We start from the raw sequence: 144,179 nt of genomic DNA on the forward strand, positions 1-144,179 counted from the left end.
AAGGATGCCAGCGTTATTTGATGGCATGGGCTTCTGCTGCAGTGAATGTCTCCTTTAGGACTTCTCCTTCTGGCCCCCTGGAGTGGGAAGGGAGCTGCTTTCTCTTCCTATAGTGCCTTCGCCACACCCACATCACTATTCAGCGAGGAGGAGACACTTCTAGTTTCATCTGTGCCATTAGCCCTTGTTTGTCCGGACGGACTAAACATTGAGGCTATGCCTGTAACAGAGGCAACGTTCCCGCCGTTGCCGCAACTCAGGGAAAATTTCAACTGCTTCATCACAGTGCAACCTTGGTAAAGGGGCAAGGGCTTTCTTTCTCCGATTCTTTTACTCAACACGTACTCACTGAAGTATTGAATGTCCCTACTATGTGCAAGACACTTTAAGCAATGTGGACGTTAACAAAAGCAGCTAAGTGCCTGCAGCCTTAGGGCTTGTATTCTAGGGGCAAAAACCAGATGACACGTGGGGCCAATCCTTGTCCCTCAAGGAGCCTACATTTTAGTGGAGAAGGGGGTGAGGATAGATGGAGAGAGGCATAAAAAAATAAAGAAGAGCAATGCCAGATAATAGTAAGTGCTGTGTAGAGGCGTCAAATGGGATGACGTGGTGGAGAGTGACTTGGTGGCCACGTTATGCTGGGCGGTCGGGGAAGGTCGCTCCCAAGAGGGGACACTGATGTTGCCACCTGAATCGTAGGTAGGAGCCAGCATGTGAGAATCTGCTTGCCACCGCTAAGTCCCTTCTATAGAGAACTTCTCCAGTGGCTAGTGTCTCTACTTCCTTCCCTCCTGTACAAGTTGCCCCAAACCCCACCCCCCTGCCACCTCTCCCTTCCTCAGCCAGAATTTTCTGTAGATTTTGGGGACAAGTGTGTATCTTTTCACATTTCCATCTAGCCCTTGGCATATTATCCACTTTCTCTGAGTCTTACAAGCTTTGCAGGTCACTGCTTCCTGAATGGATGTGTCATGCTTATTGGGATGGGTTAAGGAGAAGGAGCAAGAGAGAAAGAGGAAAAAAAAGCCCCTCAGATACCATTGAGAGGGAAGAAGGGGAGAGAAATACAAGGAAAGAAAGGAGCATTAATACTCAGTAAGGCTGAAGCAAAATGGAAAGTTGTAACTCTGGACAATACTAAATCTGATCGAGGGAGAGCCCATTTCCTCCTGTTCTAGAACCTTCCTTGTCCCACCTCCCTTTTCTTACATAGAAGCAACAGAGGGAGGCACAATTGAAGTACAGTTTTGGGGTGTTTTCTTGGTTTGTGTGGGTGTGCTTTATCCTGTCTTAAATTAAGAATTTGTTTCTACCAGAATTAGAAGTAATACTGATGATATAAGAAGGCCTATGTGTTTTTGCTGTTTGGCCCTCCCGGTTCAGAGGGTGTTCCCAGCGTCTTTTCTTTTCTTCTGTTTTCAGTCATCCTCCCTTTGACATAGAGGCGGCACATGACTTTGGCATAGGGCAGAGGTTTTCAAAAATAAATTTTAGAAACTGATCCCCTTTCTCCAAATGAAATCTGTTGCAGAAGCCCAGAATGTAAAATGGGTGAATGCAAATCTCCAGTTGAAACAGGGGTTGAAGGTCATGCCTGCCTCCCCCCCACCCCGCCGGAAGCTGCTGCCAGACCTGCAGGATAGAAATCCAAGACTGGGGCTCTCTCTGCCACACCTGGAGGAGCCTTAAGAAGCTGTACTTCAGATTGTACCAAACTCTCCATCTCAGCCACGAGGCTGCCAACTCAGGCGGAGGGGACCAGGACTCCCCCAAAACCTCCCTACACCCTGAATGACATTGTAAAAGGAGCTTTCTCTCAGAGACTGCTAATAGAGGCAGTACTATATGCAGCAATTAACTTGTTTCTTTCCAATTGCTTTATCATAAATGTCTGGGTTTTGTTCATTTATGTTCTTTTTGTGATCACTAAGAATAAAATATTGTGCTGTGAACATAACTAGATTTTATAAACCTAAAGACTGTCGAATTGTGCTGCAGCTTACCTTGTTATGAAGTAATCACACCAGTTATAGGAGGTGATGTTTTAATGGGAAATGTTACCCACTTGGCAGACACTATTGATTTAAAATAAAAGAAGTGATTAAAAACAATTTATGGAGCTCTCTTGGGTAAAAGCATGAAACCAATATAAAATCATTGGATTGTGATTCATGGAGTGGACGGTGTGGGACTTTCTTAGATGCGATAGTTCAGACAATATTACAAGGAGCCCTAACAAAGGTCTGATGCAATGTTATTATGTCGCTCTCCTACTGCTAAGATTACACCATTAAATCCCAATTAACATTTCATGTTAGGACTCTTAGCCATTTTGCTAATTTCACTTTTCAACTTAATTTAAGGTAAATACTCTGCATCTTTTATATCCAGAATTTCCATCAATTTTCTGAAGATACACTTCCTTTATGCTTATGTTCTGGAAAACAACTCATCATCTAATTCTCATAATTAGCATTTAGCAACAAATTAAGAACTTATTCTTAAATGGTCCGTTTTTGATAGGGGTAGTAAGAAGATTCTGGCCTCCTCACACACATGAGAAGAAAAAAAGAACTATACTAAGCAAGTGTTGCAGAAACAGTTCTTTCCTGAGATCTTTGGTTCAAAACTTCAAGCAAAACAAGGTGCTTTTCTGACCATAAAGGCGTACCTAAAATTAGTGCCTCTGTGGGAGACAGGAAGGAACTCGTAAATAGTCAAACACTGGAACCTCAGTGTAAGACACGGAAGTCAATAAACCGGTCTCTTGTCTTTCTGTTCAACTCCTGCCTGAGAATTTTATTAGGAGTGAGAGAGAAAGAATAGTAGAATATTTAAAAAAAAATTATTTTTAAGCTACACAGTAATTCATGAAAAAACACTTTAAAAAGTCTAAATGTAAATGTAATGTAAATGGAGTGAAAAGTGACAGTCCCTCCTCACACCCCTGCTTCCCACGCCCCACTCGCATCATCGGAAGTAGTGACTCTCAACAAGTTGGTGTTTTTCTTTCTAATTTTTTTTTCACCTAAATGGTTAACATATGGTATCGTTCTGTGACTTGCTATTTTCACCTATCAATATGTCTTGGAAATCTTCACATGTCATTATACATAGCTTTATCTCATTCTTTTAAACAGTTGCATAGTGTTCCATAGAATAAATGTGTTTTAATATATTTACCTGTTCTCCTGTTAATGGACACTTAGGTTGTTTCCAGTTGTTCACTATTACACTCATTCCTGTAATAAATTCTCTTATACACATCTTTATACACATATGAGAATTTGGGGGCAGGGTAGATGCCTAAATGGATGTAGCAAGACCGGGAATCTGAGGAACCTGAGCGGAGAGCGGGAAATGTCAGCAGACTGGTGGAGTGAGAGAAGGTGAGGGAAGTGGGAAGTGAGCAGGTGTGGGTATTGAAGGCCTGCTCCTGTCCCCCAGTGAACGGCACCAACCCCAAATCCCTATCCCACTCCTGCTGCTTTGCCTTACTGTTCAGGAGCTCATAGTAACCATGCAGAATGTGATGGTCACTGGATGCTGGCTGATGAGATACTCATTCTAAACCTCTTCTTATCTGGACTGAAACAAAGTTCAGCACTCGTTTTACTTCAGTATTCAATGTAGAAGATTTATCTTATCTTGCTGCTGAAATTGAAAATCACCTGTATTTCATTAAATGAGGAGATTAGGATTTTAAGAAGCTGCCAGCTGCCAAGTATTTGCAGGTTCATTTTTCGTTTTTTAGTATTCATTACAAATTTCCATTCAATGTGCTACTTTGGAGATTCCATTTGATTGAACAGAGGCAGCATCTGCAGAACCCTGTGAGGGATGGGATGGAGCTGGCTAAAGCCCAGAGTAATGCAGAAAAGCAATTCTAATGCAAAAACAAACACAAAAAACTGAAAAAACAACCCAGAGACACTTTGGAAACACAATAGATGATAGATTCATCCTATTCTCATCACTTTAACGCAATGATTTTTAAAAGCACTCTTTACAACTCTTTTTTTTTTTTTTTTTTGCTGAGGAAGATTAGCCCTGAGCTAACATCTGTGCCAATCTTCCTCCACCTTGCATATGGGACACAGCCACAACATGGCTGACAAGCGGTGTAGGTCCACACCCGGGATTTGAACCCGTGAACCTGGGCAACCAAAGCAAAGCTCACTGAACTTAACCACTATGCCACTGGGGCCAGCCCCTCTTCTGCTTTTTTTTCTGTTTTGTTTCTTTTGTTTTACTAAGCAATGGAAATCCTCATTTAGCAAAAAATTTGCAGGAAAGCATATAGAACTACAAGGATAACATGTTGCCAATAGGTGCGCTCAACTTTCTTCTTTCATTTTCCCTTTGAGAGCTTGGATTAAGGTCAAACAATCAGTTTTTGAATTTAGAATCTACCACACGCCAAGTACGTGACCTTGGACAGTCACCAGAGTTGCACATTCTCTGTCCTCGTCTTATTTCCTGGGACAGGGACACTGATCTTGGTGTATCTTGCTAAAGGAGATTTGACCAAGTTGGCCACTCTTTCCTTCCGGAAACACTCTTTTCACTCCACTCCAAGGATACCACAAGCCCTGACCCCTTTCTCTGACCCCGCATTCTCAGCCCCCTTTTCTGGTTTCTCCTAGCCTCTCTGTCACGTAAAGACTAGAGGCCCCACAGCTCAGGCCTTCGTTTCCCCTTTGGTGATTTCATCCATGCTTGTGGCTTTAAGCACTACTAACATGTCCTGAAAACAGATTAGCCCAACCTCTACCCTGAACTCCACACTCACACATCCACCTGTCTATCTGACGTATCCATTTGTGCATCCTCATGGCCTGTAAGACCAATCTGAGATGATCTCCCAAGCCTTCTCTTCTCGCAGACGTCCTGATCTCAGTAAACATTGTTGCCATTTTTCCAATTGCTCACAAGTCTAGGTGTCATCCTTGAAGTTTTTTTTTTGCTTTGTCTCCTCATGTCTACTCTGTCAGGAAATCCCGTCCACCCTACCTTCAAAATACATCCAGAAATTAAATCACTTCTGACCACCTCAACTCAGCCACTCTAGTTCAAACCACCATCATCCCTTGCCTGGGTTATTGCAAAAGTCTGCTAAGGTCCATATTCAATAGAGTAACTAGATCTAAGCAGATGATTCTGCTAAAACAACACTTGTCTGTTCAAAACCTGCCAATGGCTTCCCATCCCACAAGCAATAGTAGTCCAAGTCACTACAGCGACCTATGAGGCCCCACCTGGTTTACCTCTCTCTGCCCCACTGGCCACCTAGTAAGCACCTCAGGGCCTTTGCTCTTGCTGTTCCCTCTTCCTGGAATGCTCTTCCCCAAGACTGTTGTGTTGCTCACTAGCACACCACCTCAAGGCCTTCCCTGGTCACTCTATCTAAAGTTGCACCCCCATACTTCCTGCTCTCCTCTGCTTCTCCGTTCTTCATTGCACTCCCCGCTACCTGAAATCGAAAATACTGCACATTTCATACATTAATCTTGTTCATTGTCACCCGCTACAACGTAAGACCCAGGAGGGCAGGAATTTTGTCTGCTTGCTTCCCCATGAAGCTTTAATGCTTAGAACAGTGCTTGCACACAGGTGCTCAGTAAATATTTGTTAAAGGAATGAATGAATAACAGACAATGGCCCCATCTATTAATTCTATCTGCTTCCCATGAGAAGGAAAACAATATCGCAGGAAGCATCAAAGAACATTCAGACCTCAGTGTGCTTTCTGAGGCTCTTCCATAACACTCTATTATTTTATCATCATTGTTTCTCTCCAAACTGCCACTACGTGAAGAGAAAGAAATGATATAATGCAAAAATATGCAGTTTCCTTTTTTTTGTTTTGGTGAGGAGGATTGGCGTTGAGCTAACATCTGTTGCCAATCCTCCTCTTTTTGCTGAGGAAGATTGGCCCTGGGCTAACATCCGTGCCCATCTTCCTCTATTTTGTATATGGGACGCCACCACAGCACGGCTTGATGAGCAGTGTGCAGGTCTGCACCTGGGATCCAAACCTGCGAACCCCAGGCCACCAAAGCAGAGTGTGCGAACCTAACTACCACGCCACTGGGCCAGCCCTGCAGTTTTCTTTTTAACTGTACAGTTTTCTTTTATTTCTTTAGATCATTTCAACATGACAGTTATTTTCAACCACCTGTTTTACTTTTGACCAAAACCCTTACTTCAAATAGACTCATATGGCAGAGTTAACAACACTTCAGTGAGCAAACAATCTTTCATTTCTTTAGGAGGAGCTGTTTCTAGCCACCACACTCATTAGACAGCTCTCTGGCTGATAATCAGGGGTGGACAAATTTTGTGGTGTATTAAAGAAAATGAGCAAACAGGTGTACTCACCTTACAGAACATTAATTAAATAGCTTACTAATAAAAGACAACAGCTGAATTCTAAGACCAGGCATTCTTGCAGTTGATACAAACTTGGCTGTAAAGAAATATTGCTAAATTCTACCTAAAATAGTCAAGTAGAGACAACGCATAGAATGTACGAATGTATTTCTTCCTTCTTTCCTTCCTTCCTCCCTCCTTTCCTCCATTCCTTCCTTCTTCTCTGCCTCTCTCCGTCCTTTTCTTTCTCCCTCCCTTCCCCCCTTCTCTTTTTCTTTCTCCTTCTCTTCCTCCCTTCCTCTCTCCCTCTCTCTTTGTCTCTCTCTTTCCCTTCCTTCCTTCCTTCCTCCCCCTCCCTCCCTCCCTCCTCCCCTTCCTTCCTCCCTCCCTCCCTTCCTTCCTCTCCCTCCCTCCCTCCTCCCCTTCCTCCTTCCTTCCTTCCTCCCTCCCTCCTTCCCTCTCTCCCTTCCTTCCTCCCCCTCCCTCCCTTCCTTCCTCCCCCTCCCTCCCTTCCTTCCTTCCTTCGTTATTGTTTTAAATGCCATCTAATTTTGTTTCAGTCTAGCCTGTTAATCTTCTCAGTGAAGCTGGGTTGGCTAGGTGACTTGTACGCAGTGGCAGAGCTGGGGGCAGATCCCACTTTCCTGACTCCTGGCCCCGGGCTCTTTTATAACCTATGCCAGATTAGCTGTTTAGAAATGCACCAGTAGTTCTCACCTGCCTAAACATTAGAATCACCTGGGGAACTTAAAAAAAAAAAAGGAAAACCAAACTACTGAAGCCTGCCTGATCACCACCACCAGCCTCATCGACACTTTTTTAAAGGTTCATCAAGGGTATTTTGGGCACCGCCAAGGTTGAAAACCATCCACTTAGCTGTTCCTCCTTGTGAAAAGGAACTTTTTGCCTTTGTCCATTATTATTTAGCACCCTCAATTCTCCCACCACCTCCTCTTCTCAGGGACAACAGATGCCAATCAATGGGAGTCCCTTCACCTCACCACCACCCTGTCTACAAACTGCTTTCACCCACTCTCTCTCCTTACTTTCATAAAACAAAAGTGTCATGCTAACCTCTCCACCTGGCACTGGGCTCCCCTCTCATCTGGGCCTCCCTAGGGACTGGCTGCAGTTGTCTGTTATAAATCACACACACGTTGCTGCCATTTCCAGTGTCTGGCTCACAGAAATGTGATAGAGATTTCTAATCGTCTATTCAACACCCATTCCCACATTCTCTCTTACCAACAGAACTTCTGTCTTATTGAAGCAGCAATGTGCTCTGAGAGAAGACACATTTTCCAGCCTCCCCTGACACTAAGTGTGCGCATGTGGCTACGTTCTGTCTAATGACATATACATAGAAGCTGTTAGAGGGATTTCCAGGAAGTCTTTTTAAAAGGGGAGACAGGGCCGGCCCCGTGGCTTAGCGGTTGAGTGCGCGCGCTCCGCTGCTGGCGACCCAGGTTCGGATCCCGGGCGCACACCGACTCACCGCTTCTCTGGCCATGCTGAGGCCGCGTCCCACATACAGCAACTAGAAGGATGTACAGCTATGACATACAACTATCTACTGGGGCTTTGGGGGGAAAAAAATAAACAAAATCTTTAAAAGGGGAGACAGATGAATGGAGAAATCCTTTCTCCTCTTCCTCCCCCGTCCTCCTTCCTGATGACTGGAAAGTGGACATGATATCTGGAGCTCCAGCAGCCATGTGGGACCATAAGGTGACCTGGAGAATAGAAGCCATGCACCGAGGCTGGTGGAGCAGAAAGATGGAAGGAGCCCATGTCCCTGACGACTTTGAGGAGCTGTCCTGGAGCACCTGCCTCTACTTTTAGATGAGACTAATGTTTTTAAATCACCGTTATTGGTGGTCCTGCTATTTGTATCTGAATTAATCCTAATGGATGCAGTAGGTAATCAAAAGTTCTTTTTTCCAAGAATAGATGGAGTGCACACCTATGACGGTCATCTATTGTCTCCCCAATTCCGTGTTTCTGGGAACTGCCCCTTTCCTCCATCCACAAGTTCCTTCAGTGTCACCCTGGTCAGCTGGCTGCAGTGGACTGCTGTGATGTACCCTAATCCAAGCTGGGCCAATCAAAGGGTTTCCCCGGGAATCCTGAGGAAACAGAGTCTCTCTCCAGGCACAGAATTTTAGAAGCACACTTCAGAAGCTGTCGTCAGCCATGTTTTTCTCTGTGTGGTCTGCAGACAGAGGGCAAGAAGAATGAACAGGTGAACATAGAGGGGCAAAGAGGAGAGATGGAATGAGAACCCTAAATGCATCTGAACCCCTGGCGTTAATTGCTAATAAAGTTCAATTACATTCACGGCTTATGATAGATGAAAAACTTCTATCAACAGTCTTCTTTTTGCTTAAGCTTCTTAAAGTTGTATTTCTGTTATTTATAATTGAGAGTCCTAACTAATACAACCTCCTAGAATTAAAGAAAAAAGCTTTGTATTTTGCTCCCAGAGTCTATACGAATTTCTTTTAATAATGATTAGCAAGGATTGTGTGTGTTTGTTTTATCTTGTACACCAATTTACCTGAAATTGAACAGGGACAACTGGACAAAGATACAATGACATTGTTTTCAGTAAACTGTTCCTGGAGTTGAACCCTAAGCCATCCTGACAGCTTCTCCCAACATCGACCTCTTTGCAATTACAGAAGAAGAATTTGCAATAAATGCAATTCAGCTTGAAGAAAACGCGATAAATGTTAAAAGCTGTGAGGGACCACTGGATTGCATTATCAACTCATTGTGCATCCTATTTGGAAGACTAAAATAGAAATGAAGTTCTAATGTTTTTATTTTTATAAATGTTTATAATTGTCTTCTTTCCATCTCAGCAATTATGCCTGGATAAAGATAGTGCACATTATCTGAGAAGAGGAAAAGCCCTTTAAATTACATGACTGAGTTTCAGAATGTGAGTAGAGTATGGCTAACCAAAATGTTCAAGTGAAATGATGCACATTTCCTTTTCTATGACTACATAAACAAAAGTCTTTTGCACAATATCAAGTTTTACGTGGTATAAAATGTAAAAGAGGAAGCACCTTATCTGTGTTTGTGCAGAAGCCAGATAACTCTGCCATAACCTGGGGAAGAAATGACTTAAGTGTCACCTCCCACATCTTCTGCTGTGAACAGACTTAAGGGCTACTAGGTGTCATAATCATTAACACACAAACCTGACAGAAACTAAATCTCAGCGCACAAATTGAAAAAAAAACCCAGTATCTGCTATAAATGAGATCTACAAATTCACACTTGGCTCTTCCCATACGTTCTTTAGCTTCCCAACAGCTTGTGAGGTATTATCATCACACTTTACAGCTGAGGAAACTGAGTCAGAGAGATGCTGCATCTTGCCAGGGTCACTGAGCCAGTAAGCTTTTGAATGTAGTTCACCTCATTCCCATCATGTGCCTAATTCAGCCCTGTGCCCTACTGTGAACCCCTCAAGGTGTGGGAGCTGATGTTTAAATTGTTTCTTTAAATCAACATTTTCCATGCAAAACTGGAATCTTCTTGGTAGCAATAGTGTGTACAGCACCAATAATATAGCAGTTCCACCAAGAGTATATTAAAGTCAGCAGGTGTGTGTAATAGAGGAATTAGGAAAGGCTCGCCAGTGAAACATTTTCCGAGTCAGCAATAATGAATCATTTACAAACTAGGCTTGACCACCAAATGCTACACATGATCCTGGACTGAATGCTACGCCGAGGGCAAGTGTGACAGGAGATTTGTCATCAAGATTATTATTGGGACATTCAACAAAATTTTAATATGGGCTGTAGATTCTTTTTAAAATGCTCTATCAATGTCAAATTTCCTGCATTTGATACCTGTACCATGAATACTTAAAAATATGCCTTTATTTATATAAAGACACATTGGAGTATTATAGTGAAAGAGCCATAATATATGCAAGCAACCTCTCTCAGATAGGCTGGTAAACAAATTGTATCTCTAGAGAGAGAGAGAGAATAAGAGAGAGAAAAAAAGCAAAAGTGACAAAATGTTGTAAATAATCTGGTAAAAGATATATAGGAATTCTTTGTATGTATTGTTTTCATGATTTTTCTGTGTTTGAAATTATTTCAAAATATAAGGTTAATAAAAAAACTTAGGGGCTGGCCCAGTGGTGTAGTGGTTAAGTTCATGGGCTCCACTTTGGTGGCCCGGGGTTGGCAGGTTTGGATCCAACGTGAGGACCTATGCACCACTCATCAAGCCATGCTGTGGTGGCGTCTCACATACAAAATAGAGGAAGATGGGCACAGATGTTAGCTCAGAGCCAATCTTCCTCAACAAAAAGAGGAAGGTTGGCAACAGATGTTAGCTTAGGGACAATCTTCGTCGCCAAAAAGAAAAAGAGCTTAGACCCAGGAGCCTTGGATTCAGGTTCAGATTTCCCATTACTACCTGAGTGGCATTTGGCATTTCACATAACCTCTCTGGACCACATAAAATACAGAAGTTACTTTAACTGTGGATTGGCATTCCATTACTTGGAGAAACCTCAGCTCGTCGGTCCCCTACCCTGGGCAGTTTCCACTTTCTCACTATTCCAAACAGTGCTGCAGTGAGCAGCTGTACACGTGCTTCCTTGTGCTCAGCTTGTCCTAGAGCTGATCCGCTCCTATCAACAGGGATAAACTCAAGAATATAAGATTGAGTGAAAAAAAGCACACTGCAAAAGGATACGTTAACATGGTCCCATTTATGTAAATTTTCAGACACTAAAATACACCATGAAAGTATAAAAACCTACACTGGATTGATATACACCAGTTTCACCAGAGAGCTTACCTCTAGGGGAGAGGGCGAGGAAGGAAAGTGTAGGATGGGCTTTAGTTGTATCTAATGTTTTATTTCTCAGAGAGAGAGAGACAGACAAAGGAAGAGAGACAGACGGAGAGAGACAGAGAGAGTAACAAAAGGTTTCAGCTAAAGAATCTCTCAGTCTCTTCCAGCTCTAAGGGTCTACATTTGAATTAGATTTGTAACCTTAACAACCTTTACAACCTTTAGCCTGCTTATGAGTGTGTGTAGCTTAATTTAACAGAATTCAACAAGCACGTACGGAGAAAATACTTTATGCAGGGCATTGAGCTACCTGCCAGGTAGTCAGAGATAAATAAAACATGGTTTAGAATGCTTTCAAGGAAAAAAAGACTCTGACGTTGTCTTAAAGAAAAGGGTTGGTTAATCATTTCCTTGAGATAACGAACTTAGGCTACAATTAAAGGAGATAGTGAAGATGGGGGGAAGGGTGGGCTTCGGTTAGAGAAATGCTTGCAGCCATACATTCCTGATGTGAGGACAGGAGCCTTTCCTTCTCAGCATTGCTGGCTCAGCGAACCGCCTAAGGAAGCTACACGCCAGGAGGAAACATGTTATTACACATGGGAATCAAGTGGCCTTCCATTAATAGCTACAATTGAAACTGCGTGTTTTGAAACAGCAGAAAAACACAAGCAAAGAGAAAATATTTCTAATCTAGGACTGGTATCGTTTAAAGTAAAACAAAGTGGAAATTTGGTAATTATCCAGTGAATTTCTGCAACTTGATAACCAAACCGAATAATTCAAGCAAAAATTACATCTATTGGTGCATATACACGATTGCAGAAAACATCTATCTTTGAGGGTCACCTTACAGAAACATGAACAGAAGAGGGGTTTATCCCTCGGGTCTCTTTTGGTACCAAAGAGCAGAAAACCTAACTCAAATGAACTAATGAAAATAGGAATTTATTGGATCAAGTAACTAAAAAGTCCGAGGTAGATTCAACTTCAAGCACACCTTGACCCAGGAGCTCAGGCGATGGCATCAAGATTCCGTTTCTCCCCATCTCTCGCCTTGTCCTTCTGCAGTGTTGGCTTCATCTTCAGGCCTCATATAGTGGCCAGAACAACTCCAGACTCAGGTCACTCTCGCTGCTAGCAGTCCTGGGGAAAAAGAGGTGGTCTCAGCTGAGCAGTTCCCACACAAATTCCCATACTTAGGGTGCTTGGCATCACCTGTGTTCCATGCCTATCTCTAAACTAATTAATCACTGTTGCCAGGGAATGCAATGCTCTCGTTGGCCGGGCCAAGTCACATGCCCACCAGAGGAGTCAGGGGCGGGGTCAGCTCTACTCTCAGCACACATGGGGGATGACGTGTTCTCAGTTGACATTTCTCACACTTTAACGGGCATTAAATTGCCAGGGGACTTTTAAAATGCAGATTATGATTCAGTAAGTCTGGAGTAGGCCCAGAGAGTCTGCATTTACAACAATCCTGGCCATACGAAATTCCGAGGAGCATGCTAAACTGCTGTTTAAGGATTGCAAGTGTAGTAAGTTGCAGGCTAGACCAGCTACATAAACTAAGGGGCCCGGTGCAAACTGAAAATGTGGGGCTCCTTGTTCAAAAGTTATTAAGAATTTCCAGAAGGTGACAGCAGAGCATTAAATCAACCACAGGGCTCTTCTAAGCTTGGGGCCTGTGCCACTTCACAGGTCACACATCCATGAAGCCAGCCTTGATGGCAGGCTTCTGTTCTGGTGAGTTTGGGGCCAGAGCAGGATTGCTGTGAACGGTAGGAGAGAGACAGAGGCAGACCCTGTGGTCCTTCTCTGCTCTTCTCCCAAATAGATTCTGCCTCATCTTTGAACACATGTTGAACAGTTATTTGAATACCATCTCCTTGAAGGAGCACCAGTTATTAGCCTGCTTGTGGAGCCCCCATATCTCATTAGTAGAGCCCTGAAATGCTTACCCCTCTTAATTGCCACTGATTTTGCTCCCGTATTAGGCTAGATATTCTTGCTGTGTGTCCCCAAAGCACCTCACACTTTCACAGTCATAGCACTTAGCACATATTATTTCTGTTAACAAGTTCAGTTGTCTGTCTTCCTTCCTGGACCCTAAGTTCAGGAGGGTAGGGACAGTGGCTGTCTTGTTTATCTTGGTGGCCCCTTTCTCTAGTCTGGTGCCTGGAACAATGTTTTATAAATATCTATTAAAGGAGTCAGCAATTGTAGTAATAGTTAACACTTTTGGCATTGTCAGATGTTTAAATTTTAGCCATTCTGGAGCGGAGTGGTGGTATCCTATTATCGTTTTAATTTGCATTTCCCTGATGATAATGAGGTAGAACACCTTTTTATGTATTTACTGGCCTTATGAATACCTTCTATATCAGTTTGTTAGGGCTGCCATAACAAAGTACCACAAACTGGGTGGCTTAAACAGCAGAAACTTATTTTCTCACGATTTTGGAGGCTAGAAGTTTGAGACCAAGGTGTCAGCAGGGTTGGTTTCTTCTGGGGCCTCTCTCTTTGATGCATAGATGGCTGTGTTCTCTCTGTCTTTACATGATCTTCCCTCTATGTGTGCCTGCCTCCTAATCTGCTCTTCTTATAAGGACATCAGTCATATTGGATCTTAACGACCTGAGTTTAACTTAATACTTCTTTAAAGAGCCTATGTCCAAATACAGTCACATTCTGTGGTACTGGGGAGTCAACATACGAATTTGGGAGTTGGGGACAATTCACATAACACATATCCTATTTTGTAGAAATGTCTTTAAAATCTCTTGCCCATTTTTCTTTTGAGTTGTCTGCTGCTAGGAGCTCTTTATATATCCTGGATTCTGTTCTATTTGCTCTCTTCTCTTTCTCTCTCTTCTCTATATACCAGCTACAGGTATATTAGGCCTTTCTATTGTGTCCCTTATGTCTCTCACATCTTTGTCTCTCCCTGCTTCAGTCTGGATATTTTATTCTGACCTGTATTCCAATTTACTTATTTTCTCTTTAGCTGCATCTAATTTACTATTAAATCAATCCATTCAGTTCTTACTTGGTATTTTTCAGTTCTAGAACTTCCATTTGATTCATTTTTATAGTTTTCAGTTCTCTGACAAAATTCTTCATCTTTTAATTTAATTTCTTAAACATATTCTCATAGTTATTTTAAAATCATGTCTAAAAACTCTAATATTTGTATCTTCTGTGGCTCTGTTTCTATTTTCTTTCTGGTTTAGGTCAATTATTATTTTTGTAGGTTTGATTTTTTTTATTGAGTTCTAGACCTTGTACATGAAGAATTATAAAGGCAATTTGAGGCTCTGGGTTGACTTTTACTTCTGGCAGGAAGTTTGGCCAGAGGTGGATCATCTTAAAGCAACCTGAGACTAAAATAATGCAAAGTGAGGGTGCTGTTCTTGTGAACCTATTTCCCACTCACATTTACTCCTAGGTGAAGACCTTCAGGACCCAACTGAATGCCTGGAGTGTTCACAGGGAACCTTCTCTGAGCTCCATCTTTTTGTTCCTCCATTTTTTGTTGCTATAGCTCATGGGACTCCTCATGGAGTGTCTCAGTCACCATTTTTGTCAGGCATCTCTAAAAGGAAAGAGAGTCCAAATGCCAAGCTTACATGTCTAGACTTTCTTTTTCTTCCAGGTCTCGGCCCTGCAGATTCTCAGTGTCTTCCCTGGTCTCTTGCCAGCTAGGTTTGGATGAGTAAAGAAGTAACCAGAATCAGCTTTTCAGAATCTGACTTTTTCAGACTGCCAGGACACACTGGCTGTCTGCTGAGCTGTGCTCAGATGTCTTTTAGAACCAGTGCTACTGCCTCTTAAACAAGAAGCCCCATCACCAATCTCGGCTTTCTCCAACAGGCAGGGGGGACAAGTAAGCCTTAAAAATATGTTCCTAGAGAATCATTGCTTTAAAGACACTTATTTTCCACAACTCCTCAGCTGAATCTGTATATGTTTTAAATTAGATAATAAAATCCATCTTGAAGTTGGGTCATTGGATGTAAGCACAGCCAGCAGCATAAGCACTCTATGTGAGTAGCCTGATGTAAGAACTCTGCATCACAACAGTTTGGAGAGTGACTGTACTGGATTGAATAGTGTCCCCCCAAAATTTTTTTCCACCTGGAACCTCAGAATATGACATTGTTTGGGAAAAGGGTCTTTGCAGATGTAATTAGTTAAGACAAGGTCATACTGGATTAGAATGGGCGCTAAATCTAGTGACTGGTGTCCTCGTAAGGCCATGTGAAGACAGGCAGAGACTGGATGCTGCCACAGCCATGGAATGCCAATGACTGCCAGGAGCCCCCAGGAGCTGGGAAGAGGCAAAGAAGGATTCGTCCCTAGAGCCTTCAGAGGGAGCATGGCCCATCTTGATTTCAGACTTCTAGCCTCCAGAACTATGACAGAATAAATTTCTGTTAAGTCACTCAGCTTGTGATAATTTGTTACAGCAGCCCTAAGGAACTAATACAGTGACTAACAAATTTAATCATAACTTCTCTCATTAGTAGTATTAAATCTGAGACATTGTTTTGATTTTACTCCAGATTTAATTTATAGAGGTGACTGAGTCATGATATGCAGAGGTCAATGTCATTGAAAAAAGCTTTATTTCTCACAGTTCCCAAGAGAAAGGGGCATACTACGCCATGCAGGGCCACATAGGGAAGTTCCAGCATTGGTCAGGAGGCAGAACAAGTGAAGTGAAGCATGGCCTAGAGCCATTTTTGTGGTTTTCATGGGAAGGAATGGGCAAGGCAGGGTAGGCGTGTTTGAGCAAGTTTAGGATTGGATAGTGTGAATAATTTCAGTGGGCTTTGGGCTATAGGGGTAGTCTTTAGTTGTCTGGCACCTGGACGTGGGGTGGTTTAGGGCAGGGGAAGTATTGACTCGATGTGTGGGAATTAGGTAAAGGAGGTGTTTGGGGATATGGGTTTTGGCTTAGTTGGTGTTATGGACTGAATGTTTGTGTCTTCCCCAAAATCCACACATTAAAGCCCTAACCCCAGTGAGAAGGTATTTGGAGGTGGGGGCTTTGGGAAATAATTAGGTTTAGATTAAGTCATGAGGGTGGGACCCTCATGATGGGCTTAGTGCCCTTATAAGAAGAGGAAAAGAGAGAGCTTTCTCCATGAGCACACACTGAGGAAAGGCCATGTGAGCACACAGCCAGAAGGCAGCCAAGAAGAGAGCTCTCTCCAGGAACCGAATCTGCTGGCACCTTGATCTTGAACTTCCCAGCCTCCAGAACTCTGAGAATTAAATGTCTGTTGTTTAAGCCATCCAGTCTATGCTATTTTGTTATAGCAGCCTGAGCTAAGTTTGTATATGAAAGGAGCGTTTGTAGGGAAGTTGTTTACTATTTTAGGAATTAGCTGGCCCTGAGAGGGGCAGTCTCTCCCTTGGACTGCAAAGCCCCAAAATGTCAAACAATCATAAAATACAGAAAATAAAAAACATGGTTAAGGGGCTGGCCTGGTGGCAAAGTGGTTAAGTTTGCACATTCTGCTTCGGTGGCCTGGAGTTCGCAGGTTTGGATCCCGGGCACGGACCTACTCACCGCTCATCAAGCCATGTTTAAGGTGGCCTCCCACATGGAAGAACCAGAAGGAGCTACAACTAGGATGTACAACTATGTACTGGGGCTTTAGGGAGATAAAAGGAAAAAAAGAGGAAGATGGGCAACAGATGTTAGCTCAGGGCCAAACTTCCTCCAAAAAAAAAAAAAAAACGGTTAATACAGACAAACAGACAGAAGTCACCAGAAGCAGAAGCAGTAGAAAGAAGTTGAGAGAGAAGGAGACAGAATCTAAAATTACTTATTTCTTTGGAGACCCGAATTTCTTGAAAAAAGTAACTTATATTTCTTGTTTATGTATTTCTCATTTACTCCTCACCAACTACAATTTGACTTTTTCCCTTGCCTCTAAAAAAATTCCTTTTATGCAGATAAATGACTTCCTTGATGCCAAATCGGATTGATACTTTCATTTATGTCACCTTCTGTATGAATCCTTTCCTTTCCCCCTGCCCTCCATGGGTAGAATTGGTCTCTCTTGCACTGGTACTCTTTTTGTACCTTACGGAAATTTTGATTAAGCACCTTAACCAATATTTCATTGCACATATATAAAAGCACATACTCCCTCTACAGGAATGTAAGTACTCAAACTCTGAATTTCTATCTTTAGTGTTTAGAATTGCTTCTCTTCCTAATGTTTAGAACCTAACCCAGACTAGGTTCCCAATAAAACTTTTACAAATGAATTTAATGACTAAAGGTACTCTTCTGAAGCAGAACTTATCATTTTGGACTGTTCTTTGCCTTCTTAAGGTAGCTCCTCTCTCAGTTTCCATGGACTCTTTCTCTTCTTGATTTTTCCCTTACCTCTTACTATTCCTTATCTGTCTGATTTTTTTCCCCATCCTTTAAAGGTTGGTGTTTCTAAGGGTCCCAAGAACTTTATAAAATCTCCCTGGATGATCTCATATACTTGCATGTTTTCAATTACCAACTTCATGCTGATGACTGCAACATCTCTATGTCTCGGCTAGATTTCTCTTCAAAGTTCAAGGCTTCTATAGCCAGTTGCCTACTAGACATCCCCCATCACAGCCCCAAACTGCCTCAAACTCAGCATGTCCAAAGCTGAACTCATCATCTTCTTCCCCACACCTGATCCTCCTTCAGGTTTCGTAATCTCCCAAGTGATCCTAGACTCAGTCTTCTCTGTGACTCTCCACAATCTCCTGGTCAAGTGTTATTTTGGAGTGTGTTTCTAAATGTCTCTTAATTCCATACTCCCCTCTACATCTCTCTGCTTCGCTTGCAGAGTACCCATTCTCTCCTTCCTCCAAGTCATTCTCCTTTCTATTTCAACAATGGCTTAAAAAGAGAATTAGGTCAAGTCCTGGGAACTAGTTTTCAGTCCTTCAACAGCTCTCCATACACTTTAGGATAATTATTTTTCCTTAAACATAACATGCCTTTTCCTTTGTCCTCTGCCTGAAAGACCCTTTCTATCCTATCAGCCTGCCTGTAATCATTCAGTTAACTTTGATGTGCAACTTATATGTGCAAAACACTAGGCTCATGCATCCTCCATGTTCCTATTCATTCTTCCACACTCCCCTCGAGTGTCACATTCTGCGTGACTCTGTTTTTGATTCCCGCAGAATGTTAGATACTCTTCTGATTATTCCCAAAGCAATGTATACATTCTAAAACTTAATCTTGCACATATGCTGGTTTTTTTTTTAATCTTTGTATTTGTTTTCTTCATCAAAATGGGAAAAGATTGAGGACATGAAATGTCTACCCATGTTGGTAGTCTCAGCAATTGGCTCTGTAAACAAAATGAATGGTTGAATGGCTAAGCAAATGTTCAAATATGAGCTTTAGGAAGATTAAACTGGCAAAAGAATAATTAGGAGTATAATACAAAGGCAGTGAAGACTTGAACTAGGATGCTGGTAGTGATGATAGAAATACTAAAAATATCAAGGTGGCAAGGTTAAAAGGATTTGACATTCAAACAAAAGTTAAGAAGAAGAGAGAAAAAACAAAATTTAATCTAAGTCAATTTTATTCAGCTATGCACTCCTTTGAAAATCTAAAGAAAGCTAAGGACATTCATTCCTGAAAAAAATGCACATATGCTCATTCACAAAACCTTTTTGCACATTAAATCAGGAGACTTCTTTCTTAAACATTTCCACTCCAGTTCACACACCACTACTTTAAAGTTGTGAAATTGGATGGTTTGGAGGACACTGATAACATTAACCAACCCGTGAACAACTTGCAAACAGCTGTTAGAGGAGTGGAGGGGAGTCAGGTTTTGAGAATACAGAAGATCCTGTAGCGCGCATGGTTTTGACTGCTCTAGAGAAACCACTGAGGAGCACAACATGCGTAATTTCCAAGGATGCTGAAGCATATTTGAATCCTGAGGCACTGATATACAACAGCAAGTCACCTGGTAGTTAGCCCAGCTGAGTGCCTAGCAAATGAAACTCAACTTCTTTATACACTGGCCCTAACAAAGTGAAAAAGATCAGCTTGTGGAATGGGTATATGCAAAGGAAACTCATGACTTCAAAGACTGAATTTAAATTATCAACCCAAACAAGTATTTCCTTATGTGAGAAGTAGTAAATATATTCGCTTATCTTGAATATCAAGGTTTACTGTGTTGAATTTGAAATGCTAATGGGCCACAGAGGCAGAGATACCCATTAGATAGTTGAAATGCTTATTGGAAAAGAAACTGAAATTGAGATACAGATTTGAGAGTCATTCTTACTGAGGAGTGATTTTCATATATCCAAGTACGAGATTACCAAGTACGATAGGCTGAATTCTAAGAGGGCCCCAGGATTCCCGGCCCTTGTAGCCACGCTTTTGTGTGAGCCTCTCCCCTTGGGTGTGGGTGGAACCTGTGACCTGTCTCTAACCAACATAAATGGTAGAAGTGATGGGCTATCACTTCCGTAGTTACTTTATAAGGCAAGGATGAAAGGGTTCTGCAGATGTAACTAAGGTCCCAAATCAGTTCACTTGGAGTTAATCAAAAGGGAGATTATCTTGGGTGGACCTGATCTAATCAGATGAGCCCTTTCAATGAAGGACTGAGGCCCCCTCTGAGTTCAAAGAGATTCTCCTGCTGGCCTTGAAGAAGCAAGCCACCATGAGTTCTACAGCTGCATGGAAATGAATTCTGCCAACAACTCTGTGAGCTTGGAAGAGGATCCCAAGCTTCAGATGGTATCACAGCCCTGGTCTACACCTTGACTGCAGCCTTGTGAGACCCCGAGCAGAGAACCCAGCTGAGCTGTGCCCAGACTCCTGATCCACCCAAACTGTGAGATAATATAGTCACGCGCTGCATAACGACATTTAGGTGAACGATGGACTGCCTATACAACAGTGGTCCCATGAGATTAGCACCATAGCCTAGGTGTGTAATAGGCGATCCCACCCAGGCTTGTGTAAGTACAGGTCGTGATGTTTGCACAACGACAAAATCGCCTAACAAGGCATTTCTCAGAACGTATCTCCGTAGTTAGGTGACGCATGGCTGTCTGTTGCTTTAAACTGCTGCATATGCGGCAATTTGTGATGCGGCAGTAGAATACTAATACACCGAGGGCAAAAGAATATGGAGAGAACCAAAGAGGGTCAAAAAAATTCTGACAAATACACCTACATTTGAGTGACTGGGAAAAGAAACAGAGACAGTAATGGGTATTAAAGGGGGTGGTGGTGAGGTGGTGTCTTAGTTCAGGCTGCTGTAACAAGGTTATCAGAACCTGGGGGCTTACACAACAATATTTGTTTCTCACAGCTCTGGAGGCTGGAAGTTTGCAATCAGGGTGCCAGCACGGTCTGGTTCTGGTGAGAGCTCTCTTCCTGGTTTCCTCACAAGGAGAAGAGAGAGTTTGGATCTCTTCATCCCCTTCTTAGGGCACTAATCCCATCACGAGGGCTCCACCCCCATGACCTCACCCAAACCTGATTACTTCCCAAAGGCCATACCTCCAATGGGGTAGCCTACCCCACAGAGGGAGCCCTACCTCCCAGCCACCACATTGGAGATTAAGGCTTCAACATGTGAATTTTTGGTGCAGACACAAATATTTTGTCCATAGCAAGTGGAGACTTCCAGATAACAAGATAGTAGCTGATACAGGAAGCTGTCTCTAACTCCAAACACATAGAAATGCTGAATATTAAAAAAAATTGTTTACAATACATAGCCAAGCCAAAAGCAAGAAAGAATGACCCCATTTGCCAGAAATTAAGAGACGCTCAAAGTAAGAGCATCCAGGGCCAATCTTCCTCGCACACACACACACACACACACACACACACACACACAAAAAGACATGGGTTTAAAAAAAAACAACAACAAAGTAAGAGCATCAAGTAGGAGCTAAAACAGAACAGCTCACAGGGGTAAAGGAAATAATTATAGACTTTTAGTCTGTAATTACAGACTAAAATTTTACTACCTCTGAGGAGAACAAGCAAACAGCCTCAGACCTGTGCTTGGTGGAAAGCTTGAATAATCTGTGAACCACACAAGACTGTCATGTTAGTGAAAATGAGACAAGAAAAAATCCACCCAACCAACACAATAAGACAATACAAAGAAATAAGAAGGATAAGAACCAGAAGTGAAGAAACAAAAGGTTTCCTTATTTTTAGGTAATACAATCATTTACATGAAAAACAAGATAAACTATGATAACCAATAAGATAAACCATCATAAAAAGTTGCTATAATAATTTACCAGAACAAGATCGGTATATAAAAATCATTAGTGTCCCTTGGTTCCAGCAACATCCATTTAGAAAACATAATCAAAAGATTTCACTTATAAAGCAACACACAATAAAGTTGGAATTAACATAATAAGTCATGCCAGATCTTTATGTAGAAAATTTTAACTAAAAATTATTAATAAAGGGGGCTGGCCCAGTGGTGTAGTGGTTAAGTTCATGCACTCCGCCTCGGCGGCCTGGGGTTCGCAGGTTCGGATCCCAGGTGCGGACCTACATACTGCTCATCAAGCCATGCTGTGGCAGGCATCCCATATAAAGTAGAGGAAGATGGACACGGATGTCAGCCCAGGGCCAGTCTTTCTCAGCAAAAAAGAGGAGGATTGGCAACAGATGTTAGCTCAGGGCTAATCTTCCTCACCAAAAATAAATAAATAAATAAATATTAATAAAATAACTATATCATACATATCATTTGAAATTTTAAAATACAGATAGAAATATTATTTAAAAATTCCCTCTCATCCTTCCCCAGCCACTCAATTCCCTTCTTCAGGGGTAGCCACTCTTAGTTTCTTATGCATTATTTCAGAGATATCCTATGCATACTCAGGCAAATACATATTTTTCTTATTTTTTTACAAAATGACAGCATAGTAGAACATTGCTCAGCATCCCACTTTTCATCACATATCAATATATTTTGGGGATAATTTCATATCAGTGCAGATGCAGTTGCCTCATTCTTTTAAAGTGTAGCATTATATTCCATTTACACAACCAATCCCATATAAATGGAAATTGGTACAAACAATGCTATTGTGAAAATCCCTGTACCTAAATCATTTTCCACATTTCCATGTGCAAGAATTTCTCAAGTTCAAATTGCTAGAAGAGGAATTGTTAAGTCAAAGGGTATGCGCATTTAAAATTTTGATAGATAAGCCAAATAGGCCTCCATAGAGGTTGCACTAACTCACATTCCCACCAGCAATGTAAGTCAGTGCGTTTTCTCTCAATATACTCTCCATCTCAGCGTTTTTTCGAAATTTGATCCTTGCCATTAGGATAGGTAAAAAATGGTCTCATGCGGGGCCGGCCGCGGCACAAGCGGTTAAGTGTGCGCGCTCCGCTGCGCGGCCAGGGGTTCGGCGGATCAGAAGCGCACAGATGCACCGCTTGCCGAGCCATGCTGTGGCGGCGTCCCATATAAAGTAGAGGAAGATAGGCATGGGTGTTAGCTCAGGGCCAATCTTCCTCAGCAAAAAGAGGAGGATTGGCATCAGATGTTAGCTCAGGGCCGATCTTCCTCACACACACACACAAAAAATGGTCTCATGCAAATGAAAAGAGATACCACTTCACACATACAAGGATGGTTATTATCAAAAAGACTGGTAATAAGTTTTGGCGAGGAACCCTCATATACTGCTGATGGCAGAAATTTTAAATGATGCAGCCACCTTGGAAAACAGTTCAGCAGTTTCTCAGAAACTTAAACATAGAGTTACTACTTGATCTAGCAATTTGACTCCAAGGGATATATCGAGGAGAAATGAAAACATATGTCCACCCAGAAATTTGTACATGAATGCTCATAGCAGCATCATTCCACCAAAAGATAGAAACAACCAAATGTCCATCAGTTGATGAATGGATAAACAAAATGTAGGATATCAATACAGTGGAATATCATTCAACCATAGAAAGAAACCAAGTACTGATCCATGCTACAACACAGGTGAACCTTGAAAACATTATGCTATGTGAAAGAGGCCAGTCACAAAAGACCGCATATTATATGATTCCATTTATATGAAATGTCCAGAATAGGCAAATCTATAGATACAGAAAGTAGATCAGTGGTTGCCTAAGGTTGGGAGGGATGGAGAGTTTGAAGGTGATGGCCAAAGATTACAGTGCCTCTTTTCAGGGTGAGAAAAACAGTCTAAAATTGATGGTTCTGGTGATGGTTGCACCACTCTGTGAATATACTAAAACCATTGAATTATATTCTTTAAATCGGTAAATTGTATCATAAATGAACTATATCTCAAGCTGTTACAAAAAATGGCCTCAGTGTAGTTTTAATTTGCATTGCTATTATTAAGAGGGAAGTTGAGCATCTCTCTACATATTTATTAGCCCTTTCAGGTTTTTTTCTTCTGTGAATTGTCTATTTATATTCATTACTAATTTTCTATTCATTTTTTTCCCCTACCAATTTATAAGAGTTCTTCGTACATTTTAGCTACATTGAGATGCTTTACAGATTGGCAAAAATTAGAAAATTGGAGTGGTAGGCAGAAAAATGGCTCCCTAAAGGTATCTACATTCAAATCCCCAGAACCAAAATATGTTGTTAGGTGGCAAAAGAGAATTAAAGTTGCAGGTGGAATTACAGTTGTTAATCAGTTGACTTTGAGAGAAGGAGATTATCTGGGAGGGCCCAATGTAATCAGAAATGTCCCTAAATGTGAAAGAGGGAGGCAGAAGAGGGAGCGTCAGAGTGACATGATGTGAAAAACACTTGACTGGCCATTGTTATCTTTGAACATGAAAGGGAGCCATGAGCCAAGGAATGCAAGTAGATTCTAGAAGCTGGGAAAGGCGAGAAAATGGATTCTCCCCTAGAGTCTCCGGAAAAGAGTGTAGCCCTGACAACACATTGATTTTAGCTCAGTAAGACCCATTTCAGACTTCTGAGCTTCAGAATTGTAAAAATTTTTGTTGTTTTAAGCCACCAAGCTTGTAGTAATTTGTTGCAGAAGCAACAGAAAACTAATACAATTGAATAATACAAAATTCTGAAAAGGATGAGAAGAAACAGATATCCTCATGTGCCACTCATGTGAGTGCCAATTGGTACAGTGAATTTTAGAGAGCAATTTTCTAGTACTTAGTGCAATTGAATGTGTGCATCATTTATGATAGCTGGCCCTGGTGATCTAGTGGTGAAGATCTGGTGATCTCACTACCACAGCTGGAACCACATCAGCCATCTATTGGTTGTCATATCATGGTGGCTGCCTGTTGCTGAAAGCTATGCCACGGGGTATGTGCAATACCATCAGGGTCACCCACGGTGGACATGTTTCAGCAGAGCTTCCTGACTAAGACAGACTAGGAAGAAGGACCTGGCCATGCACTTCAGAAAAAAATGGTCATGGAAACTCTATGAACAGCAGCAGAGCATTGTCTGATAGAAGATGAGAGGATGGCACAAAAAGACTGCACAGGGTTCTGCTCTACTGTACACAGGGTCACTAGGAGTCAGAATCAACTTGATGGCACTAACAACAAATGATTTATGACCCAGCACTTCTATTTCTGGGTACACATCTCAGAGAAACATCCATGTACATGCACAGGAGGCATACATAAGGACGTTCATTCATCAAGGTATTATTTGTGGTAGCAAGGAGTTGGAGGCAACCTAGAAGCCCATCAATATGAGTATGGATGTGGAAATGCGAGTTAACTTTTGATGGGATGCTATGCAGCAGGCTGAAACAACGAACCAAAACTACTTGTAACAACATGAATTGATCATAAAAACATGATGTTGAGAAATAAAAGTAAAATCGGTATTAAATTCATCAAATATCATTCATTTAAAATTTTAAAACATAACAATGTTAGATATTTATCACAGATTCATATGTATGTAAATAAACATATGGAATGTGTATTAGAAAGACATATAAATGAGAGTGTCAATGTGGTGGGAAGGGGAAGACTGGAGGTGGAGGATAAATGAGGAAAAAAGAAAAGAAGACAAAACAAAAAGTTAAAAGGGGTGTGAATTAGACTCACCAAAAAAAGAGAGAGAGGACTCAAATAAATAAAATCAGAAACAAAAGAAGAGACATTACAACTGATACCACAGAAATACAAAGGATCATAAGAGACTGCTATGAACAATTATAGGCCCAAAAAATGGGCAACCTAGAAGAAATGGATAAATTCTTAGAAACATACAACCTGCCAACCTGAATCACAAAGAAATAGAAAATCTGAACAGACTGATTACTAGTAAGGAGATTGAAGCAGTAATCAAAAACCTCCCAACAAATACAAGTTCAGGACCAGATGGCTTCACTGGTGAATTCTAACAAACATTTAAAGAAGAACTAATGCCAATCCTTCTCAAACTCTCCTAAAAAATAAATAAAAGAGGAGGGAACACTTCCAAACTCATTTTATGAAGCCAGCATTATCCTGATACCAAAGCCAGACAAGGCCACTACAAGAAAAGAAAATTACAGGCCAATATCCTTGATGAACATTGATGTAAAAATCCTCAACAAAATATTAGCAAACAAAATTCAACAATACATTAAAAGGATCACTCATTATAATCAAGTGGGATTTATTCCAGGGATGCAAGGATGGTTCAACATCCACAAATCAGTCAATGTGATAGACCACATTAACAAAATGAAGGATAAAAATCATATGATCATCTAAATAGATGCAGAAAAAGTATGTGACAAAATTCAACATCCATTCATGATAAAAAGTCTCAATAGGGGCCGGCCCGGTGGCGCAAGTCGTTAAGTGCGTGCGCTCCGCTGCGGCGTCCCGGGGTTCGCTAGTTCGGATCCTGGGCGCACACTGATGCACCGCTTGTGAAGCCATGCTGTGGTGGCGTCCCATATAAAGTAGAGGAAGATGGGCATGGATGTTAGCCCAGGGCCAGTCTTCCTCAACAAAAAGAGGAGGATTGGCAGATGTTAGCTCAGGGCCGATCTTCCTCACAAAAAAAAAAAAACCTCTCAATTAAGTGCGTATAGAGGGTATAGAGGGAATGTTCCTCAACTTAATAAAGGCCATATATGACAAGCCCACAGCAAACATCATACTCGATGGTGAAAAGCTGAAAGCTTTTCCTCTAAGATCAGGAACAAGACAAAGGTGCTCACTCTCACCACTTTTATTCAACATAGTAATGGAAGACCTAGCCAGAGCAATTAAGCAAGGAAAAGAAAAGAAGGACATCCAAATTGGAAAGGAAGAAGTAAAACTGTCTCTACTTGCAAATGACATGATATCATATACAGAAAACCCTAAAGACATCACCAAAAAAAACTCTTAGAACTAAAAAGCAAATTCAGTAAAGTTGCAGGATACGAAATCAATATACAAAACCAGTTAGGTTTCCATATATTAATAATGAACTATCAAGAAGAGAAATTAAGAAAACAATCCCATTTACAATTGCATCAAAAAGAATAAGATACCTAGGAATAAATTTAACCAAGGAGGTGAAAGACCTGTACACTGAAAACTATAAAAAATTGATGGAAAAAACTGAAGGTGACACAAATAAATGGAAAAATATTCCATGCTTATGGATTGGAGTAATTAATGTTGTTAAAATGTCCATACTACCTGAATCAAACTACAGATTCAATGCAATCCCCACTAAAATTCCCATCACAGAAACCGAGCAAAAAATCCTAAAAATTTGTATGGAACCACAAAAGCCCTTGAGTAGCCAAAGCAATCTTGAGAAAAAAAGAATAAATTGGAGACATCATGCTTCCTGATTTCAAACTATTATAAAGCTATAGTAATCAAACAGTATGATATTGGCATAAAAACAGACACATAGATCAATGGAACAGAATAGAAAGCCCAGAAATAAACCCACGTATCTCTGGTCAGTTAATTTACAACAAAGGAGCCAAGAATATACAATGGGGAAAGAATAGTCTCTTCAATAAATGGTGTTGGGAAAACTGGACAGCCACATGCAAAAGAATGAATCTATCTTACATAATAAACTCAAAATGGATTAAAGACTTGAACATAAGACTTGAAACTATAAAACTGTTAGAAGAAAACACAGGTGGCCATTCCTTGACCTCGGTCTTAGCAATGATTTTTTTGGATTTGACACCAAAAGCAAAGGCAACAAAAGCAAAAATAAACAAGCGGAACTACATCAAACTAAAAAGCTTCTGCACAGCAAAGGAAACCATCAACAACATGAAAAGGCAACCTACTGAATGGGAGAAAATATTTGCAAGTCATATATCTGATAAGGGGTTAATATCTAAAATATAAAAACGACTCATACAACTCAATAGCAAGACAATCAGCAAACAATCTGATTAAAAAACAGGCAGAGGATCTGAATAAACATTTTTCAAAAAGCATCCAAATGGACAAGTGCATGAAAAGGTGCTCAACATCATGAATCATCAGGGAAATGCAAATCAAAACCACAATGAGATATCACTTAACACTTGTTAGAATGGCTAGTAACAAAAAGATAAGAAATAACAAGTGTTAGTGAGGACATGGAGAAAAGGGAACTTTTGTGCACTGTTGGTGGGACTGTAAATTGGTGCAGCCACTATGGGAAACAGTATGGAGGTTCCTCAAGAAATTAAAAATATAACTACCATATGATCCAGCAATTCTACTTCTGGGTATTTATCCAAAGGAAACAAAAACACCAACTTGAAAAGATATCTGTACCCCATGCTTATTGCAGCATTATTTACAATAGCCAAGATATGGAAACAACCTAAATGTCCATCGATGGATGAATGGATAAAGAAAATGTGTTATATATATATACAATGAAATATTATTCAGCCACAAAAAAGGAAATCCTGCCATTTGCAACAACAAGGTCTACCTCAAGATAGATCTTGAGAGCATTGTGCTAAGTTTAATGTCAGATAGAGAAAGACAAATACCATATGATCTCATTTATATGTGGAATCTAAAAAACAAACAAACACACACCAAACTCATAAATATAGAGAACAGATTGGTGGTTGACCAGAGGCAGAGGGTTGGGGGTGGCAAAACTGGTGACGGTGGTCAAAAGGTACAAAATTCCAGTTATAAAAAAGTCCTGGGGATGTAATGTACAGTCTGGTGACTATAGTTAATACTGTGTTGTAAATTTAAAAGTTGCTGAGATAGGAAATCGAAGAAGTTCTCATCACAAGAAAAAAGAATTTGTAACAATGTGGTGTGATGGATATTAACTAGACTTATTGTGGTGACCATTTTGCAATATATACATATATCAAATCATTATGTTGTACATCTGAAACTAATATAATGTTATATGGCAATTATATCTCAATAAAAAAAATTGTAACCATGCACTTTCCCTGATGCTGAAATTCTGCTTCCAAAAATTTATCCCATAAAATAGCCACACAAGTTCAGCAATAAGTATATAAACTATATAAAGGATATTTCTTGCCATATCATATATAATAATGGAAAATTACAAATAAAAATGTCCATTAAAGTCTAAATAGTTCATGAATTGTGGTCTGTTTATACTTTAGATGTGAGGAAGTTGTTTAAGAAAAGTATGAGGTAGACTTATACCCCTTGACATGGAAAGAACTCCGAGATGAATAATGCTAATAAAGAAACAATACATATACTGCAGTCCCAAATACACCACACAAATAAAGGTGTATGTTTGTGAATACAATTAATAGAAAGTGGATGTAGAGATTAGAAATTGTTAACAGTAGACCCAGCTTTTGAGTTGTGTTTGCTTGGAAAGTTTGCATAAATTGAAAAAATAGAAAGTGTCACTATCAAAGCATGCTGTGGAAGGACTGTTAGAGAATATGAGAGGACCAAAATCTCCCTACGCCAAAGATTGACAATTGTTGAGTTTGTGATTGGGGTGTGGAACAAAGGGGATTGTTCATATTTTTTTCTCCTCTCTTCTGTATTCTTGACTCTTGCCCAATAAAAAAAAAATGTACTGATGTATTAATCGTGAAAAAAAAAAGGCAGGGGTAGGACTTCAAAAAACTTGCATGCTCTGTACTCCATGTCCTGACAATTATACTCAACACAATTCTACACATTTAGGGCAAGGTCAGCAAACTTTTTCTGTAAAGGACCAAATAGCAAATACTTTAGCCTTTGTAGATCACATAACATTTACAATCTCTAGGATTCAGAAAAAAAATTACTAGATGGGCAAAGAAGCACAATTAATGTGACTCATGAGTAGGAGAAAAATCATGCAGTAAAAATAAACCTAGAAATAGCAGAGATGATAGAAATAGCAGGCAAGGACTTTACTGCAACTATGATATATTTACTCAAGGATTTAAAGGAAAAACTGATGATAAGAGGAACGGAAACTATAAAAAATAACCAAATGGAACTTCTAAAGCTGATAAATATTTTAACATATAAAACTAATTGGGTGCATTTAATAGATTTGATACTGCAGAAGAAAGAGCAATAGATTTGAAGACATAGCAATAGAAACTATCCAAACTGAAGCAAAGAGAGAAAAAAAAGCTGAAAAAAAAAAGAACAGTGCCTCAGCGACCTGTGGCACAACATAAAGCACTGTGTAACTGGAATCTAGAAGTGGGGGCAGAAGAAACATTTGAAGAAATAATGTCTGAAAAATTTTCCGAATTTGGCAAAAACTAAAAAACCACAGAGTTAACAAGCTCAACAAACACTAAGCAGAATAAATACCAGGGAAACCCCACCAAGGCACATCATAATACAGTACTGAAAATCCGTGCTGAGGAGAAGATCTTGAAGGCACTGAGAGAAAAGAAGACATAACACACAAGAGAACAAGTTAAGAGTCTCGCTGACTTCTCATCAGAATCAATGCAGAGCAGAAGACATGGAATAATGTCTTTAATGTGCCAGGGAGAAGAAAACCCATCATGTTATATACAATAAAAAAATTCTTCAAAAACGAAGGTGAAATAAGAGACATTTTTAGACAAACAAAAGCTGAGAAAATGTGTCGCTAGCACACCTGCTATAGTATAGTATAGGAAATGTTAAAGGAGTTTCTTTAGGTGGAAGTGAAATGATATCTGGGGGAAATGTTGATCGATACAAAGGAATGAGGGCGCTGGCAACTGTAAATATGTGGGAAGATATAGAAAATTTCTGTTTTCTATTTTTAAATTTCTTTAAAAGATAAACAGTTAAAAGTGGTAACAACATATTGTGGGGCTTACGATATATATGAAAGTAAAATGTACAACGGAATAGCGTAGAAGATATGAAGACAGAAGTACAGTGTTGTGAAGCTCCTGCATAATACACCATTTAAAAGTAGACTGGGATAAATTAATAACACATATTTGTAAAAACTATCAGACATGAAAAGATGTTCGTAGTCAAGGCTATGAAGTCTAAATCAATGAGATATCATATTTCACCTGTTAGATTGATAAAAATTACAGCAGATGGAGAGCATTCACTGTTGGTGATAATGTGGTATGCCGGTAGGAGCATGAATTACTAGTTTGGATAATAATCTGGCATAATCCATTAAAGTGAAAAAGCTCATACCCTTTGATTCAACAAGCCACATGGAAGATTTTACTACACACAAACAAAAGCATCATCTATTTGTACAATGTATATGGGTAAGAATATTTTTATTTTGGTTAGTATTTTGTACTTTGCACGAAAATTGGAAAAAACCTGAAGACCTGTAAATAAGACGATGATTGACTAAATCTTAGTACATACATAGGATGGAATACTTGTAGTTGTTTAGAGGATGAGTTAGATCCATTATGTATGTTATGGAATGAAGTTTATACCGTGTGGTAAAGAAACACGAAAGATAGATAGATGGATGCATAGACAGATGGCTCCATTTTTGTTTAAATGTAGAAAAAAAGCCTATCATGTTATTATATATCTATAAAGGCAAGAAGAAAAATGTGGAAAGATTCCCAAAAAATTATTACTTTCTGGGGAGAGATTGGAGAGGAGAAGACAAATTATTAAAATTTGATATTACTCTGTTGTGTTTGACTTGTAGAAAAGGATACTTAATTGAGATTCTTCCTGTCCCAGTTTTAGCAGAGGTCCTATAGGTCAAAATCAAAAGCTCTAAGACATCACCCAGCAGACAGCAGTGCTTCCGACCAGTGACTGCTGGTGCCTCACTTTCTTCTCCTTTCCAAAGGGGAGCATTCATTGTTCCCATTTCACCACTTTACATCGTGGGGGCGGGGGGAGGGAGGCGCAGGTAATGTGCATTTGGGGATTATAGACAGTGGACCAGAGGAGTCATACCCCACTAGGGAGCTGCCACTGCTGAACACCCAGAGAGCTTGGCTCTGAGCTGGGTGCAGTGACGGGACAGGATTTGGGGTGTCCCACTCGGGAAATCAGAGAGTATTTTCTATGTATGGGAATCATGCAGCAAAGGGATATTTGGAGCCTAAAGGACTGAAATATAGAAAAGAATGTTAATGCTCACCAAGTATCCATGTTCCAGAGTGCTCTTCATTAGGCTCATTGAGGAACTCTACAACAAAATAAATAAATAAACAAATAAGGAACATATGTGTGATTTTGTGTAGGAATGTTTGTAAGAAATTTGTCTATTATGTGAGTCACTCTCTTCTTTATAAGAATCCACTTATAAAAACACTTTCTCTTGAGCCATCAAAATTCTGCCTCTGATGACCAAGCTACAAGCCCTTATACTATGGAATCTGTGAATCTGTAACTCATGTGTCTCTTAGATTCAGCTGTTGAGAACAGCAGAGCCAGAATGTGAACTCCGTTTACATTGTGTGGGATTTGCTGACAGTGTTTTAAATTCGCCCATGTCTCATTTTACTCTTTAACCTTTATTTTCATTTAAAAAGGCCTCTGGCAACCCAAAAACCTCTTGAAAGTGCATTCCTCCTATCCAAGACATGGCATTTTCCATGTGGTCTGTTTATCTATAAACAACATCGATGCTTGCCGAAAGTCAGCTGTGGAAAAGTTACAACTCTGCACTTTAAGAATCTTTGCGCATTACTGATAATCTAAGAATCTTGCACTATAGTTTTGTACATAAGCCTTTTGACATATGACACTACAAGTATATTTAGGAGCTATGTTGGTGTCCTATAAGTGTAACACTTTGGACAGATGAGTAGAATGAATAATTAAGTGAACACTTTTAGAAATGAAACTTCTGCAAAGTGAAGCAGCAAGGATGAATAATTAATCTTACATTCTGATCTCTTTATTAAAGTAAAAGGTTAAAATGTATGTCAAAACCTTCTTACGAAGCTTATCTGGTGCCAGCATTTGTCTGAGGCACTAAATCACAGCGTTGGCACCCACCTCTTCATATTTATTCTGACAAACGACAGCTGGTGGTTCACAGCACAGTGTGAGTAGGTATTTTCAGGACTTTTGGTATCAACAGTGAACAAAAATAGACATTTAAAGGAATGGAAAAGTACCAGAAATGGAAACTGAACTAGTATTTCCTAGAAAAGTCTTTGTCACTGTCACTGCGGTTATTCACCTAACTGAGCTTTTGATTCATCTAGAGCTACGCAGAGGCCACCTCACACCCAGAGACTTCAAAATAAGCATCCTAACAATCAGAGGTTGATGTTTTGGGTTGTAAGGTTCTTGCCTCATCAGGCATTCTCCATTATTTAGGGCTTGCTCTCAGAAAACACAGAAGCAAGACTTTTTTTTTTCTGTAACTAGACAGGCAACCACTGGCAACAGCCATGCATCTACTAGGGAAACTCCCCAGATATTAAAAGGAGAAGGAGGAGGAGAAGAAAGAGAAAGGAAGAAAGAAAATAGAAAGGCCTCTACTGATAGAGTCCATACAGAAGGGTCACTGACTTGCTGAGAAAAACTATATATAATTTTCCAACTACTTTTTTTATTTCACCTTTGCTGAAAGTTTTCAAGATTCAACACCACCTATAACTTTGGTTCACCAAAGAGGGAGATCTCTCCAGAACAAGTCAATTCAACTCAACAAATATTTGTTGAGCACCTGTGCCCCTCACCGTGCCAGGTGCCGGAGATAAGGGAGCAAACAAGACAGGTGCAGTCTTTGCACTCATGGAGCTTATAACACAGGGAAGATGCAGGAAGGATGAGAGAACCACTGTTACCAGTAACTATTAGCACAAACCCTCCCTCAGTGTTTAACCCTAAACTGAATGATACATCGATGGACTTAGAAGATGATAATTTCTCTAATAATATTTATGTAAGATTGGTCATCTTCTGATGTATTTGCATCTAGGGAAAAGAAGAGAAGAAAGAAGGCTATCATTGTTGCCTGCATCTTATTGTAGTCTCATAATTCATTGTTCTTGCTTAATAATCAGATTCTTTCTCCAAAACCTCTCATCTGCTTCCCTAAAGAAAATGGCTTGGATGCGTGTGGAATACCATCTTGTGTCTGACTTAGCAATTTTGTAAGATGATGCAATTAGAAGTTAACAGACCAGTGGTCTTGAAACTTTTAAGATTGTGTACTCCTTCAGAAAAAAGGGATTTGAGAATACACCTCCAATATATGTTCAGTTGCTTTTTTCATTTACATATAAATTTTATATATACATAAATATATATTGCAAATATTTATTTACAATATATATTGTAAAATGTACACAACAATATAAATAAAATTTTAAAATGAGAAAAAGAGTAAAATACATTTTTGGAATAATTTGTTAACAAAATAAAAGCCTTTCTTATCACTAAAAATTGTTGAAAAATAAGCTAATCTATGAATTATACAAGTTTATTATTAACAGCTAGTTACCATAATTTTATTATCCCTGATATTGATCAGTCGTCCTTTCAAACTAATCAGAAGCAGCCACATTTTCATATTTTTTAACAAATGGGTTCAAAACTCACTGAACTACTCAACTGAAAGATTGAAACCAGATAGAAAATTGGTTCCAAGATTTTTAAGCATTTTTTTGGTAGGTGAAAGACTTACATAATTTTTAGTGGGAAAAAAAAACCCCACACAATAATGGTAACATTTTGAAATACTTGTTTTCAAATGTGCTCTTCATAGCACTTTCTTATTCAGTGTTAAAATGTTATCTTTATGTTGAAGGGACAGAGAAGCCTGTGATTTTTTTGAAACTATTAGGCAACATACCACTGAGAGACATATATCATTACCAAACGCTCAGTAAATTTAGAATATTTGTGTTTTTCTGTAAAAAAGATAAAGTAAAATATAACTCACTTTTAACTAAGATAACTCTTTTAACTTTGTTGCAAATGATTTTCACAATCATTCACCATCTCACTACACAGTAATGTTAAGACTCTACAATTTAAAAGATTTATTTTTATCAAATTATTCTCTTGGATAAATTGCTGAAGTGTGTGAACTACAATATGTCCAGTCTCATAAAAGCAGTCTACTGTATGTTGTCAAAGTACATTTTTCATATTTAACATCTCTAAAATTGGGAGATGTCTCATGCCTACTGCCCAAACCGTACAGTGAGGTCATTGGCTCCACGTATGCTCAGCAAACCTGGCTTGGTTTCAGCGGACTGGAAGAACATCCCAGAGAGGACAGTGGGGCACTCTTTAAAGAAATGTTGCCTTCATGTCACTGAGGATGACATCGAGTGAAACAAAAAAGTGATTGGGAGTGTTGGACTCTGAATGTGAACGTGTCTAAAGAATATTTTAACCAAGTTATTTTGCTTATATTTTGCTTTTTCTTATTTGAATGAACAAGAATGGTAGATAATAAATATATATGCCTAAATAAATCTAAAAGGGATATTTCAATAAATAAAATTTTAATCAAACATATTCTCAGTGATAAGAAAGCATTGCATCATCGTTTACGAAACAGTTCTTTTTCTTACTGGTATATAAAAAATGATATGTCTTAGAGTTGATGAATTCCTAGATTCAATGAACTATTGTCATAAGGAAGGGCACAGCTGTCACCCCCTCCGCATTTGGTGCGCTTTGCCCTCTTCCCTCAGAACCCCAGTTAGAACATACAGAACACGTGACCGTTTAGGGTCGGTGTCATGCCACCTATTAAATGCTCATTTCTTTCTCATTTTGCAGATAGCAAACACAAACGAGAGTCCTAGTACTTTCTTGCCACACGGGGTCGTGCACGCAGCCCCCTGCGGGGAACAGGGCACCGGGTGCGGGGAGGGCCGGGCAGTCCAGAGCCCAGAGGAAGAACCTCTGGGGAAAGTTCCCTAATGAGTGTCAACCAAATGCCACTGCTCTGTGTCTGTGAAAGACAACAGCAGGATTTGCCGTGCTTATCACACTCACCACACAACTCAGTCGGTCTCCGGAGACAGGCGATCCGCTCCGCGTGTTCTCTCGGGGGAAGTGGAGGTGGGGCGCGGTAACCACCTCCTCAGGGCTACGCGGGCACAGCCCGCCGGGGGCACCGGCGCGCAGCGCGCCAGGAGCGCGGTGAGTGCGCTGGGACTCGGGGGACGTGGGGCGGCGGGGACCCCGGGTCCCGGGCTGAGGGCGCACGCTGGCCCCGACGCCCGGAGCCTGGTGAGTGCCCGGGGGCGCGGGGCGCGGGGGGGACCCCGGGTCCCGGGCTGAGGGCGCGCGCTGGCGCCGAGCCCGGAGCTCGGTGAGTGCCCGGGGACGCGGGGGGCGGGGGGACCCCGGGTCCCGGGCTGAGGGCGCGCGCTGGCCCCGACGCCCGGAGCTCGGTGAGTGCCCGGGGACGCGGGGGGCGGGGGGACCCCGGGTCCCGGGCTGAGGGCGCGCGCTGGCCCCGACGCCCGGAGCTCGGTGAGTGCCCGGGGACGCGGGGGGCGGGGGGACCCCGGGTCCCGGGCTGAGGGCGCGCGCTGGCCCCGACGCCCGGAGCTCGGTGAGTGCCCGGGGACGCGGGGGGCGGGGGGACCCCGGGTCCCGGGCTGAGGGCGCGCGCTGGCCCCGACGCCCGGAGCTCGGTGAGTGCCCGGGGACGCGGGGGGCGGGGGGACCTCGGGTCCCGGGCTGAGGGCGCGCGCTGGCCCCGACGCCCGGAGCTCGGTGAGTGCCCGGACGCGGGGGACGAGGGGCGGAGGGGGGGGGCGCCGGGGACCCCGGGACACGGGCCGAGCCAGGGGTCTACGTGCCCGGCTCCCGTGCCTCGCTGCTCCCGGGGGGGGCTTGGGGGGCGGCCACTCCTCACGGAGGGCCGCACGCTTGGGGCGCCGATGTTCACTCGACGTGCTGGGTTGGGGTTTGGCCCGATGGAGGCGAGGGGCGCCCCCGGGGCGGGACGCAGCATGGTGGGGGCGCGAGAAGGGAGGACAGATGGCGTCTGGAAGGACAGAGGGCCCCCCCTCAGGGTCCAGCCTGGGCCCAGGCCCGCCGGCAGGACCTTGGGCGAGTAAGATATTGAGGAGTCTTGCTTCGTCTTGCAGCAGGGTGAACTGTCCCTTCCTCGGCAGCACTTTCCTGTGCCCTCTGTAGACAGAGCCGGGGTCCCTGCCTGGCCAGTTACTGGCAGAATGCTCTGGAGTGGTGAGCCGACTCAGCCTCAGTTTTCTCGTCTGTGAAATGTCTCTTTAGGGAGGCCCGTCTCACCTGGGTGAGGGGCACTAAATATAAGCATTGTTAAGAGACTAAGTATCTGTATGATTAGATCCAGGTCTTACAAATAGTAACCCAAAAGCATACAGAAAGCCTTTTTCCCGATGTGTCTAAAGAACAGGGCAAAATTCGTCCGTATCCTTGTTTTTAACTCTGGATGATTGTTACAATCCCCTAGTGTATATCCTGTCTGGATAAAAAGCTTTGTTGAGCACCTACTTTTCTCTTGGGTATACGTTGTTATCCTATTCAATTCTTTAAAAACCCCGGGAAGTGGTTGTTCGTATTCCCATTTTACAGATGTGGAAACTGTCTCACTTTCAGAGAGATAGTGAGTTACAGGTTTCTGACTCCAGACTCTGTTCTCCTTGCCTTTGCACCTCTGGCTGGTAGCATTATATCCACCTTCACTTGGGCAAGCAAACATTAGATTCTCATCTCCCATTAGCAAGGAATGGTACAGCGCCCTATTTCTCTGTCCCACGTATAACTGAAAGGACCTTGGTGGCTAAGAGCTGACACTCTCCTCCCCCATTTTCGAGTGAAATCCTCAATTCATTACTATCACTTTGTTAGGCAGAAAGGCTCTAGAAGAGTTTGCAACATTCTTTTGTCGTGTGTCATGTTTCTTGAATGTCATGATGGTTACATAGGATGGTAAATTTCAAAATTTTGGCAAGCCCTGAATCTTCCCTATATTAGAATGAGTTCTAGTGTGCAAAACATTCTAAAGCATGTGTAAGATTTTTATAGGAGGAGAATCCTCTGAGTACAGTATATGTTGTGCATCATTTCTCGATGGTGGACTTATTTTTGTATTACTGCACTTGCTTTGTTCTCTGGCCAGTTATTTGTCATCTTTGTAATTATACTCACAGCACTGCTCTCAACTCTTACATGTAAGTTTGTGCAGGCTAACCTGAAAAGAAAGCCAGATCCCAAAGAAGCCTCGTCCAATTTCCTTTGGGTGCTTGTTGTTAATGGTAACAATGGTTTTTGAAAGCACAAATATATATTGAACATCCATTATGTTCAGCACATCGTGCTGGTCAGTGTAGTGCATATAAAGAAATCTAAGACCCAGTTCCTGTCCTCAGGAAGTTAAAACTGTTTGGGAAAACAGTAATTATGAGAACACTGAGTATGTCATAAATGACAGGTGGCATAAAGTCACCTATTATAAAGGAGGTATGGGATCTAGTTTTAATCAGATTAATCTTTCAGTGGTGAGCCAGAAGAATGGGCAAAGAGAGAAGTCAAAAAGCCAGGCTAACATAATTCTGATAATGTCCTTGAAAAGTACGTGATATTATCCTTTTTCTTATAAGAATAATGATAGCAAATGACAGTATTTATTGAGCTCTTGCTGTATGCCAGCCACTGTGCTAAGAGCTTCTCATTTAAACCCCCCATAATCCTGTGAAGTGGGTGCTTTATAGATAAGGAAACTCAAACGTGGAAGGTAGTCCTAATTTATCTAATTCTGAATTTACTTCTAGTTTTTCTGTGTTATCTTAGTCAACTTGCAGATTTCCCCACCCGTAGAATAAAGATACCAATAGTTATGTTATATAGTAGAAGACCAAATATTAACAACTCAATGATATGCTCTGCATTGTGATAAATTGCTAAGTAAATGCCTATAAAAGGTTGTTAGGATTAGAATCTTAATTTACGTCTCTTTGCAATGATATGCAGAGAAAGAGGAAAACATTAAGTGAAACATCAGGCAAAGATGTTGAGACATGGGGTTGTTTGTGTAGAGACTTTAGTTGAATTCTTTGTTTATATAAGAAACCTTGAGAAACATCTTGGGATGGTGGTCACACTCTTTCCCAGGGTGCCTCCAATTATATTCAGATAACTGTGAAATTTCTAGAAAACTCAAAAACCAAAGTAATTGTAATGTGCTTTAATATTTTTAGATAGCACTTTATGAGAAGACTCAGGGGTTGATGATACCAGGGGAAGGAAAACTTGCCAGGATTTCACAATACCCCAGATCCCAGGGAAAACCCCCCACCCCCATGCCCTTGTGCACAAATAGAGACCTCAAGATTGAGGATGTCCAAGGATAGACCTTTCCAATAAACTAAGGAAGAAAAGTTAGTGAAAGAAATTTAATTTTCTCAATAAATGTTGACTGTCATTTTTCAAACAAGGAAAAGAGGCTTTGAAATATGAAGTTACTTGTGATGGTCACACAGGTAGAAGTGGGAGAACAGGATGGTACCCAGGTCCTCTGGCCCCAAACACCATGCTCTCTCCAGTACAGCATCCTTCCCAATAGAAGATGCCTCATTTTATTTATAGTTCTAGAAGGATGCAGTGAAAATAGAGAAGGTTGGATTGTTTAAAACTTAATCGAACAAGTGCCGTGAAAATTGTAGGCTTGTGGAGCTAATCAAAGGAAGAAGAGGCACCATAGCAAATAACATCGATTATTATCTGCAAACATTGATTTGAAAGTACCTTGTTTCTTCAAGACTCTGTCTATGTCTTGTTTCTTCTTTCTTTCGTTATTTTTTATTATTCTATTGTGGGAATGCTTGTTCAATTTATAAGACAGTTCACAGTACAAATGATTCAGGGGTTGGGGCTGGATAAGATTTCCTAATGCATTTTAGCTGTAATTTGTTTACACACAACATTTCAGGATCCCATCTATTATTATGTCCAGTGTGATATATTTGAAATGGAAATAAAGACAAATAAAATTTACAGAAAGAGTATTCCAGAAAAGAAGAGAGAAAAGTGTAAGGAGATCTTTGTTAAGGAATATAATAAAGAAGTCATAAAGAGGGAAAGGAGAAAACACTCTGACTGAAATTAAAAAAAATAAAAGGACCAAAACTTCAGAAGTCTCCTGAATTTGAGCAAGAGAAGAAAGTTCCTGCACATGGGTAAAATTAGAATTGCAAATGCTTACCAGTGAGATGAGAGAGAATTCAAGAGAGCTTCAGCAGCTGCCTAAGAAGGGAGAACAGGTGTGTGTCCAGTTTGGCTCATATAAGGGTTTGGGGACTAATGGGTAGAAAGAAGAAAAAGCAGAGAGGTTGACGTGGTGTTACTTTCCTTTCCCTTGAAGCCATCAAACATGACATTATGAAGGGGCTGATTTGATGATCGGCACCTGGCAGGCCAGCATTTGTCCATGTTGTGGCTTGTTAGGTTTTTCACCAAGTGGTAGATGCAGAAGGACAAAGGAGAGAATGCTTCATTTAGGACGCTGTTCTTTTTCATGACAGAGTTCATGAAAAGTCATGGAGAAGAGAAGGTTGGCTCCAATGACTAAGTTGCAAGTTAGCCACTTGGTGGGTTGGATTTTCCTTTTCCATCCTCATAGTGGAATAGATCATTAGAGATGGTTACAAACTGTATATGCACTGGGTTTTGTTGTTTCATCCTTCTTTGAGGGAGGTAGGTATCAGAAATAAGGAATCAATCTTCTGAAAATTAAAACATTGGGCATAATAAGTGCTTTACTAGGTGGCTATCAGAAAGATTGTATGTAATGTGCGTGGTGCCTGGAACATAGTGAGAGATCAACGAACTGTAGTATCAGTATTAACGGTAGTGTTAACATTAGCATTATTTTTAGTATTGTGTTGCTGTTGTTGCTCCTGATCAGCAGCAGTCTCATATGCTAGAAGTATGCTGGATTAGAAATCGGGAGACCTATGTTCTGATCTGGATTCTGCTATTTCATGTGATCTTTGGCAAGTCTCCTCTTTTCTCTAGGCCTCAGTTTATCTATCCGTAAAATGGGAAAGGTAGACTAGATAACCTCCCAGGTGTTGTCTTTATACTGATCTGCCACCGGTAAGGCATGTCTGTAAGTGGCTTTGCCCGCAGAAGGGAAGGATTTTGGCCTGTGCCTCATTGAGTCAACTGGGTAACTAAGGGCATGGCATTTGTAAGACGGCCGGCCTTGATGCGCATTCAGAATGATCCCTTGGTTGTTCTGCAGTGGCCCAGACTTAAATGGCAGCTGTTGGGAGGGAAAGGGAGCTGCAGGCACGTGGTAGTCACTAGCTAACCTGTGAGGTTTCTTCCTCCTCTGACTTATTAAATTCTTTGACAGCCAGGATTAAGAGTAAAAATTGCCTAAAATGATTTTTTACCGAGTCAAAAAAACATTCAATTTCAGTACGTTGAAAGTCATAAGTGATTTAGAAAAGAAATGCAAAAGCAGGACCCAGAAGGGAAGATGGGAGCCAGTCTCAGTGGAGGGCCTACTTTGTGCCAGGTGTTTTCATGGGTCCGTGACACTATCACCTTAATATTCCCAGTAGTTGAGCGGGCACCGTGGCTTAGTGGTTAAGTGCACGCGCTCCACTGCTGGCGGCTGGGGTTCGGATCCCGGGCGTGCACCGACGCACCGCTTCTCTGGCCATGCTGAGGCCGCATCCCACATACAGCAACTAGAAGAATGTGCAACTCTGACATGCAACTATCTACTGGGGCTTTGGGGGGAAAAATAAATAAATAGATAAAATTATAATAACAAAAAAATATTCCCAGTAGCTGTGTCTGGATATGTATTACTGGGTAGGTGTTACTCGCTGCCTGAATGAGGAAGGGGCACTTGTACAGTTAACAGCACACAGGGGAACTGAGATTCACTAGCCTTTTTCTTTTCCACAATGCCTCGCCGCCCCTCGAACTTAACGTGGCGCTTCAGAAGAGCAGTAACGTGGAAGTAGAAAGTGTCCGTGCCTACGTGAAGTTATCACCTGTGGTAAGGGTTTTCCTGGCTTAGTGGAATATGGTTTTGAAGTGGCTGCATGTTTTGTGCTTCTTCCTGGAGCAGCGGGAAAGAGACTCACTGAGGGGTGATTGTTACCTCTGCCCTTCTGCCAGTTGCTGTATTTCTGGCTGGTCCCCGCCCCCTTCATTGAGACATTGTTTTCACTGTCTGGAAACTGTCACAACTTGAGTGATGAGTCAATGACACAGCACGCTTTCTTTTTCTGATTCAAGAGAGAGTTGTAGTTTTAGTGTTGACCCCCCAGGCAGGCTGTATGAAGGATGTTTACAGTTGACAGGAGGTTTCATTTTATTGGAAAATACCTCATTTACTTGAAGGTCTTTGGGGTTTTGAGTTTCTTATAAACGGAGAGGCTGTTTTACTTGGTATTCAGAGAAAATGAGCAAGTCTGTGTTTAGATCAATGTACTATATAAACTTGAATTTATCCTCTGTTTTGCCTATTTTATATATAGGTGTGTGTATATATCATATATATGCATATTTCATATACTTTTCATATATATACATTTTAAAAATTCTTATAATAACCAATTTAATATTTAACTATTGAATATTTGACTATTTGGAGAATGTTATAGCTGCATAAATTACAATGCATAAATTGCAATTGAAAGATACCCTGTAGATATCCTTTGCAGTCAGGAAGCAAAAACCTATTTAATCCGTATATATCTGTTCATTTAGTTATCTTCTAGTTCAATCCATAATTTCCTTTATGCCAGAATCTTCCAAATTTTAATGAAGCAACTAAAGTAGCTACAATAAAAAAAACTTATTAATAATGTTGACCACAATGTAGCAAAATAAGATTTAATGTAGTTTTAATGTAATGACATTAAACCAGAAGTGAAGTAAACACAGAAAAACAATTTAAGTTTCACTCAGTTCGGCACATGCCTACTGTATGCCACAGATTGTGGCCTCTGCCCATGAGGAGCTTGCAAGCTAATGGAAGAGACAGGCAGATACCTAAATAAAATGGTTCTATTTAATATGGCAGGTGCTTAGAAAGGAGGACGCCAGGATGCCATGAAGATACTACAGTCACCCGTTGCTTAACGATGAGGATATGTTTTGAGAAATGCATCGTTAGGCAGTTTTGTCGTTTGTGGACATCATAGAATGTGCTTACACAACCCTGGGTGGTACAGCCTACTACACACTTAGGCTATCTGGTACTAATCTTATGCGACCACCGTCATATTGTTGACCGTCCACTGTTGACTGAAATGTCGTTATGTGGTGCATGACTGTAGTAGGAGGCTTCAATCTGACCTGAAGACATAGGTAAAGCTTCCTAAGATCTGACTACTTCTCTCTGCCTCTACTACTCTAGCTGTGGTCCACATCACCATCATTTCTTACCTGGGTCTCTGTAATTGCTTCCTAACTGGTCTGCTTGTTTCTACTCTCGCTCAATACATGGGGCCAAGATTAGTTTTTTGTTTATTTTTTTTTTTTGCGTGTGTGTGTTTAATGTAATTCATATCTTGTAACACCTCAATTAAAACCCAGTTAAATAAATAAAATCTCTAATTAAACACCACTTGTTTCCCATAGCTTTGGAAATAAAATCCAGGCTCCCTTCCATGGCAAACAAGCCTGTGGCAGGTCTGGCGCCTGCCCTCTTCTCCAATTTCATCCTATACCGTTCTCCCCACCGTCCCCTTCCCCTGCCTCGCTGGCCTTATTTCTGTGCCTCACCAGCAGCAAGCTGGTTCCTCTGCCTCCAGGCTTTGCACTAACCATTCTCTCTGTCAGGAGAGTTCTTCCTGAGGCTTCGCTTGGCCTGCACCCATCTCAGCTCAAGCTTCCCCTTCTAGAAACACCTTCATTGACCGGCTTCTCTCTTCCCCAGGCTCTGTCTCCCCTTAGCCTCTGTCAATTTCTTCTTTTATCATTATCTGAATTTGTTTGTTATTTCTTTGTTTTCTGTCTCCCTACTCCAGAATATTGGTTCCCTGAGAGCTGAAACCCAGTCTGCCTTGTTCTCTTTTTTGTTCCAAGCCCCTGGCACATAGTAACTGCTTAATACATATTTGTTGAATGAATGACTGAATCAAAGGTGTCTGAGCTGAGTTGGGGTGATGAGTAAGACTTGGCTGGTCTAAGAACAGTGGAAAGGTAAGAGAATAGCCTGAACAAAGACATAGAAGCGTGAACTGACATGAGATGTGCAAGGGAACTATAAACAGCTCAATGTTACTAGACAGTAGAGTGTCAGCAGAGAGTGGTGGTAGATTGGCTGATGATGAAGACAGGAATTAGCTCACAGAGGCCACTGTATGCCATGGCTTTGGACTTTATGGTTTAGAAAGATGGTAACTGTCAGATTCTATTTAGATCAGCATTTCTCAAATTTTTTAACCAAGACTCGCAAGAAATCCATTTTATATTATCTGTAAACTGAGATCCATTTCCAGATTTTGGAAGCAACCACATTTCTTGGCTCATGGCCCCCTTCCTCCATCTTCAAAGCCAGGAACAGCAGGTCTAGTCCTTCTCACATCACAGCTCATTGACTGACTCTTCTGCCTCCCTCATGCACTTTTAAGGACACACGTAATTAGGTTGGGCCCATTTGAATAATCCAGGATAATCTCCCCATCTCAAGGTCCTTAATTTTAATCACATCTCCAAAGTCCCTTTGTCATGCAACATAATATATTCACAGGTTCTGGGGATTAAGGCATGGACATCTTTGTTGGGCCATTATTCTGCCTACCATGGGGATGTTTATAGGGAGTTTTCTATAGCTCATAATCCTCCCCCCACATCCCGTCTTTCTTTCAATAAACATTTGTTGAGTACTCTTTCCCAGTGCTAAGTGCTGGCGTACAGCAGCGAGTAAGACAGTCAATGTTCTTGCTTTCATGGTGGCTTAAATTCTAGCACAAAGATAGATGACAAGCAAGTAATCAAGTAAGTAAACAAGAGAGTTACAGACTGTACCATGAAGGCAATAAGGTGATGAGCAGAAAGGAGCTGGGCAGGGCCACTTTGACTAGGTGGTCAGGGAGGGGCTCTCTGAGGAAGTGACACATGATCTGAGATCTGAAGGATATAAGTCAGCTGCTAAGAATCAGGGGAAGAGGATTCTAGCAGAGGAAATGGCAAGTACAGAGTCCTCCAGGCAACAAAGTGTGTGTCTTGTTCAAGGAGCAGCCTGAAGGCCAGTGTGAATGGAGCACAGCGAGCACAGCAAAAAAGTAGAGCGAATGATGGTGGCAAGATGGGACGAGTGAGGCCATGCCGTGGCTGAGAGACTGTGTGTGGTAAGGACTTTGGATTTTATTCTGACAGCAGTGGGGACCTGTTGAAGCGTTTTAAATAATGGCGGTATTAAGCAGATAATATAATCTGATTTATGTTTTTTAAAAGGTGGTCAGCTATGTGAAAGTGACTTAGAAAGGGGCAAGGATGGATTGAGAGACACATTAAGGGTCTACTGTAGTCGTCTAGGGGAGAGATGACCGTCGTTTGGACTAGGGTGAGGACGGTACAAATGGAGAGAAGGGGATTCATCTGTGATACATTTTGGAGATAAAATTGACAGGACTTAGTGATGGTTTGGTTGTGGGGAGTGAAGAAGACAGTGGAATCAAGGATGACTTCCAGGTTTTTGAGCAAGTTAAGGGATAACAATGGTATTCACTGAGATAGAAAAGGCTGGAGGAAGAACCAGATTGGAGAAGGGAGACAAAAATTCGAATGAATATGTTGATACTGAGCAGTCTGTTAGACGTCAGAGAGGTGATGCCAAGGAGACAGACATAGGAGACTGGAGCTCAGAGAGATGTCTGAGTTGAAGATATGCATCTGAGAGTCTTTAGCACAGACGACGTCTGGAGCCAGGTGACCAGATGAGATGCCCCAGGAGACAGTGGAAATGGAGAAATAATGTTTGGAGTGTGCTGAGGTCCTCCAAGAGCTGAAAGCCGGGAGGAGGAGGAAGAGCAACCAGTAAAGGCTGTTGAAGAGATGCCAGTATTATTCAGGGCTTCCCTGGGTGATGACCAGCCTGGAGGAAGAGGCGTCAAAGGAGCAAGTGGGCACTTTGCTAGAAGCCCACCGGGGCACGACCATCGTATCTGTAGCACTTAACCTCGTGCCTGGCACGTGAAAGGTAGCCATCACTGTTGAATGAACAAGTGAATGTTTCTGGGGCTCTCCAATACATCTGGCACGTTTCTAGGTATGGGAATAAGAGGTGAACATTTGCATTGGCTGGTTCCCAGTGGCCTGACATCACAGAACTTTCCAGCCTACTTTCTGAATTTTTGGCCCACCTCTAATAGAATTTAGAGAATTTGCTAATGACTGGTAGAGCCATTGCTTAGGTTTAAATCTGGAAACAGTTGGAGATCACCAGCTTACGTATTCCACACCATTCAAGAAAAAGATACTTAAGTAATAAACAAGCAAACAAACAAGGAAAATTGAACTTCTATCGAAAACCCAAACAACCTCCTCAAACCCTTGGGATTCATTTCTTACTGCCAAAGAGATCAATCTTTTACTAAGTTCCAGGGGGGTTATGAGCCATTTTTTAATCTCCTATTACTTCCAGAAGCACTTGACCAAATCAGAAATTCTCATTAGTCTGGGAATTTAACATAACTGTGTTTGACTATGAAGATGCAGCCCTGTTTGGAAGAAAAAAAAATTTTGTGTGTGCCTGAGGCTCAGAAGGTTCAGTACCTTTCCCCTGGTCTCAAAGTATTTAAACCCAGTTCCAAAGGACTCCAAAGGCCGTATCTCTTTTTCCACCCTTTGCTGACCCCAAGAAGCTTAAGTGACATAGGGGTTAGAAGTGGGTAAGATTTTCAGTTTACTAGTTGTAAAGGTGTACTTCATTTTTTAAAAATAACAAACAAAATCTTGGTAATATGGAGAAAGGTAAAGGGGCATTTTTAGCCCTTCTCAATGATGTTGGTTCTGGCATTTTCTGAATGTATTTAACATGAATGAATTTGTCTTCTTTTACAAGAAAAAATACAGAGGCGTATTCCAGAGTTGACTGTTGATGGCATATACAGTTAGAGGGTGCTTATTGGCACTTATTTTTATCATCATGTTGCTGTTGGTTAAGGCAAAAATAGGTAAGGTATTTCTGTTTGTTATCTAGTCTGTGAAATTATTTGTGGTTTAAATTCTCAGTTACAGATAAAATATGCATTTGTGGTAAATGTTCTGGTAGTTGATCTTTTATAATCAATCTTCTGTCATGTTTAAGTAGGTAAGTCTGGTTCTATGTCTGTAACTAATATGTATTTTATTTAATCTATACTCATGATTAATGTAAGAGTCTAATCATATCGTTTCCTCTTAAAAATGTGTCTAGGTAATAAAGCTAGAATGTTTCATATTGCAGTGCTTTTTAACAGAGGGTATTCATGGGTGAATTCAGCTATGCTAAAAAAATAATGGCTGGCATTTTCTTTGCTTTTTTTATTGGGAGCTTACTTTTGACTTTCTGGCCCATTAGGATCAAAGAAGATTAAAAACACAGAAAACAAACATATAAATAAGATAAGAGAGGGAAAGAGACTTAATTTTAGTCATGAAAATAAAAATGAGAACTTTTTATCTTAAATGAATTTTCAGTATTTCCTGTATTTTGTTTAAATAACTTCTTTACCCGTTCCCGTTCGTGGGTGTTGATCCAAGCAGTCTTACAGTTACCCAAGGAAGATTTTCAGTGGAGGCTTTACATCACATCTAAAAATTCAGGGGGAACCTATAATTCTGACATTCTTTCCTTGGCAGTTACTGAGTACCACCAAAACCTGTTAATTTCTGAATAGTTGTTGTATTTATTGACACAAAAACTTCTGGAGAGTGACAGTAACCTCTCTTTTAAATCAGAGTTTAATGTAGTACCCGGCATATCATAAATAGTATGGGGAACTCCTTCAAAAAGAAGAATACATTCATGTAATTTCATGTTAGCTGTATTGGGCAGTGGTTCATCCAGCCCAGGGTCTTACATCTTGAAGGAATACCAAAATATGGCACGGGAAGACCTAATTTCCATCCTTGGTGCCAGCTGCGGACACGCTAGAGCCCCTGAATATTTTCTCTTTGTTATAAAATAATGTTATAGATCACACATACTTTACACCACTAATACAGCAAGAGCGGGAAGTATTCCCGTCTGCCCCTTAATATTTGGAATAGCCTTTTAAAACTGTCTTTTTTTTCTTTTTTGGCATGAGTATTGAAGTAAGGTTTATAAATCATAAATGGGGATGGAAACAAATGTGATTTATTCTGGAAAGTACTTGTTAGTAGTCTGATGAATAATTTGCGTATAAGAGAGAGAGTTTTTCCTGGAACTGTGTTCCTGAATGTTCTTCCAACCCTATTTTCTCCCCACTTTCCTATTTGTAGTTCTGGTTATAGTGTTACTAGGTTGAAAAGGATGCATATTTTAATGCAAATACAGTTAGACTTTAATGTGGTTGCCTCCTGCTCTCATTGTGCATCGCCAGTGCAGCCAGAGCAATGTAGGTTATTTATATTTCCATGATTCAGTGGGGTTAATTTTACCCTGCTTTTGGGAATTATACAACTCTCCATTTTAAAATGGGTTTCCCATGTGCCGACTGAGTATTGCATTTGTGTCTTCTTGCAGATGTGTGTAAGAGAGGAGATGTGACTGTGAAGCCTTCCCATGTCATTTCCCTTGGATCAGCTGTCAATATCTCGTGCTCTTTGAAGCCCAAACAAGTCTGCTCGCCATATTCCCGTTTTAACACGTTAATCCTCTACCAGTTCCACAGAAGAATCCGTTTTCAGCGTGGTGACTCTCTCAGTTCTCAAGTCACAGATCTTCCCCTGGGTACAACTCTGTTTGTCTGCAAACTGGCCTGTGGCAGTAGTGACGAGATTCAAATATGTGGGGCAGAAATCTCAGTTGGTGGTGAGCGTTCCATTCTGAATTCCTAAAAGTTGGTGATCTTTGGGTATTTGTCATGTATTAAACAGAAATCCAAATATAAGGCAGTGTTCCTTCTTCTCCGACCACATGGATATATTTTATCTTGATAGCAACATAAGCACCTCAATGTGAGAAGTCCAGAAACCAATAGCATTGGGGTCTCATTTGGTAAGTTTCTCTTCTCCTCCTCGTCCTCTTCCTCCTCCTCCTCCTCCTCCTCTTCTTCTCTCTTTCTCTCCTCTTTTTGGCTATTAAGACCATTTACCTATTGTCCTTGGACTGCAATGGCAGGAAAATGGATCTCTGCAGCTGAGTCTTCATGCCTTCTTGACTTAGGAGAATTTGTTCAAAGCCACAACCTCCTAAAAAGAGGAAAGAGATGTCTCTTTCGACTTTTGCAGCCCCCGCTGATTGCCCAAGGCTGAGCGCTTCTCCCCTGTCTAACGCAATGCGTAGAAAAATCGTTCTTCCATCCACACCCACGCCTGACTACTGGCTATCATACTTAACAGAGGTTAAAAGAGAACTATCATCGTACTTGCTATCTTTTCTTGGGTTTTCTAGAAAACTGCCTGAGGCAAAACTGATGTGCTAACACTTCATGGGGGATGGCGGGGCGGGGGGAGGTGTGGTACAGTTCTAGAGAGTGAGGGAGTGAGCCAGGAAAGGAACAAAGCAAACATGAGGTGGTTTTGTTACTGAGCTGGCCACAGCGTCTACAGAAAAGACAGCTGGTTGCTTGGTCACTAGGGACATCCCCAGAAAGAACGTATGGAAATACAATGACAGGAGAAGGAGAAAAGAATTAAGCTGTCTGTCATTGGTCAAAGTTCATCCACAGGGCATCAACTCCCCCCACTGCTGGCTTGCACTGCTGGTCCCTCCAGGCAGCTGCTGGGAGTAAGAACTAAGACATCAAAGTTGGCGTCTGCAGCATGAGCCACAATGCACAGGATAGGCCAGCAGCACACTCTCCTGCAGCTTGCAGCCTGCAGCCTGTAGCCTTGAAGGCCCAACCTGGCAAGCTGACGAGCATGCATGGGCCCTGAGTGGTCCATGGCACTCCGTGCCTCTGTGGTTCCAGGGAAGCTCAGAGCGGCAGGCAAGAGGCATGAGGAGGGTAGGAGGACTTGCTACTGCAGGCTGGCTGACCAAGATGCGAGGACAGAGTCCCTGTCGGAAAGACAGTGATGTAGAGCTCAATGAGACACTCAGGAAAGATGGAAACCTCTTCTCTGTGACCTATAAGGATATGGTTAATACCAGGCAACTGAGGGCCACAAGAAGCATTGAGCAGAACACCTAGCAAATGACCAAACGAATCCCTGGGGGGTAAGGAGGCATAGACTTGGTCCAGTACTCCTCTTCCAGCGCAGGGCCTCCTGTGCACACCACTTACGGGTCAGGCCCGTTCAGCTCTGACAGCCTGTGGGGTAGTGAAAGGACCACGGGCTCTGAGTCCCAACCCTGCCACTAGCAGTGTACCATTAGACAATTTCAATTCTCTGAGCCTCAGTTTCTCCATCTGTGTTGTGGAGATGCTAACACCTTCCTCATACGATGGTGTGGTGATTGGATGACACCTTGTACACAGAGGGCTTGGTCTAGGACCAGGCACACGGGGCGCTGAGGTGATGGGCGCTAGGGTTGCTGTTCCATCTGGTTCTACTCTTTTCTTTGTGTGTACAGCATGCTGCTGCTCACCTCCCTTGTCCTCAGAACACCTGAATATTTCACCCAGGTAATTCGTCATCTTACTAGACCAGCCTTGCCCCTTTGTATTAGACATTCCCAGCCCTGCGATGTCAGCTCCAGGTGTCCACCACGCCGCTGGGGCTTTCTTCTTCTTTAGGAGGCTAACCACAGCCTGGGAGTCGGCGTCCTTGCATGTGTCCTTGGCCATTCCAGTCCATTTGCTGTCTTTGCTCAGATACACGAGAGTGCTGCGACCCTCTCCCTTGTTGCACTCTTCTATCCAGAGTGTGGGGGTGCACTCGTGATGGCGTGAGCAGCGAAAGATCTGGGGGATGGTGCAGAGTGTCTGTCACGGTGCAGCTCAGTTGGGTGGTGCTGCAGAGTGTTGCTTGTGCAATGTGCTTGAGTGGTAACCACACCATCAAATGGCTGCTCTATGAGCAAGTTTAGCACCTTTGAGGTGAAGGGGTGACTGGAAGCAGCACGTTTTTCTGAGTATGGCTAGTCATTCCAAGAAGAGACACCATGAATGTTGGTTTCACCCAGGGTAGTGAGCTTAATTCTGTCTAATGAGGGAGGAAGCAGCCCCTTTTCTTCTTTGTGATAAGTGGAGGTCCATAGTTCCTTTGCATATCCTGGGAGGGCCGGTCATAGCTGGCAGGTTCTTCAGAACTGGGGATGGGTAAACAGCCTCTAAGCCTTTTCTTCCCGGCCCCTTCATGGGCCTGTGCTGCTCTGCTGCCCAGAGTTCATGTAACTGTGTAGTAACCCGGCAGTCAGTGCTCCAGTGTGACCTCATAGGATTGATCTACAATCTGCTTAGACAATCAAGGCAACAAGTGAAAGATGACGGATTTTGGCTGGATTGTTTTCAACATATGCTTGGCTGTTGATTATTTCCGAAAGCTATGTTTCTAAAACTTTTTATTTCCCATAATAAGTAGGGCTCCTAAAAACAGTAACAACCATGATACTTATAATGATTATTTATATTGTAAGCTCTTTTAATCTTCAGAGGCTTTGATTTCTGGCCCTTACTTGGCATCTCTATTATGCATTTGTGTTGAGGAGAATTAGGTCTGATTTCCCCTGGGACCAACAGTCTCTGTCAAAACTAAGTCCTACGCTGAAGTAGACACCTGATTTCATGGTCCAGGGACCTCACACTGAGAAAGATGACTTGATATGTGCGTAAAAGCTATGATCTTTAAAACAAGAGTCTCTGCAAACTCTGAGGAGTAAAGGTGAGAATGAGAACTAATTTTTTCATTATGTAAAAGTGCCAGGAACTTTATATCTCCTTTGGTCACCAGAAGACCCTGTGAAGGGTTAGGGTAAAGATGGTGGTTTGAACATATGTATTTACCTTAATTCCCCCTGAAATAAAGCCAGGATGCAATAAAGAAAGTTTTCTAGAGGCACAAACACTACAGGACAAAAAAGTGGGAGGGTAGATGCATCAGCAAAATTTCGGGTGCTGGAAAGCAGGTGGATGAGTGATATCTGGCTTAACCAACAGCTGAGAGTGACAAAAGTCGAGGTGTAACCTGATTTAATGCAGAAGTTCCCACCCTAGAAGGACTCATAAATTGGTAATACCATGTACTTCTGAGAGTGAGGGTAAAAGTGGAGCTAAAAATGAGAGATTTGATTGAGAATCTATTTCAAGAACAGATTCTTAGATCCCCTTTCCACTGCCGTGCAGCCAGTCACACTCCAGTTCACTGGCTTAAGACTGGAGGCTTCTTATCTGAGGGTCTCTGGCCTAGTTTCAGACAGTGCAGCTGAGATTGGTGGGACCATACTGAAAAACAGAGGGATTAAAGGAACACTTACATACAGCTCCCTTCAGGCCTGTACCCTCCTCCAGGCAGATTAGAAAATCCTTTTCTGGGAAATGTGACCTGGCCAAGAGGAAGTATCTAAAATTATTGACAACAGAGGTTCCCAAGAGAACCTAGCAGATCATCCTGGAGTGAAACCCAGAGTCAGCAAGTTCCCTCAACGGACTCACGTGCAGAGCTCCAGCCTGTAAGTTAGTGACACTCCTGTCCGGTGAAAATATGGGGATCTGAGGACAATGTCTAAAACGAAGGGCAGAAACCAAAACAAACGTGGAACAAAGTGTATAAGGAAAGTGGAAGAGATAAAATGTATTCAGGGAGAAGAAATGTTAAAAAACAAAAACTATCCTTGATATCCTTAGAGAATTGAGAAAATATTGCATACAGAACAAAAATAGGATGCTATAAAAAGGAAATATTCAGAGAATAGAAAAAATGCCCCCTTCCCCCAAAAATGATAAGCAGAAGTGAAAAACCAATGGGAGTGTAGAAATATAAACTGAGGAGGTTTTTCCTTCATAGTAGAGACCAAGAGGTTTAAAATATAGGGGATAGAATGTAAAATTAGAGGAAAGTCCAACCTATGAAAACTATGAGTTTTTAGAAAGAAAAAAACAGAGAGGAGAGAATCATCAGAGAAATAATTCAAGAACATTTCCCAAACTAAAGGACAAAAGTTCCCAGAATGCATGAACTCATTGAGAATCAACAAGAATGAAGGAAAATAGACCCTCATTAAGCACATCTTTGTGAAAATTCAGAATAGTGGGGACAAAGAGAAGATTCTAGAATTTTCTGAAGAGGAAAAATAATCTATTACAATGGTTCAAGAATCAGAATGTCTTCAGGCTTCTCAACAGCAACCTAGAATGTAGAAGACAACAGAGCATTGCCTTCAGAATCTTGAATGAAAGTTCTTTTCAACCTAGAATTCTATACTCAACCAAACTGTCAGTCAAGTGTGAGAGTAGAAAAAAGACATTTTTAACCATGCTCAAAATATTACCTCCCCTGCACCCTTTCCCAGGGAACTACTAGAGGATATACTTCATCAATACAAGTAATTAAATCAAGAAAGAAGAAAGCATTGCATCTAAGAAACAGGAAATCCAGCACAGTAAAAAGGAGAAGAAGGAATTTCCGGGATACTGAGGACTGGCAATTCCAGAATGACAGCTGCATACCAGGCATAGAGGCAGACTCATCTTATTGGAAAGTTCACAAGGCTCCAAGAAAGAGGATTTCAAGCAGATGAAACTAATAGAATTCTCAATGTGTCTGAATATGTTGAACAGTGACTCAGATAATTGACTTGAGAACTTAGAATTATGTTATTAATAAGAAAACTAAAAAAAAGGAAAACAAGGCAATTAATTACTAACTCCAAGATAAACAAAAAGTTGTACAAAAAATGAAAAGTTAATGTATTTTACGTGGCTCACTTACAAGTAGTTGTGTATATAAATGTATAAAATATATATATATATATATACATACACATACAAGGAAGTGTCTATTATTCTAGGAAAAGAAAGAGTTTATTATTCCATTAAACAAAACTATATGAGCTACATATTGTTACACCCATTTTATAGATGAAGAGACTGAAGTCCCGAGAAGTTCATTTGGCCAAGGTCACACAGTGGGTAGTTACTGTGCCCAGGTCCATGGTGTGTGCTGAGGACAAAAAAAATTTATTCCATCAATTACAGCTTTTTTTGGTGCAGACAATGTCTAGGGCTTCAATGGTAAACTTGTTTTATCTCACCCAAAGGAAATATCTTTCGACATGTGGGGCTCAGTATTAGGGTAGAATGAGATGACCGAGCAACAGAGTATTTTCTCTCACCTCCATGAAATCTGAGAAACTCCTGGCTTTAGGTTCTGTCTTTAACTATAAAATGGCTTCATTTAAAAAAAACACATCTTGCGATAGAAGGGACCACGCCTGCCTTGTACTTGTTTGTATCTCCACAGCAAGCCCTGTGCCTAGCCAGGGAAGGTACTCACTGTCTATGTATATAGAGAATTCATTTATAGATGTTCATAAGGTGCTCCAAGTGATGCTGCAGAGATCAGATTTAGGTGGTACAGCCCAGAAGGACATGACTAGGGCCAATGGGTAGAAGTGCCTTGGCAGCAAATTTCAGGTCAATGGAGAAAAAGAGCTCCTAATTTTTAAAGGCTTCTAATATTTGAATGGGCTTCATTCTAAAAAAGTGAACTCATCATCACCAGGGGTCATGGAGCTGTGCTGGGTGTTCACATGTCAGGGGGAACAGGAGCGTATGGTGATGAAAGGCTTGGACTCAAGTCGGCCACACCTGAGCTGGAGCCCTCATTCTGCCACTTCATAGTTTTGTAATGGTTTTGGGCAAGATACTTAACCTCTAAGTCTTAGTCTCTTCTTTGGTAGAATGTAGATAGTAATAGTATGTACTTGATGTGGCTGCTCTGATGTCTAATTGAGAAAAACCACGCACAGAACACTTAGGACAGGACTTGGCTTATAGCAAGTGTTTGATCCATATTCACTGTTGTTACTATTGTCATTAGAGGAAATTCATCTTCAGAGGCAAATTTGAACTTGATAGAATCTAAAATAGTTCCCAGCTCTTTTGGGTATGGGAGATGTAGAGGAAGTATTGTTATCCTGTTGGCAAATAATAACCATGTAATTGAAATATCACCTGTGTGCTTATTCTTTTTAAAGTTGTTCCAGAACAGCCTCAAAACTTATCTTGCATACAGAAGGGAGAACGTGGGACAGTGGCCTGCACCTGGGACAGAGGTCGGGACACGCACCTGTACACTGCATATACTTTACAGTGAGTGAGATACTGCATTTTTGCAGCTTTTTTGTAGGTCTTCTCTTAGATGATTTTTAGAAATATCTAACAGTTCTGGTTTTACCAGAGAGAAGAAGCAATAGACAGCTCAAGATAGTTAGACACTTAAAAAAATTCTAGTGTTCATCTATGAAAACTTGTTCATCCATCTGAAGTGTGAGAACGTGTGTCTTGGGTCTTGGATCTAATTCAGAGTTCTCTTCAGGGCATCTGAGGCCTAAGCTGTGGACATTCTTCCCTGCTCTACTAGCGTTGAACTGGCTGAATTATATCCCTTCCCCCTTTTGCACTTGCAGACTCTTGGGGTCATGATATGTAAATAGACTCTTCATGTGGTAGCTTTCCATTAGCCTTGGAGGAGTTTCTTTTTAAAGTACCTTTGCGTGACCTGAAGAGTCCGTACAAAGAGAGAATCTGGGAGATTCTTTTTCTTGGAGTTGATCCATAATCCCATTCAAAGATCCAGCTGGTTTGCACCATGCCTAAGTGAGCAGGAGAAGGGGGAAAGGAAGTGGGGCCCAGGGTTCTGATCTGTACTGGGAGCTGGCACTTCTGTGCTGTAAATGCCAAGGTGGCCATGGATCCTTTGGATACTGACTGGATCTGCCCTGAGGATTTAAGATGTCAGCCAGGGTTTTGGAAATTCAGGCAATGAAGGGATGGTTACTCGTCTATACGAACGTCAAAAAATTCTCAGTCCTACCAAAAAAAGGGAGGGGGGGAGGTATGGTTCTATTTATGATCATAAAATACAAATATTCCCATAGTGCATCCCCTAGTAATAAAACTGACTTTTAAAAAAAGTGTAGAATTTAAATATTTGAACACTTTGTTCTTTTGTGATAAAAGGACGCAGTAGCACATAAAGTATCTTGCTAAACACAGTTGTCTTTTATTTACAGGTTAAATGGACCAAAAAACTTAGCTTGGCAGAAGCAATGTAATGATCATTATTGTGACCATTTGGACCTTGGAATCAACCTAACCCCTGAGTCGCCTGAATCCAGTTACACAGCCGAGGTTACTGCTGTCAACAGTCTTGGGAGCGCTTCTTCACTTCCATCTACATTCACGTGGCTGGACATAGGTACGTATGATTTCACTCTTTGTAAGTGTCATTCATTGGCGCATGGAAGTTATTTTAGAAATCACTCGAATATTCTATATGATTGTTTCAAAAGGGACAGTGGTTGATGGAAAGTGGCCAATAGGCATAGGCAAAGGATAGACGTTACCTTGATCCAAGTAAAAGGGTCTGTGAGCCTAGAGCTACATAGAGCTGGCTGTACAAAATGGGATAGTCAACATTATTCTCTCTCGGAAAAATAAGAGCCCTGGCCTCAAATCCCAGGAAAGCACCCACCATCAGTCATACCATCCACCTGAGGAGGGGGTCCTGTGAGGTTATTTGAGAAGCTCAGCACAGGCCCCCCTTGGTGGAGGTGTCTTTCTACCCCCGTGAGTGCCCCACTGTTCTAAGATAGACTACCTGTAGGCCTGCCGGGCGAGGGCAACCAGGTACAAACTATAAATAAAAGAGTATCAAGGTTCGGATGCATCTTGCTCCAAGAATACCTATCTCCAGTCAGCTTGGGAGCTGCAGTGAGCCAGTCCCAGCACATTTCTGACAGTCGTATCAGAGGTTAGTCTCAGGCATTCCCGAATTCTGACGTCCCAGGCAGAGCCTGGGCTTCTGGCCTGCCTGAAATTCCGGCCTCACATGCTATGTCTCTCATCTCTCTTCCCACAGCACGTCTTTGCACACATACTGTTAACTGAGTCTGCACGTAGGCATTTCCTGTACATTTTCCCATCACACTTCTCCCCATCCTACCTTCCATCTCTCTATGTTGACTGTTCATCTCTAAGCCACCTTCTTTCTCTCTCATTCTTTTCTTCTGTTACCTTCTGTTCCAGTGTCCCTTTCCTAGGACTTTTCCTACCAACATTTCTTCTCCTTCTGAGGAGATCACCACAAGCCACCTCTGCCTTCTCAGGCACTGGAATTGAATTCTTGGGTTTGGCACATTTTGTTGTGGTTAGTGGCGTCGAGTGGATTCGGACTCCTAACGCCCCCGTCTGTGCACAGCAGAGAGGAACACTGCCCGGTCTGTTTGTGCTGTCGTCTCACCTTCTCAGCTTCTGGCACTGTATCAGATAGTGCTTTGCTGCTATCCATAGGGTTTTTCAGAAGCGGGCAGCCAGGTCCTTCTTCTTAGTCTATCTTAGTCTAGAAGCTCCCCTGAAACCTGTCCGCATGGGTGACCCTGCTAGTATTTGAAATACTGGTGGCATAGCTTTCAGCATCACAGCAACACACAGCTGCCACAGTATGACAACCACAAACAGGTGGTTTGGTTCCCTGACCAGGAATCGAACCCCGAGAGAGCACTGAATCTTAACCACTAGACCACCAAGGCTGGCACGCTGGTTTTCTTTAAATCATTGGATTAAATGGAATTGACACTATCACAATGGTGGTGGTAGTTTATTTAGTAAAATGAGGGTAGATTAAGGGGAATTATTTTAATGATTACAAGTGAATCAAACATTTTCTTCTTTCTAAAAGCCAGGGACTTCTCTCTTGTGTATTTCACCATATTTGGTAGTTGTGCATCTTAGAAATGAGTTTCGTTCAATTCTTTATATCTCACATCAATACATATGGCAATTTTGGATCTTGGAGCCTGAATAACACCTTTTTGTTTGTCCTGGTTTCTAGTGAGGCCTCTTCCTCCATGGGACATCAGAATCAAATTCGTAAATGCTTCTGTGAGCAGATGTACCCTTCAGTGGAGAGACGAGGGGCTGGTGCTACTCAATCGACTCAGATATCGGCCCAGCAACAGCAAGTCCTGGAATACGGTAATGGGCTTTTGAGAGAAGAGCAAACAGGGGGCTTTCTTAGTGTCACTGCTCAGATCTCTCTTTTCATACCAGCAAAATAGGGAGTTGGAGAATATTTAGCCCAAAAGTACACACTTCAGATATACCAGAAAGTCATATACACCTCTATTAAGAAATATCTTAAATTTGACCACTCATTCTGAAATTTTGTAAGCCACGGCCTTCTGTAAACCCATATTAATTTTCTACAATTTATTTAAAGGACTCATTTCTCCTTGTTATTCTACTCCTTGACCCATTATTACTTTTTAGTAATTTTTTAACATATTGGAAAGAGAAATATTAGGGAATGCCCATAGAGGCTTATATGGAATTGAATTTTCCAAAGATAAAGCTCCACACTTTGATATAATATTAGGCATTACATTTTTTACAATAAAAAGTATGGGATTATAATTCCTTCCAGTATTTTTATAAAATATAATGGTTTACAATAACAAAGGATCAGTTCCACATATAGCTAGTACTCGAGAGGTATAATAAATTTTTCTTATGTAATTAAAGTTTTCTATTTGAACCCCGTTCTATGTCTGTGTTAAAACAGTCATCACATTCTAATTGTAACCAAATAAAAAATAATCTCTAGTGTAGAAAATTCTCCAAAACCTTTTTGAAAATTAGTAGTTTTTAACCTTTACTCGTTTTCAGCTGGTTTCAGGATCCCCCTAGAAACCCATATAGATGGGTTCTTAGACCTAGGAGATTTTGTTTTTGTTTTTTTGAGAAGCTATTATTTCAGATTAATGTCATATGTATTCAGCAACCCAGTCGTCGATATTTCTTCTTATCAAATGACAGATCTGAAAAAATAAAAAGGGTTATCTGACCTAGTTTCTTACCTTTATGTTAAAATTCTGTAAATTAGTTTAGTGTTAATAGACACCTTTAAAAATCTTGTCTGATTCAAGGTTAATGCTACAAATGCCAGAGGAAGACATGATTTGCTGGATCTGAAACCCTTTACAGAATATGAATTTCAGATTTCCTCTAAGCTGCATCTTTATAAAGGTAGCTGGAGTGATTGGAGTGAACCATTGAGAACACAGACACCAGAGGAAGGTATGTGTCAAAAGAAAAAAAAACAGGTGGATGGAAGGGGAGGAAAGAAAGAGGGGGGAGAGGAAGATGCAGTGATTCTCTTGGAATAGAATCTCTAAAGTACTGGTACTGCGTGCATTAATTAACAAGTTCATTTTGACATTAACTTAAGTGCTAGAACTGTCCAGGGAGATGTGTTTATATTGCTAGGAAATTTTTAACATTAGATAATGTTTGCCACGTGTTGTTATGTTGATTACAAGCCTGTGACCAGTAATGTTTGGTTATAACTCTTATTTCTGTTTCACGTACTAGCTCAGTAATCTTATTCCACAAAGCTACACCAGTAATTATTTCCATTCCTTTATAGTTAAACCTTGAAATGTTTTACCTTTTGGATTCTATGAAAATTAATATGGCTCTATAAGTCATACTAAAAGCTTGAAAGAAGGTAGACTCTGTATACATAACATTTTAAAATAAAATTTAACATCCAGCAATCCTGTCTCCTCCAAATATCGCAGCCCTGCGCTTCTTCAAGCCTTTGGTCCTCACCGCTCAGATGTGTGCCACCAGACTGCCCGTAGCTATGACAAAGATGTCAAATATATTTTTCAGTCTGATGGACTTTTCTTTTTGGTAATTATTGGGAAGACAATTTTATTGAAGTGTAATCAAATATTTTCTTGAAGCAAAAATGTTTATATGAACTTTATGCCAATATTAACAAATACTGTTTTGTGTCTTGGAGACACAAGACAGCCATCTGAATATTAGTTTTCAAAACCACTCAATTAGTGATGTGGTATAGAACTTTTCATAATTTGTGTAAATTTGGCTCAGATGAAAAATTGTTGGCATATAATCCATTGCTTTATTATCTGGAGATTTTGAAGCATTCATGTGAGAAAATCTAAGTGCTTATTTGTGAAACTTATGGATCCGTGTGCATGTAAACTGGCCTCATGATTAAGTTACATTCATTTTCTGTGAGCTACTAATGGTGTTTGGTAACTGATGACACTTATCAATGATACCCCAATGACGCTCAAGGACCTAAAGAGCCTATTAATAAAATATAATACCTAATATATAAATTGTAGAATCAATGTATATTCTTCCTTTCTTCTTATATTAATTGCATTTCTCTATTTTAAAAAATAATGGTTAAAAATGAATTCATCCAACAAATTGTGATTTATTCCCTTTCATTTTAAGATAAAAATCTCTAAAGTTGAGCCACTTGCTCTCTGCTTAAATGCTTGTCATTTTTATAATCCAGAACTTACTCCTGTTATAGTGTTACTGCACATAGTCAAAGGAACATATTTTTAAAAAATACCTCATGGATTAGATTTTGTTTATACATAGTACAGATAAAATTCTTGAAAATGGGCCATTTTTATGTCCAAGTACAAGGTAGTAAACAGGCTAAGATGTTTTTAAGTTATATCATGTTAAACTAAACTATAAACCAGGGAAACTCTGGGAAACTCTGGGCTTGTGAATTCTTATTCTCAATCACATTTGAGAATGACCTGTTTAGAGATGTGTGAAAAGATTTTTCTTTTTTTTTTCTCTAAGTGTTTATCTGTTGAATTAAAAACCCCTCAAGGTAGGATGGTAACTTTTTCATATCCTATAAAATAAACCACCATCGTAACAGTGAATGCCGTACCTTGTTATGTTACAAACTCGTGGATGGTTATGAATGGACCCGAGAAAGCTGGCTTATTTAGAGTAACTGCAGGCGTTCATGAAGAGAGAAACCGTGCTCTGAGATGCCACGTTTACCAAGCTCCGTGGGCTTCCTTTCGATGTCTGACTGTCCCTTTTCTGTGTGTGATCTTTTTGTGGGCTGTCTCTTTTCTCCTACTTTAAGCTGCTTGGTTTTCACCTCTTACCACTGTTTCTGTCATCAGTTTCTTTATGAGACACCAACTGATGTAACCCTAAAAGGTGTGAATTTTTTTTTAACACTTCTTCCTTTTAACCCTGTAAATGTGTACTCATATGTAACTTGGCATTTAAAAAAATTACTAGTAAGCTTTTTTTTTTTAGTTACTCTCTAAAACTGTGAATGATCTTAGGATACAGCTCTTTCTCTGCAGCCTGTGCTACTCAAGGCGAAGAGCAACATAATGTCTCCTGGAGGATTAGGCATGCCTATTTATATCATGTCAGCAGAGAATGAGGGTGTTATTGACTCCATATGGCCCTTTCTTGTGTCATTAAATCCAATTCTTGTCATAGTCCTCCATGAAGAACACTTTTTAAATGACGGCTAAGTAAGAGATGGGAGGAAAGAAACCACTTTCCCGTGTTTATGTGGACAGTCCTGCAATCATATCCATCGAAGGCAGGCCAGATACTGGGAAGCGAGAAGCCAGCAGCCATATTTGCTTCTAGTGGGAAAATAGTCTTGAGTTTGGGCTGCATGGTGTCCAGACATGCCTGAGAATACGCCCAGATGTTGGGGGAAGGTGATCCCTCACCACTTCTGACACCCAGGAGGAGACTCCAAAATAAAGATGCATGAGGCGTTCCTTAAAGATATATTATCAATTAGGTCATTCACCGTTTTTTGAAGCCTTATTTACATGTTTGGTCTTGCTAAACTCTACTGTGGACAGTTAATAAGGGAGGTGTTATGTGCTCACACTTGTGACAGGGTGGTAAAGGAGGAGCCCCCTCCACCACCGAGGTGCTGGCATGAGTGATTGGTGAGAAACCCTCAACGAGGGAGAAAATGCAGGGTTACCAGCTGCAGCCACCCTTTCCCAGTGAGAAGCTAGGCAATTCATTCGTTCATTTGTAATTTTAAAATATTGCTAACATAGGTTCAGTGTGAAAAATTACATTCTAGAGGTTATTTTGCCATCCTGGTTAGCAAGCATTTCGTAATGGCCTAGCTTAGGGGTCAGCAAACATTTTCTGTAAAGGTCCAGATAGTAAATATTTTCAGCTTTGTGGACCATGTGATCTCTGTCATGACTACTAAAATGTGCTATTGTAGTGTGCAAGCAGCCGTTGACGATATATAAATACATAGACAAAGCTGTGCTCCAATAAAACTCTATTTATGGACACTGAAACTTGAATTTTATGTAATTTTCATATGTCACTAAAAATAATAATTCTTTTGATTAAAAGATTTTCAACCTTTTAAAAATGTAAAAACACTTCTTAGTTCACGGGCTCTACAAAACAGGGAGCAGGCCAGATTTAGCCCACGGGCCATAGTTTGCTGACTCCTAAACTAGCCAAACTTGAAAGTATCACTCTTGTGTCTTTTTGCCTAAGGCTTGAGGAATTGAGAATGGATGGTTCTTACCTTTCTAAAGAGACTCACATACAAATATTTTCACTAGAAGGAAACTGTTATGCTTGAGATCCAGTGACAGTCCCTACCCTCTTATTCTCCTCTAAGTCCGGCACCTACCCTGGAAGAAATAAATGCCTGGGCTCGATTATTTGACAAGATGGTGATCACCCCAGTAGGAAGAAATGCTTTCCATGAAGCCCTCCAAACAGAACCCAAAGAAACAAATGTGCTTCTCTGGATGGTCTGTGAGGGATGTGTGTGTGTATCGGGAGCCATGCCCGGTGCTGGGGCGTAACGATAAGCAGTCAGATCCTCAGGCTCAAAGGCTTGTAGTCTATCCTGGAACATTAGGGAAAGCTTCCTGGAGGAGATGACACCAAGAAGAAATGCAAAGTCCAAAGCGAGTCCTGTGGCCTTCCTCTATCTAGAACATATGGCCTCCCAGGTCATTGCAGTAGGAGAAGGGAGCTATTTCCTCCCTGAAGTACTTGATTCTCTTGAATTCTGTGAAGTCGCATGTGCCTGGTTTTTATTCTACCTTATTGGCCAATTCTTCTTGGTCTCTTTTGCTGGCCATTTTTCCCTTCTCAACCACAGTCGCTATAGCTTTACACTGGATGGGCTCCCTTCTTTACCCAGGTGACCGTGTCCAGTCCCATGGCTCTAAAACTAGATAGACAGATGATAGATAGATAGATGATAGGTAGGTAGGTAGGTAGGTAGGTAGGTAGATAGATAGATAAATGATAGATAGATAGGTAGATAGATGATAGATAGATAGATAGATAGATAGATAGATAGATAGATAGATAGATATAGATAGAGTATATAGTTTCAGTCCTGGACTCTCTTCAGAATTTCAGATTTATGTTCCAATTGCCTATTTCATATCTTCCTTTAGATGTCAACAGACATCCCAATACCCACGTAACCTAAACAAAAACTTTTACTTTTTCTCCAAAGCAAAATGTTTCCAAACTACTTCTGTTTCAATCTTTTCTATCTCAGTAAATGACACCTCCATCTTCCTAGTTACTCAAGACGAAAATTGAGAAAGTATCCTTAAATTTTCCTTTTCCTCCATTCCCCCATATCAGCAATTGACTCTCCTAAACATATTCAAAATCTGTTCATTCCATTCCTTCCATTGCCGCTATGATCATCCTAGTTTTAGCTACTTTCTCATTACAAAGAATAACAAAAAAATGAACACTTAACGAACCCACCATTCAACTTAAATACTATAAAATTACCAATATATTCTTAGCCCTGTCGTGCCTCCCCAGAGGTAACCACTATTCTGGATTGTATGTTTATCATCCTCATACTTTTCTCATAGCTTTCAGAAATGTATGTATCTCTAAACAATAATTAGTTTTGCTTGTTTTTGAACTTAATCAAAATTGTATACTACAAGTAATCTTTTGCAACTTACTTTCTTCCCATCAGCTCTGTAACACAATGCCTCCATTGATTGTAGTGTGGATGAAACGTCCCTGCTTCTATTAAGAAACAAGCTCTTTACTTGTGATCTGGATGTTAAGAGGTTATGTTTCTAAAAAAATAAAGATGGAGGGAGTATTCAGCTACATCAAATGCTGCGGCTATGTCCAATGAAATAGGAACAGAGAAGTGACCCTTAGATTTGGCAAAACCATTGCCAACCAGGAGCAGTGTCAGTAGAGTGATGGGAACAGAATCTCAATTGGTGTTGTTTGAGAGCGAATGTGAGGTAAGGGAATAAAGGCAGTGACAACTCACAACTCTTCAAGAAGTTCTGTGAAGAAGAGCAGAGATGGGGGGCTAGCTGGAGCATGATATGGTATTAAGAAATCCTTTGCCTGTTTGTTTTTGTTTTTAGGATCAGAGATAATCAGTGTATTTACAAGGTGATGACAAGGGCCCAGCAGGGAGGGAGAAATGAATGATAGAGGAAAAGTGGGAGAGAGGTCCTTGATAAAGCAGGAGGATGGGATCCAGAACTCAGGTTAAGGGGTTGAATGGAACTAGAGATGCTTCATCCACAGTAAAATCAGTGGGGTGCTGTGTTAGGGAATTGATGATGAAGTTGGAAAGTTTTCAACGTGGAAAGATGAGGGAATCCCTGCCTGATTACTTCCTTCTGCTCAGTGACGTGTTAGGCAGAGGCATAAGTTGAGAGAAACAGATCATCAGAAGCGGGCAGGTGGAGGGACTGACAGTACCAGCTGTTGGGAAGGAACACCCATGTGGATGATGGGCCATCAAGAATAGTGACAGAGGTGACAGGAATAGGTGAAAAGAGAGAGTGAGCCAAGTGTTAAACGTCATCAATCAAAGAGGAGGAGGGATGGGGGAGTCTGCGTGGCGCTTGCCATGGGGCATAGTAGGTGATAACGTCTGAAGGCAGAACTCACCACTAAAAACTTGTTTAATCAAGTAGGTGATTGTAAGATCTGTTTGAACTGAGTTGTTTGGAACTAGATTTTAGATAAATGTATCACACCCCAAAGCGTTGACATCAAGGAACCAAGGCAGTGAATGACTTATCTCTCTTGTCCTGCTTTAGAGCATGACTTGGGCCAAAAAATGCTTGCATGTTTCATTTAGTCCACTACCTGAAACCTCTCAAGAAGGCTTTTCCCATATCTACTTTGTGTTAGATTCTCCACGTTCACTGTTCTTGGAGATCGTTATACTTCTCTTCACTGCTGGCCGAAACTGTGGAGGGATTGCTTTCCACTGCAATTCAGGTGTTCTCGTCCATGCCCCTGCGCTTACCTTGGCTTCAGATATGGATGCTAATCTCAGCAGCAACACACGGCTTGGCCCAACTTGTTTACCACACATATTGTTTCATGGAATCCTGGAATCTTGGGATTTTCAAGTTGAAAGAACCCTCGTGGTCATTTAGGCCCATCTCCTGCTTACATTAGGATCTCCTCATTTTTTTATGTTGGTGCCTCCCTCCTCTTTAACTGGACAACTTTTCCTTCTACTAGGAGGTACTTTTCATCTCAGGAGAGCTGACTTCCATTTCTCAGTATTTGTATTTTTAATCATTTGTACCCATTTGTTTTGTAATCATTTGACATAGGAGCCTTTGATTTTCCTTTTCTCACCTGCCTGTAATAGTTTTATCTGTCTTCTGTTAGATAATGCTGAGGTTAGAACTTGAAGTGATTTCGTGACAGTTGAATATCAAAGATTCTAATATTAGCCCTTTTATTGCTTTAAGCAGCAGTGGTTTGACACCCCGGTCATGAAATGTTACACTTTGAAACTCATGCAGACTCGGCTAATGATTCCTCTCCCAGAGAGGCTCACACTGCAGGTGGGCACCATTAAAATTTCAGATTCACTTTCAGTTTACCCTTTGAAGAGAATATGATTCTAGAATTCAATTCTTAGCTCTGTAATATTCTGTAAGGTTGTAGATCTTTAATGAAGCAAGGAATGTTCCCTTTAAAATTCTTACAAATGTGTAATTAACTGAAGACCCTGAGCACTATGGAACAAGTCAACTGGCTCTGACAGGGAGCAGACCCAAGTTTCCAGATGCTGATTATGTAGTCAACGTCTGGATTATCTTGTCTGTGGCACGTTCAGACCTTCACTCAGTGTAGTGAACTGCAAAGAAAGAACAGGCTCTTTGGGGACAGAGAGACCTGGGCTTTGCCATCAACCAGCTCTAATGTTTTGTAAATCACTTAACCTTTGTCAGCCTCCTTGTCCTCAGCTGTAAAACAGGTATAATCCCCTGCACCCCCTGCATGGTGTGAGGATTAAATGAGATAATGTGCATAAAGCGTCTGCATGTCACCTGGCACATAGTGGGTGGTCAATAAATGTCCGGTCCCCTTTCCTCTGTTGCCTGTGCTTTTTTCCTTTTTGCATCTGGATAGCAGAAAAAGGTCCTGGGCTTGCTTCCTGGGTCACTCTTCATAATCCTGAAGGATGGGGAGCATTTTCAGAATGTCTGATGTATTTCTTACCGCTAAGTCCTCACTGCAAGGGTAAATACTACCACTGGTGGGAAGAGAGGGGGAAGAAAGAAGTGAATGTTTAGAAAAAGCAAGAAGAGAAGAGGGCAAGAGAGGCAGGAAGAGGAAGTGACAAAGGAAGAGAACAGATCACAAAAGAGGCACACCAGCCGGGGATGGAAGTATTATAGAGAAATTGTCAGCCCTCTCAGAGCCAGGCGACTGCATGGCGCAGGGTGAAGACCACAGGCCGTGTAATAAAACAGATCTGTGTTCAAAGCCTGCCTTCTCCAATTAGCAGGGGCTCTTGAACAGGTTGCTTTGCCTCTTGGCACTTCAGTTTTCAAATGAAGAAAACGGCACAGCTAAATTTACCAACTGCTCACCGTGTGTGAGCACTCTTCTATTCATTCAAATTCTCACAACAGCTTCATGCGTAGAACTACAATCCTCGTTGGACGGGTGGGGAAACTGGCTAAGGATGTGGTTAACATTTGTTCAAGATCACAGAGCCGGGATTTGTCCATAGATGGCTCTGGAGCTCACACTTTAACCGCCGCACTAAAGCTGTGTACGTCACGGGAGTGAGGAGGACGTGAGATATAGCTGTGAAAGGGCCACACAGGACCTGCCTGGAGTGTGTGCTGGTACATGTGCTCCCTTCCTTTCCCTCTTTCTCTTCTCCTCTCCCTGGCTGCTTATCTTCTCTTATCCAGGTGAGACTTAATTTTCTGGAAATTTCCATCTGGCTAAATGGAACTTACTACTCCAGAAGGAACCTCAATGTAGCCTCACCTCAGATGCACTCTAAGTGACTATTAAACAAGTTAGGTTGGTGTAACTGAAGCTTGTTTTCAGTGGTTGCTTCTATTGATTCCACTCCTGGGTGTAAATCAAAACAGCTGATAGTGGGAGAAATAAAACTACTACACACACACACACACACAGACACACACTCACTCACACATACACACACTTTTATACACAGGAGCTGTCTGTTCAGTTTCTTTTCAAGTATGTTTGATTGACTTTCTCAAACTAAATTAGGTCATATTTGACCATTGTCTTACAGACTGGTGGTTATTTCTTCTATCAGTTCAGCCTGTGTTTCAGCACCAAGTCGATAATGTTGCTTGATTTGTCTATTTGTCCATTCATCATTGAACAAAGAGTTACTGGAAGCCTGTTACATTCTAAGCACTGTGCTGGGATTGAGGAATATTAAGATGAATGAGACAGGGCTTCTTTTCAAGTAGATCATTGTCTAATGACCATAAAACCAAATAATTATACTATAATGTGGAAAGTTCAGGAATGGAGATGAACACAAAGTTTATCATTTGTATTTTGTGTTTTTACAGGATCAAAAAATGTTTTCCTTATGATTTATGTCTTTATTTTTCTGCTGAGAATTCTTTCTGCATTCCAACGAAAAAGAACCACACATACTTTCTTTGAGTTATTTTATTAATACATGTTTTAAGAGTAAATTAGGAATCTAATTTCCTCATCATTTTTTAAAATTTGTTTTTAAGGTAACCTTGTTTTTTCTGACTTCTGTGGCCAAAGATATATATGTTCATTGTTTAACATAAGAAAAAGGAAAATACTGGGGCACAAAGAAAATTGAAATTATGCTATAAGCCTACTCTCCCAGAATCATTTATTGAATAACCAATTGACTTTTAAAGTTTTTATATTGTGTGTGTGTCTGTGTATGTGTGTATGAAAATATGATTTTTCCCCTTCAAAACAGAGCCTACTGGGATGTTAGATGTCTGGTACACGAAACAGCACTTTGACTACAATAGACAACAGATTTCTCTTTTCTGGAAGGTAAGTTTTCAGTGTCAACTTAAAATTCAGGAGAATTATATATTTGGTTTTTTGTTTTATTTTGTTTTTATTGAGATGTAATTGACATATAAAGAGAATTATATATTTGAACAATAAGTTTCAAGACCAGAAAAAGACCTTTTATTTCCACAATGGCTTTGATAAGAGACTTCAGAGACGTTGTTGGAGCTCATTTGCTCAGCCACATCCCCATGATTCTTGAGTCACTGTCACTTACTTGTGCCAGATGAGGGGGAGAGGTCTGGCTGAGTTCCTTCCTCCACACAATCACATCTTTTCCTTCTCCACCTCCAATCGGATCGAGGTTGCAAGCATGTCCACCCTCTGACCCCACTAAGCCATCTCTTCTGACTCGTGTCCCCTCTCTGCCCACCCTTCTGTCTCCTACATACAATATGCCCAGCAGTGACCAGGCCACCTTACTTATTCACTTTTTGGGAAATTAAAGATGGGAATCCGTGGATGTGGATATTTAGGAATATATTTTCTGTAGTCATTGAAAAGGGAGAGGGTGGAAAGCAAGCTGTGGTACCTCAGAAACACTAATAATAGTAGAAAATAACACAAACAGGGGGAGAAAGCAGCTCCTCCTCAGAAACAGCAGGAAGATAGTAGTAAACGCAACAACCTTCCAGAAAACAACGAGGCCTGAGTTGTTACAGAATGTGAAGGTTTCACAAAGTGCCAAAAGCTGGCATTGTCATTTCATTTAATCCTAACGAAAACCTTGGGAGGTAGGTACCAGGTATCCCCCACTTAACAAATGGGAAAACCGAGGGTCAGAGATCGGAAGTTCTTCCCAAAGTCGCCCAGCTCCCAAGCGCAGAGCGGGGACAGAACTCTTTCTGCTACAGCATGACTCATCTTTGCTGGAAGAAAATCCTGTTTGAATTGGCATGCCCATAAGAAGTGGTGTTCAGGTGAGCTATACTCCTCTTTAGTTCCCAAAACCACAGCCCGCTCACTACACCTTTTCCAGTTAAGGGTAAGTAAACAGTTTTGGAATTATGAAGCTGATCGGCGTGAAACTAGAAGAGTCAGAGTATGAAGGTAAAGTCCTCTGAGGGGGTTAGGATGAGACATTTTGATAATTGCAGTCTTCTTCAGTTTTAAGAAATGAGCTCTTTCTCCCTCTTTTCCTTTCTCTCTCTCTCACACACACAATGTCTGGTGTAAGAGGAGACTGCTATAAATAGCCGGCTGAGTCATAATCAAGCTCTTCACTCTGAAACTAAAACTGCAGTTTAAAATTTATTTTAAAATAAAGCCGTTTTTAAAAGCAAGACAATTCTCAAAGCAAGACTTTTACAGCAGCCATAGTTTGTGAATATAATAGAAGAACCCAGCGCAATTCTTGGCTGTTGGCTTTCATTTTTACAAGTAAGTGACTAGTTAAAACCAAAATTCCTCTTCCCATGAAGAGTCCTCCTCCCAAAACATCCTCAACAATGATCCGAAAAGATACGCTGTGTTAGTCCCACCTCACTCCTCTCTGCTCCAGGTTGCTCTCAGTAGAACGAGGGTAATGATACTGGCATCTGTGTAGCTGATGAGACGGGTTGTGGGGATCTGTAAATGAGAGGACACAAACTAGAACAATCCCTGGGGCCACCAAGGAAAAGTGAAATGGTGCTGCGTCACAAATTATCCTAACAGTGAAAGCAACACACCCGGTGCCGTGCCTGTGTGCTTCTCTCTGTAACAAAGAGCCTTTAGAACAGGCACGATGGGGGTACTTTGAAAGTAGAATAAACATTCATTCCCACAGGTGATGCTTAGCAAAAATGCAAATTCTTCTCTGCTTCTCATTTTAGTCTTGTTCCTAATCCTCACAAAGCTTAGGTTCTAAAATGAGGTCTTGGAATTCAAAAGGACTTTAATTCTCCTCTAGTCCGCCCATCCTCTGATAAACATTGCTCCCACTCCACCCAGGACAGACAGATGTCTCTGCTGGGACCTTCTGGGACAGGGAGAATTCCACTTTGTGTGCAGCCCATGCATGATGGGCATCTCTTATTGCTAGAAAATCTTTCCTTTTGTGGAGCCAGAATTGTGGGTGCTTTGGACTGGAACTGGCTTGAATAAGAAACCAAAAATGTAAATACTAGAAGCTTCTAAACTTGGCACCAGATGGTGGTCATGACAGGGCGCCTTCAAAACCTTCAGTGACTGTCCAGCCTGAGGGGCGCCATAGGAAAGTTGGCTCTAGTCCTCAGATTTGCAGGGCTGCTGCGAGATAAAGTCCGTTCCTGCCACACCCTGGGCTTCTTCAATGGCCCTAAACAGGCCCCTCACCTGGGAGTGGGAATGAACACTGACCACAGGTACTGAGATGAGCAGGCCTGCTTTGGACCGAGAACCACAGATCACAGACCTCTAGAGCCAGAGGGAATTTAGCCAGCAAGCAGTCCCACCACTCTTTTTTTTTTTTTTTTTTATGTGAGGAAGATTAGCCCTGGCCTAACATCTGTTGCCAATCCTCCTCCCCTTGCTGGGGAAGACTGGCCCTGGGCTAACATCCATGCCTGTCTTCCTCTACTTTATATGTGGGATGCCTGCCACAGCAGGGCTTGACAAGCGGTGCCTAGGTCCACGCCAGGGATCTGAACCCGCAAACCCCCGGCCGCCCAAAGCACAGCACACAAACTTAACCACTACACCACCAAGCCGGCCCCCCATCACTCTTTTAAACGTGGAAACAGGTCTAGGGAGGTGAAGCAATTTCTGATGAGTGGATTTCGGGGGATATGGTGCTTGTCTCTGGGAGCCTTTCCCAGGCAGATATCACTGCCCCTTCTGTTTGGAACCACTGCTGTCCCACATGTCCCACTGGGAATTCCTCACGCCACTCTATGGAAGGCTCTGGAATTTGACGGAGTGATGACAGAAGGGACTCGTCTAAACGTCAGACTAGAGAGAAACGCTGCAGGCAGATCAGGTGGCTTGTGGGGGCCCCAAATCAGGCCTCCTCGGGGAAAGGAAGCGAAGACGTGCATGTGGTGGGTTTTTTTTTACTTTGAGCAATACTGGGAAACCCGACGAGAGGGACACCCCACCGCTGCAGAGAGGGGAATTTCAGGTCTCAGCCCAGAGGAAGCCCCGAGTAAAACCCCATTAGCCTGTGAACAAAGTGAGAGTACGCTTCTCTCGTGGCTGGGAAGTGCAGGGTGACCTTTCGCTTCTGCAGGATGTTTACATTAGAGGAGAATGACTGGGCGCTGGATGGGTGCGGCCCCTGTGTGTGTGCGTGTGTGAGTGTGAATGTGGGTGTGAAGTATGTGAGCGTGTGCACGTGTTACTGTGTGATGTGTGCACATGTCCACATGTGTTGTCTATGTATGTGAGAGTGCAAAGGGTATGTGTGGATATGTGTGTGAATGTGTGTGAGTTTTGTAGGTGTGAGGGATGTGAGTGTGAGTGTGGGTGTGTACATATGAGTATGTGTGTGAGTGAGTGTACATATGTGACTGTCTCAGTACGTTCAGGCTGCTATAACAGAATACCAGAGACTGGGCAGCTTATAAACAATAGAAATCTAGTTCTCACGGTTCTGGAGCCTGGAAGTCTGAGATCAGGGTGCCAGCATGGTGGGGTGAGGGACCTCTTCTGGGTCGCAGACTTCTTCTTGTATCCTCACATGGCGGAAGGGGTCAGGGAGTTCTGTGGGATCTCTTTTCTCAGAGCTCTAACCGCATTCATGAGAGCTCCACCCTCATGGCCTAATCACCTCTGAGGCCCCACCTCCTGACACCATCACACTGGGCATTAGGGTTCCCACATGTGAATCTTGGGGACACACAAACATTCAGACCATAGCAATGAGTGAGTGTGAGTGTGTGGAAGGTGTGTGGGTGGGTGTATGTGGGTATGAGTGTGTGTGTATGAGTGTGCGTGAGAGTGTGTGTGTATGAGTGTGTGTGTGAGTGTGGGTATGAGTGTGCGTGTAAGTGTGTGGGTATGAGTGTGGGGGTGTGTGTATGAGTGTGTGTGTGAGTGTGCTGAGGGTGAAGGAGACCTGTGCTTGGTTGCTCTGGTTCCCACATGGTTACTCATTTTCCCACACCTTGGTTTCTCCTGAAAGCTCCACTTCCTGAAGAATATCCTGTACTATTTTTTGCCAAAGCTATTTTTAAGAGAAAAAAATACTTTCCATTTTGAAGCCAAAAAGTACAACCTAATCTGTGACGTGAAACAAGAACACCTGGGTATTGTTAAAACAACAAATGCAGTAACGAGTAGACAATGTTGCTGTCACAAACAGCCCCAGCGTTGGTTAGAGCCCTCACTGGGCCTGGTGGCAGTCCTCTCCCTTCGAGGCCCTCCATCATCTCCTCCTGTGCAAAGGTTCAGATCCTTTCCTGTGCTTGGATTAAGCCTTGCAGTCCATGATTCCAGTACCCTTTCTTCCAGTGAATACAGCATGTGTCCTTTGAGAAGAAAGTCACCTTGGGTGGGTGGGTGGATGGATGGATGGATGGATAGGGAGATAATGTGTGAAAAGATATGACAAGGGGTTAGAGCCGCAATAACCTTTCTGGTTTCCCCTGTTAATTTCTTCAGAGTCCTCTCACTGTCTTGGTCATAGCAAATCACAGACTTTCTGAAATTATAGTTGAGGCCGTAGGTCTGGAAGAGAAATATGTGTGTAAATGAAGCTGAATTCACTCCATTCATTCATTCCTTCAAACAAACATGTTAAAGCCCCTCCTTAGAACCAGACAGTGCTGCATGCCAGGGATGTGGAAGTGAAACAGACAACCCCAGTCCTCAGGGCCTTGAGCTCACAGCCCAGCAGGACACACATAGGAGTGGGGAGGTGAGGGCACTCAGATGCTAAGGAGGAGTTGATGATTCAGCTGCAGGGATGACTGTCGGGTCACCCAGTAGAAAGGGGAGTGGGTGAGGAGTCAGACCTCTGGAAAGGTGATACTGAAGCTGACCCCTCAAGAACAGGCTCCCAGGACCAGGCAGGAGAACTTTTGGCAGGAGACCCTCTGGGGACTATGGGTTCAGCAGATCACTGTGGTGAAGCGCCATCCGTAGAAGTATAAAGCAAGCCACAAATGCGGGCCACATGTGTCATTTAAAATTTTCTCATAGCCACATTTTAAAAACTAAAAAGAAACAGGTGGAATTAATTTCAATAAATATTTTATTTAACCCAAATATATCTGGAATATTATCATTTCAACATGTAATCAGTATTTGAAAATCATTGATGAGCTATTTTACATTCTTTTTTTTCCTACTAAGTCTTTGAAAACCGGTGTGGCCACTAAGTGCTGGTCAGGTACAGTGGCTAAGAGTTCACCCCCCAGACAGCAGCACATCTCAGGTCAGACTAGCCTCCCTGCAGGGCCCGTGGCTTCCTGTGGCCAGCGGCTCCTCCCGTACTGGACCGCCCAGCTCTACGGCCTTGACGAGCAGTACGAAGAGCTAGGGAAACTCTTGGTTGTAAAAGTTGGGAGAATATTTGATGTTTTTTATTCATTAGTTAAATGAAGTAATTCGTTTTGGTAAACAGCTACCCTCGCACCATAGAAAGTGAGAAGAAAGAAAATAACAAGCCCCATACACCAGTTTACAGCACAGCCTCAGAAAGACCGTTGTGACAGGAGGCGGCTTATTCAGTCCATTCTCTCTCTCTCTCCCAGTGTTTCTCTACTTAGGATGAAGAATCTTCCAGCCTATGTCACATCACATCCAATGGATGAATTCTTTGGCCTCCTCATATGAAAGACATTCAGCACAAGTAGAAAGTATTATTTGTAACTTGATTTATAATGATGTAGGACAGAGGTCTATTGTAAATCCCCAGGAAGATGGGCTGCCAGGAGCCGGAGGCCCTTGTATAATTACGGGAGGTGTCCAATCTCAGAACCAATATTTAAATACAAAGCGGCAGGTGGGAAGATTTCGATAGTTTTGCAGCCATATTCAACTCTCCCTCCCTCCCCTTGCCAGCCCTTGTCCCATCACGGGCTGGCCTGGCATTTCTGAAGATATTTTCAGAAAGAACATGTTGCTTTCCATGGCTTACTAGTCACACATGGCACCAGCTGTAATGTAGGGAATTCAGCTGGACAGCAGAGTGTGGTCGGTGATGAAGATAAGAGAGTGGGTAGCAGAGAATTAACAGAAGATAGAAAACACGGATGGAAGGGGAGTTAACGTTTTGCTCTTACAATAATTTCCATTATTTTGCTGTTTTTCTAGTTGCAGAACAAGATAGAAATCATTATGCCAGGGTACTACCCAGAGGTCTGACTATCAGTTAAATTAGTTCAGTGTAGCATCACACCTGGGGAGTGTCTACTAAAGGCTGACATGCCAGCGGTGTAGAGTCCTATCTCCAGACAGAGCTGTGCTACCTGGGCTCAAGTTCCAGCTTCACCAATTACCAGCTGTGTGTTCTAGAGCAAGGTGATTAACCTCTCTGTGCCTTATTTTTATAATAATGGTATATATCACATGAGCTTGTTGTGAAGATTAACAAGAGAATTGTGAAAGGTGTCGCTGAGTCATTGTCAGGAGGCAAACATTGTGCATGACACTGAGGATGCAAAGATGAGCTGACAGGCTGGTGGGAAGATGGATCCACAGGTAGACCATTTCAGTGCAGTGATTTTAGAACTTCCCACAGATGACAGTTGTCTTTTGAGTCACTCCTTCGCTTGGACTGGGGTTGCTGAAGGCAGGGATGAGTTCTGAAATCAGAGTATGTGGGTGTAAGCCCACCTTGTAATCATCTGTATGACACTGGCAAGACTTCCATATTTGAAACAGTGTCCTTCCCTGAGCCCACCGAATTCTTCGATAAGCCTATGCCGTACATAGAATTATCCTCATTGTACAGAAAAGGAAACTGAGCCCCAGAGAGGTAAAACAATTCAGCTACGGTCACACAGCTGCTCTGTGGTAGAGCAGGAAGTCAAAGGATCTGCCCTGATAAGAAGAACTAAGTCAGCAGTGTTCCAAAACCAACCCCTCCCCGGCAGAAAAAAGTCTTCACAGACAAAGCTGTGACTAACAAGTATTCAAATTCCCCAGCTTTCTAAGGGGTTTAGATCACAGACTCTCTTCTTTGATATAGGCTAAGCTCTAAAAATTATTTGCATCAGCGGAAGTTCAGAAGTAAAATATTATTTCATAACAAGTACAGTAGGTTTTTTTTAAGTCCTAAGAAGAAATGATTTATCAGTTCACAGAAACACCCTCCCTCCAGTGTACAGTTATCCTCCCTTATCCAGTGTTTCACTTTCTGCAGTTGCAGTTACCTGCAGTCAACCACCATCCAAAAATATTAAATAGAAAATTCTAGAAATAAACAACTCATAAGTTTTAAATTGCACACCATTCTGAGCAGCAGCATGATGAAATCTCGCATGGTCCTCCTCCATCCCCCTGGAATGTGAATCATCCCCTTGTCCCGAGTGTCCACGCTGTATCTGCCGCCCACCTGTCAGTCACTTAGTAGCCGTCTCTGTCATCAGATCGACTGTCTCAGTATCACAGTGCTTGTGTTCAAGTCACCCTTCTTTTACCTCACAGTGGCCCTGAAGCACAAGAGCAGCGAGGCTGGCAATTCAGACACGCCAGAGAAGCCAAAAAGTGCTTCCTGTAAGTGAAAATGTGCAAGTTCTTGTCTTAATAAGGAAAGACAAGAAATCGTATGCTGAGGTTGCTAAGGTCCACAGTAACTCTCATTACAGTATATTGTTGTAATTGTTCTCCTTTATTATGAGTTGTTAATTTCTTGCTGTGCCTAATTTATAAATTAAGCTTGTATATATGTATATAGGAAAAAACAGTCTATACAGGGTGCAGTACTATCTCTCAGGTATCCACTGGGGGTCTTGGAACATGTACCTGCAGAAAAGGGGGGGGGGGTCTACTGTACTTCAAAACAAAACAAAACAGAAAACCAGGAGCCCTGCATTCTGACATGTGTCAGATTTTGTTCTATCGTGGATTACATTCACCACGTTCTTTTTGATGCTGAAAGCCTTTTCAAACAGCAGGTTTATGAGGGAGCTGTTCACTCTTTGCTTCTTGGACAAACCTAAGTCAGAAAGGCTAAGTTTACTAAGTTTAGATCATTTCCTGCAGGACAGAGCAGAAAGAAAACTGAAGGAGAGGAGCAATAGGACAGCTTTTCCTTTTTAGCCCACTCTTACCAGTAGGAGAGGTGACAATGACAGTAGGAACACAGGCTGGAGTCCCGCTCTCAGCACTGCCCAAGAAGGTACGAGAAGCACCAGGTCTTGGAGACACTCCCAGGGACGTCAGACGCGTTCGGGACGGCGTCTTCCTCTCACACATCCACCAGGGGGCGCACTGAAATCTCATGTTACTTTTCTGCGGGGACCCCTTGAGTCAGTTTCTTAACCTGCCCAAGCTTCAGCACCCTCATCAGAATGGGGAGCTGTAAGCACTAAATGTGACAATAGATGCAAAGCTCCTGACTCATGATATGGCCCAATAAATGATAGTTTCTCCCTTATCACCCACCCCGTAAAAATAAGTTCGTCTGGAAAGATCCAGCTGGCTCCTCAAGTCGAAGTTCTTCTGCCTTCACAGCTTGTCTTCTTGTGACTCAGGGCCTGTTGGCTCTGGAAAAAAAGAATGCTGGATCTCCACCCTCCCCAGATTGCTGACCTCATGTCATTGCTCCACGTCAGAATGTACCACAACCCCACGGTTAGAGAAGCTGCTTTGCAACTTTGGGCCAGAAGGGTCACTGGGGACTCCAGCTATGACACATGGTGCCCCAGGCTTACCAGTTCCTTGTCTCAGGCTTGCCAGTGGAGAGGTCGCTAGAAGTCAGGAGCCCTGGGTTCCACTCTCGGCTCCTCCATCCATCCCTGGAGTGGCCTTAAGCAAGTCGCTTCATGTCCGTGGGACTTGGTTTCCCTGTTGATAAAATGAAATGTTGAATCATTGCTAATCTGTAGAATCCCTTCCAGTTCTGTTGTTCTGTGATGATATTCCTTCCATCACAGCCAAGTGTAACCCAGGGGTGATGGATTACATACATTATTTGCACACTTTATGTTGCTATTATTTTTTTAACGAAACTAATTATACTGCTTTCAGTTGCTTTAGGAGACTATGTGCCTAGCCGGATAAATACCTGTTTTTCTATTGGCTCATTGAATTTTTGTTCCATGGACCATGTTGCACAAGTTAGGCCCATTTTCGAATTTGGTTAAGGAGACCGATTACCTGAGAGATGTTAACTTTTATGCCAAAACTTGAGCTTGATGCTTCATACAAGCCTAACTCACAGGATACCGTATTTATGTGTCTACCTCCCTCAACCCCACCCTCACCTTCTGTTTTGTGAGGTTTGGGGATTCAATCAGAGATGTAAAAGAAACTTTCCACTCCAAACAAATGGACTGAAGATATATTTTATTATATAGAGGAGAGTAAAGGCGATAGTCCACAAACAGATCTGAATAGGTCAAATAATAAGAGGGAAAAACACCAGCTCGATCAGAAAAGGAAACACCAGATTGGCTGAGATAGCAGCAGATTCGAATAGGTCATATAGTAAGAGGGAAAAACATCAGATCGATCGGAAAGGGAAACACCAAATCGACTGAAGGGAAATGACACAAATCAACTGGAAAGAGAAATACCAGGTTGACCAAAAAGAGAACACATCAGATTGGTTACTCACAACATCCACGCCCCACTGCCGGGGAGAGTCCCTTCAATTGACACGGCTGGGTGGGAATCCGATCATCAGGGACTCTCACCAGGCCTCGGTTTCCAGCAGTTTGTATAGCATCAGTAGTTTCCAGAGTAAACAGTTACAGAGTTTACAGAGCAAGCATTCAGTGTTCCCATGCACAAATGGTTACCAGTGGCGTACGTGCACTGAGCCTCCTGGCTATCGTCCCAGCCCGGCAGTTGTGTATGTGCATTGTTTTCCCTGGTTATCGTCCCAGCCCGGCACAGATGGCCAGTCTGCCCTGGGCTCTGATGCCCAAAGAACCTTGAAATGTTACAAATTGCAACTATCTCCATGGGAGAAAAGCCGGTTCCCAGGAAAAAGGCCACTTCCCACCACACAGAAAGCAGCTTTATATTTCTTTGTGTGCTGGTGGCTGTAGGTTAGTGGAACGGCCAAACATGGCTGTACTCATGTCAAGACACTTTCTCACTGATATTTTCATATTTTCAACTCTAAAATATGGGATATGGAGGTGAAATGCAAGGGTATGGGTCCAGCCCTTCATTACCCTCTGGGAACTGTCCCTCATCTTTCAGATCCATGCCTCTGTTTCCTAGATCTGTGATCTGCTGGATTTCCACAGCAGACACTAGGCAAGTTCATCGGACCCTGGATGACTTGCCATTCCCCCTTCGTTCAGCACTGTGCCGTAGGAGTGAATGAGATTCTGGAGGTGACTGTGAAGGATGACAAGAAGGAGGGAATGGAGGCTGGTTGGCAAGGTGTCTTCTCCAGTTAGGGCTCTGTTGTCAGGGTGAAACTGGAGACCTTTGGGTCCCTGGCAAGAATGGGGGGCTTTGTGAACCCAGTTAACTCTTGGGGAGAGCCTTGGGGGGGATGCATGGGGTGGGCATGGGGTAATAGACCTACCTCTGGACCCACAGAGGAGACAGACAGGGAAGGAGAGTGAGAGATAGCCGAGGGAGTGGTCTGCCATAGCCAGCTTTTGCTTTAATGTCTCCTGTTTTTCCTCCTATGACAAAAGGCGTGCTTATTAATAGCAGTTCAGAACACCACAATTTCAAAAGTACTCACTCATTTTCAGCCACACAACAGGCCTATGAGACCAGCTGTGATGGGCATGTGAAATGCTAACTTTCTTGGTTCTTGCCAGGACACAAAGCCGTCTTCTAGGGCAAGGCCGAATGTGCTCCCGACAGAGCCCTCAGAACGTGGCGTTCACCTGGTGCACTGAGCACGGTGTAAGATCCGTCTGGGGCCTTGTAGACTGGGGAGGGCACCTAGGCCGGGACCTGCATTACTCCAGCTCCCAGAACCGGCAATATCAAAAGCTGGATGTTCACAGATTGATTTACAGGGAGACGTGCAGCTGTCGGGCCCCCAGAAGGCCTGAGTCAGCAGACAGAAACATTCCCGCTCGGTATGCTGATTATTTCGGAAGGGAAATTATAATCAGAAGGCCAGTTTATTACCTTAAAGTGAAAAATGCAAGTTTTAACTGAACCAGATGGTCATGTTAGTCCAGCTTCTCCTGACAGATAAACTACGTAGGAAACCAAATTATTAGAAGATTGCTTAGGGAGTAGGGAATCAGAGAAAGGGGCACTTGCCAAACCCAAAGGGTGTCTTTCAGCCGCATGAGGCTACTCGGGACCCCAAGGAAGGAGCAGCCTTGCCAAGAAGACTATAATGCTCCGGTCTGGTGAGCTAAGCCTCCCCCTCAGTGTGAGGCGTGGACGGGCACAGCCAGTGCTGGCCTTGGCAGCGCTCCCTCCCCGTTGCTTCTGTTTCCCATGGTCCTTATCCAAACTGGGTTACAAGACAAGTAATTCGTTTTCTGCTTACTTTCTGGGATTACTCCCAAATGATCTCAGTTGGAATTTTTGCAGTTCCAAACCCCGTTAGTCACACGTTTATCAAGTCTTCATTTCTAGCACAGACAGCTAATCCAACTCACTAAGTGTGAATTTTACTAGTTCAGCTCTTGAAAATCTTGTTTGTGATTTTGTGGGCAGCTTTGCACTTTCTATACACAAAGTTATACGTGTGTGTGTGTGTGAGTGTTTCACAAACTTAGAAATGGCGCTTCAGAGGGGCTGAGTGCCTCGCCCCAGGTGGAGCTGGACCACAAAGCCAGATCTTCTGGGTTCAGATCCCACTCTTGTTCCATTCGATGGAACCAAGTTTTCTTCTGTTAGGAAGTTTCATTTTGAAGCAAGAAAAGAAATGTTTTTGAGAATTAGCTTTAAAAAATGTTCACTGACTTTTTTTTCCCAACTGGTGGGGGTGGGCAGAGGCATAAAAGTGTGCAGTGGAGGAGATGAGAAGACGTAAGTAAAAAGGTCACTCAGGTGTGGCCTCCTGCTGCGCGGGGCCGTGAGGTCCAGGCGCAGAGCATCCAGTGACCTTCCTTGAGAGCACACAGTAAGTGGACGTGTTTTGTTGCAGAATCTGAGTGTATCAGAGGCAAGAGGAAAAATCCTCCACTATCGGGTGACCTTGCAGGAGGTGGAAGGGGCGACAGCCACACTACAGAACATCACAGAACACACCTCCTGGACCTGGGTCATTCCCAGAACTGGGAACTGGGCAGTGGCTGTGTCTGCAGCGAACTCAAAAGGCAGCTCTCTGCCCACTCATGTTAATATATCGGACCTGTGTGGGGCAGGTAAGTACCAACTTTTCCGTAATATTGCCTGTGGGAACTGTGTCTTACTCATCCCCCCTTACTGAGCCCGCAGGCTCAGCCCAGGGCCTGGCAGGAGTAGCACAGGCATTTAGACTTTGGAGTCAACAGCCTTCAGAGGCTGTCTTCTCCACTCAGCCTGTGAGTGGCCTTGGACCTTGGACAAGTGAACCTTTAAGCTTCAGTTTCCTCCTCTCTAAAGTAGGGATTGTATTACTTGCTTTGCAGGTCAACGTGCGATTAAATACAGAGACTAATACATAGCAGGTGCTGAATAAATGTTAGTTAGGAAATATGAGTTACATTAAACTAAACACTAATAGCTGGCTAACTTTTCCAGAAGCGAGAATAATATGTGTTTTCAAGTTCTAGAAAAAACATTTTATACCTACAATCAAAACGTATTTTAAAACCAATAGCATTAAAATGAAATTCTGGCTGTAATGAAATTATAGTAAAATTTTTATACTACAACTCTTTATTACACAAATTTAGATCTGTAGACAATTATCTACATTGAAAACCTCCCAACTAGCCATATGTATTTTATAGTTGCATCCTCTGAGAACTAACTTCTCAGGATAAAAACCCATGATTAGTCAAGAAAATGGATATTAATGCTGTTTCTCAAGATCTGAATTATAAAAGGATTCCATGTCAAGATCATTGGCCTTTTTCCAAAAATGCCTCATAGAATAAAACTGTAATTAGATTCTTCCTTAAAATTCAGTGTAACAACTTTATCTACATGTGAGTCCAGCAGTCATCATTTTGAAGAAGCTTCTACCAAAACATGATTATTTTTATACACTGTTAAATCTCAGTTATATATCTTTTCAACCATATAGCTATAAACACAGAGATAATAGAGTAGATGAAAATAACTAGAAGAAAATACAAGTAAATATTGATATAACCTTGGGTTGGTATGTGAGTTAGGAATTGCTCTTAGGAATAAGGGTTGCTCTTACCAGAGGCCTGACTACAGTGACTTATTTATTCTCTCACGTACAAGAAGTTTAGGGGTAGACAGCTCAGGGCTGGTGTGACAGCTTCGTGACATCATTGGGACTCCAGGATCCTTCTCTCTGTTCCCTCTGCCAAGTTGGCTTCCATCCTCAAGATGGCAACGGTCCAAGGTGGCTGCAGGAGCTCCAGCAATTCCCTTCTAGGTGGCAGAAAAGAAGAAGGAAGGGAGAAGGGCTCACCCCTCACTCTTGAGGAGCTTTGCCCCAGGTGCACAACACACCTACAGTCATTGAGTCTAGCTGGTCACCTGGCCACACCCAGCTGCTCAGAAAGAGATTTCAGGCGGCAGTGTTCCCTTGCTGAGGAAGATGAGGAGGGGGGATTTGGTAGGCTTCTGGTAATCTCTGCCTCCTGTGGGGCAGGTGCCTAAGGCGGAAACCTGAAGGAAAAGATAGATTAATGATGGGAAAAAAAGCTTAAACTTTATGCATAGAAAAAAAATTTTTTAAACACCATAAATAAAGCTTTAATATTTAAATAGCAATTTAAGAAAAAGTATGTATCACGTTTTTGACAAAAAGAAGATTGATTATCTATCTAACTTTTTCAAGTAAATAAGAGATCAGGGGATATGAACTGGCAACTCAAAAAATAAATATAAGAGAAACAAGAAAGATATGATAATATGTTCAGCCTGACTAGCAATCAATGAGATGCAAATTTTGAAAAAACATGAGATATTAAATGGGACTAAGGAAGAGTAAGAAGAATTAGTGTAACCCACGTCAGTGAGAGTGTGAGGAAAAGATACTCTTGTACACTGCCGTGGGTGTGCAAATTGGCACAACTTCCTGAGGACCAATTTGGCAATTCATAACAAACTTTCAATGTGAACGTACCTTTTGACCAAGAAATTTTACCATTAGAAATGTATCCTCAGCAAACAATAGGATAAGAGCTTAAAATGTAAGCACAACGATGTTTGTTGAAACAGTTTTTGTAATAGTAAAACACCACCCACAGCCTAAACATGTGATCCTGGAGGATGGACTGGTTAAGTATATGATGGCCCTCACCCACCTAAATCCCACACCAGCATTAGCGTGATGCTGTCGCCATGCTTTTACCGACATGGACAGATGCACATAATAAGTGAAAAAGCAGGCTTTCAAAAGTATACATGGGGGGCCGGCCCCGTGGCTTGGCGGTTGGGTGCGCGCACTCCGCTGCTGGCAGCCCGGGTTCGGATCCCGGGTGTGCACCGACGCACCACTTGTCCGGCCATGCTGAGGCCACGTGCCACATACAGCAACTAGAAGGATGTGCAACTATGACATACAACTATCTACTGGGGCTTTGGGGAGAAAAAGGGAAAAAAAAAAAAAAACCTTTAAGGAGACTGCGTTAGCAACCAAAGTTGAAGAAAAGAAATCAAATTGACTTTAAAAAAAAAAGTATACATGGGATGAGGTCATTTTAAACATACATTTACACAAATATCCATTTTAGCACAGTAAAAACATCTGGGAGAATGTACGTGGACCTGTTAACAGAGGTCATGTGTGCATCATGGATCACAGATGATTTTTCTTCCCTTTTGCTTTGTGTATTTTTAAAATTTTCTTCAATGGATAAGCACTACCAAGGTAATTTTTAAAGGGAATTCTGTGGGGGAAAATTGAAATCATACCACTGAGTAGTATCCTGCTCTTGTTAAAATGTAATATGTCCAAAGGCCTTACTTCTTCAAACCTCACAGCAGACAGGCCTTGAGGATATAAGCCTCATGAATTTTCTGGGCCCATTCCAGGCTCTTTATTTAGATTTGGTAACAGCTTCTCCAAATGACACATTCATTATTTTAGAATTGGCCTCTACTTTATTCATTCAACAGTAATTTACTGAGCATGTACTATATAAGGTGACTTTACTAGCAATAGGTAAAATGGACAGTCAAGGTCCTCCCGTTGTATGTTGTCAAGAGGGAGGGGCAGACATATAAACAGGTAAACTCTGTGCAGTGTGAGGTGTGAGACTAGTTGTATGCACGGGGAGCTCCAGGAACAGAGAGAAGCGAGGCGTGGGCTCGGAGAGGAGGCGGCATGTGAACACAGCATGGAGAGACGAGTTGGTGTTAAGCCAGGTGAAGGAGCGCAGGCGTGCGGGCGTGAGGGGTTATTTTAAAGTGAGATCTGAGTGGGCATCCAAGTTGAAAAGAAGAACTGGGGTGGGGGAGAGTTGAAGATAAAGGGGAGAAGGGATAATTAATGGAATGAAGCCCCTGGGGAGCTGGAAGATGATGGGATCCAGTGGCAAAAAGAGATCAGAGGAACACTTCCTCCTCTCAGAATGGAAAGCTGTTAAATAAGGATGAGGCTCAGTAAGGATGAATGTGCAGGGGAGGTAAGGTAGGCCATTGAAACAGTTCTCTAGAACTGAGCTGTAGCTAAGAGGGTCCTGGTCCTGGAACTCTTGGAATCTGAAGAGCCTATTGCCTCTCCTAAGAACACACTTGAACCATCCAATACACGTAATTGTGCGTCCCAGGGTGACCTGGAGGACACACTGGCAAATCACGTGGTCCCATCCTTGAGTGGTCTTGTCTCACACAAATTCGGAATGATCTGTAGGAATAGTGTACTGTGACTTTATGTCTCCCTCTCTTTCAATATATGTTCACACTACTTACATATATAGCTTTTCTTCTAGGAAGGGAAAAATAATGCCCCAACAGGCAGAGATATGTTGATTTTGGAAAGTAGGGACAACTTGATTGTAAAAGGCACCTGCCACAGTATTGCATATCAAGAAGCCCAAGAGTGATTTTGTTGGTTTATAATGAAAACTGAATGTATGCTAAACCCACCGGTCAACAAGTAAGAAGTATTTAATATTTCAGACTAGTTCCTGTGCTCAAGAATTCTAGAAACTACAGGAAGAGTCAGAAGCCAGTACAGTCATTCACAGAGGCACACACGATGTCAGAGACTGAGGCCCCAGGAGCTGGAGTAACTTAGCCAAGATCATACATCCTGTTAGTGGCAGAGCTGGGCTGAAAAATCCGGCCACCTGTCTCTTAGGTGGGCACTTTTTCCAAATACCTTATGAACTTCGTAACTCTTTTCAGAAGCTCTCAGTGAAAAGGGAGGTGGGAAGTTGAATGATTGAGGCTAAAGGAATAATTTTGGAAGGTGACAGAGAGCAGGTGAGCTGTTAGGAGAGTTCTGAGGAGAGAACGTGCCCTGGCAAACACTGTGGGGGAGGAAATCCAGGCTGGGCCCCGGCAAGTGTGGTGACTCAGAGGCCGGGCAACGCCAAGCTGATTGGCTTAGCAACGCCCCAGAAAGCAGTGGTTAGAAAAGCTCTTTGGCTGCTGTAGCCTATTATCTGCAAAGGGTCTTGTGAACAGTAGGTACTCAATAAATATTTACTGAATGAATACATTCCATTCTCAAAACAATCATAATCCCGGGGCATAGCCAGGACATCCAATGCCAGAGCAAATGAAGATAAAGGAGGTACTGCTGGGGAATTCCAGCTCCTGACAGGACAGCCAGTACACGGGTTCCCAGCTCTCACCACCAGGCTGGGCCCTGAGGATGCACAGGAGAGAGAGGGAGGGTGGCTGAGCACCTGTGCAGTGGGGAATCGTGATGAAGGGGCAGGGCTACGGTAGCACTTTCTGGGTGCACTCCTTTTTCCTGCCCGTATCGCCCTGATATGATCATTGCCTGGGCATTTCTACTATGGGGCAGGCACGTCTGGAGGGCCGGGCAGAGTAACCTCAAACACCTAACTAGGGCGAGGGAGCTTCAAGCAGAGTGCCTGTGAGCTAGCTGGCCCTTGAGATTTCTCCTGCACCCACCTCATGGGCCTGGCCACTACAAAAGAGAGACCCCCCCCCCCCATGAAGAGCAGTGCCAGCCATGAGGCACTGGTAGGTTCTGGAGGTGCCTCGTACACCTAATGGGAACCTGGGGACAGGTGCGGCTCAGGCTGCATCACTCCAGGCTGTCTGGCCTGAGCCTCCCCCCTGAAGAGCTCCTCCTCCCACCTAACCTTACCTGGAGAAGCAGGAGCCACAGCTCAGCTTTCACTCCCCCCACAGAAATATAAAGGCCACGGCTGCCCATCAGTCCAAAAAAACGTGATCCCAGAGGAGGAAATCGGGGGAAATCTGAGAGGCACAAGTTCTGGGGAAGAAAGGCAGCACATGAAACAACCTGTACTCTGGGAAATATAACTAATACAACAGAAAGCACCGAGTTTAAAATCCACATAAAGAGTACCCTGAGAAAGATCAGAGAGGATGCTAGAAACAGGAGTCAGAAAGAGAAGCCCCCAAAAAGATTCAGTATGGAAAGTTTGTTGAAATAAAGAACTCAGCCAATAGGTTGGATAGCAGAAAGGACTGAAGACTGAATGAGTGAGTGGAAGATTGGGTGAGAAACTCTCCAAAAGGCATCAAAAATGGGGAAAGAAGCTGAAAAATGAGAATACTTAAAACACTGAAAGAACAGAAAGAGAAGAAATGACAACCACTTAAACGGAGGCCCAGTAAGAGAAAAAAGTAAATGAAAGGGAAAAAAATACTTGAAAATATTTATCAAGTTTTATTTTATTTATTTACCGAATGTACCAGTCTGGTGCAGGATGCTGATATGGGGGAGGCTGTGGAGGGCGGGGGGCAGGGGAAATATGGGAAATCTCTGTACCTTCCACTCATTTTGCTGTGAACTTAAAACTGCTCTAAAAGTAAGTCTATTTTTAAAAAGTCTGCAAAAAAAAAAAAAAAAAGTAGTGCAGAATGATCAAGCAGGGTTGACCCCAAGAATAGAAAGACGGATCAATCTCAGAAAAATGTATCAATATAATTCATCACATTAATACTGAAAGAGAAAAAAAGGCATATGTTCTTGACAGATGTAGAAAAGTATTTACTAAAAAAAAGTTTTTAGTAAATAAACAGTATTTTATAAAAATAAAACCTATTTGAAAACTATGAATGAAAGAAAACTTTTTAGTTTTTAAAGACTTTCTACCAAAAATATGCAGCAAATATCATCTTAATAAAGATAGATAGGCACATTCTCTTTAAAGTTAGCAACAAGATAAAAAAAGGAAATAAGAGATTTAATTTAAAGATTGGGAAGAGGAGACATTTTAAGTGTGCAGATAAAAGATTATTACATGGAAAATTCAACAAGGGCAACAGACAAATTATTTGAAATAATTAGACAGTTTAGCAGGTTTTCCAGAAATACGAATAACACATACAAATTAATAGTAGAAAAAGCGGTAGAAAATAAGATGCCATTTAAATAGCAAATTAAAAGTAGAAAATGTCTAGGAATCGACCTAACAAAGAATGCATGAAAACTTTAAGGAGGAATTTTTAAAGCTCCATTAAAAGATAAAAAAGGAGAGCTGAATAATTTCAATGAAACAGCATATTTACAAATGGAACAACTTAACATTGTAACAGCAGTAATTCTCCCTGAATTAAACTATAAATGTAACTTAATTCCAATAAAAAATACCAGCTGGAATTTTGGGAGACTCTGATAAACTGATTCTAAAAGCTATATGGAAGAATCAAGTTTCATGAATATCCACGAACACTTTAAAAAGAGAAGAGCAAAATGAGGAGAGGCCTTTACCAACCAGTCAGATGTCACAAAGCCTAGTAAGGTGAACAGTGTGTTTTGGGGAAGAGGCTGACCCAGACAAAGGCCCATGAATATATGGAACTTCATGTATGTTAGGGATGGAATCACATTTGGAAAAGTTGACTCATTGTGTGGAAAAAAATAATAAAATTTATTCTCTTAAAACAAAACAAAACAAACAAAACCTTTCAGCTAGATTTGGATTAAAAACCTATATGTGAAAGGTAAAACCAGAGGTCAACAGGAGAAAATGTATTGAGTATCTTTGTGGCCCAAGGATAGAAGAATTTCATAAATAAAACTAAAAATGTACAAACTATGCATTTACCTACATCAAAGTAAGTATTTATGTGCAACAAATGCATCATAAAGTTATCAGAGAATTGAAAGACTGGAGGAAGATATTTTTAGTGTTGAAAACTGACAAGTGATTAATATCTAGAATATAAAAGCTATTTCTGCAAATCAGACAGAAGACAGGAAACTGAACGGAAGAAATGAGTAAAGTATATGAACAGGCAGTTCACAGAAGGGGAAAATCAGATAGCTAGTAATATATGAAGAGAAGCTCAGCCTCATAAAAAATCAGAAAATGAAAATAAAAGCACAATTATATACCACTTTACATGTACCAGATTTGTAATAATTAGAAAGTCAGAAAATACCAAGCGTTAGTGGGGAAATGAGAGAACTCTCATGCTTTTCTCATTGGAGTGTCAACTGATTGGCTCTTTGAGAGATCAATCTGGCCATATTTAGTGAAATAATATGTGAATTTACTCTATAATCAAGCAATTCTGTGCATATATATCCAGAGACACTCTTGCACAGGTACACATGAGGACATGCAAGAGAATGTTCGTTGCATCCATGTTTATATTAGCAAAGAGTTGGAAGGAACCTCCTCCTTGTCACTTGGAGACTGGACCAAAAAAGGGTTGAGGCAGCAGTCTGAAGGAATGAACTGGATTTACATATAGCAGCAGGATGGATATATCCCAGACACATAATGTTGAGTGAAAAAAAAGTTAGAAAAAGCATTAGATTTACTCCCAAAATGTTTTGTGAAAATACAACACACAAGCTCAAAGCAACACTAATTTTCAATGGTACATATATGTCTAAATAAATGTTATGGGAGGTGGATTAGAAGGATGCATATTATATTCACCAGAGCAGGTGCCTTTGGGGACACAGAGATGGAAAGTGAAATGGAAGATGAAGGGGAAAATAATTCTACAAATAACACTACCCAGGGTCCCTGCACTGATGCCAGTTCTCCAAGATCTGAGCAGTAGGATGAACAAATCTGTGGACCTGAAAGTCCTTAAAAAGCAATTGGTTCTTCCTAAAACTTTGCTGGGGTGAGTTGTTTTTTTATATCTTGATCCACTCTGATTTAGTTTTTGTCCCTCCCTCTTTTCCCCATGAAGGGTTGCTGGCTCCTCGCCGGGTCTCTGCAAACTCAGAGGGCACGGACAACATTATGGTGACGTGGGAGCCTCCCAGCCAGGCTGCCCCTGTTGTCCAGGAGTACGTGGTGGAATGGGGGGAGCGCCATCCAGGGCGCGGCGTGCAGACCCCTCCAAACTGGCTGCGGAGTCCTCCCTCCAACATGTCTGCTCTGATTGCAGGTACTTAGATGTTCACCTTCCTTCTGGAGAGTTACTAGGTTTACATTTTTTGAGGAAATTGCACGTGGGAACCCAGAACCTGGCCTTCAGTTACAGGCGGCTGCGTGAGAAGAAAGACAGTGATGACCCAGAGTCATCAGGACAGTCATGAGGACTGCAGCCACAACTGACCCACTGACCACCTGAAAACGCTAGCTTTCATTAAGGAAGAGTCCTGTGCCTGGCACAGTGCTGGCTAAGATGAATGAATAATGGCCCCAAGCATGGCTGAGCGCTAAGTGGTAACCAGTCAGTGGGACGGGCACTCTACATTTGGTGGTTCATTTAGTTCTCAGAACAATCACATGCAGCAAGAGTTGTTGTACTCATTGTACAGGTGAGGAAACCAGGAGCTTTCATTCCCAAGTCTGCTATTTATTATTTGTGTGATGATAAGTCCAGAATTTTCTGTATGATAACTGGTGTCTCCAGTCCTCAAATCCAATTCTGTCAGTGGTTACAAACAAGTGATAGAAAGCATCTGAAAATACGTTAAAATGACTGGATAGAACTTAATGTCATTTTTAAGTATAAGTTCAGCACAGTGGTTAAAAGTGCTGGTTCTGCAGCCAGACTGTCTGGGTGTGAGTCCTGGCCTTATCACTTACTAGGCTGTGTGAGCTAGGGCAAATTGTTCTCCTGCTTCAAAACACTTGGTTAACTATGAGTTTGTATTGATGTTACATTCTGGAAATAAACACAAAAAATTAAGTAATTCATACTTATCATGAATTCAAAATGGCCCTCTCCAGTCAGTAAGAGGACTCATTGCCGTCGGATCCTCACCAGCCTTTTCCCAGCATCAGGTTGGGGCAGAGTGGGATGTTTTGGGGGGGGCCAGAACACAAGCCAGCTCCTGGGTTTTAGGTTGGCGGGACCCAGGCTACGGTCATCAGTCCTGTCCTGTCTGAGTGAAAATGGTTCTGACATAAGAGCCATTCCTTTTACAGATATGTAGACATCAGGGTGCGTAGAAAAGCTGCCCTGATGCCCAGACCACTTGCGGCCCCTCTTCTGCATGCTCCCATCTCACTTCTTCTGGGATGACTCCTCGTTACTCACCATTGACTGTTGGCCTTCTCCCACACGTAATAGGGGAAATTAGCTTTCTGCAGATAACTCACCTAAGAGATGGTTTATAAAGGTGGAAACAGAGCCTTCGCCCAAGGGTGCCAGGTGTATATGTATGCATGTAGGTAGTGGGAAACGAGCCAGGAAGTTGGGGCCAGATTGTAGAAAGGAAGTGAAAATCTTAGGAGCGTGGGCTGCATCCACTGGGCAGCAGGGCTAAGGCATTTTGGGGGTGGGGAGCAGACATGATTAGGGGGTTGTTTGTAAAAGAATTAGCCAGTAAAACAAGAGTCCTTAAGGTCAGAACCAGGGAACAAGCTTGCTAGGACTCTGCTCTTTATGAGAAGGGAAATGTCAGCATAGTGATGGAGCCACATTTTCTTCCCTCCTCCACTGGGGGTGGAGGAAGAAGCCCACAGCTTCTGATGCAGCAGTTCCCAAGGCCTCTGCCCTGAAATCCCATTTTGCATGGCAAAATGCAATGAAACCATCTGCCCGACGAGCTCATCTGGAACTCCCACACCTCCACGTGGCTCCACAGTGGTTGGTCGGCCCCTTCCACAACTAGAGGCGGAACAGCCAGGCACAAGCCTCTCCCAAATGAAATGTGATTTCATATTCCATGTTGCCCTTTGGGCTTCTGGGTCTGGATGCCACCCACGAAGAATCTTGAGATTACTGAACTAAGCTGACTGCATCCTTTTCTCCATTTTACTTGGTTCATGAATACGAATCAGAACTCACCCATGGCATGAAGTTGCACATCTGAGCTTTATATACTTACCTACTTGCTGGAATATTTAAGGCACAATGGATTTTCATACAAAACACGTACAATTGGGGCTGGCCCAGTGGCATAGTGCTTAAGTTCACTCACTCTGCTTCGGCGGCCCAGGGTTTGTGGGTTTGGATCCCAGGCGTGGACCTACACACCACTCATCAAGCCATGCTGTGGCAGTGTCCCATGTACAAAACAGAGGAAGGTTGGCATAGATGTTAGCTCAGCGAGAATCTTCGTCTAGCAAAAAGAGGAAGATTGGCAACAGATGTTAGCTCAGGGCCAATCTTCCTCACCAAAAAAAAACCCCACATATTACTTAGTAAATTATTCTGTGATGAAAATTCCTCTTCCCCCAAAAAAAATATTAAACCCTAATCAATTGTCAGTATAGGAGACCAGACCTACCTATGGCAGGACATTAAACAATATGGGAGCTAGTCCTTACTCTGACCACGTGATACTATAGTTACCTAGTAGGGATTATCTCTCTTTTTCCTTTAAATTTTCTTTGGGAATTTAAAGATATGTCATGGGCAGTATCCTATGTGAGGGGCCTTTTCTTTAGAGGAAGTAGAAATCTGAGATTCTTGGAAATAAGGAGTTTTGGCAAGGAAGAGTGACTTGCCAATATAGATCTTCCTTGACCTACCATGGCGTTACATCCCAATAAACCCATCATTAAGTGGAAAATATCGTAAGTCAAAAATGCGTTTAATACACCTAAGCTACTGAACATCATAGCTCAGCCTAGCTTACCTTAAACGTGCTCAGAACACTTACATTAGCCTACAGTTGGGCAAAGTCTATTTTATAATAGGGTGTTGAATATCTCATGTAATTGAATACTGTCCTGAAAGTGAAAAGGAGAATGGCTGTATGGGTACAGAATAGGTCTAAGTGTGTTGGTTGTTCACCCTCGTGTTCGAGTGGCTGACTGGGAGCTGCGGGCCTGCCCCTGCCCAGCATCATGAGAGAGGATCACACCGCATACCGCTAGCCCCAGAAAAGATCACAATTCGAAGTACGATTTCTACTGAATGCATGTTGCTTTCACACTGTGGTAAAGTCGAAAAATCATTGATGGAACCATCATAAATTGATGGTTCATGTAAACTTCATGACTGACAGAAAATTGCAGTGTGGCACTTCAAGAGCTAGGAAGGAGTATTAACATTCCCAGGTATCTTCCGAATCTTCCAGGCTGTGAAGCAATCGAGATCTACCTGTGGGAGAAGTGAGGGGAAGGAGGGGTAGAACGAGAGTTGGAGTGTCCTCCAGCACTGCCCTGTCAGATCCTGATAAGCATCTATGCAATTAGAAGAGCCTTTCAGGTTCTATGCCTGCAAAACACCAGCCTCGTTTTTCTGTAAACAGCACATAATTTATTTGTAGAAGTCAAGGTTTTTTCTTGTAGGTGAGTTTTGTTTCAAAAGCAGTCTGTGCGGTTCTATTTAAATCCTTGTTGGAACTGGAATGGCTTTTGTCTCCTTAATCACGATGACTCTGGACAGAAACTCAAGTTTGTTTCTTAGTTCACCACGAGGTGAACCTGGGATGACGTAGTCATCCTTTACCCTCAGTCCAGACTGTACCGGAACCATCTTCAAACGAAGACAAGGCAAGAAATGCCTTGAATGCACCTGCACCAGACAGGAAAATGGCTCCCTTTAGTGACTCACATGGGATGCCACTCCTGTTACACGAACTCCCTTATCTTGCAGAGAACATAAAGCCCTACACCTGTTATGAAATCCAAGTGCATGCGCTGTCAGCGGACCAGCGAGGCTGTGGCTCCACCCGAGGCAACTCTAAGCACAAAGGTGAGTCTTGCGACCTTTGGTCAAATTTTGCTGTAGTTCTATGATTTGGGTTTGGAGGGTGACGAAAGTCTGCTGTGCTCTACGTTACAGCCCCACTGAGTGGCCCCCACATTAATGCCATCGCGGAGGAAAAGGGCAGCATTTTAATTTCATGGGACGAAATTCCAGCCCAGGAGCAAATGGGCTGCATCCTCCATTACAGGATATACTGGAAGGAACGGGACTCCGATTCCCAGCCTCGACTTTGCGGTACGTGTGGGAAACAACTGCAGGGGACTTTCTCGTTCAGATGTCGGAGAACACGAGCCTGTGCGTGTGCATACAGACACGAAGTGCTGCTCCTTCGTAGGTGCTTAATATTTGTGAAATTAATTGAATGAAGGAAAAGAAATCTACACACACACACACACACACACACACACAGTTACTGAATACATGTTATGTCCAAGCAAATTGAAGAAATGAAGAAAATGGACTAGGCTCTCAAGGAGCTCACTCATATGGAGAGAGAGCATTTCATAAAGCAATAAAGGTACTTCGGTACTATCATGTAGACCCTGGGGGGCTCAAGGAATGTGTCTGGAGAACTTTGGAATCCCCACATTGGCAAATACCATCATAGCATATGATTTTCTCCTTAAATGGATAACATATAATACAATTTAAGTAACTCCTGATGACCTATAATTATTTTATAACTATAAGACTAAAGCAATTAAAATAAATTCTGGCTGGAGGATTATCTCAAATGATTTCACGGATCACTTATTCACATAGCAGCTCTAAGTCATTTGCCAGATTTGATGTTCTAATTTTTTATTTATTCAGAATTTTATTTTTATTTTTTCCAGCTTGACTGTCTCCTTATTTCATAGGCAGCTGGCTTTCCTTCCAGAGAATTTATCATAAAGAAGCCACATTTTTATTCCTGCACGAAAGCTAGTAGGTCCAGGAAGAATAGCAAAGCCACCGTGAGATGTGGGGGCCCAAGCTGCTGGCAGGAGTGAGGTCTACCTGGGAAGCTTTAGGAGCTGGTCTTCTCTCTTGACCTTAGGAGATTGGCAATGTTGCTTTTCTGGAAGTTATGACTTTTGAAGCTAGTTAATTTCTTGTTATATAAATAATACTTGCACAGAAAGATATAAAATGGACATTATCCCTTCCTCCACATGTAGGCTGTTAGCAGTTCTTCACGTGTTCTTCCAGAAAAAAACGTACTGCATATACAAGCCTATATTTGGGATGACCATCTGTATTTGGATCTGCCCTTGTTTCTGCCTCTCAGTAATACATACTGGGGATCTTTCTACATCAGTCTCTATGGATTTGCCTCACTGCTTTTCAACAGCTCTCTAGCATTCCCTTATAAGGCCTCACAATCATTCACTTAACTAACCCGCTGTTGGTAACAGACCATATCATTGAACAGAGCTGCTTCCCACTGGGCCTGTTAGGGTCAGTTCTGAAATGCGCCCCAAAAGGTGGTGAACCAGTTGACCTCTTCATAGGCCATTTGGAATTAATTCTTCATGTGGAATTTGCTCCCTCCCAAATTTTCATTTCGGCAGAGTTTAAACAGAGATTCCTATTTACAACCAGAAAGATCAACATCGTCAGTTGGTTCTTAAAGCTGCTCTTGTAGATGTTGAAGAAAATACCCACCTTATTTTGCCACAAATCTGATGAATCTAAAGTCTATAAAAGCGTATTTTAAAATAAAAGGGGAGGAGGCACAGATTCAATCAGTTTAGATTAAATTTCCCTTTTATTCAGTAAGCACTTCTTGATGAATAAGACCCGCTCCCTATCTTCCTCAAGCTCCCAGTCTACTGAGGGAGATGGAAGGTGCAGGGAAGTGATGCAGCTGCTGTAATCAAGGACTGACAACTGCTGATCGCATTTGGCAACCAGAAATCACAGTGGATTCACAAGTGTGGCTGCTAGAGAGCAGCAGAGGGCGGTAGGTGGCGGAGGAGGGAGAGAGACACCAGGTGAGAGGCACCACAACAGCAAGAGGAGGATGGCGTCCGAGGAGGAAGGGCCGTCTTCCAGCCCAGGCAGAGTGCAGGAGGAGCGCTCGGCCCTGCCTGGGCAGGAGAAGGGAGGGCAGACCTGGGCTGGGGCCCGGGTGTCTGCATCTTGGTACGTTCCACAGGTGATTCTGGTGCACAGCCAATGGCGAGTGCACTTCTCTACTGGCGTACACATTACACTTTGTTACTACTTGGCAGTTTTTGCCAACAGACTCAGCATCATGAGAGCAGAAGCCATGGCAATTTGCTCACCATTGTCTCCCCTGTACCTACAATACACCCAGGCACACAGTCGGTGCTTAGTGAAAACAGTATTTGTGGAATAACAAATGGGTGAATACTGCCCTACACTTTGTTAAACCAATGTAGACTGTTAGGTAAAAACTAATTTCCAGAGGGCCGGCCCGGTGGCACAGCGGTTAAGTGCGCGCGCTCCGCTGCGGCGGCCTGGGGTTTGCAGGTTCGGATCCCGGGTGCGCACCAATGCACCGCTTGCTAAGCCGTGCTGTGGCGGCGTCATATAAAGTAGAGGAGGATGAGCACGGATGTCAGCCCAAGGCCAATCTTCCTCAAGGAAAAAAGGGGAGGACTGGCATCAAATGTTAGCTCAGGGTAGTCCTCCTCACAAAAAAAAAAATTAATTAAAAAAATAAAATAAAAATAAAAAACTAATTTCCAGTAACAATGCAGCTCTTCTGCCTGCTGCCACTTGACCTTCTTACCTGCAGCCTTTCAGATGAATGGCGACCATCACATCTTCCTAAGCTAGTGCCTTTGTCATTTAATCACCCTGAGTTTAAAGTTTCAGACTCTATGGACTGAATGGCTCTCTTTCTGCGGAGATCACGGCCCCACCGAGGCAGCAGAACAAGTATTTCCTGCGTGACTTCTTGCCTTCTTTCTCCCATTACTCAACTCAACCTGTTTGCCAGCCAAACTGCTGACGCCTCACCCTCCTCACTGCTCCCCCCGAGAGGTTCTAGTTTTATTCTTCAGATATACATGTGTTTGTGTGTGTATCAACTTTTTCGGCCCAACAAACCACACACATCCCTTCCCTTCTGTTCCAACATTTCATTCGCTCCCAGAGCTGAGATGCCCTTATACAGTCAGACAGTTGCTGATGCTTTGCTGCAGGACATGAGCAGAAGGTCTCTCCAAAATTAAGTTTTTAATCCTCTGCCTTAGGAGCAAGGAAAGAGATTTTTCAGTTCAATCATCTAGCTGAAGTCTGTGCAAGCAATTTCATCAGGTTAGAAGCGGCTTGGGAATTTTCCACAGGGTACTTTTTCTCAACAGGATGTAAAATACAGCAATTGCTCTGCTAGTCACAGCTGTTAAATGATCTGCTCAGGCCTCAGCCCCTGTGGGCAGAGTGGACGGGTCCATCTTGCTGCTCACCCATACTAAGCAGGGTGGGGAGCGTGAGGTTCTGTTTTCCCCACTAGATGGTAAACTCTTGGAGGCAGATTCTATGCCTTTGTATACTTGGTGCCTTTTCCAGAGCAGACAATAAATATTTGTGACTGTTGAAAGACATTCCGCAGACAGGAGATCGTGGACTTGCCCTGGGGATTGTGTGGAGGCACGGAGTGCTGAGTCCTGGGTTCCCGCATGATCCCAGCGCAGGCGTGCGTCTGCGGAGCAGGCTGGCAGGACTTTACAGGCCTTCCCAGCTTTTGCGAGGCCACTCCGAACCTCACACCCAGCAGACAGCTGGAGGAGCTGGCCTGTTTACTGAAGGCTGCTGACGCTCATGTTTCTTGGAGGAGAAGAACAGCCTCAGTGCGTTGCTCAAAACCCAGAATCTTCCCTGCCGAGGCGCTGGGGGCACAGGGACTGATCATCTAGGCTTAAACTGCCACATTAATCCAATCTAAGTACCATTGCTCTCGTTTTTAGATTTTTTGTCAAATGGAAGCAGGTCATCATATTAAGGCCAGTGAGCCCAGCACCCAGAGCCTACAAAAAAAGTGGAAAGTCAACATTACTAAACGTTACTTAAATTCTTATTTCATTAATTGCTAAACTTAGGATTCTTAAAAATTCCACTGAAAACGATTTGTACATTTAATTTCCTCCCCGAGAGTTCTCAAATATACCTGATAAATGCTGGAAACAGTATAGTCATAGGAAATAAAGGGAGTTACTACAGGTAAATAATTTCAAAAGCAAAGTGATACAATTCTTTGAAAAGATTTTACCTCAGGGGCCAGCCTGGTGGCATAGTGGTTAGGCTCGTGCACTCTGCTTTGGTGGCCTGGGGTTCACAGGTTCAGATCCCAGGCACAGATCTACGTACCACTCACCAAGCCATGCTGTGGCGGTGACCTACATAAAAAAATGGAGGAAGATGGGCACAGATGTTAGCTCAGGGCCAATCTTCCTCAGCCAAAAATAATAATAATTAATTAATTAATTAAAGAAAAAATTTCACCTCAGAAAAAATATTTAATTCTTTTGATATGCTGTGAAGTGGGGCCTCCATAAATGACGGTGTCTAGGGCCTATTAAAGTATTAAGTACTAATGAATCAGGACTATTTTAAAACAGCAATGTGCTTTTCTCTTTCAAATTAAATGAAGCATTGACAAAAAAACAATGAGTAAAAGCCACAGTCAAATATTTTCATTAATATGTGCCTGTCTTCATCTTCCTCTCAGAAATTCCCTATAGGGTTTCCCCAAATTCCCATCCCATAGACAGCCTGCGGCCCAGAGTGACATACATCCTGTGGATGACAGCTCTGACAGCTGCTGGCGAAAGCCCCCGAGGAAATGAGAGGGAATTTTGTCTGCAAGGTAAGAAATGACTTTAAGGATGGCGAGTCCACCCTGGAGTGGGTGTACACTCCCAGTACATTTGACGTAGAGATTATCTTTAATTCACTCATTACTTCCTTGCTGCTACACCTTTATGCTTGCTGTTTCCGCTAACTGGAGTGCCCTACCACTTCACTGTCTGCTTGGAGACAGTGTCTACCCGTTTTTCAAAACTCACCATAGTTTTGTTTCCTCCTCCAGGAAGCCTTCCCAACGGCATCTCCATATTTCCTTCATAATGCACATTTGACCTGTGTTCAAAACTCTACATCCAGTAGGCAGGGACTGGCGTCTGTTTATCTCCGTCTTCAAGGTCTAGAATGGTGCCCAGCACATAGGACCCGTTCACTCAATATCTGTTCAATGAACGAGGAGAATAATCTCAACAATAACAAGAGCAGCTCTTGCATATCAGATAGTTGTTTTGCACCAGCCATTGTGTTAAGCACTTTGTGTACTCTATTAGTTTGCTAGGGCTCCTGGAACACAGGACCACAAACTCAGTGGCTTAACAACAGAAACTGATTTCCTCACAGCTCTGGAGGCTGGGAGTCCGAGGTCCAGATGTCAGCAGAGTTGGCTTCCGAGGGCTGTGAGAGAACCTGTCCCACGCCCCTCACCTTGTGTCCGGTGGCAATCTTGGGCGTTCCTTGGCTTGTAGATCTTTGCCTTCATCTTCACATGGAGCTTTCCCCGTGTGTGTCTGTGTATTTAAATGTCCCCTTTTTATAAGGACACCAGTCATTGTGGATTAGGGGCCACCCTCCTCCAGTCTGACCTCGTCTTAACTAATCACATCTGCAATGACCCTATTTCCAAATAAGGGCACTTTCTGAGGTATTGCAGGTTAGAACTTCCAACATCTGAATTTGTGGGGTGGGAGGACACAATTCAGCCCATATAGCACATCCTTTTTACTCATTTAACTCTGACCGCAACCATGGAAAGTGGCTGCCTCACGTGATTGTCCCTTGCCACACTACCAGGCACTCAACATGAAATGAATCAAGGAATGAGGGATTAGGGTGCCTTTTTACAAGTGTAAGGTACAAAAAGTGTACCCAAGGTCATAGAGGTGGTGAATGGCAGAACTACACGTCAAACTCAGATCTGAGTTACTTAAGGTAGAGTCTATGAAGAAGTGACCCAGCTAGCCTGAGCTGCCAGCAGCTAAGTTACGCTGTTCTCTCTGGCAGCGCTAGTTTGCATCTGCTCCAAGCATAAAACAAGCTGTTCTTGCTTTGTGACATGGAGTGTCAAGTTGACCATTTGGGCCTCTGTGTTCTGTGCCAGGTGTGTCTCCACAGGGAAAACTGACAAGCCCTCTTCTCATCTCCCAGAAAGTTAACTTGTCAGCAGTCAATTGGATTAAGGACTCAGTGTCTTTCGACTTCTGGTACTCCAGACTTGTCCCATCTGCCAGGAAGGCAGGCAGATGCTGAAGAAATGTCACATTGTGCCGACTGTGCGGGGTGGTGACAAGGCGCTAACTCCCCTGTTCAGCCCTGGTGACACACCTCTCATGGGGGCTAGCAGATCTCTGGCCTCTAGTCCCCCCTGCTCACCTCCCTCCCAGCCTGTCCTTCACTCTCTCAAAGAAGAATCTTTCTGTAAGATCCCCAGTGCTGACATTCCACCTCCTGTGACCACCCAGCAGTGGTCCCCCAGGGGCCTTCAAGCTCGAATCCGTACTTTGTTACCAGGGCTCCCTGACCTGGTCCTGTTCACCCATCTAGCTGTGTCCTCTGCTGCAGCCTCATCACTCGTGCTTGAAAGCAGGCCCAGACTCCCTGCAGTTGCTGGAAAGCTCTGTGCTGTCTCCTCCTTCCATGCCCTTGCAGAGTTCTGTCTGGTCTGCGCTTCCCTAACCTGTCTACTTAGCCGACTCCTATCCATCCTTCAACCCTAAACTTGCAACACTGCGCCTCTTGGGAAAGCTTCCTGAGCTGCTCATGAGGCCGTTTCCCATGCTGTTCTCTGCTCCACTGCCTTGCACATGCCCATGTTTATGTATATCCCATGGCGTTGTGGTTTACTGTTTACATGTTTACAAATCTGTCTCCTGGACGAAAGTCATGACTTCTTAAGACAGCAGAGCCCACGTCCTATTCATCTTTGTATCCTAGCACCGAAGAGGGCCTGGTATTGGTCAATACGCAATAAGTGTTGGATGAATTAATGAATAATTCTGACATGTAGCAAAATGCAGTAGTTCTTTTCATAGGAATGAATTGGAACGATTTCAAAGACCCTAGTTAGATAGAGGGCTTATCCAATGGTTTGGTGAAATGAATGGCTACCATTTCTCGAGGGCCTCCTATGTTCAGATACATTGCCATGTGCTTTACATACACCACCTCTAACCTTCACAACAACCTGCAAGGCAGACGTCATCATTCACCTTCTATAGATCGAGAAGCTGAGGTCCACGATCACACGTCAGTGAGTGGCAGGGCCAGGACTAGAGTTCGGGGCTCCCAGTTCACAACCAGTGCTTTGTACAGCATGGCCGCTTTCCTTCTGCCCTTAGAGGAGGGAGCCTTGTGGGGCTGGAGCTCCTCCCTTAGAACCATAGAGATTGGCCCCCTTACCGCCCCCTCTCCCTGACTGAACGGACAGAAACGACTTGCCTTGTTCCTGAGCCCAGCTATGCAGGAACTGTGGGGAGGCCCGGACAGTTCACACAGCAGTTGGTATTTTGAAATGTTCCTTGACGATAACTCACTCACTGGGTTTGCTAACTTTTCAGGTAAAGCCAATTGGAGCGCATTTGTGGCACCGAGCATTTGCATTGCTGTCATCATGGTGGGCATTTTCTCAATGCGTTACTTCCGGCAAAAGTGAGTTGGTTACACCTGCCAATTTGGTAAATGTATTTTTTAAAATGATAATAACTGTTGCTGCTATGGATCAAAGAAATGGACATTCTCATATGTTGCTGGTGGCAGAATAAATTTATTCAGTTTTTTTTTGGTGGCAGTATGTTAACTTTTAAAAAATATTATACTTTTGGGGCCAGCCCGGTGGCACAGAGGTTCGTGCATTCCACTTCTGCTGCCCAGGGTTCTCGGGTTCGGATCCTGGGCGCAGACCTAAGCACCACTTGTCAAGCCATGCTGTGGCGGTGTCCCATATAAAGTAGAGGAAGATGGGCATGGATGTCAGCCCAGGGCCAGTCTTTCTCAGCAAAAAGAGGATTGGCAACAGATGTTAGCTCAGGGCTAATCTTCCTCACCAAAAAAAAAAAAAAAAAGAAAAGAAAAAAACTATTATACCTTTAACCTAGCAATTCCTACCTAGAAATTAATTCTAAGTATATCATAGGTGTATGCAGATATTTAGTCTCAGACATGTTCACTAAAGTATTGTTCATAAAAGGAAAACGATTTGAAACCTAAACGCCCAATGATATGGGATCACTTAACTAAATCACAATATATCTCATGCTATATAGCATATTATGCACCCGTTAAAGATGATGTGGAAGAAGATTAAATAGTATGAATATTTGGTATATTCTATTTTAAAAGCAGGTTGCAAAACAATATGTACCTTCATTTTTAAAAAATAGTGCATGACTCATGCATACATATGCAAAATAAATCAGTTAGCATTAAATTTGGTTGTATATAACATAAAAAGCCAAAATAACGTGACTTAAACAAGCTAACAGTTTCTGACCCAGGTGGAGGAAGTGAACTACTCAGGTAAAGAGCTGGTGCAGCAGCCGCACGGTCATCAGGGACCTTCCTGTTCCACCGTCCTGAGGTTGGCTTCCATCGTGAAGGTCACCTCGTGGTCCAACGGCTGCAGGAGCCATAGCCCTCTTGTGGGCGTTCTACAGCTACAGGGAGAAGAGAGGAGGGCGCCCACCCTTCCCTTTTCAGGCGACTTCATGTGAAGAAGTCACACATGACCCTTTTGGTTACATCTCATCAGCCAGAACTTGCTGAGGCAAGGGAGGCTTAAAATTGTGGTCTTTTAGCTGGTTCACTGTCGGCCCAATAAATCAGAGTCCTCTTCCTAAGGAAGAGGGGAAAGTGGGTATTGGGTGGCAATTAGTGCCCCAAGGATATACACCAAAATATTAGTGGTAGTTGTATCAGGGGATAAAATCATAGGTGACTTTAGTTCTTTCTATTTAACCGTATTTTCTAAAATTTCCTTAGTGAACATGCATTATTTTGTAGAGAGAGATTTTTTTAATGAGTCAGTTATTCAATACAAAGTTTTCTTCAGATGTGTAAAGTAAGAGAAGAGGTCAAAATAGAACTAGCTCAAAGTCATCCTACCGGCCACTGAACATGTCTGAAAGGCGAACATTTATTGAAGCTCCGTGTGTGATACTTCAAAGCAGAGCTCTCTTTAGGTAGACTTTGAACACGTTTAACTCAAAAAGAGTCAACTAGGATCAGATGCATCGTCTTCACAGAAAGAGTATCAGTTAGGGTGAAGGCTTCTGCTGAAAAAACAAAGGCCCCAAAATTTAGTGGCTTTAATAAAGTAGTTTATTTCTCTTCCATATAATAGTCCTGAGGGAAGTCTTCCAGGTTGGTTGGCAGCTCTGCTCCACACAGTCATTTAGGGACCCGGTTTTCTTCCACGTTTTTGGCCCACCATCCCTTGGGCACTGTCCTCATCTGCATGATCTATACGAGGTCACAGGGACCTCTGCTCACATTTCTTTGGAGAAAAACTGATCACATGGCCACATCTCTTGTTTCAAAGGGCTTAACACATCCTAGAAGCTTACCCTTCTTATTAAACATCAAAGCTTATTAAAGCCAAGTCTTAGAGATGTTTCATATTGGTCTTGAATTTTTTAAAAATAGTCAAAATATTTAAGTTGCATGCATTTATAAGAAATATTTGTAAGATTTTTTTCCTTTTCACATCATAAAAGTAATATAAACTCATTTTCAAATAGTTTAAAAAACCCAGAGATGTAAGAAGGAAAAAAAAAGACCCACATTTCCTCTGACCACCCAATACAATTACTATTAACAGTCTGGTTATTTCCCTATGGTGTTTTTTTCTTGGCATCTCTTTTCACATGGTTATGTTCAAGCTATTTATACCATTTGTACCCTGTTTTGTTCTAGTTTTTTTTTTTTTTACTATTTTAGCATAATAATTTCACCTGTCATTACATACTCTTTATAAACAGTCTAAAAAACTAAATAGTAAGCTCCCCACAGGTAGGGACCAGTTTTCTTGTTTGCTGTTCTATCCCCAGCATGCACACCATGCTGGTCAGACGTCAGGGGTTCAGTCAGTGTTTGCCGAACGAGTGCCTGGCTACATAGCGATCGCTCAACATCACTCGGAGCAAAAGCTCCATTGTTTAGTTAGCCGACCCAAGTGGTTGCCTCAGGACTCTTTGTCATCTCTCCAAACTTCACAGAGCGCTAGTGCAGCCTTGGATGACCCGGCATCTTTCTCCTTCAGTGTTTGTATTTCACTCATTTGCATATCCCCACGCTGAACACCCCCTACACTGAAGTCACCACACTGAGAACCTGCGTGTCCACGCCTCCCTGTGCACACTTCACCAGGTGTCACTGTTTCCTTTATCTACAGGGTGTTTGTTCTCCTGGCAGCCCTCAGACCTCAGTGGTGTAGCAGAGAAATTCCAGACCCAGCGAATAGCACTTGGGCCAAGAAATACCCGCTTGTGGAGGTAAGGCATAAAGCCTGCGTGGTCAGGCGGTGGGGTTCTAGAGGTCAGCACATCTAAGTTTCCCATCGTAGTTACCAGGAAGCCTGGTGCTGAAGTCGCTCGTGCTAGTTACCACCTGAGCCCACAGTCAAGGCACAGGGACTCCCAGAAGCTTATGACCAGAAGACTCAAGGCCCACAGCGTTCCGTTCCTCCCCGTGCCGTATGTTCCCCTCCTCACCTCCACTTCACTTTAAAAGAAATGAAAAACCAAGTATTCTTGCCAAGTACTAGCCTGAGCATTGACTCATCCAAATTCAAGAAAACTGAAGCTTTACCGTGACATCCCAGTCCTGTCTGAGCAGAGAACCGATAAATAGAGCCCCGACTATTTTGGTCTTGGCACGAAGCCAGTACATCACTCCATTGTGCAAGGAAAAGATGTTCAAGAAGGAGAGGTTGCTTGGCGGGCAGATGAGGGAGCCGAGAGAACAGGAAGCGAAGGGAGCTGCTGCCACACGGTCTAAGGAGGTGAGACGGCTCACAGTGGGCACGATGTCCAGCTCTGGTGGAAGGTCTGGAAGGTGAAGGCATCTGAATCTGGAACAAGACTGCGCATTTAAGCGGAGCAAAGGGGAAGGAAGCAGTATGCCAACGTCTTCCCATTGCCCCGGGCCTTGGCAGCCCCACACTCCCTTTCTCCCTGCTTATAGCCCTTCTCCTCAGTTACCCAATGCATTCCATCTTCCACATCCTTCCGCAGGCCAGAAGCCAGTGGTCCCAGCCACTGCTCAAGGAAAGAGCTGGTCTTAGCCACGTCTGCCTCACTCGGGATGTAAGTCACTGCTGTTTAGTGCCTTTGAAATAAGGCTTGGATGCAAACCCCTCCTCTGCCATGTACCATGTAGATGACCCTTGGGCAACTTGCCTGACAATCTGAGCCCTAGCTTCATCTTCTGTTAAACAGAAATTGACAACATCTCCCATGGACACTGTTGTGAGGATTAAGTAAGATGCCATGTGAAGCACATGGGTCATACAAGGCAAAGATCGTTCACTTTCTTCCCAGAAAGATTCATATTTAAAGTCTCATCTCTCTATTGAAGGGTTTTGTCCCTGTTAAGTTATGATGGCAAGAACAGTAATAATAATAGTAGCTAATACATGATACTTTTTAAAATTATATATATATATATTATATGTCATATACATGATATATAATTAAATATATATAATTGTATTATAAAATAATATATTTATATGTTTAGATAGACATATATATATTACCTTCTATATTGGCATTTTGAAAAAACATTTTTTATGCATTAACATCTAATCCACTCAACAGCTTTACGAGGTTGTACTATTATTATCCTCATTTTTCAGATGAGGAAACTGAGCCACAGAGGACTAAGGAACTTGCCCAACATCAGTCAGCTAGTAAATGGTGAATCCTGGATTCACATACAGTAGGATTGCTGTCCCCCATAATCTACATCCTAAAAGACCTTTCTACATTATATACATCTACATTATCTATGTCCTAACAGATCTTTAAGCACAGTGTGAGAGCAGTGTTTTTAGCAGTCAACACCCCGAGCTGAATAAACTAAAGAGGTGTTCACACCCGGGGCCCTTCCCTGGTAGCAGTCGTGTGATGACCTATGGGAAGGCATTTGACAGGGATCCACTGCTAGTGTTGGAGGGGAGTCAGTACCAGAAGGTGAATCAGCTGAGCCTTCAGACCTCTCTCTTCCACTGCTGAGATTCCACAGTCCCTTGTCCTGAAAGCCTGAAATAGCACGGGGGGAAGCCGCGCTGGGTCAGTCGCAGACACCTGGCTCCCAGGCTGGTAGCTTTGGTGTCCTGGGCTTTGTTTGCCTCTGCCTGGGCCTGAGGGGATCCAGAGGCTGCAGGGCCCATAAAAAGCCTAGAAGAGATGCTGAGAAAGACATACAGAGGGTTAGAGAAAGAGACACAGGGAAAAGGCAACAGAAATTGCCACACACATGGCCCACGTTGTAGAGTATAAGTATGTTCATCGCAGCACTGTAATAGAAGCCAAAAACTGGGCATAAGTAACCTGCCACCAGGAGGGCAGCTTAAACATTTGGGTGCCTCCATACAACAGGACATCATGCAAGTACTGAAAAAAAAAGAGATCTATCTCTAAGATATTTAAAAGTGAAAAACCAAAGTTTGTAACAATTGTCTGAAGTGGATTCTCACTTGTATAAAAAGGAGGGAGATTTTATACACACACACACCCCCCCCACCCCACCCCCCAGCATGTGCACGGGATCTTTCTGGAAGCCTACGTATGAAACTGACACTGCTGGTTGCTTTTGGGGAGGGGGTTGGGGATATGAGGGCCACTTAATTTTCATTACAAATTCCCTTTGAACTTTTAAAATTTTTTACAAAAGTATATGCATATATTTCTTTTGCAAAAATAACTGGTGAATTAGAAAATTTAAAAAAATTTAGCTTAAACATGGCATGCGTGATGAAGGCCTTGAGGCAGCCCCAGAACGCCAGTCACTTGACCCTTGAAGTGGGGAGACTGTTTTTAAAGATTCAAATTGCGCTCCTGGTGATGGGCTGAGGCAGACATCAGAAACACGACAGTCCTTCACCTCCAACAAATGTGTGGAGTTCTCAGCCTTACATCCTCCTGCCATTTCTTTATATGTGGCTAAAAAAACCACGCGTCTTACAGCTCTGGAGGAAAAGGCCAAATGATAAAGGGGATCACTGGGATGTTATCCATTTTGAGCTTGTAAAAGCTTAAAATAGTGTGCCCGAGGTCCCTGGGCCAATAGTGATCTAAGAGGCCCTGCCCCAGGACTTGTCAGCCAGAGGGCCCGCTTCCTCAAGGCCGAGGAGCAGCCTCTGTCAGTACTGCCAGAGCTTCCAAGAAGGCAGAGCGAATGCCTCACCTCGTGAGAACAAGCCGCGGTTTCCGCGCCCCGTGTAATCTCGCCCACATCTGTGGCAGCAGCGCTCGTGGAGGCTCTGCTTCCCAGAGCCACTGGCCGTGTTCCAAGCAGACCGACATGCCAGGGCCAGTCTGCGCAGTGATGGGAAGAGAGCAGCCTCCTGAAAAAGAAACACACACGTGCCCTCTAGCTTGTCAGGGCCCCTTGTGGACGTCTGTCCCGAGACAGCACCATCGCTCACTTTTTGGACGCTTGCCACGCTCAAGGCAAGGACGAGGACATCAAAGGCCGCAGACCAAACCGCTCTTGCACAATTTGGCATTTAACACACGAGGGAACCAAAGGCCAGAGAATTTTCCCAAGCTGTAGGGTGTGCGAGTTGGGACTAGTCCTACAGGTTTGCCCTGTCCCGAGGCTATTTTTTGTCATCCTACTCCTCCCTTAAGACATGGTCCCTGCTCATAGACGGACTTATGGACATGTAAAAAGAAAAAAAAATTGACAGTACAAAGCATCATGTGGCAAGAACCTAAGGGGTGGTTTCTCTGCTGGCTGTTGTAGGAGTCCAGGGGAGGGAACAGTCACCAGGGGCTTCATGAACGAGACGGGGTCAGGCAGGAGATGGTGCAGCAGACAGAAGCAGGGCGGAGGCTGGCCGTGGAAGTGTGGTGGAGGCGCTGAGAAGAAAGTGTGTCAGGAAGACCAGGACAGTGTGCCTTCAATAGTTTCTGAGCAGAAACATGGGAAGGTGGAGGAAGGTGCAGGAACCCTCTGCCAGGCTAAGGGCTGGAAGCTTCGCTGCGTATGGAAGCCTGAGTCGTTAAAGGCTGGGAGCGCTGCTTGAGAAAGATCAAGCAGACCGTGTAAAAGACAGTTTCGAGGATGTAAGGAGAGCCCCAATGTTACTAAAGTGCTTGAACCTGGCCTCAGGAATCAGCCGTAAGTTTGGGAAGGAAAGAGATATGACGCTGAAGAGCTGGCAACTGATGTGAGGCTGAGAAAGAGAAAGTAATCAAGAGAAGTAACAGAGAACTAGCTGTAGGAAAAAAAGAGTGAAAATTTCTCCCAAAAAAGTTATCCCAGAGGGGTCTTTCTTAAGAGCAGAACTGATGAGGATATTACCTTGCCTAAAACCTCTCAGTAGTTGTATCAAAGCCCAAACTCCTTAGCATCCCTTAGAAGTCCTCTCGTCACATGACTCCTATTCTGAAGCCTCAGTTTGCCTGTCCTAAGAAAGAACTAGCAGGTTCCAGAATAGACCCGTCCTCCTTACCTACCACCTCCCTACCTGGAAAATACCATATATCTTTCAGGATGCAGCTTGAGTGGGACCCGTTTTTTTTTTTTTTTTTTTTTTTTTTTGGTGAGGAAGATCAGCCCTGAGCTAAGATCCATGCCAATCCTCCTCTTTTTTTTTGCTGAGGAAGACTGGCACTGAGCTAACATCCGTGCCCATCTTCCTCCACTTTATGTGGGAGGCCGCCACAGCATGGCCTGACAAGAGGTGTGTCGGTGCACGCCCGGGATCTGAACTCGGGCCGCCAGCAGCGGAGATCGTGCATTTAACCGCTACGCCACAGGGCCAGCCTCAAGTGTGCCCCTTTTAAAGTCCTCCCTGCCTCCTCCCCCAGCCAGAGGCAAGCTCGGCCTTTCCTTCGCACCCACCATGCCCTCTATCCTAGAGGAAAAGCAGCCAGTGCAGTTTGGTTCAAGGTTGAGCAGCGCAGTGATGCACTCACACTGAAAGGAGTCCATGGCTCCCGCCTGTGTGCCTGCCGACACTAACTGCCTCTCTTACCTTGCAAAGCCAAGGGCCCCCAGCGTCCTGCCCCAAGCTGACTAGGCAGTGCAGGCTGGGAGGCCTTTTAGAACCCTGGAGAAGTTGGTTGTCAAGGCTACTTAACAGCCACATAAGCCTCTTCCTCTCCTTTCTCAGGAGAAGACACTGCTGCCCTTGGACAGGCTCCTGACAGACTGGCCCACTCCTGAAGAACCTGAGCCCCTGGTCATCAATGAGGTTCTTCATCAAGTGACCCCAGTCTTCAGACATCCCCATCGCCCCAAGTGGCCAGACAAGGGACAAGGAGTCCAAGGTCACTACACCTCTGGGGAAGATGCAGCATACAGTGCCTCAAGCCCACCACCTGCAAGAGCCCTCACAGCCGAGACAGGACAACTAGCGAATCTGTACAAGGTGCTGGGGAGCAGGAGCCCCGACGCAAAGCCGGGAAACCCAGCCAGCCCCTTGACAGTCCTCCCGGTGGACTACCTTCCCACCCACGAGGGCTACTTACCCTCCAACATGGACTATCTCCCTTCACATGAGGCTCCTGTAACCCACCCTCTGGGGGAACCAGAGCCGCAGCACATCTCTCTCTCTGTTTTCCCCTCAAGCTCCCTTCACCCGCTCACCTTCTCCTGTGGTGAGAAGCTGACTCTGGATCAGTTAAAGATGGGGTGCGGCTCCCTCATGCTCCGAGTGGAGAAGCTTGAAGCTTGGAACGTCGATGTACCCCCAGCCAGCACAGCATGCCCCATCTAGTGACACAGCAGTCCCCTGCTCCAGTGTCATCACCCCTGCATGCTACCATCAGGTCTGCTTGCAGCTAGAGGGCAAGCAAGCCTGCTCAGGGTGACTCGGGAACTGAGAGTTGGATCTAACCCAGATACCTCACCTGCCTTCTCCAGAGCCTGAAGGTTACATCCTCCACCATGTGGACCTAGAGACTCCAATCAGGGTTCCTACAACTTTCTGGGCTATGCTGGCCAGAAAGGGGAAAGGAGAGGGTGGAAACCAAAACTCTTACCAGCAATGGCAACCAGTCCAGAGGGCCATTCATGCAACAATTTATAAAGCAGCCACTCTATACCAGGACTTATGTCAGGATCAGTGCTGTCCAACAGGCCTGAGATAGAAACGTGCTCTGTATGTCTGCACTGTTCAATACAGTAGACACTAACCACATTAGCTATTGACCACTTCGCAATGTCTCTAGTATGACTGAGGAACTGAATTTTTATTATAATTAAAATAGTCACACATGGATAGTGACTACCGTATTAGAGAACACGGCTCTAGATGATGGATATACTAGTGAGAATTACAAGGAAGCTTCAGAACAGATCAATTTAGTTTTACAGATGAGGCTATAAAAGACCCTGATGAACACCAATACAAGGGCTCCCAAGATGGTCATCACTGTCCTTATTTGTGGAAGCCTAAGAATGTAATTTTTCCTAATTTTGCTAGCTTATTTTGCCTTCATCCTTTCAGTGAAGAGCAGCCTGATGGTGGAAAGCTACTGTAAACCCACCATAGGACCCTGGCAAGCAGCCTCCCTTTCCAAAATCTGATGTCTTATAAAGGAGGGGCCCAAAGGCTCTCTGGCCCCTTGTGTTTCCTCCTCTTTCTGCTGCAGCAGGTGCTGCCTTCAGCACCAGGGCTACCTCAGGGTCTAAGACCCAAACCACCAAGGTTGCACTCAAAAGTCGTCCTCTTCTCCCAAAGGCATCTGCTTTCCCTCCTCAGAAAGACTGAGCCGGTCCTCAGAGAGCTCAAGTTGAGCCTGGAAGATAATTCTCTTCTCCCCAGCACGAACTTGGAACGTGATATATGTTCTAGTTCTTTAAATCTGTGGCCCCTGGCTTGTCACTCTCCCCTAGCCCATCCCTGCCTCTATCCCTTCACTATAGGCACTTCTGCTAAGCTGGTGGGACAAGAGTCTTGGCGAAATGCTAATAGTACTCTTCCCAAAATAACAGGATGAGAGGCCCAAGAACCTTTTGCTTAAATCCCCGTCAAGCCTGGGGCCTACCCTCTACTGCCATCCCACCCAAACACTGGAACTGAGGCAGCTTCGGTTTATCAGATGTCCCTCAGAGCTCTAAAAGTTGAAGTGATGAACATTTGCTCTGCTTGTTCACATGTAACTCTTCCTCCATGCTTCCTGCCATTCCAGACTTATTTAGTTCTCCCAGGCTTTCTTTGGATTTTTTTTTTCTTTTCTCCCCCAAAGCCCCAGTAGATAGTTGTATGTCATAGCTACACATCTTTCTAGTTGCTGTATGTGGGACGCAGCCTCAGCATGGCCGGAGAAGCGGTGCGTCGGTGCGTGCCCGGGATCCGAACCCAGGCCGCCAGCAGCGGAGCGCGAGCACTTAACTGCTAAGCCACGGGGCCGGCCCCAACCCTAGGCTTTCTTTGACACGCTTAAGCTCTTTCCTTACATCTCCATTCTACCTATTTAACTGGTGCGCAGCACCCCCACACCATGGTTCTTAGCGTCTCAGCAGCTTCAGTGTTGGCCTGTCTGCACCCAGGACCTGATGCCCCTTGTTAGTTTGCACTGGGCCATCACAGACAAGGCCAACTCCTCAGAAGCAGGCCAACCTATCACCTCTTGACAATGAGAGCCAACTTTTGCTTGCAATACAGTCATGCGTCACTTAACAACCATGTTCTGAGAAATGTGTCATTAGGCGATTTCATCGTTGGGCGAACATAAGAGTGTACTTACACAAACCTAGATGGCACAGCCTACTACACACCTAGGCCCTATAGTACTAACCTTACGGGACCACCATTGTATATGCAGTTCATTGTTGACCGAAATGTCGACATGACTGTTATGCAAGGCATGACTGTACCTGTTTCTCCTATTTTGATTTCCTTGATTACGCGCTATCCGTCTTAGTCACTCTTCCTCTCCCCACTGGGCTCCAACACCCAACTCCCAGTCTCCCTTCAACCCCCCCATACCTTTTCCCTTTCCTTAAAGCCCCAGGCAATACTGCAGTCCTCATTTGTTTTCCTAAAAAAGTAAAAAAAAATTAAAGGGAGGTTTCCTTGACTCCTAAAGGCTCCTTCTAAGGATGCAAGGCCTTCGTGCTCCCCTCGCGTGATCTGAAGGCAGGAAGCACGCCAATCTGTTTGCCCAGCACCACATCTGTCCATAGTAGGCTATCAATAAAAAGTAAAAGACGCCACCTGCCACCGCTTTCATCTTGCTCCTCCTTTTCCAGAAGCCAGTCCAGCTGTGCCTGCTTCCTCTGTGCTGGGACAACTGAGTCTGCATTTGCTCCTCTTCATTCCCAGCCCCCATTCTGCCCCACTGTCCACTGACGGCCCTGCTTTAATACACGTCGCAGTGTTTCTTATTTTAAAGACCTATTTGAGCACGCCTTTGGCTGCTCACTCTGCCAGTAAAATGTCCTCTTTCCATGAATGACAGAGGATGGGTGACCTCGCTCTACCCTTACCCCAGGTAGTTTTCACAATCCTCCTCCCCACCCACACACAGTCAAAACCCAAAATCAGGCTGCCTAGTTTTACGAGGACTAGGTAGAACTCACCAATATTCACACAGCCAGGCTTGCTCTCCTCAGGAAAATTAGCAATGGTTTAAATCCTCACTCCTGATATACATCCCAAAGCTAACCCAGAAATCTCTGCTCTATTGAAACATCAAATTCCTTGATTCTCTGGGACCTAAATACTACAAATAAGAGTCCAAGTGCATTCTTCATGGATTCCTGGTTATCTCCACCACTAATTCTTGTGTAGAAATCCTTACCTTGAATTGTTCTTTGAAGGGGCCCTCCTTCCCAGAAGCCAGAGATTCTATTTCCTGGGCCTGTGTCTTCCTTACAGGCAATAGGAAAGTCAAACTAGTGTTATCTAGTTCTTTCCTTTTACTGCCTTTTTCCCTCCACCCTCTCCCAATTTCTCAGTTTCCCTTAATAGCCTACATACAGCTGCAACTCACCAATGCCCTGGAGCCAGTAAAAGAGATACCAAGCTAGGCATTCTATTCTGGTCAATGCGCCCTATCCGATGCTTGGTTTTTCTCCATTAAGCTCTTTGTCTTTGTCTTTCACCTGATGCAGTTGTCATCTGTCCCAATATGGCTGCTCAATCCTTCCAAAGGAGCCCTGTTTTTCTCTTGCTAGCCTGCAGGAGTCATGGACGTTCACATTATCTACCCTCATGGAAGGCTGACAGGTGAACCCTCAAGTAAATCACTCTAGAATAAGAGATCAGAAAAGTCTCTTCTTCCCCCTAAAAAAAGATAAGCAATTCCATCAACTGGCTAACTGACAATGGAAAGAAACAAGTCAGATCTTCACATAACAGCCTATACTGGAATAAATTTCCAAATAAAACTTTGCAAAGCTCACACACACCAAGTTAGATAAAAAATATTTGCAATGTATGCCAAAAATAACTTACTTAATAAGGTGCTCCTACATATCAATATGAAAAAAGCCAACACTTCAAAGAAAAATGGACTGAGTGAGCAACTCACAAAACACAAGTAAATGCCCAATAAGCACGAAAAAAGACAATCACCTGTAACCAAAGAAATGAAAATTAAATACCATTTTTCACTTACCAAATGAGGAAAATTACAGAAAAAACTTAGCCAGTATTAATCAGAAAAACTGGTGTTCGCAACCCGGAATGTTAGTTGGCTCCTTTCTGGAGGCAGTTGGGCAATATTTAATGAAATTTGAATAAGCAACTCCATTCCTAGCAACGTAGACTAAAGAACAGCATAAATATCATAAATTGAACAAAGAACTTATCACAGCATTGATTAAAATGTGGACAGGGGCCTAAATGCCCCTCAGTAGAGACGTGGTTAAATCATCTATACAACGAGACGCTGAATGTCAGGGAATCTAAGACTATACCGGTTTTAGGACACCCCATTACTTTCTGTTCTGAGTAGGAAAAAATATTAAAACTAATATGCCATCGATTTCTATGGTGCACGTTCTTCCCCCCCCATATTTTAACATGCTTAAAGTTGAGATGGATTTTAGAATTGATGAAAAACATCCTATGCAGCCTTTTAAAAAGTAAAACAATATTTGACATGGAAATGGTTACAAAAGGCTGAATAGAATCATCTCACTTTTACAAATCAATGCAAAAAAAAAATTTTTTAAAGAATATACACCAAAACGTTAATAGTGGTTACTTCCAGGTTTTTAAATTACGTTTTTGCATTCTTTTCATCACAAATACTCATACTCTTAAAATTGGATAAAATCATTAAAATATAAAATATTACCAATTTCTTTCTGAAGACCTGAGACAGGGGGTCTAGAGAGACACTACCAACCACTTTCTCTCTGGCCCATGTCTCTCATCCTCCACCTCCTCTGTCTGGCACTTTCACTGACTCTTAAGTACTCCTGTCAGACAGCAGGAAAGGCCAAGCAGATGACCCATCAGGTGAGGGCTGGGGGTGTTAGGGTAATAACCGAAGCAACGGGTCTTTGAAATACAAAGTTTATGTGACAAGCCAATTTTTGCCCAATTCCCATTCTAATAGGAATTGTTAATAATGACCAACAGCATCTAACACAATACTTAGTACATGCAGTTTTTAAGGGATGTAATTCAGTTCTGACCACGACTCGTTAAGGCAGGTGTTACCTCCACTATAGAGAGGAAGAAACAGAGTTAAGTAACTTGACCAAAGTCACACAACTCATACCTGATACCAGACGGTCTGGTTTTGAGCATAACTTTCAACTACTCTAATTCCTTTCTATGCAAGTGACTGCTCCACAAATTTACATCAGTTGGGGTTCTGACTGTAGGTGACTACTACAACTGTGATTCCATAAAAATCTTTGAAGCTATTTTTACTAACCAAAAACCGGCAGTTCCATACTTCTAAAGTTCTAGATCATTCTTGGTTCTTGAGAAATCTACCTAAAAACCAGGTAAATTTTAAAACAAATGACACCAGGACAAATCTGGTACTCCTGGATTATCCAGCTAATTTATCTAACCGGTTAATCTAGATCCTACAATACAAGGCACAGGTGGGCCACAGAAGGTAAATAACACTCCCAAGAAAGCCTATTATTTTAAGGAAATCGATAAATGGAGTATTTAAAGTTGTAAATACACTATGCTGTTTAAATGGAAAAGTAACCAGAGCAACGTGTTTTCTCTTAATTAAAATAGCTACAACTCCACCCAACTTACCTGATTTTTTCCAAACATGAAGGCTATTTCTTGAGCAAAAAGGAATTAGGGCTGCATTTGACTCAATTCTGTAGCTTGTATGCATTGTGGAAACAAATAAATGCCCTTCCTTCATTCTATGGTAATTGGCTCCACATTTTGCTATTTATTTACAAGTGGCAAACCCATTCTTAAGCTGGTTCTGCTGAGATTTCAGTCACATCTCTAAGAAACATACAAACCTATTATGTGTTGCCATGGGTCCCTTTAAGTCACTTCACGCGACTTTTCAATTTCCATCTCTTCCATAAGAGACCCTGCCCTTGCCTAGGCAAGAGAATGTCAGATGAGGTTCAAGACACCTTCCCTTGCCAATTTTAGACATTTTACTACCTACAGGTAATAGGACCCAAGGAAATACTATAAAAGCTATTATGAGATTATCAGAGAGAATAAACTGTTCTCAAAGGTCCTGAATTTTCACTGGAAAGGCAGCAACGCCCACAAGGACTGTTTTCACTAGTTCAAAAAACTGCAAAAACATTTTTTCAAAAGTGGATGAAAATTAGTAGCAAAACAAAAAACACTTGTTCCTTTATGAAAGAAAATGTCAATTCACTTGCTAAAAGGGCAATTATGTCTCTTTGCACATTAGCTGAGAATGTGGCCTGTGTTAACCTGGGCGCATTTTTCTCGTGCCATCTAAACCAAAGAGCCCGGAGACCCCTGTCCTCAGCCCTCCCCTGCCAAAAAAATCTCTCAACGTGAAAATCGGATGTTGCAAGATTTCACTTAGAGATAGAAATCGTACTTTATTCCATCACAAAGGGAATAAAAGTCCATTGCTTTCTTTTCACAACACTGTAGAAAATACTTGTTTCCTAAATTTTCTCTCCTTCTCTCACACTTGTACTACAACTCCATAACTGTTTCTTTCCATTCCCATAGACACTCCCTTTAGTTTATCCCCTGGCAGGGTAGCTTTCAGACCAGCTGCGTAGACAGTTTTAAAAAAAAAATACCCACTTTTCACCTGCTTGCAACAGATTAAAACAACTTACAAAGATAATTAATTCAATAAGTCACTTCTCCAGCTACAAACGCAATCAATCCAATTTTTTTCTCTAAAAATCTGCAGGTATTTTTAAAGTTCAAAAACTCGAAGTAGCAAGAGATTGATGATCCTGAAAAACAGAGGACCATCCATGCTTTCCTGTAACCGGGAGGCACTGGTTATCTAAGTTCTTCAATCAAAGTATATCAGTAATTTTCTCTTAATAAAATTTGCCCATTTTCCCCTAAAGAGAACTTCTTTCTCAGGTCATTTTTAAGTACTTCCACTTAGCATCACGCAGTATCCAAGGCACTTCTCTGCTTCAGTCAACACGACTTCCAGCTCTGCCATTTGACTCAAGAAACAGAGGAGTCAGTCCAACTGTTAGCAACACTTTGCTGGATTCTGCTGATATAGTGACTAAATGCCACTCAATCTTCAAGGGATACTGTTATGAACAAAATACAGTGGTCTGAAGCACATACAATATACCTGCTAGGTATGCTGGTTTTTGCCTATGACTAGCGACCACTGAACATCTGTCTTAAAATGTAGCTTTATCCAATCCAGTCTTCCCATGCATTCTTCAGAAGCTCTTAACAGACTTTGGCACCTAAGTGAAGCCTCCGTAAATGTGTTCACAAAATCAAGTTGAAACCAAATTATTTACCCTTTTTAGGAAAAGTTCTTCCTTTTATACTGAACAAAAAGTGTGGAAGCTTCACTGAAAATTCAGAATTTCCAGAGAAAAGATAAACCATATACAAAAGATAAAATATCTGCATGGGGCTGGCCTGGTCGCCTAATGGTTAGGTTTTCGCACTCCGCTTCGGCGGCCCAGGATTCGCAGGTTCAGATCCCAGGCACCGACCTACATACCCCTACATCAAGCCATGCTGTGGCGGAATCCCACATACAAAATAGAGGCAGATGGGCACCGATGTTAGCTCAGGGCCACTGTTCCTCCCCCCCCCAAAAAATAATAATGGTATCTGTGTTTAGTTCAATTCGCCAATCATGAAAGCCTAAACATTTTCAGCCATGAAACCAGGCGGGGGAGGGAGGGGAGAACTCTACCATCTCCTTTGATGTGTTTAGTCACCAACTTCCAAAACAACCCTCAGCAGTCTGCGCTTGACAAACCCTCTAAACATGTGCTCTTCTAAGTACTGTCCGTGTGGTTGCCAAACAGAGAACATTCACTATGGATTACACGCGCGGTGTAAAAGGAGAATTCAACATGCAAAGTTCCCAAAACAAAATTATTCATCAGCTAATATCACATTTTAGTCCCAAACTGACACAATTCTAGGAAAATGCCTAGAACCAAGTTGAGCTGGACAACTTTATACAGAATCTTCATTCTAGGTAGATGAAAACCAACGCCATTTCTTCAAACTAGAGAACTTTTTAGGTCCTAAAATCTATGCAAGAAATGAAATCAGCTAAAACTTGCAATTAAAGTGACAGTGTAAATACTGTCCAAAGATATGCTACTTCCCATTTTCCTTAGTTCACCAAATAATATCAAAATCCTGAATATTAGCCCTTCTCTGTTCACATTTCATACCAGTAGCACTTAATGCAGCTATTTAGGGAATAAAGCCATAGCAAGATCAGTTGAGAGCAATTGTCTCATCACCTGGTATGAATCGATTATCTAAATAGGATAAAAAAATCCAAATTGAATCAGAATTGTCAGGTTATCACCAGGTTATCTTTTGTCTTTCACGCACAAAACTTAAAACACACATACAAGTGCACCAGGAACTGCCACAGGCCCCCAAATGAGCAGCAAAAACAATTGGACTCTCATTTCTTCTTTACTGATTTAAAACACTAAGTACCTACATAATGAACACCTCAAATACATAATTCAGTAAATTATTTCTAACTTGTATGGACCATTTCTCACCTTGTCTTTCCTTCCATTTAGACGTGAACTGACTCCCAGTTACTTAATACAGTAATCAATGGCACAAAAGCTTAATTCTGCCCAAATGGGTATTTTCCTGATTAAGCTCTGAGAAATAGTCCTCAAAAGCCACTAATTCCTGCCCCAGGCTCGAACCATGGAGTTAATTAAAGCAGACGTTTTCTAAATTACACAAAATGTTCAGAATTCTCACCTCATGGGAAAATAAATTGGCATGACAGCAAGATCTCAGCACTAAATGACAAGTGCCACCAAATGTGAAACATTCAACTATAATTGTGGCATTAAGCTTACTTTTACAGCAAATTTATCCTTTCCTTAACAGCTTTTAGAAGAACATATTTAGGTAGCAAGCTACACAATCTTTTTTAAAAATAACAAGACCACCTTAACTTATAGGCTGCCAGATACCTTGCCCTCATATTCTGATTAGACAGATAAGGGACAAAAAATTTGCTTTAAAATACTAATTTCACAACTTTCCATGGGGTAGGATGATTTAATTTGTACCCAGAACTTAGTTTTTACTTTAAAAGAACTCTTATGCTGACCTGTGAGAGATAGCTTTGATTAGGGGTCAGCGCACATTTTCTGTCAAGGACCAGATGATGTTTCAGGCTCTGTGGGCTACATGTATCTTTGTAGAATACTATATTTTTATTTAAAAATGCAGAAGCCATTCTTGGCTCAAGGACTGTACAAAAACAGGCCACAAGTTAAAATTTGCTGACCCTTGGCTTGGATATGGCACATTTCAATGACACTCATTTCTAATGTCAGTACTTTCCTCTGTAGCCAAAATCTTGATGGCTTTAATTATATCTTACCCAGTTTCTGATATTAAGCTTCTCATCCTTCAGGTTAGCTTTCTTTCCTTATATTCTTTGATTTAGTAAATTCCTCTCAGCCTGAAATAGACATTTCAATCACTTCTCATATAACCTCATTTGCCTAACATAAGTAACTGAACACAAACTTTTGAAAGTTGCCAATTTATATCTCAATGATAAAACCTGACAATTTTGCAAACGACGTTGATAAATTATTTCACTAATTACTAGGTCTGGAAATTTGTTTAGAGATCATTTTACTGCCTTATTACTAGACAGCAGAGCATACTAGTAATCAAGTTCTGGGCTTTCTCCAGTTAACTTCAAGATCTGACTTGTAAGTGTTCAGACTTCCGAAATAACTTATTTACATGTTAATATCAGTTGAATTACAAACGTTTGGGTTAGAATCTATTTTCTAAGCCTTTACTTTCTTTAGAAAGTAGAACTGCATGCACCTGAGCCCTAGAATTTGCTATTACCAGTTACTTTAACATTGGGATAGATGTCCATTAATATACCTGAACAATCTTACCTTAAAGTCAAAATCTTTCCATTCTAGCAGCTTCACATTTCTCCCTAAGGTTTTCTTTTACCCTTTTAATACTTGTTGCTTCCTTCAACATAATGCTAGAGCTCTTAAAGATATATTTGAAAAGTCCAATGTACTACACTTTGTATGCAACTCCCTAATAGCATAGTAATTTTTCTTTCTTTTTTTTTGTGAGGAAGACCAGCGCTGAGCTAACATCCATGCTAATCCTCCTCTTTTTGCTGAGGAAGACCGGCTCTGAGCTAACATCTATTGCCAATCCTCCTTTTTTTCCCCCAAAGCCCCAGTAGATAGTTGTATGTCATAGTTGCACATCCTTCTAGCTGCTGTATGTGGGACGCGGCCTCAGCATGGCCGGAGAAGCGGTGCGTCGGTGTGTGCCCGGGATCCGAACCTGGGCTGCCAGTAGCAGAGCGCACGCACTTAACCGCTAAGCCACGAGGCCCCATAGTAGTTTTTCTATTTCAGCACACCACCTCTGACAATTAGAAAAATAACACAATCAGAATGAGTTGTTAATCTTCTCCCTCCAAACCCATGCAAAAAAATAAGCCCAAATAGATTTACAAGCCTGGAGATGATGTGTTCTGCTTCCACTTTTAAAATAAAACTGAATAAAGGAATAGTACCTAGTGACACATTTTAAAATCTTTCATAACTCCACACAGGTCTCGAATAGTATTTAACTAAAAAAGAAACCATACCCCAATCATTTCAATGCAAGCTGAAAACATCTTAAAAAATATCAACTCTGGCATCATTTGCATTTAAAAGCATCAAGATATTAGTTCACGAAAACATTCAATCTGCCACCATTATTATTCAGGGATCTATATCCATTAAGGGCTTTTCTTTAGACTATTATACCTTGCTCATCAAAAGAAAATAAAAAAGGGCATTCAGTATAACCTCCACATTCAGATTTGCTAAGAGGAACGTCATCCTTTCAATTCATTTTAAGTTAAGAATTCAACTTCCTAGGGGGCTGGCCCGGTGGCGCAGCGGTTAAGTTGGTGAGCTCCACTGCGGCAGGGTTCGTGGCAGGGTTCGTGGGTTCGCGGACCTACAAACCACTCACCAAACTATGCTGAGGCGGCATCCCACAGGAGAACTAGAAGGACTTACAACTAGGATATGTAACTATGTACTGTGGCTCTGGGAGAAAAAAAGAAAAAAAAAGGAAGACTGGCAACAAATGTTAGCTCAGCGCCAATCTTCCTCAAAATAAAAATTCAACTTTCTAATTATAATACTCATTAAAATAGGTATCCCTCAAAAAAGTGATTGGACAGCCTGGTTTAACATAAATCCCACATAAACCAAACCTAAATATAAGGGGAAAAAATGAAGTATGAGCATTATCTTGAGGGTGCACACAGGTCAGAAAACACGTGACGATAAATGGGCTCCTATTTGTTTTTATGACTTTTAAGAAGTGAGCATGAAAATAAAATCTTTATTTTCAGTTATTACCCACCAATAAGAGAAAGTTAGGTTCACAGTTTTAGCTCTTGACACAAAGTGAACTAGGAGGCAAATTTACATCCATCAGATACAACTAATGGACCAACTTTTTAAAGTTCAGGCTATCTTGAAAGCTTGCAACATACCAGATATTGCTGTGTATTCTCTAGTGACACAATGCCAGCAACGGCTGACAGCGAGTAGAACTTGTGAAGTGTTTTTAATAGGTGTTTTCTATATGTTGCTAGAAATCAAGAGGTTTATAAACATGTTACATGTCCAGAAACAAGTTAAGATACTTGAAAGTCTAAACACACTGATTTAGGAGTGAGTATGTTGCAATCTCAAGAGGGGTCAATAGTCCATATGGACTAAGTTAATACTTGCCTCTGGGTAGCAGGTACGTTTGTAAATATAAAACCATGTTAGACATTAGCACCAGTGCAGAACATGCTCAGCATCATAAGATCCAAAACACCAGCACAAGTTTATCCATCATTAAAAACCAATTACCTCCTTCCTAAGATGTCAAACTAGTAGGTAACTAGATTAATACATCTAATCCAAACGATTAACTCTTATAGTGTACAATTTCTCTCTTTTAGAAGTATATGGGAGAACTAATCAGCTAAGTAGCAGACATTTTATGATTTAAGATCTTCAATATTTTTAAAACTGGACATTACCATAATAGGTGGAAAAATTACTAAAAACTGAGTGACAAAAGATCTTTAAAACTGTAAATAAAACTCCTTTCCTGTTTATCTTAATAAATGTGGCAGAAGACTAAAAGTAACAGCCTAGAAAACCTGTTTATTGATCATTCTCTCCATGTTTTAGTAAGTGGTGATGTTCCTGATCAAGGAATCCATTATGAACCTAATTTTCTAACGGAGAAAGGTAAAAGACATTTATCACCTTCTGTGGAACAGTCATCTATCAACTTAAGACCAAAATTAATAGTAATATAGGAAATTCAGAAACATTAAGATTTTTGGTTTATATTTCATGGATGGTGCTGCTGTTCCAACCTTATAAAGTAAAGCTGTCTGCTTTCCAAATTCTAAAAATTAACATTCTCCCCCATCTTACCATACTAACCAGTGCCCTTTGGTTTCTTTAGAACAAGGAAGGGTTAAAGGGTTGTTGATTATGCACGTACAATTTTGATTTGAAACGTTTCACACAAAAAAAATCATACTGAGTGGCCACTTATTTTACAGAGCAGTTTAAATATTACGCATTAGCCAAATCAACTTGTCCCACCCACCCTGCTGGAACGGAAAAACCCAATACCCATAAAACTACTTTGCTTGACAAGATGTGTCTAACAAGTAGCTTGAGCAACTTTCACCAGTAAGGTGTCTAGTTTGGTTTAAAAATTGGAAAGTCATACATTTTAAAAGTCAATCTAGTTGAAACTGTGAATCATTTATAATTTGAACCTAATGAACCATGCAGGAGGAGCAGAGGATTATAATAAACCAATGTGCTTTGAATCTGTTCAAGTACTGATATTTCTGTATATAAAGATTTAGCATATATAACAGCTATCATGAGAAGTGAAAAAAGATTTTCCCCAGAAATGAAAATATTAAAACTAAGTTAAAATACATAAAGTAGTTAGTATCCACACAGCATAAAATTTGACAAAGTTTACACGTCCCAGTTGACCATGTGTGAAAATGCAAAGCAGGTATTAAAACTGATATTATGTCCAATATTTAAAACCAGTTTGTAATTGGGGGAACATCTAAATCCTTAATTAAAAAACACAATGAAGTGAAAGCTTTAAACTGGTACACACTGTTCACACCTATATTTCAAGTTTGGAAATGCATATTTGCAAGCAGCAATACAAAAGTATTCATGAAGAATGCATAATCTCTGAAAATTATGAAAACATCCCTGCTACCAATACATTTCTAAATACAAAACTGACTACCATATTGTTACTTCTGTGTAGCGAGAGAAGTTCATTTTCAAAACAGATAAAATTCAGTCTTTAGGTGTGAATGGTATGAATGACAGTCTTTTTTTTTTAAATTTCTTAGTCGTTTGGGATCCTTAAGCATGCAAAACTTCAGAGAGGAGGGTCCACAAAGGAACCAGGGTTGTTTTATGGCATCCAGTTAAGCCAGAGCTGGGAATGCCTCTGGGTCATCTACATCAGGAGCAGAAGCACTTGACTGAAAAAGAAACAAACCAAAATTAACAATTCTCAACTCTTGAAAATAAATTGCCAGTGTCTACATTTAGACACAGAACTCTAAAAAATCCTGAAGTTAAATACTAAGTAAAATGTGTCAAAGCTTTTACTTAAAAGGCAAAATTATGGATCAGAATAGGACTACAAATATTTGCAGTGAGCCTTATCCTGAATTTCTATCAAGACCTAAGAAGAGTCCCTAGAAACAGCGTGGGTTATTTTTCAAATAAATCACACAAGTAGGATATATATGTGGATTCTTACTTGGGGATATATATGTGGATGGGATACATATGTGGATTCTTACTTTGTTGTTCAGTATTCTCACATCTTCCCCATTTGCTAAATAAGAAAAGCATCAATTTGAAAGCAGGCTAAGAAACTGATTACAATTATTTAAGCAGCACATCCATCAATGTTAGAAAAGAACCCAACTGCTATTTACAGTTAAGTACAAATAACAAAACAACAAAAAATATATATTGAAAAGGTCCATATACACAACACTGGCCTTTAAAAAGAACTGATGTCAGAGAAAGAAACAGAAACAAAATATCATCACATTGTTATTGGTGACCATAAAATCTATATTAAGTTACCACTATAATCAAACACTGACAGACTCAATCAAGCAGGTGGGTCCCCCAAATTTGTATATGAGGTATTGAGAATTCAGGTGGACATTATGGTTTCCTATCTAGACCATAAGAGAAAATGAACTAACCCAAACTAACTGTATGTATTAGTTTAATAAAATCTTGTCATTAAAGCATGGACTTTGGTACCAGACAGATCAGAGTTCAAATCTATCAATTACTAGGGCTTCTATCAAAATATTTCGTAAGAATTTGTTTTGTGTCATACACTGTGCAAGGCATTGGAGATTACAGAAAGTCGGACAAAAATCAATCCCAGCTCTTAACAGAACAGTCTAGTAAGAAATCAAGAACAAAAAGGTGTCAACAATCACCTAGTGAGTGTCACACAATTATACAATGGACACAAAGGTTATGTTAAGCTGAGACCAAAAAAGCAGTGAAGACTCAAGGCAAAGGAAATAGTTGGCATTTCAGGTAGACCTTGGCAAAAGCCAGTTAACATGATTCCCTACCTGAATTTCCTCTTTTGTAAAATGGGGATGTCAACATAGTAACAAAATGTGAAACGCCTAGCACAGCACATGACCAGCACCTAATATGAACTCAATAAAGGGTGGTAATTTAACTCTACTGGTAGCACTATTCAAACAGTCATTTAAGCGCTGTAAACAAAAACATAACCTAAAATGCAGTTTCTTGAAGGCATGTCTACCTCTTTTTCTTCTTCTATTTATGTCCCCAAAAGACCCAGGGCAGTGGTTTACCAAAAAAGGTCCTCCAATGACTTAAAAGGGTAAAAAAAATCTTAAAATTACCTTGTCAGTCCTGCTACCACGGTTTGGACGTCCACCACGCCCACGGCCACCTCGTCCTCCCCTGCCACCACGTCCTGGGCGGCCAAGGTCTCCAAAATTGATCTCCAGCTGAGACGTTATATCATTTGCTGGCTTCCGGAAATGATGGTCCATAACCGACTCGTCAGCATGAGCCTAAAAATTTAAGTGAAAGCCAGCCACTGGGTGATGAATCTCTTTATAAGTTATAAAGAAAAACTTCAGTTCTATATTCTTCCAACTGTGACTTGGGAAAAGAAATTGTGTACAGACTTCTCAGAATGCTTTTCTGTTCATGTACGATTATACATTATTTCACATAAATTGGAGAGCTACAGATTCAAGTAAAACACAACTTTACAGGAGAAGAACCCTGAAAAGCTGTGCACAAATAAAACCACACTTTAAATATACCAAAGGAAGCTTCTTAAAAACGAAGCCTTCATGTTTGTGAAATCCAAATACTCCTTTGTATTTATGCACAAGCTAAATGACCCAGTCTGCAAAAAAAGCCAGAGAATTTTACACTGCTTAATGCCCGATTTCTTTGTATATATGTAATAAATAGGTTTTAACCTTCTAGTTGGAAACTATTCTTATACTACTTCAAACAACATTTTAATTCTTCTAAATAAATGTATAATCTTTCTCTTTTCTGAAGGAATAATGAACATTTTGTTCTTTCTAAAAATCTTATATTACATCTGTTAACTACTCTTTAAAGTACAAATAAATTTCGTATTTCTATCCATGTTTTCACCCCTTTAATCACCTAACACCCAAATTAAACATCATTCCTTAGTGCCAGGCCAAGCTAATTTAAAGGCAATAGAAGTTTCTCTTTAAAATAGTAATTTTATTTTATTTATCTTTTTGTGTGTGAGGAAGATTAGCCCTGAGCTAACACCTGTTGCCAATCCTCCTCTTTTTGCTGAGGAAGATGGGCCCTGGGCTAACATCCTTGCCCATCTTCCTCCACTTTATATGGGACACTGCCACAGCATGGCTTGATAAGCCATGTTTCAGTCCGCGCACGGGATCCAAACCCATGAACTCTGGGCAGCCAAAGTGGAGCGCTTGAACTTGACCACTACACCACCGGGCCAGCCTCTAAAACAATAATTTTAAAGGAGCCCATAACAAAAAAGTAAATTTACAAAACCACTAGCAAATTAAAGTCAACACTAATTGTCTAATTTTTAAATGTTTGCTATTGCAAAGCAATGATATCAATTCATTAATTAGAAGCTTTTTCTTAAGTTTCTAGAAAACAGAAGCCAAAAAGCATAAGTTGATACACTACTGGAACTCCTCAAAGATTTTATTACAATAATAAAAAGGAAGTTTGGATGTTCAGGGCACATCCCTAACCTTCAAGGTAACTAGTAGGATAAATCTGCAAAATTTTTTTTTCTCGAGTAATGAGTAATAATTAGGAAATAAGGGCTATGGTTTCAGCTTTGTCGATACCACTGTAACTCAGTTCTCCATTTCTAACAAGTTTCTTCTTTTCCCTAACTACTTCATATTTGTTGTGAGGATGGAGAAAGAGCACTTAAAGTGTCATACATAACAAACCTGAAGACCTACATATATTCAAATGATAAGGCCACATATGCCAATAAGGCCAGATTTCAACAAGTACCCATCTAAAAGGCAACGTAACCCTAAGATCCCAAACACGTCAAAATGGCTCGATAACGAAAATGTTCTGGTTTCAAAGTTATTTAGAACCAATTTCACGTTTTATAATTTTCAAAAATTTCTAATCATATACATCACCTTGTATAATAATTTCTGAAAAGCTCAATGTAAAATAATACTTAAAATTGGGATACGTAACCTGATGTCTATAAAATGCATGAAGAGGCTTCAGGGCATTAAGGAATGATTTAAAATTGTATCAGAAATTTGTGTATGTATCTTGTTCTGGAGAGAAGTTCTGTCAGGACTCCAAAAAAGTTAAGAATAATTATCTCAAAGGCGTCTAAGTAAATCTTTTTCATATTAACCTAAGCAGTTTAATAACTGTTCAAATGAACCATCTCCCCAAAGTGAACTTTCATGGTTCTTTAACCAGGAATCCTATTTGTTTTACCCAGATAACCAAAGCAACTTTATCTCTAAGAACTTTGAAAAAATAACCAAGTGTTCTAATGAAGCAAAATGTTTTTTCCTACAGGACTTGACACTTGAGACAATGTCCTCATTTATACTATTTACGAAGGCAATGTTTAAAAAATCATTTCTAAACCTAGAAAAATATTTAATCTCTTCAAATTCAATACTATTTTAAATATTTCCAAGTTTGTTTCACAGCTGTTTTTTTCAAAAAATTAAAATGTAATAAGATCTTACTGAATCTTTTTTTTTTTTTGTGAGGAAGACAAGCCCTGAGCTAACATGCCAATCCTCCTCTTTTTGCTGAGGAAGACCGGCCCTGAGCTAACATCTGTTGCCAATCCTCCTCCTTTTTTTTCCCTTTTTCTCCCCAAAGCCCAGCAGATAGTTGTACGTCATAGTTGCACATCCTTCTATAGTTGCTGTATGTGGGACGCCTCAGCATGGCCGGACAAGCAGTGTGTCAGTGCACACCCGGATCTGAACCTGGGTCGCCAGTAGCGGAGAGCGCGCACTTAACCGCTGTGGGGCCAGCCCCTGAATCTTTTTATAGCACGTTGCCTTTGTAACATTTCAATTTAACTTTATGACTAGAATCTCATACTTACACAAGCCCTAGAAGGATATAGCACTGGGACATTCCTCTAAGAACGTGCCCCAAGACTTAAATAGAAGCTACCAAATCAAAAGCCACCAATATATCTTTCTCAAATATTTTCATTAGTTTCCATGTTTCCTAAGTAAAGGAAACCTGTAAAATTCTCTGGTTTTTATAAGACATCCTTCCTCAGTAAAAGAGGATACTACCATTTACTGAAGAGTCCTGACCATTATATATGACATAGGTAGTTTCAAAAGTTGAATACTGAATGAAACCACACATTTTATTTTAGGTTAAACCACACGAAACTGTCAACCTTTCAACCTAATACAAGTCCTTTACTGATTCCCAGTTTCGCAAGATTTTTAAAAATATTATCACAACTTTGAAAAGACCTACCATATTTCTAAGACACTAATAAATTGTATGACATACAAGTGACTGACAGCTTTTTAGGGAAAAAACCCAAACCCACCACATTAAATATAATTATGGATTGAATGAAGGACTCAATTTCTTGGAATATATAGTAATGTAGTTTATTTTCTCTTTTGAGCAATATATTTGCCCCAATGATCCTACATAGAGCTTTGCTTTTTTATAAACAGATTATCCACGTGAAATTTTAAAAAACAATAAATACGATTCAAGACACATCTAAACTTTTCCAAACACCACAAAACTTAATTTTACCTCTTCACTCTTTGACTTATGAAGAACAAATCCTTTCTTCCACTGCCCATCAGCACCTTCATTCGGTTTGCGAATATTAAATTCTACTTTTGCCCGGTCCTTATTTTGAATAGCCTTCCACTCATCCAAAGTCATTTCTTTTGGACCCTCTTCCTTTACTTCTTCAACCTCATTCTCCCTGTGAAAAGATGTTTAAGTTTTACACCTGGTAGGGGCTGATAAAACCTACAGAACTTATAAGCAAATTAATCTTGGCTGATTGGTAATCTTTTAGAGATTATCATCCAAGGATGGAAGGATCAGTTTTCTTTGTAACCCAATGGCTACATGTAACTTGGTAGACACCAGGAATGCAATGCTTACTGAATTAGTGAAAGTATGGATAACCGAGGAATATACAATTCATCTTCATAAACTCTTAAATGATCAGCTATCAGTAATACAACCTTAAACTGGTTTACCAAACCTAAAATACAGATTTCTTAAAAATGACACCACTTTGTTTTAAAACTGTACCCCTATGTGATTAAAAACCTTGGCCTAGCTTCTCCTAAAACACATTTTTAATTTCCATCATTTCCCACAATATATAACTCATAAGATACATGAAGGTAATCATCTAGGATGCCTGTGAGCAACCAAGTTTCATATTCTAGAATAAAAAAGAACTGTTCCTGCAACCTTTATTTTAACAACACTTAAGGCAAAACAAACTTTAAAATGTGTCTACACATTTAAGGGTAGACATAAAGTGTCTACAAATCCTAAATTCTCTATACCCCAACGTTCGAACAAACTTGTATATGGACAGGAGACTAAGGTTTCACTAGTAATGGAACTCTCCAGAAAACACAATGCTTTCAATAGTTAACAGTAAATTAGTTATTTGGAAATGAAATTCTCAGTCTATAACTACTATATATTATCCTTTTACCTTTTTACAGAAACAAAGCATAGGCCTAGGAATCAACTTTTTTAGTCTAATCTCAATTCCCAATTGTCACCAACAAGTTGTTTGCTATTTTGGGAGCCCTGCTTCTTTCCAAAGATAGCAGGTGATTTAGTTAGCCTTAGAGCTCAAATATCTCCCTTCCACGCTACTCTTTACTGTTTGACAAATCCCATCTTAAAAGTTCCTAAACCAAGTTTACATTGAATCGATAAGATCTTCGCTATCAAGTCCAACTCTGTCAGTTTACAGATGAGAAAACTAAGGATTGAAAGAAGGTCCTAGTTACACATAAGTTGCGACACAGCCAAGAATAGAACTCAGCATACCTTTATCACATCCCGAAACCATGACACCTACCTTCCTTCAACAGTTGTTGTAAGGATCAAATGAGACACAACAGAGGCTATGGAAACTATATAGAAGGGAGTTAATCAAAGTCAGCCAAAGCAGTGCTTCTTGAATTTACACTTCCATATGCAAGATATAATGCTATGTTCAGCTTTCCCCTACACTGGACTAAGAGCAGAGACTGCTCTAACACAGTCAGAATCTTATTTGCTTGCTTCCAATACCCTACACATACATCATTTCCTTCTGATTAAGTTATAATCTTTGCAGATCACTTTTAAGGGGCTTTAAACATGGGCTCTTTAGTAAAGGAACAACAGTTATGTTCAGCATTGTCAAGTACTTATTGTTACATAAGGTTCACTTAACTCACCACTCACATTTTGTTTACCACACAAAATTATGATTCCATCTAGTTTCATAAAACTGAATTTATATTACCCTAAGTTCAACATATCACTTAAGATCATGTATTTATCTACTCTCTCCAACAGTACATCAATTATTATTCCTTATTCCAACAAACCCACAAAACATGATACTGCAGTCATTATAGTGGTTCACCGTAAGAACAATTCTTCCTGGAGAAAAAGAAAGTTTAGAAGAGCATCCCCTCCCTGACTGATCTGAATATGGCCCTGGTTAAGAATTACTGAGCTAAATAATCTGTAATGCAAGACTTTAAAGCACAATACTGTAAGAAATGACTGGCATATAATTATGTTTGTCATAATGGAAACTAGAGGAAGGCATTAAATTATTTCTACCAGCATAACTTAAATCTTTAAAACTCTCCCATCCTTGAATAAAAGAAAACTCCAAAACCAAGCCTTCTACCTAAAAACTCAGAAAATGAAAAGGATTAAGGAAGCTGGTGAACTAATAACATATTCTGGCCCTTGTTCTCCTCATACATTTTAAAACAAGCCAATAATGTATGTTCCAAATTATATGTTGATGGGAAAAAACCTTCCAAGAGATGATGGAACTAATTTTAAAATGGTCATATTTTCTACTTTTAAACTCTCTCAGAATAAAATATGTATAATGTTCAAAAAACTTTCAACTACTAGATCTAAATACTACAAATTCAACTATTTGGCCTAATTTTTAGAAACCCCCAACTTCAGCTTCCAGTTCCCACCTATTCAATGTCTCTGGACAGCCGTCACTAGAATTATCCACTACAAACTCTCTACCAAGTACTGTGGTTAGGGAAAATGCATGATATCTTATCCTCTTCTCTCAGGTTAAAACAGTTAATTTTTGTGCTTAGGGCTAACAGGTTTTACTAAAATATGTATTTTCCTTATCTTTTTAAGTTGATAATGGTAATTTCAAATAGAAATAACTATTTCTTTTTTTTAAACTATTAGAGCCCAATATATACATGTGTAAAGCACTCCTTTAAACAGATACTATTTGAGGGACTGGGATACAATGAAAGTCTCTCCTGTTAAAAAGCCATCAAATAACAGCATTAAATCTACAGGTTATTTTCTTGGTAAAAATCCAAACTGATTTCAATGCGGGAGCATTACGACTACACATAAAACAACTTACTTATTTTCAGTGTCTGCAACCGGATGTTCTTCACCTTCAGGTGTTTCCTCAGTCACATTTGATTGATCCAAGTCACTGCAATTATAAGATATTTGTTTCTGAATGTATTTTGGGGACTCTCTAAGGAAAGAAAGAAAAAGAAAGGCATCTAGGTCCATTTACATGTAACTGCAGGATTCTTTATACAAAAATATTTAAAAATCTTCACATTCCCTAAGAGTCTTTTCCTACCAAATCTATCTCCCCAATAGATTTCTAAGAGAAAATAATTTAAAAATGCATACTGATTCAAGTTACAGTGCAAGTACTTTATTCGAAAAGTAGCAGGACAGAGAAGCTGGTTCTCAAAGCAAGCTTCACCAGCTTATTAAATGTCTGTAACAACCAGAAAGGTCAATAGGTAGAAAATAAACTATTAAAGACACAGAAAATCAGAATACCCAATAACTTCAACGTAGGGTTTCAGGAAAAGCTACATTCCATATGAAAAGAAAAATTAATATTGCATAAACTGAATTATAGAAAAATTGGTTATTTGATACATTATAACCCACACATATCCAACAAGACATAATCTTATAAGGAAGTAGACCTGAGATAAGATCATCCATTCTTGTCCCAGGCACAAGTAAAATTAAATAGGGTTATGGGTGAACCTCTAGTAATGTACAGAATCAATTTTATTAAAATTATTTATTTAAAAAAATCAGAATACCAACGTTAATTCATCTTTGACAGTTCCCCAGTTGTGAGATCCGCTACCTCCACGTTTGTCCTCATGCTTCAGGCCACTGTAATGTGAAAAAGAACTAACAAAACTGAGTTAACATAATACTCTTCAGTTCTAGAAATTCAAATTTTTTTTTATTAAAGAAGTAGATTCAAATCTAAAAATACAATAAAAACCAATATAAGACTTACGATCTATCACTTCCACTATGCCTGTCAAATTCACGTTTGCCACGAGAATCAAATCCATCTCCTCGGCCCATTCCACGTCCACGGCCTCCTCGACCTCTTCCAAGACCACCACGGCCTCGGATAGGTCGGTCAATAATCGGTCTATAACAAATAAAAAATATTAATACTTCCAAGGTTTCCAGAAAAAGGAATAAGGGAAATGCATTCAAGGGCTCAAAAATACAGCAACACATTTACTGGCTCATAATCCAACAGTTAAACACATGTTTTAGAAAATTAAAAATAGTCTATTTCTAAAAACATGAAAAAAATCAGAACAACTAGGAAGCTCTCAGGAAACAAGAAAATTGTTTTGGCATTCTCTAAAACTTTACTACTACTGCATCTACGTTTTCATTTTATTCATTTCACATTATAATCCAGTAAAACTGCTATTTGCCAATACACTCAAAAATTAAAACAAACACATCTAACCTGCATAATATGAGTAGTCTGTTTTGCTATAAACAACTACCCAACAGGACTCTCCTATTAACTCAACATCAGGGGATAGCAAGGAAAAGAAACTGTCCATCAATTCAACTGAAGTGTTTCATTACAAGAAATGTAAGTCTCGACACTAAAAGCTGTTACCAGGGGCCGGCCTGGTGGCGCAAGCGGTTAAGTGCGCGCGCTCCGCTGCGGCAGCCCGGGGTTCGCTGGTTCGGATCCCGGGCGCGCACCGACGCACTGCTTGGTAAGCCATGCTGTGGCAGCGTCCCATGTAAAGTGGAGGAAGATGGGCACAGATGTTAGCCCAGGGCCGTCTTCCTCAGCAAAAAAAGAGGAGGATTGGCGGATGTTAGCTCAGGGCTGATCTCCTCACAAAAAATAAATAAATAAATAAATAAATAAATAATAATAAAAGCTGTTACCAAAATGTCTGAAGTATAACAATGCGCACATTCAGATGTTTCTCTGAAAAACTGATAAATGTAACCACCTATACTACTACCTGGTAGTTATGCCCAATTTATAGCTCTGTGTTAATATGTGACTCTACAAACTCACAAAACATGAAGAGATTAAAAAAATCTTGCCTATCAACTGAAAATTCTCCTCCTTCGCCCTTTTCTTCAAGTGGCTTTTCAAATCGTCGTTCACGAGGTGGTCGCCTTTCTGGTCTCCTATCAATTATTTTCCCTTCACCTTGAAGTTGTTGATCAGGTCTTCTTCCAACGCGTCTTATTCCTAAAATGACAAATAACCTGCATAAGCAAATTATTTTTGCAACACAAAAAATTTAGACCTAGACTGTTTAAAAAAAAGTTGCTCCCCTTTCAGTCCACTAACTAGCACTTCTCGTTGAAAAAGATAAACACTGGGCATCTCTAAAGTGTAACAAAGTACTTCAGAGAAATCCCTATTTAAAGACAATAAACTTATTTCAAACTTCTATTTAGTTTGCTAAATCATTTTTTGCCCTAAAGCATTCTCTCTGACTTGGAGGGCATCTGGGTAACCACTATTCCTCTCACTTTTCAAGATGCCAGTCTCTTAATTTAAAATTCTAAAATCGAAGAAATTTTAGGCAAATGATACATTGTGGCTTTAAAGATATCAAAGATAACACCAGTAGCCATTCAGAAATAATAACCAAGCAAATCAACACACTCACCAGATAAGGACCCTCAAAAAAACCGTGAAGGGTCACTATTTTATTTTACATAATCTGGAGGATAAAGAAAAAAAATGCAATAGAGTAAAAAGATTGGTAATTCTATAAAACTACAAAACTGAAAAGGAAAACAAATGACATTTAGGATTACATCTCCATAGTTTTAAAATAGCTATTATCCAGAAAAAAAGCATCCTCTTCCTCTCCCATTACTGTTTGTTTACATATATGTATACTTACATATGTATATACAATGCACACCTAACTTAAAATGTTATGCAACCAATAGAAAATAGTCCAGTTATTTTACTATTATGGATGGAGAGCTTTTCTCTTGGTTTGCCCTTACAAGTATCTTTGTTTTCAAAGACACTTCACAAACACACACACACACACACACACACACACACGGACTCCTTTTAAGCAATACACAAGAAATAGAAACTTGTGGCACTAAGTGATGGCTGAAACCTTACTGATTTCCCCCTTTATTACTTTTTTCCTTAGTGTTTGAGGCCCACAAAAGCAACCAATATGCATTATTAGTAGTCTTAAGGATAAGTAGATTGAAATTCATGACTAGAATTTCAGGTATGCTGTAATTGCCAAACCACCATTTCTGACAGTCAAAAAGCAGCTGAGGAATTGGTTTTACAACAAGATCTTAAGTTGATTCACTCTGGTTCTAAGACGTGGAACACCATGAGGATGCACCCAATTGTTCAGTTGCTTGTAACTAGAATCAAATGGTAAATATCAACTCTTCAATGAAATTTTAAGGTCAGTTCCACATAAACTCTCAGGACAGACCACAGATGGCAGATCTTACGCCAAGGCATTTTAATAAATTTCGTCAGAGGTACAGTGTATTTGGGTGGAGCTATGGAACCAGTCCTTATAATGATGATATCCAAGCCAAACACACCCAAATGAACAAGGGCTTGCTTCCCCACCCAATATTCAATACTAGGGTTACAGAATCTAAAAAACTTACTAAATAAATTCATCCAATAATTGACATTTAAAAATGCAGTCTTCTCTCAACATTATTTACACATACTCCGCCAAGCTCACTTGATTTTCACCAGATTCCAGGCTTTTAATATTAGGAAAAAAAAACAACTTGATCTACACTCGCAGTGCAAGTGTGTGGTGTCGGTTCTCAAGTTCTCCCAATAAACAAAAGACAAGCTACACAACTATTTCATACAAACATTAAATACACATCGAAGCTATGTCCAGCGTTGTGCTAGGACCTATATTCAAAGGCACGGAGCACAGGATCAGGGTAACAATCCTTCCCACAAGAGGCAGGAACTTGGTTTACAGGTCTCTCCTTCCCCAATGCCCAGAACTTCCACTGACAGGTAGCAGGATCTCAAAATGAGTCTTTTTCATGCAACATTTTCCCTATATTTATAAGCCTATGTTTTACACAATTTAAGGTTAAGAGTGCTGTGAAAGGCTAATCTAAGAAAAATGTTGATAGCTATTATGCAAGTTTTCCCAAAGAAAAACTACTGAATGACAAACTCAGTGCTGGTTATAAACTGGAGACAATTCTCTATTTTTGGAACTTAAGATACTAGTTTCTAAATAAAAGCTTATTTCAAAAGTGGGCTTTATGATCAAAACAACTGAGGGATTTAAACTATGCTTCATGCTTTGAACCTTAAAACGTGTGAACACACCTACCTGGTACATTTTAGATTTATACTTCAGACTCAACTTTTTCATGTGCTTTCTTTGGATTAACGTGATTAAGGAGGTAAAGTTGAGCATAGTTTAAATAATCACCCAAGCCAGTGCTCCTAAACAGAGAAACGCAATGATTTAGTCAACTGTACTACAGGTTGCTATGAAGCTTAGTTGACTGAACAGGTATTCGGCCTAAGTGACACACACATGCTTTCTAAGACTCCAGCGTGTGCTTCCCTCCAACCTGTATTTTTAATACAAGAATTCTTTTATTTTATTCACCACCTGGGTTCTTCATTCCAAGCCTCACAAAACTTCTATATGTAAAAAAAAAATCCTAAACCAAAGCCTAAATACAGTTGTTTTGATTTTTTAAATTAGTTTAATGCTACCGAATTGAACTAAAGCTAATGAGAAACAAGCCCTTTCAGGAGCACGTGGCAGTAGAGGGTAATTTCAACTTTCAACGTACAAAGGCAACTTTAAGGACTCAGAGCTTCGGTCCTGCACCTTGCTATTTGTCACGGATGCTTTCTTACCCCCAACGGTTTTGCTTTTTCCTCCACCACCAAAGACAAACTCGTAATGAGTTAGAACGCAAAACTCAAGCTCACGAAATCCTGTGACGCCCAGCGACCTGGAAGCAACAGTTACCCGCCACTGAAATCCTGCCCGAGCTGCCCGCACACGTGGAGGAGGAGCTGCAGGCTCCAGAGCCGTGCGGCGCCGCGCGTCCTGACAGCCTCTGCACGCCCCCCACGAGCCCAGCCACCCGCGGGGCACACTGAGTGCGGGGTCGGGACAAGGGCCACGACCCAGCGCCAGCCTCAGGGCGGCTTCCTGCAACCGCAGCCTTCGTTCAGAATTCCCGCTCCCGCCCCACCTGCAGCCGCATTTCCCTCCGCCCCGACAGCTCAGCTCCCCCCGCGAGTGACTGAGCTTCTAACAGGTGACGGGGCGAGGGGACAATACAGCACGTGTGGCCCTAAAGCAGCAGCCTCCTCCACCGTACTGAGCCCCGAACACGGAGGAGTCAGGCGTGCCTCCGACCCCAGCTCTGCACCGGGTCCTCCGCGCCCTCGGGGACAAGATGGCAGGAGACACCCCCTGCAACCCCAGCAGCACGCCGAGCAGCACGGGCCGTGCACCCCGCGCCGCCCGCCCCGCCACTACCGAGGCTGCAGCCCGCGGCCAGCTCCCGACCCCGGGCCCGGGGCCGCGCTCGGGCACCGCGCTCCCCGCACCTCGCAGGACCGGGCTTCTGCCGGGGAACGTGAGGCATCGGCGGCAGGTCTCCGGGGCCGCGGGGCTCCAGGAGCACGCGGCGGCCCGAGCCCGTCGCTCCCTCCCTCTGCCCGGCTCCCCGCCTCCGACCCAGCTCTACCTTCTTTCTTCAGCGCCACGGGCGGCTGCGTCTCCTCCTTCTTGTCAACCACGCCGACGCTGGCGGGCAGCGGGTTCTTGCGGTCTTTCTGGGACTCCTTCCGCAGCTGTTTGCCCGCCGCGTTGGAGTTGGTCTGGGCTGCGGCCTGAGCTGCGCTCTTGGCCCCGGGGCCCCCAACGCCGCCCCCGCCGGCTTCTTTTTTCTTGTTCTCGGCTGCTTTCAACACCTCGAAAGGGTCCGATTCGTCGTCAAATAACTGGTCGAATCGGTTGGTGACCACGCAGCCGAAGCCCTCCTGTAAGTGCCCAGGCATGATGGTGGCTCGGCGGCGCGTTCCTCCACGGATTGCAGCGGGCCGCGCCGAGCCAAGAGCGCCTGCTTCAGCTCTTCCCACAAGATGGCCGGGCCGAGAGAGGGGGGCCGTCTTCTCTTCCGGCGCCAGGCACACATCCGGGAGCGGCCTGCGCCGCAGGGCACCATGGGGTATGTAGGCCAGCGTCGCTTCTCCCAAAGCGGCTCCCAGCGCCAGGACTACAGTTCCCAGAATGCAGGGCGCGACCACTCTTCGCGCGCGCCCAAGAGGCAGGACTCGCCGAGAGAGAGGAGCACGCGAGCCGAGGGAGGGGAAGCGCGGTGGTGGGCGGAGTCCTGCCACCTGCTCTCGCCGCCCTTCAACTCGCGGCGTCTCGGGCTGCGCTGGAAACAGGGAAACGTGACGGCGGGTTTTGCCCGCGAAAGTTCTGTCTTTGCTTTTACTCACTCGCCTCCGGTCCGGGGCTAACTTTCCCCACCTCCCCGGAGGTCAGGGTGACTCCCAGATCCGACAACTGGAGACTCCCAAACTTCCGGGGCTCGGGTCGGGGGGCCGCCCCGGCCTCGCCAAGGCGGGGGCGACCTGTCCCAAGTCCCTAGCGGCTCAGTTGCTGGGGTCGCCGTCCTGTATCCCCAGTACTGAGTCGAGGCCCTTCTGTTTAACGTGAGGCGGCAGACGCCTCCGCTCGCGCGGACGTGAACGCGGGTAGCGGAGCTAACGCAGAAGACAGTGGACGATCGCAGGGAGAGCTGCGCGCCTTTCCCGGCGGGAGATGCCCGTCGCGACCGGCGCTCTAATTGATGTTAGCTCCTGACGCCGCAGCACTAGACCCTGGGCAAGCCTCCAAGAGGCGCTGTTTGGAGAAGCGCTCTCTAGAGTCAATCCAGTTGTCCGTTAGTGTCCGGCAAGCCAACGATTAGGTGTTACTGAAACGTGCTCAAGAAACAACACTTCATAGCATCTCAGTGTGTAGTGTGCTGAGGGGCAGTGGAGGGGAGGAAAATATTAATTGTCGAATTAATTGTCGTTACTAAAAGCATTGAAGTTAGTTGAGAAAATTAAAGCCCGTTAAGGTAATAGAGTGTCAATGCGTATTCAAGCATATTTGGTAACACCGTAAGTGTTTCAATATGTCATCATTTTTAAACCTTTTTCCATTAACACAAAATATAACAGAAAGTGTGTCTCTATGTTCCAGGTGCTATAAATAACCTTAATCTCAACCACAACTTGTTAGGTAGGTAGTCTCCCCTTTTCGCAGGTGATGAAACCATTTCAGAAGTGAAATGACTTCCCAAGTTCACACCTCCGTAAGCGCTAGTGCTAGTGCCGGGAGTTGACGGTCTTCTAACTCCACTGTGACACTATTAACATCAACTCCTTCATCCAGACTCTGCCTCCTGATAGGAGTCAGTCAATTATTAATCAATTTTCAATATTTAATAAGATTTAAATATTATTGCATGCCAGGCAGTGTATATAACATGGCTGAATGTAGTATTATCAACTTCTGAGAAGATTTTAAATCAATTCCTTCACAGGGAAATAAGAGTCATATTACAGGCATGTGGCAGCAAGCTTGGTGGTTTTCTTGTTTCTAAATGCAGCCCCCAGTCCTCAAAGTCACCTATTCCTCTGTTGCCTCATTCCTGCCACACACACCCCCATCTCTCACACACACACCCCCTTACATCTGGCTCTTGTTTATCTTCCCAAGACTTGAAAGACAGGGAGATTTGGGCCATGCTCTTGGTGCCCCTTTGAAAATAGCTCAAGTGCAGTTTGGAAGATCTCATGCTTGAACCAACCCTTTCTCTTTACCAGGGGCTTTCTCTTTACCAGGGGCTGTTAACATCTGCACTTTTGTGAGTCTGCCAGTTCTCTCCTTCCTGGCTCTTTCGGGCCACTGCCACCACAACAATATGAAGAGCTAAAACTTGATGTTTCACTATGTGTTTGATGCACTTCGCATGTGTTACCCCACATCAGCTCTGTGAGAAAGGTATTAGTACTGTCTTTTTAAGGTGAGGAAAATGAAACACAAACAGACTCAGTAACTTCCCGACTCCTACCACAGTCTAGGGAGTGGAACAGGCCTGTCCTTAGTTATTTTTATCCTATGTACAGATCCCTGGTTTCCTCAAGCAGATCTTTATGACCACCAAGCATTAGGACAATGAGAATATTTAAAGGTAAGCTACACATAGGGGAATTGTATGGCTGTGAATTTCTGAGGGTCGCTAACGCTCCTCAGAGAATTTACCTATTACTATAACCTAAAAATATGAATAAACATTTGGGGAAAGGGGGAAAAAAACGTGTAAGCACTTTCAACTTCCCTCTCTCTGTTTCTTCTTACCTGGAATTTTGGTTAATCCAGGAAAGTTTTAAAGCCCATTTTTAAAGTACACAAATAAAGCTCAAAATGGTAATTCTTTTATGTCTCACAATCAATTATTATTTTATAAGTAATTATTTTCACTAGTATTTTCTTTCCCCTAAGAAATTAAAATAGTCTTTAAAAATATTTAAAAATTCCTGCTACTCTTGATAGAAAAAATCTTGGCCGAATAAACCTCAAGGGAGGAGGAAAAAAGACTTCTTGGCAGACTCTTATTCAAATTAAAGGCATGAGTTGTAAAGGGACAAGTTATAAGATACCACTGATTAGAAATGTAGCCTAAAATATCAGCTGTCTGTGGCAACACTTGACTCACATATTGTTCTCTGAAAAATACTCATGCAACTTCACAGCCTTATCTATAGCAAGCTCTCTAAAGAATTTTCCAGCAGTAAATGCTGAAAACTATCCAAATATCTTAATTAAATATCCAATATAGTCGCCGCCTAATGATAATGAAACCGAGAAACAGAATATTATACCTCCTTCCAGCCCTCACTTGCTTTTAGGATCCTAATACTCAATTCTCAACCACATTACAACTTGTTTTTACCCATTTCTTAATCATCTCAATTCCCTGTTACTAACTGCTGCTATATTATTATAATAATTACTAACAACTACTACAATTTGAGCATTTACTATGCACTGGACACTGTGCTAAGTAGCTTACATGCATTATTTCCTTTAATTCTCAGAGCAACCTTATGAAGTAAACAGTATTACGACCTGTACCCGCCTTTTACAGATAGGGAAATAGAGGTTGAGCGCCTCTCCCAAATTCACACTGCCTGAAAGAGTCCAGGCAGTTGGGTCTCACACTGCTATCATACTTGTGAGCGACACGGTACAGGGAACAAAGTCCTTCATCCTTACGCTGCTACCACCTGTAGCAAGAGAAAACTGTTATTCCCTTATAACACTTTGGGGACACTGGATACAGGCACCTCATAAATGTAAATAAGAGACTCTAATTTTTACTGTACTCTAAATATATAATGTATTTTTAAAACAAAAGCAATAAAACTGGTACCTGTGTAGGAAAGGGCAAATCCTCTATGTCTGAGGATAGAATGCTAGGTGTAATATACAAGTCGAGGTTCTTGCTAAAGTTAGACTATCAAAGCTAAAAATAGAAATATTACACTCTCTATTTTGCCACCTTAACCTTACTTTGAAGGTTCATCCTCTTGATTTTAAACTTCCCTTCCCTTTTTTTCTACGTTGAACTCTTAGAGGAAAAAAAAAAGCTTTATTGAGATATAATTCACATGCCATATAATTGACCCATCTAAAGGGTACTATTTAAAGGTTTTTAGTATATTTACAGAGTTGTGCAACCATCGCCTCTATCTAATTTTAAAAATTTTTTATCACCCCAAAAAGACCATTCCCATTAACAGTCACTCCTCATTCCCTCCAACCCCAGCCCTAGGCCACCACTAATCTACTTTCTGTGTCATAGATTTGCCTATTCTAGACATTTCATATAAATGGAATAATATAATATGTGGTCTTTTGTGACTGGCTTCTTTCGCTTAGCATATTGTTTTCTAGGTTCATCCATGTTGTAGCATGTATCAAGTACTTCATTCCTTTTCATGGCTGAGTAATATTCTGTTGTACAGATACACTACATTTTATTTATCCATTTACCAGTTAGCGGACATTTGGATTATTTCTGCTTTTTGGCTATTATGAATAATGCTGTTATGAATATTTGTTTACAGGGCTGGTATGGACATACGTTTTCATTTCTCTTGGATATTTATCTAGGAATGGAATTGCTGGGTCATATGGTAACTCAGTGCTTAACATTTTGAGGAGCCAAACTATTTTCCAAAGAGGCTGCACCATTTTACAATCCCACCAACGATTATGAGGGTTCTAATTTCTCCACATCCTCACTAATGCTTGTTATTGTCTGCCATTTTGATTATAGCTGTCCTAGTGGATGTAAAGTGCTATCTCATTATGGTTTTGATTTGTATTTCCCTAATGGCTAATGATGTTGAGCATTTTTTTTTTTGTGAGGAGATCAGCCCTGTGCTAACATCCGCCAATCCTCCTCTTTTTTTTTGCCGAGGAAGACGGCCCTGGGCTAACATCTGTGCCCATCCTCCTCCACTTTATATGGGACGCCGCCACAGCATGGCTTGCCGAAGCAGTGCGTGGGTGCGCGCCCGGGATCCGAACCAGCGAACCCCGGGCCGCCGCAGTGGAGCGCGCGCACTTAACCGCTTGAGCCACCGGGCCGGCCCCTATGTTGAGCATTTTTATTGGCCATTTTTATATCTTTGAAGAATGTCTATTTCGATCCTTTGCTATTTTCTAACAGTATATTTATCTTTTTATTATTGAGTTGTAAGAATTCTTCATATATTCTAGATTCAAGTGCCTTATCAGTTATATGATTTGCAAATGTTTTATCCCATTCTGTGGGCTGACTTTTCACTTGTTTGGTGGTATCCTTTGCAGCATAAAAGCTTTTAATGTGATGTAGTCTTTTGTGATGAAGTTCACTTTATCTATTTTTTTTTTGTCATTTGTGCTTTTTTTGTCATATCTAACAAGCTTTTGCCTAACCCAAGATTAGAAAGATTTACTTCTATGTTTTCTTCTAAATGTTTTATAGTTTTAGCTTTTACATTTAGGCCTACGTACCACTTAAAATTATATTTTTGTTCCAAGTATTCCCCTTCCTCTTAATTTAAATTAATTTTGAATATGTCAAACCAAAAAGAAAAACCTTTGAAGAAAAAAAAGATACTGTTATGATTCATCTTGTTCTTCTTTTAAAAACATTTTATTTTGGACATTACAATAAACAGCAACTTTTTAGGTTTAAATACATCCAATGAAGTTCCACATGCATCTGTATAAACCCCTTTGGAAACAGAAAATATATTTCACACTTAATACTATTTATCTATTCATTCTGATAATAAACATTTAATTCAATAACTATTTATTGAACATCCACTGGTGGGTCAGGCACTGTTCCGAGCCCTAAGGATTCTGTGTTGAACAGAACAGGCAAGGCCCCTGTTTCCATGGAGTTTACACGCTGGTGGAAAGAAGCAATGAGTACACAAGTAAATAAATAGATCACCAAGATCATTCTCAGAGAGTGACGAGTGCTATAAGAGTGTCACGTGAGGGAAGGACAGCTTTTTTGGATTGTGTTGTCAGAAAGCCATCTTCTGAACTGAGGCCTGAATGGTGGGAAGAAACCAGCCTTGCAAAGATTTGAAGAAAAAAGAGACAGCAAGCAAGAGAACAGGATGTAGGAAGGAGCTTGTAGGTTCCAAGAAGAAAACAAAGGCAAAAACAAAAATCTCTGAGTGTCTGTAGCCAAATGAGCCTGAGGTTGGGGGCGCAAGTTGGAAGACAGACCCTGTAGTGAATACAACAGTCTGTGTGTGCTTTCAAGTTGCTTCCAGTTTCCTTTTTCAAGGAGAATCCCTCAACTAACATGGTAATAAAGTTTAACATTTAAACCAGGAAAATATTCTATAATCAAAATTTTTATTTGTTATTCTGAAAGAGGCCAGTTCAACGCACTCTTGAAGTTTTAACCTGATAGGCATTGAGCAGGCGAAGACATTCCTACCTGATCCAAGAGGAGCTCTAACATTGTTCTTTTTTACTATCTAAGAGAAAGGCTCCCCCTCCATACTCTAACTGTTCCTGGCTTCCGCGAAGTGGACGAGAGGCAACAATACCAAACAAAGATTGTTGGCAGAAGCTTTCTTCATGGGGATATCATATTATTTGCCAGGAGCTACCATAGAGCTGAGACAGAACATGTCCAGGTGGTATCCATAAAACTGCAAAATTAGAAGAGATAATTAACTTCCAGCACAATGCTCAGACATAATACGCAGTGAATGATAGCCCTTATCTGAATAGCTTAAACCGATCTCCAGAGATACTACTCTTGATTGCTGGCTACAGTCTCGCAGGTTTCTACTGCTCCCAGAGGAAACTACCCAGGGTAAGGGTGAAGGAGATGGAGCCTCCATAGCTGACTTTCACAGGTGGAGATCATGTGCAGAAACTCGGGAGCAAATTGCATGTGTGTAGAGATCTCAGGTCAGGCAGAGATACAGGAGGGAGGGCTACAAGGTCTTGCTGCCCACCACCACCACTGGGAGTTTCTTCCTCTAGTGCCAACTTCGTAAAGATTGGGTTCGAGTTTATTAAGGGTATTCCTTTTAAATTTTAATCTGGCCTCTCCAATTTCCTAGAAAGTGCATACAAAATTTTGCATATTCCCAGGGTAGAAGTTACTTTCATCAGATCTTCTGAAGCGTTGAAGAGCAAATCTACGGACACAGAAAGTAGGTTAGTGGCTGCCGAGGGCTGTGGAGGAGCAGTGGGAAAGAATGGGCAGTGACTGCTAATGGGCATGGAGTTTCTTTTAGGAGTGATCAGAAGGTTCTAAAATTAGATTATGGTGATGGCTGTACAACTCTGTGAATACACTAAAACACACTGAATTGTAAACTTTAAATGTGTGAATTGATGGTATGTGAATTATATCTCAATAAAGTTTTTTAGTATAAAAAGCACCTAAAATATTCAAAAGACTAAGAACCACTGCTGTGTGGCATGAGCCTCTGTGTCTTATTTTCTAATTCCAGAAAACTCACAGCTGTCATGTACTGAGTGTTCACTGTGTGCTAGGCACTGTGCTAAGTGCTATACGTGTATTATGTGGTTATATAACAAACTTCAAGGTAGGATTATTATCCACACTAAACATGAAATTGACAAATGGTAGAGACTGGATTTGAATTCAGTTGCATCCCGCTCCAAAAACTCACTTTCTGTCCATTATGCCACCGGTACTTCTCAAACTCATCCAACTAAGTGCCCACGATCGCCAGAAGGATACCACTTTTGAGGGCAGTGTAGGATATTACTGCCCCTCCACGCTGCTCTAATCAGTCATTACATTCTCACAGTTCTTCCTATGATCTCCCAAAGGTCATCCCCATGGGCAGCACTCCAATGCAGGCCTCCATGTCTCTCTAGGAGCATCACTGTAACTGCTGGCCTTGACTTCAAATCTCATCTGGTCTAGATTGTCCGCTTGTATCACTCCTAGATTTGACAGCTTTTCCTGGCTCCCCATTATGTACAGGATAAAGTCCAAAATCCTCAGCAAAGCACTGAAGGCCTTTAATACTCTGGCGCCATGTCTTTTCCTGCCTCCCACCTCATAAACCCTAATCCTCAGCCATAAGACCACTCACTCTACCCCAGGCACGTGCACATGCTCCTTGCCCTTTATATACCTTACAATTCACATCCTGTTCCAGTAATTCAGGTGGCAAACTCCTTTTCATCCACCAGATCCTACTCTGAGTTCACTTCCTGTGAGAAGTCTCCTTTGACACTAAAACATCATGTCCCCCCTACACACGTGCTCTAATATCACCCATTTCTACCCCATTGGCAGTACTTATCACACTGCATTGTCATTGTTTGTCCAGTTACCTCTTCTAGTAGTTTGTAAATATTTGCAGTGGGGTGTCTTGTTGTTATGCCCCCAGGGCCCGTTGCTTAGCACGGAAATGGATCTATTGAAGAAATGCACCCTATATTTCCCGCTAGAACATGAGTCCTTTTATTACAAGCATCCTTCTACCTCCTAAATATCTGTTCAACAAGACATCGTGCTTATTGAGCGTCTATGATGTGCCAGGCACGGTTCTAAGCATTTAATATGGACTAACTCATTTAAAACTCATAATAACTGTATGAGGTCAGTGTTATCATTAACCCATTTTATATAAGGGACCTGAGGCACAGAACAGTTCAAGAACAAGCTGTGAGGCCTTGAGAAAACATGGCAAAGCCACAATTCAAAGTGGTCTAGTTACAGCGTCTGTACTCCGACACTATGCCATATTGCCTGTGTGTGAGGGTCTGTCAAGCGAAGGAATGAGTCAATAGAATCCTTTCCAAGCGATACAAGAGTAAAAGCCCAGGACCCCTGAGCCTGTTCAAGGAGGGAGGATAGAAAGTGCATTAGGAACTGAAATGCACTTAATTTCTCATGGGAGTCATGTTAGAGATTTCATCGGGATTGGTTGAACTACTGTGAGAATTTCAGGCCCCTTACCAGCAGTGTAAGCAATCGTGAGTTGGCCAGTCATGCTG

General features: G+C 42.0%; 2 protein-coding genes across 5 annotated transcripts; one reads left to right on the forward strand and one right to left on the reverse strand.

The window, feature by feature from the left end:
• The first annotated feature begins 44,754 nt into the window (after nucleotides 1–44,754).
• IL12RB2 (interleukin 12 receptor subunit beta 2) lies at nucleotides 44,755–108,436 on the forward strand. Its single transcript, XM_058540318.1, has 16 exons — nucleotides 44,755–44,925; nucleotides 46,641–46,752; nucleotides 48,288–48,575; nucleotides 54,846–54,960; nucleotides 55,884–56,068; nucleotides 57,704–57,846; nucleotides 58,797–58,947; nucleotides 67,970–68,049; nucleotides 80,222–80,441; nucleotides 88,531–88,731; nucleotides 92,344–92,442; nucleotides 92,533–92,691; nucleotides 97,139–97,276; nucleotides 100,047–100,137; nucleotides 102,878–102,977; nucleotides 107,831–108,436. Exons 2-16 carry the CDS (start codon nucleotides 46,677–46,679, stop codon nucleotides 108,434–108,436), a joined length of 2,652 nt encoding a protein of 883 aa, XP_058396301.1. The 5' UTR covers nucleotides 44,755–44,925; nucleotides 46,641–46,676.
• An 11,251-nt stretch (nucleotides 108,437–119,687) lies between these two features.
• Nucleotides 119,688–135,694, reverse strand: SERBP1 (SERPINE1 mRNA binding protein 1). 4 transcript variants are annotated; one of them, XM_058538262.1, is made up of 8 exons: nucleotides 135,295–135,694; nucleotides 131,635–131,785; nucleotides 130,556–130,696; nucleotides 130,354–130,425; nucleotides 129,635–129,754; nucleotides 126,772–126,949; nucleotides 123,339–123,512; nucleotides 119,688–121,904 (listed from the first exon to the last, which is right to left on the reverse strand). In XM_058538262.1, exons 1-8 carry the CDS (start codon nucleotides 135,605–135,607, stop codon nucleotides 121,848–121,850), a joined length of 1,206 nt encoding a protein of 401 aa, XP_058394245.1. In that variant the 5' UTR covers nucleotides 135,608–135,694; the 3' UTR covers nucleotides 119,688–121,847. The 4 variants fall into 4 exon arrangements, with proteins under 4 accessions (XP_058394245.1, XP_058394244.1, XP_058394246.1 ...); XM_058538261.1 differs by having other exon boundaries at nucleotides 130,354–130,443; XM_058538263.1 differs by having other exon boundaries at nucleotides 129,635–129,709; nucleotides 130,354–130,443; nucleotides 135,295–135,693.
• Nucleotides 135,695–144,179: the final 8,485 nt, after the last annotated feature.

Source organism: Diceros bicornis, chromosome 4, assembly GCF_020826845.1.
Source record: "Diceros bicornis minor isolate mBicDic1 chromosome 4, mDicBic1.mat.cur, whole genome shotgun sequence".
NCBI classification, from domain to species: Eukaryota; Metazoa; Chordata; class Mammalia; order Perissodactyla; family Rhinocerotidae; genus Diceros; species Diceros bicornis.

Coding starts and splice junctions, on each gene's coding strand:
- IL12RB2 (XM_058540318.1), top strand. CDS start 46,677: ATGGCATATACAGTTAGAGGGTGCTTATTGGCACTTATTTTTATCATC. Junction 48,576..54,845: donor GGCAGAAATCTCAGTTGGTG/GTGAGCGTTCCA, acceptor TTCTTTTTAAAG/TTGTTCCAGAACAGCCTCAA. Junction 54,961..55,883: donor TACACTGCATATACTTTACA/GTGAGTGAGATA, acceptor TTTTATTTACAG/GTTAAATGGACCAAAAAACT.
- SERBP1 (XM_058538261.1), bottom strand. CDS start 135,607: ATGCCTGGGCACTTACAGGAGGGCTTCGGCTGCGTGGTCACCAACCGA. Junction 123,513..126,771: donor ATAAGTCAAAGAGTGAAGAG/GTAAAATTAAGT, acceptor TTAAATTTTTAG/GCTCATGCTGACGAGTCGGT. Junction 121,905..123,338: donor GTGGTAGCAGGACTGACAAG/GTAATTTTAAGA, acceptor TTTCTTTTTCAG/TCAAGTGCTTCTGCTCCTGA.